The sequence below is a fragment of the Bubalus bubalis genome, chromosome 3, assembly GCF_019923935.1.
Source record: "Bubalus bubalis isolate 160015118507 breed Murrah chromosome 3, NDDB_SH_1, whole genome shotgun sequence".
NCBI lineage: Eukaryota > Metazoa > Chordata > Mammalia > Artiodactyla > Bovidae > Bubalus > Bubalus bubalis.
The window spans coordinates 138,584,356-138,700,087 of NC_059159.1; the positions used below are offsets into that span (position 1 = coordinate 138,584,356).

A 115,732-nucleotide genomic window follows, 5' to 3' on the forward strand; every position below is an offset into this window, starting at 1 on the left:
TTTATTTACCCAATATTTCCATTTTGGTGCTGCTCATCATTCCTTTGTGTAGCTCTAGATTTCTGTCTGGTGGTATTTTCTTTCTGCAGAGGGGATTTTGTTCACATTACTTTGTAGTGCACACCTGTTGGTGATGAATTCCCTGAGCTTTTGTTCCTGTATCTCAGCTATCTTTGAATGATATTTCACTGGTTGTAGAATTCTGTATTGACAGTTTCTTTTTTCCTTTCACATTTCAAAGATATCATGCATTGTCTTCTGGCTTGTATATTTCTGACAAGAAGTCTGTGTAAATTCTTAACTTTACTCAGCTGTTAAGTAATTTCTTTTACCCTGCAACTACTATTAAGATGTTTCTCTTTTATCTTATTTATCAGAGCTGTTTTAACATCCTTGTTGCCATTAACTCTGCAATTCTGAATCTGCTTCTGTTGACTGATTTTCCACTTAGTTATGGGTAACATTTTGCTGCTTCCTAAGCATGACTAGTGATTTTTTTTATTGGATGTTGGTTGTTGTTAATGCTGATTAGTTCACATGAGTTTTGAGTTCCAACTGTTACTTAGAAGTGAGAAGAAAAAATTTTCATGATCTAATATATATTTATCATTAAATAAACTGACAGGTTTGTAGGACATTTAAAAGAACTGACAGATTATATCCAGCTTTGTTCTCCTTGCTGTAGGAGGTTAAATTTGCTTGAAAATTAGTACAAATACTCCTGCACTTGAATTTCATTTTGCTCTTTTGATCTAGATCAACCACACTTTTCTGTTTTGAGTTGCTGTGACTGCTGGAAATTCAATACCCGATGTTCTCCCAGATAATCTTGGTGACATTAGTAAAGTGCTTTATTTTTATGTGATAAATACCACTTTTAAAAAGTCAGACTAGAGCTACTTGACAGTTTTTTCCCACAAGGTACAATAGGTCAATTTCTGAAAGCAAAAAAAAAAAAAAAAAAAAAAAAAAAGGCAGTTATTACAAGACAGTATTTGTGATAACTTATTTTTGAAATATTTCCTTTATATAATTTTAAATCTTTCTTCTCCTTTGTATATTAGGAATGTCGTTCTTCAGTTGGAGTTCATCTTATTCACAGTGCCCCATCCCATTGACAGCAATTCTAGCTCAAATGAGACTCCTTTGAAATAGGTTCTACATGAAGTTCATTACTCCAGAGGTGTTACAACAAATGGTACTATTTGTGACAGTAGTTTACTTCATCCAAGGAAGTTTTATGTGAAGCTGATACATCTGTGGACAGCTGATAGTTTTGTAAATAGTTTATTCTTTAAACTTTGACATGACTTTCAATCATGTGATAAGGGTAATTCCAATCATTTAATATAAGTAAATCTCAATAGTTATTGTTTGAATACTAAATGTGCATTCTGTAGTTTCAAGAGTTCTGGGAAGAACAACATTTAACCTTAGAACTTAAAACATTATCTAGTAAAACTTTTAATTTAAAGATAAAGAAATCAAGGTGAATTTTACAGGGGAAATTGAAGTTTTGTGAACTTAATGATACTTGAGAAGTACTTTGCCAATGGAAGTGATTATTTTAATGTAGATATCATAAAAAAACAGTAGTAGTGTAGTGATTATCACATTTTAACATGCATAAACATTTCTCAAGGAAGTTTTTAAAATTTTTAGATATCCAGACCCGAAAGTATTGGTTCATCATGCTTGGAGTAAAGATCAAAATGACACATTTTACAAGTACCACCGATTAAGTCTAATGCAGCTGATCTGCAAACCAGTTTGAGAAAGATATAATGGAATGGAACTGCATTCAGAATTCTAGTACCTAGTTCCAATATTTGGTCACTGAAAGATCTTCTGTAAGTCACAGTTTATTCTAATTAACAACTAATAATATTGTGGTTCCACAGGTGAGAGGAGATCCTTTTCATTCTTCTGGTGAATCATTTCATAGAGAATATAAATTTATCCATAAGCAACAAACTTGTATTCTGTCTTCTCAGTGGGTAGTCAAGATGAAGGTCCCTAGCCCAGGGTAAAGGGAAGGAAAGCTCTCATCACTCTAGGTAGATATAGTACAATCTGATGGTGGGATATGCTGGAGGAAAGGTAATATTCCATCAACTTAGGGGTAAGGAAGGAGCATCTGAGGAAGTCAGGGAGGGACAGTTTAATCACTGAGTTAGAGCATATATAATATGTACCAAACTATGTGACTTTTTAATTCAAGTTGCCCAGAAGAGGGCCATAGACTCCTCTATTTCAGGCTAACTGGATGTACTGTATTAAGAACTCATAGTGAGAGCCACTATATTTATGGGCTTGACCATGTCTGTGTAGTTGGCCACTCAAACTTTTATGTGCCTAAGACAGCATGTTTTCCTGAATTCAAACCACTTTTAATTTAAGCATTTTCTTGCTTATTAAATTATTAAAGCATACAGCATTTTGGGGGCTAACATAGTGAGCAAAGCAACAAATTGTTGTTTTTTGGTTGCTAAGTCATGTCCAACTCTTCTGCAACCCCATAGACTGTAGCCTATCATGTTCCTCTGTCCATGGGATTCTTCCAGGCAAGCATACTGGAGTGGGTTGCCATTTCCTTCTCCAAGGGATCTTCCTGACCCAGGGATGGAACCCACATCTCCTGCGTTGGCAGGCAGGTTCTTTGTCACTGAGTTACCAGGTAAGCCCAGAGGGAAAGATAGTCTTTGTTAAAAGTGGCATTTGTTTGCACAGAAAGAGGTCCTCCAAAGGGGGAATATTCCAGATATTTATATCAATACACATGATATAACTTTGGGTCTCCATTTCCTCAGCTGTAAATTGAGTAGATTGCATATATTCTTAAGATTTATTCACCCTTTAATATTCTCTGGTTCCACTGGATGCTAGACCATGAACACTTGGCTATGATGGTTTCTTTTTTAAATGACGAAGATTTTAAATTAGCCTCAAAGTTTACTCATTTCTCACTGTGAGAATCTAGAATGTTTCATGACCTAAAGATTTGCTGGATTCATTCATCATTTATTAAGGTATTTCCATCAAGAATCCACAACATGCCACAGGCAGAGTACTGTGGATACAGTATTACCAAAAGGCATGATCTTAGCTCTCACAGAACTTACATTCTAGTAACACAATTAAGAACCTATAAATAAGATAATTTCAAATAAGTGCCAAAATTTCTTTAGTGAAGATGTAGTAGGGAGTAACTAATAAGTTACTTAGAACAGAATAGTGAAGAAAAGCCCCCTCGAAGAAGATGACATTTGAACTGAGACCTGAAGTATGAGGAGTTATCTATTAAGAATTGAGGAAAGAGTATTGTAAGGAGAGAGAGCGTCAAGCGTGTCTTAGTCTATTTGGGCTGTTATGAGAAAAATATCATAGATTGGGTGACTTAACAACAGAAATTTATTTCTTATAGTACTAGAAACTAAGAAGTCCAAGATTAATGTGCTGGTAGATTCAGCATCTGGTGAAGACTTTCTGGTTCAAAGACGGCATTCTCACTGTGTCCTACATGGCAGCACAGAGGGGAAGCAAACTCTCTTGTGACTCTTTTAAGGGCACTAATCCTATTCATGAGGGCTCCAACCTTATGACCTAATCACTACCCAAAGGTCCTACCCCCAAATACCATCACACTGGGGATTAGGTTTCAAAATATAAATCTTGCAGGATGGGAGAGACACAAACTTTTGGTCCACGGTAAAGTGCAAAGGTCTGCCTGAAGTACGGAAGAGCTCAGTGTGTTCAGGCATCAAAAAAAAAAAAAAAAAAAGAAGCCAGTGTAGCTGGAGCACTATAGTCCAAGAAGATGGGAGAAGTAGACAGAGGGCAGCCCATACATACAGGATCTTATATGCCACAGAGGTAGGTTTGAATTTTATTTTCCAGGCAATGCACAGTCAATGAATGACTTTATGCAGAGTGACATGGCCTGATTTATATTTTTTTAAAAATTTGCCCTGGTTGTATGTAAATGAATAGTGTGGGTAATGAGCAAAAGCAAGAAGACCAATTAGAAGGATAACACTAGCCCAACATAGAGATAACAATGACTTGGAACAGGATGTTGGCAATGGAGCTGGAGAGATACGAGCAAACCTGAGATACATTTGGAGGAAAACTTGAGAGGACTTCCTAAAGGATGGAATGACAGAGAGGGAAAGATCCAATGATGATCGATTTTTGACTTAAGCAGCTGCATGGGGATATTAGTATCATTTATTGAGAGAGGAAAAGTTGGGAGGGGAGGGGATAAAATGAGTTTTGAGATGTCTCTTAAATATCCAAGTGAGGATAAAGCAGTTGGATATGTAATCTATATCCAACCTGGGGGAAATCAGGTTTGGAAATATAAATTTGAGAGATTATCAACATATTGCTAGTATTTTAAGCATGGTAATGGGAGGCCTGGCATGCTGCAATTCATGGGGTTGCAAAGAGTCAGACACGACTGAACTGAAGTAAATGGATTAACTTGGGGCTTCCCAGGTGACTCAGTGGTAAAGAATCCACCTGCCAATGCAGGATACACAGGTTCAATCCCTGGGTCAGGAAGATCCCCTGAAGAAGGAAATGGCAACCCACTCCAGTATTCTTGCCTCGAATATCCCATGGACAGAGGAGCTTGGCGGGCTACAATCCATGGGGTCACAAAAGAGTTGGACACAATTTAATGACTAAACAACAGTGGATGAACTCACCTAGGCTGATAATGTAGAGTGAGAGAGGTGGACAGCCAGAACTAAGTCATGGAGCACTACAATATTTACAGGTCAGAAAGGAAGATCCTACAAAGGAGACCATAGGAGTAGCAAGTAAAGTAGGAAGAAAATTAGGAGTTTGATGATGTAGAAGCTGATGTATTAATTTCCTAAGGCTGTCATAACAAGTTGCTACAAATTGGTGGCTTAAAGTAACATACATGTATTCTCTCACAGTTCTGGATGCTAGAAGTCTGAAATCAAAGTGTTGGCGGAGTCATGCTTCCATGGAGGCTCTTGGGAAGAATCCTTCTTTGCCTCTTCCAGCTTCTGGTTTTTTCCTGGCAATCCTTGGTGTTCCTTGGCTTATACCTGGCATCATCCCAATCTCTTGTCTCTATTGCCATGTGGCCTTCTTCCCTATATGTTCATTTCCCTCTGTTTTCTCTCATAAAGGTATCAGTCATTGGATTTAGGGCCCACTCTAATCTAGTATGAGTCATCTTAATTTGATCACATCTTCAAAGATCCTTACTCCAAATAAGGCCACATTCACAAGTATTGGGGGTTAGGACTTGAAAGTATCTTTAGGAAGGACACAAGTCAACCTGCTACAGCATACTGTCAGTTTGTGATCAGCGTCTATTCTCAAGCTCCTCTGTGCTCAAATATGTTACTCAGAAGATGGAAACTAGAGATCCTGTATTCAAGAGGCCCTTTATACAAGGGTTCTGGGTATAATCTAGGTTCCTCCATTGTGAGACTCAGAAGGCTTGCATGGAGGCTTGAAAAGCACAGGCTGTTTCCTACAATTGTGTTTGTTAATGTATGATTCACTTTTGGGCTATGAAACAGATGTAACTTTGGTAGGGATTTCCTGTAGCTTTGTGAGACCTGGGGTAGTAGCTTTCAGAACCGAAGGTATACCACTAGCTCCCTGAAGTCCACTCTTTAATCATTCCAATGATTTTCTAAGTACCCAATTCCTGTATTTCTATTTGAAATCCTAGAATGGTTTCTGTTTTCTCTGTTGATCTCTGATAAGTAGAAAGTGTTTCAATAAGAAAGGTTATCTGTACTAAAAAGCCACTAAGCAGGTAATAAAAGGTAGTTAAAATCCCCATGGAGTTTGTATCGTTTAATTTCAATTTCCATTTGTTCGCTGATAGTACAAAGTACTAGCACTAGTACAAAGTAGTACAATTTCTCTTTGTATCTTTTTAAGTACGTATCTTATAGGAAGCATATAGCTGGATTTTGCCTTTTGAAAGAATTAAATATGATCCGTCTTTTCATTGTGGTATTTAGGTCATTTGCATGTGATTGCCTATATTGTTAGGCTTAAGTCTGCCATCTTTTTCTATTTTTTAAACAGTCTTTTGAACTCTGTGGGAGAGGGAGAGGGTAGGATGATTTGGGAGAATGGCATTGAAATATGTATAATATCATATATGAAATGACTCGCCAGTCCAGATTCGATGCACGATACTGGATGCTTGGGGCTGGTGCACTGGGACGACCCAGAGGGATGGTATGGGGAGGGAGGAGGGTTCAGGATGGGGAACACATGTATGCCTGTGGTGGATTCATTTCGATATATGGCAGAACCAATACAATATTGTAAAGTTTAAAAATAAAATAAAAAAAAAAACACCTTTGTCCCATCTGTCCTTTGTTTCCTTTTTTTTGCTTTATTTTGGATAAACTGAATATTTTTAGGATTTTATCTCTTGTATTGATTGTATTAGCCACATCTTGTTTTGTTATTTTATTTGCTTTGGGGATATAGTATTTATCAGTTTATCTTCAAATGATTTCATATGTTAATATAAAGTATAAGAAACTTATAAAAGTGTATTTCCATTTATCCATTGCTAAGTTTTGTCATACTTTTTAATAAGTTCCACAAATTACTTACCAATGTCATTTATAGAGATTTATATAAAAAAGAAAAAAATCAGATATATTTACCCATGGAGTTTATTACCCTATCTATGCTTTTAATTCCTTTATATATATCCATATTTCTATTGGCTATCATTTTCTTTCTGCATAAAAGAACTTCCTTCAGCATTTCTTGTAGTATGTCTTCTAGTGATGAATTGTTTCACCCTTTTTCTCTGTGAAATGTTTTTTTCTTCAGTTTTAAAAGTAATTTTTGCTAAGTATAGAATTCTAGATTGACAATTCATTTTGTTCTTTCAGTTAAGATGTTGCTCTACTGTCTTCTTACCTCTTTTGTTTATAATGAGACATCTGCTTTCAACCTCATCTTATTTTCTCTGTAAGCAATGAGTCTTTTTTTTTCTGGCTGCTTATAAAATTTTCTGGCACTAGATTAGACTATCTTCAGTATGATGTGCTTTGGTGTCATTTCCTTCATTTTCTTAGGCTTGAGCTTTGTTGAGCTCTTAGATAAGTGAGTTTTAATTTTTTTAATTTTTGGAAAAATTATACTTATGGTATAAGCTTCAAAAGAGCTTTGGCTTACAAAGGTTAGGAAAAAATTGCTTGGGCAGCGAAGAATAAGAAAGTCACCTCCAAATTCTGAGATCCATGGAATGTGTAAGACGAAATATCTGCTATTCAACAAGATGTCAAGGGTTACCTGTGTTCTTGGGATATCCAGGCTTCAAGTAAGATAAGAGATTTGTGGTAGAGTGCAGCTTATGTATACTAAACTTATATCACAGTAAGTACTACAGCAGAAAAACGGGCTTGTACCAGCATTTGAAAGATAAAAATCGTATTATGCCATAAATCTTCTTGCCCTATGTAGAAGTGGCCCTCTTTTTCAATGTTTCATTTATAAAACTGTCATGAATGTCATTCATGTAGAAATAAAGTGAAAGGTCAGCTAGTCCAAAGAATCAACAATTCAAAAAGTTCTAAACAACAAAAACCCAGATATTAACTATCTGAATTTAAGAACCTTGCAATTTAACATCATCCTAAATTAGGGAAATGTTTTTTCCGTATAGCACAGGTTAAGAAAGTGGTTTAAAAAGTACTATAGCCATAGTGTTACTGCAATTTCAAGACATTCATTGATTATTTATAAGTCAGCAGTTGATGCCAAAATGGAAAGTAGGGCTAAAGCAGTTTTAAGTATTGGAATATTGTTTCTTTTTGAACTGCTGTGCTGGAGAAGACTCAGGAGAGTCCCTTGGATAGCAAGATCAAACCAGTCAATCCTAAAGGAAATCAATGTTCATTGGAAGGACTGATGCTGAAGCTCAAACTCCAATATTTTGGCCACCTGATGCAAAGGGCTGACCCATTGGAAAAGACCCTGATGCTGGGAAAGATTGAGGGCAGGAGGAGAAGAGGGGGACAGAGGATGAGATGGTTGGATTGCATCATCGACTCTAAGAATTTGAGTAAACTCCAGGAGATAGTGAAGGACAGGGAAGCCTGATGTACTGTAGTCCACAGGGCCACAAAGAGTAAGACTTGACTGTGAGACTGAACAATAACAGGTCCATCCATGTTGCTATAAATAGCATTACTTCATTCTTTTTTTATGGAAGAATATAATAATTCCTGTATGTACACATCTTTATCCATTCATGTGAATGACACTTAAAGTTGCTTCCATGTCTTGACTATTATAAATAGTGCTGCTATGAATATCAGGGTGCATGTTCCTTTTCACGTTAGAGTTTTCACCTTTTCTGAGTATGTCTCTAAGATTGAGATTGTTGGTCTATATAGTAGCTATATTTTTAGTTTTCTTGAGAAATCTCCATACTGTTCTCCATAATGGCTACAACAATTTACATTCCCACCAACAGTGTAAGAGGGTTCCCTTTTCTCCATACCTTCTCCAGTATTTATTATTTGTTGACTTTTTTATGGTGGCCCTTTGTCACTGGTGTGAAGTGATACCTCATTGCAGTTTTGATTTTCAATTCTCTAATAATTAGTGATGTTGAACATCTGTTCATGTGCCTGGTGGCCATCCGTATGTCTTCTTTGGGAAAATGTATTTGGGTCTTCTGACCATTTTTGTTTGAGGTAGATGTCCTTTTCATTATAGGGGACTGGAATGCAAAAAAAAAAAAAAAAAAAAGAAGTCAAGAGATACCTGGAGTTACAGGCAAATTTGACCTTGAAATACAAAACAAAGCAGGTCAAAGGCTAAGAGTTTTGCCAAAGAAATGCACTGGTCATAGCAAACACTCTCTTCCATCAACACAAGAGAAGACTCTACACATGGACATCACCAGATGGTCAATACCAAAATCAGAGTGATTATATTCTTTGCAGCCAAAGATGGAGAAGCTCTATACAGTCAGCAAAAACAAGAACAGCAGCTGACTGTGGCTCAGATCATGAACTCCTTATTGCCAAATTCAGACTTAAATTGAAGAAAGTAGGGAAAACCACTAGACCATTCAGATGTGACCTAAATCAAATCCCTTATGATTATACAGCAGAAGTGACAAATAGATTCAAAGGATTAGATCTGATACTGTGCCTGAAGAACTATGGATGGAAGTGTGTGACATTGTACAGGAGACCATCCATCAAGATCTTCCCCAAGAAAAAGAAATGCAAAAAGGCAAAATGGCTGTTTGAGGAGGGCTTACAAATACCCGAGAAAAGAAAAGATGCAAAAGGCAAAGGAGAAAAGGAAAGATATACCCATTTGAACTGACACTTCCAAAGAACAGCAAAGAGAGATAAGAAAGCCTTTCTCAGTGATCAGTGCGAAGAAATAGAGGGAAACAACAGAATGGGAAAGACTAGAGATCTCTTCGAGAAAATCAGAGATGTCAAGGGAACATTTCATGCAAAGATGGGCACAAAAAAAAATGGTATGGACCTAACAGATGCAGGAGATATTAAGAAGACGTGGCAAGAATACACAGAAGAACTATACAAAAAAGATCTTCATGACCCAGATAATCATGATGGTGTGATCACTCACCTAGAGCCAGACATCCTGTAATGTGAAGTCAAGTGGGCCTTATGAAGCATCACTACGAACAAAGCTAGTGGAGGTGATGGATTCCAGTTGAGCTATTTCAAATCCTAAGAGATGATGTTGTGAACGTGCTGCACTCAATATGCCAGCAAATTTGGAAAACTCAGCAGTGGCCACAGGACTGGAAAAGGTCAGTGTTCATTCCAATCTCAAAGAAAGGCAATGCCAAAGAATGTTCAAACTACCACACAATTGTACTCATCTCACACGCTAGTAAAGTAATGCTCAAATTCTACAAGCCAGGCTTCAGAAGTACATGAACCGTGAACTTCCAGATGTTCAAGCTGGATTTAGAAAAAGCAGAGGAACCAGTAATCAAACTGCCAACATCCGTTGGATCATCAAAAAAGCAAGAGAGTTTCAGAAAAACATCTACTTCACTTTAGTGACTATGCCAAAGCCTTTGACTGTGTGGATCACAATAAACTGTGGAAAATTCTTAAAGAGAAGGGAATACCAGACCATCTGACCTGCCTCCTGAGAAATCTGTATACAGGTCAAAAAGCAACAGTTAGAACTGGACATGGAACAACAGACTGGTTCCAAATCGGGAGAGGAGGATGTCAAGGCTGTATACTGTCACCCTCCTTATTTAACATATGCAGAGTACATTATGAGAAACGCTGGACTGGATGAAGCACAAGCTGGAATCAAGATTGCCGGAAGAAATATCAGTAATGTCAGATATGCAGATTACACAATCCTTGGGGCAGAAAGCGAAGAACTAAAGAGCCTCTTGATGAAAGTAAAGAGGAGAGTGAAAAAGTTGGTTTAAAGCTCAACATTCAGAAAACTAAGATCATGGCATCTGGTCCCATCACTTCATGGCAAATAGATGGGGAAACAATGGAAACAGTGACAAACTTTATTTTTGGGGGCTCCAAAATCACTGCAGATGGTGATTGAAGTCATGAAATTAAAAGACGCTTGCTCCTTGGAAGAAAAGTTATGACCAACCTAGACAGCATATTAAAAAGCAGAGACATTACTTTGCCAACAAAAGTCCATCTAGTCAAAGCTACGGTTTTTCCAGTAGTCATGCATAGATGTGAGAGTTGGACTATAAAGAAAGCTGAGCACAGAGGAATTGATGCTTTTGAACTATGTGTTGGAGAAGACTCTTGAGAGTCCCTTGGACTGCAAGGAGATCCAACCAGTCCATTCTACAGGAAATCAGTCCTGAATATTCATTGGAAGGACTGATGCTGAAGCTGAAACTCCAATACTTTGGCCATCTGATGCAAAGAACTGACTCATTGGAAAAGACCCTGATGCTGGGAAAGATTGAAGGCGGGAGGAGAAGGGGAGGATAGAGGATGAGTTGGTTGGATGGCATCACTGACTCAGTGGACATGAGTCTGAGTAAGCTTCAGGAGTTGGTGATGGACAGGTAAGCGTGGAGTGCTGCAGTCCATGGGGTCACAAAGAGTCAGATACGACTGAGCAACTGAACTGATATGAGCTGTCCATATGTTTTTGAAATTAATCCCTTGTTGGCTGCATCATTCACAAATATTTACTCCCAGTTCATAGGTTATCTTTTCATTTCCTTATATTTTTTTTTGCTGTGCAAAAGCTTGTTTGAGTAGGTCTCATTTTTAATTTTTACTTCTATTTCTTTTGACTTGGGAGACTGTAGATGCAACTTCTTGATAAAAGATAGAGCACAGACTTCATGGGCAAATTAGAGGAAGGGGCTGTTAAGAATATTTGTGTGTGATGATTACACACACATACACACACACACACTCTTCCCCTAAGTCTGTCTATTTTTGTTCTACTTTTTAGCCGAATAGTGAACATGACTGGCTGCAGTTTTCAAGTCATTGGAGAATTGACTCACCATAATATCCCATGGTAATATTGTTTGTTATCATATAGGCACTAAAGGCTGATATTATAACATTTAGAAATAAGCAGGAAAAAAACCTGCTGTTCTGACCAAACAATATTAACAAAAATCCCTTTTCTCTTACGTAAGTCTAGATGTTAAATAGTATGAGTAGCACAATTCTTCATAGAAACCAAAGATGTCTCAATATCAGGCAACTAGACAACATTATGTTTGGTAACATTAGAATCACTGGCTCAAAACGAACCACACTGTTAAAGAAGACTAACCTCAACTCTATTTGTTGGCTATTTTTTTCTCCAGCAATACCTGCTTTAATGACAGGCCCTTAAATGAGTTATTTAAAAATGTCAACTCACATACAGGTGGTCAATAAACACATGAGGAATGCTTCAGTTCAGTTGCTCAGTCATGTCCAACTCTTTGCGACCCGATGAATCGCAGCTTAACATTGCTCGTTATTCAGTTCAGTTCAGTCACTCAGTCGACACTTTACGACCCCATGCATCACAGCACGCCAGGCCTCCCTGTCCATCACGAACTCTCGGAGTTCACTCAAACTCATGTCCATCGAGCTGGTAATGACATCCAGCCATCTCACCCTCTGTCGTCCCCTCCTCCTATTGCCCCCAATCCCTCCCAGCATCAGAGTCTCTTCCAATGAGTCAATTCTTTGCATGAGGTGGCCGAAGTATTGGAGTTTCAGCTTTAGCATCAGTCCTTAGAGAAATGCAAATCAAACCTACAGTGAGGCATGACCTCACACCAATCAGAATGGCCATCATCAAAAAATATACAAATAATAAATGCTGGAGAGGATGCAGAGAAAAGGGAAACCTCCTGCACTGTTAGTGGGAATGGAAACTGATACAGCCATTATGGAAAACAGTATAGAGATTCCTTTAAAAACTAGGAATAAATCTACCATATGACCCAGCAATCCCACTACTCAGCACATACACTGAGAAAAACCACAATTCGGAAAGACACATGTACCCCAAAGTTCACTGCAGCAATATTTACAATAGCCAGGACATGGAAACAGATGAATGGATAAAGAAGTTGTGGTACATTTATACAATGGAATATTACTCAGCCATAAAAAGGAATGAATCTGAGTCAGTGGTAGTGAGGTAGATGAATCTAGAGCCTCTTAAACAGTGAAGTAAGTCAGAAAGAAAAAACAAGTATTGTGTATTAGGCCATATATATGCAGTCAAGAAAAATGGTACTGATGAACTAGTAGAGAACAGACTTGTGAACACAGTAGGGAAGCTGAGGATGGGACAGACTGAGAAAGTAGCAATGACATATATACACTATCGTGCGTAAAATAGCTACTGAGAAGTTGCTAAATAACACAGGGAGCCCAGCCTGGTGCTCTGTGATGACCTAGAGGGATGGAATGGGGAGAGTGGGGGCGGCTCAGGAGGGAAGGGATATATATAATTAGGAGTTATTAGTGTTGTAGAGCAGTGTGCATGCTCAGCCCTGTCTGATTCCTTGCAGCCACATGGACTATAGGCCACCAGGCTCATCTGTCCATGGGATATTCCAGGAAAGAAGACTGGAGTGGGTTGCCATTTCCTTCTCCAGGGGATCTTCCTGACCCAGGGATTGAACCCACGCTTCCCTAATATCTCACCTGGTAAGGAATCCACCCACAATGCAAGAGACCCTGGTTTGATTCCTGGGTCAGAAAGATCCCCTGGAGAAGGGATAGGCTATGCACTCCAGTATTCTTGTGCTTCCCTTGTGGCTCAGCTGGTAAGGAATCCACCTGCAATGGGGGAGTTCAGTTCAGTTCAGTCACTTTTTTTCAGTCCGACTCTTTGCAACCCCAAGAATCGCAGCATGCCAGGCCTCCCTGTCCATCACCAACTGCCAGAGTCTACCCAAACCCATGTCCACTGAGTTGGTGATGCCATCCAACCATCTCATCCTCTGTCGTCCCCTTCTCCTCCTGCCCTCAATCTTTCCCAGCATCAGGGTCTTTTCCAATGAGTCAACTCTTCACATCAGGTGGCCAAAGTATTGGAGTTTCAGCTTCAACATCAGTCCTTCCAATGAACACCCAGGACTGATCTGCTTTAGGATGGACTGGTTGGATCTCCTTGCAGTCCAAGGGATTCTCAAGAGTCTTCTCCAACACCACAGTTCAAAAGCAATGGGGGAGACCTGGGTTCAATCCCTGGGTTGGGAAGATCCCCTGGAGAAGGGAAAGGCTATCCACTCTAGTATTCTGGCCTAGAGTGTTCCATGGAGTCCATGGGGTGGGCAAAGAGTCAGACACAACTGAGCAACTTTCACACTTCACACTCCTGCATTAGCAGGCAGATATTGAGCAATCGGGGAAGCCCCACTGTACAGCAGAAACCAACACAAAATTGGAAAGAAATTTTTTACCAATTTAAAAAAAAATTTTTTTAAGAACAAATTTTACTAACAAATTGGAAAAAGAAATTTTAAAAAATATCAACTCTGTATCTGAAATCAACTTTTTGTACTATAAACGGTAATTATAAGTCCATTAAGGAAATAGAAAAAATAGAATTTTTATTTTTCCTTTTCCAGGGATATGATAAACCACCTTATTTAGACAAACTTTTCTGTTTGAAAAGCTAAAAGGTTGACGGGCTTCTTAAAAGCACTGAAGGCCAAACAAAGGAAGAGGTCAGGAAGTCAGTCACTGAAAGAAAATGAGAAAAATAATCTGAAATAAAGTTTGTCAGACTGGGATTTTTAAAAACAGCGTACTATGCTGTTTAGAAAACATCTATTTAAAAACTAATGTGGATATAATATTGGATGAAATACTTTTAAGGCAAAAAAACATATTAGTGACAGTCACTTTGTAAAAATAAAATCACCAAGAATAGAAAGCAATTTTAAATTTGTATGTACCTCAAAAGTAGAACTGACAAACATTTTTAAAAAGTAGACAAATCCACAATCACTGTCAGATTTCAGCATTTTGTGTCTCAATAACTGGTAGAAAAAAGCACAGAGAATAATTAAGGATATAGTAGATTTGAAGAAAGTCAATCTAATTGTGCATTGTAGAATACTGCACCCAACAACTGCATAATACATATCCTTTTTGAGCCCACACATAACATACTAGTTAGATGATATATTGGTGCGTAAAGCATATCTTAACAAATTTCAAAGTACTAAAATCAGATTGTTTACTTATTCCATATATCATGTGCAGTTGTATGCTAATTGTATCTCAATAAAGTTATAAAAATTAATTTTATATAAAATGGTATAATCACTACGTATTATGTACAGTGAGGTATCAAGGAGAAAATTATGTCTTCCTTAACCAGTTCAGAGTAGGGAGCATACCATAATTTATACAATAAAATAATTCACATTTTAGTTTGTAATACGCATATCAAAAAACTAATTTTTGAATAGATGTCACTAATAAAACTTCTAAAGTTCTGAAATTTTTTGAATGAGAAGTATAACAAGGGAAACATCAAGCTAGGAAAATCATCAAAAGGAAAGGAAATCATCAAGCAAGGAAAAATCATCAAAATTGACTACAATTTTACAAGTTTTCTTGCAGCCTCACAGTCATTTTGATTCACAAAGCCGCCTTCCCTGGTTAAGTTCTATTATAGTGAAGAGTCCTAGATTAAAAAACAAAACCTCCATGTCCAGGAGATGTTGTATATTAACACAATTCAGTTGAACATGTCAAAAAAATAAATGTTATTATAACCTACTTCTATAACAGGAAATTATATAACACAAATCCAAGCAGTAGTATTTTTTCCTTTTTTTAATTATAAAAAAAATGGTGTGTTAGATAAAATTTAGGGGGAAAACCTATCCATACTTTTCCATATTCCCCCATCCCAACACAAGCAGTTTTATTTGGGAATTACTACTTTCTAATTTATCCATATACATTCACATTAGCTATAATGAGTGTACAAATTTTTATTTTGTCTTTGTACTTAAACTTTGTTCAAGATATTCAATGTTTTTACAGTTATTCAAATTATACCTTTTTAAAAGGCTACATAGTAATCCCATTGATGTGTTATCATTTGGGTATTTATATTAGGCACTGAAACTATGCATCTGGGTTACTCCATGGTTCCCTGTTATACTTACTGTTCTACCTGTATAGATCTTTTAAAGTTTATTCTTCTCTCAAACTGTTTTCTTAGGATAAATTATCCAATATTGGGAATCAGTGGGTATAAACATTTTCCTGGCTCCTGAAACGTATTACTATAGTGCTTTTCCAAAAGGCAGAAATCTAAGTACAAGGTTGCTAGTAGTACATATGGGTATCTACTTCATAAAAACCATACTAGAAGTGTTAACTTTAAGTAAATAACATTTTAAACTCAATTAAAATTTTACCCCAGGACAATCAATCCCTCAGTAATTTACAGACTTTGGAGGATCGTTCACTTTCTGTCTGTTGCTTCAGGAATTATTTCTTCATTGAAGTTTACTAATGTCTGATCACAAAATCATTTTATATTCCTTTTTTAAGCCCTTGAGTTCTGCTTTAACAGTCTTAAACTGTTATATGGAAAAGGCAATAACTCCATTAATAGAAACCAGCTTAATTTAGAATTAAACTATGAATGAAACAGTGTTGATAAGGAAACCAAATTACACAATGACAAATAAATACCTAGAGCTTCCCAAGTGGCTTAGTGGTAAAGAATCTGCCTGCAATGCAAATTTATCTTATAAAATGTAATTATTGAATGTTCTTATCTTTTATTAAAAGTTACAAAAATGTTTATTGTAAAATAGTACAGAAGTATACACTATAACTTGTGATAAATTTAATGATGGAAACACTCCATAACTGATAGCAATCCTGCAAAAATTTTGCCAGAATATTGTCTTAAAGACAAATTGCCGTGTACTTTATAAAATGTCCCACTCAAAACAACCAAAATGCCATTTGTTTGACATATGTATTGAGTTTCTCTTTTCAAGTGGTAGTTGGTATCCAAGTTGGCTGCTACACAATTAGCATCACCTTGGGAGTTTAAGAAATATTTATTTCTGGACCCCACTTTTCACAGATTCTGATGAATTAGTATTGGATGAGGCACAGGTGTTGGTACTTTTTCTTTTATAAATCTCCCAGGTGATTTTAGGGCTTCTCTGGTGGCTCAGTGGTAAAGAATCCACCTGCAATGCAGGAGATGTGGGTTGTACCCTTGGGTTGCGAAGATCCCCTGGAGAAGGAGATGGCAACCCACTCCAGTATTCTTTCCTGGGAAAGCTCATGGACGGAGGAGCCTGGCAGGCGACAGGGTATGGGGATGCAAGAGTCAGACACAACTTAGCGACTAAACAACAACAACAAAGTAAATACTTAATTGATGAGCTCTGAAGCAAGCCCACCATTCCCCTGCTGCTGCTGCTGCTGCTAAGTCATGTCTGACTCTGTGCGACCCCACAGACGGCAGCCCACCAGGCTCCCCCGTCCATGGGATTCTCCAGGCAAGAACACTGGAGTGGGTTGTCATTTCCTTCTCCAATGCATGAAACTGAAAAGTGAAAGTGAAGTCGCTCAGTTGTGTCCGACTCGTACCGACCCCATGGACTGCAGCCGACCAGGCTCCTCCGTCCATGGGATTTTCCAGGCAAGAGTACTGGACTGGGTTGCCATTGCCTTCTCTGACCATCCCCGTAGTCTCATTCTTAACTGGCTCCTTTTGGTTCATGAACATATTGTCGTAAAAGTCTACTCAGTCTTAAATTTAAACTGACCAACCCTCACTCAATTCTGTAGTCCCTTCAAAGCACCTTGGAGCCCCTGTCTTGTAACTGCCAAAAAGTGTTAGTTTTTTTCCTCAATGCCTTGCTCTGTGCCATTGAAAAAGCTATTCTGAAGGTCATATTCTGTAGTTGTTAAATTGAATAGTTATCCTCAGTCATAACTTGAGACCTCTATGCAACATTCATTACCACATGTCCCACCCTTCTCACCTGTTTCCTTCCAGTCTGCTCTCAGCAATATTTCTCTTCAAAACCTTTTTCCTTTGGGCATATCAACTATTTATACAACTTAATTGTAGATGGATCCCAAATCTGTAATTCCAGCCTTCCTTCAAAGGACCAGATCTGTATTTCCAACTTCTTGGACTCTCTACTTTCAGATACTCTGTAGGCAAACCCAGCTTAAAAAATCAAAAGTCAATTCCTCCATCAGTGTACCCTACTAATGGCACTCGCACTCTTACTCTCATTTAGGCTTGAGATCTTGTTTTCGCCTCTGATGCCCTTGTTCTTTTCCTCTACCCCAGTTTGTTAGATTCCACCCTGAGAATGTTTTTTATCTCATTTTCTGAATCCCACTGCCACCTCCCTAGATCAGATCCTCTTTATCTCCTGTTTCTACTATTATAAAAGCTTCCTTGATATTTCCAAATTTATTCTTCAATAATTCCTATTACATCATTGCCTTTTCAATCTTCTTAAAGGACAACTTTGATTACATCACTTCTCTGTATATAAACTTTTAATGGTTTCCACATGCCTCCCAAATTATGCATAGATTTCTTAATCTAAAATTTCAGATGAAGGGTAGCTATCCCCAAACAACTTTTCTGGCTATCTCATTACTTTCCTATGCTCCAGGGAAAATGAAGACACTCAATTTTCTCAACACATGCCTTGCTATCTTTCTATTCCCTGAACACATACATTGCTTTTCCTTTACCCCACTTTTAAAATTTTCCTTTCTCATCAAACAACCTCTGCCCTTTAAAACTCTTTAGGAAAGCTACCTATTAACCAGTTAAAACATTATTGTTTTAATAAGAATATAAAATACAATGAACAAAGATACTCTCTTACTTCCATATAATTGTTATGGAATCTACTGTATTCTATCTTGAATTTTAGTTATTTATGTGCTATGCTTTTATTCATATTAGACGGAAAATAATTTGAAGGTAAAAATGACATCTTACACAGTTTTTACCCAATACTTTTTCACTAGCTGTTCTCATTTGATACCAAATTTCATGCTGCAATTTCATGCATATTTAGTATGAGCCAAGGCCATACAGCTATACAGGGACTTGAACACAGCTGTAGTTCATGAGTATTGGCTATTACTAACACACTATAGAAAATGTAAAAAATACCATAGAAGGTATCTAAAATATTTAAAATAATCACATGTATTTTCTTCTGTACCCCAATAACAATTTGAATATATCATTATTTACTGGAATATTTTATGAATATTTCTTTATATTTCTATTTTCTTCCAATTCATTGTGGACATATTTACATCTCTAGTACTTAGCACAGTGCCTAGCACATAATAAGCTATCAGTAATTTCACTGAACATTCAGAAAATAGAAAAGAATCTGAGGAATGGTATTTAATAACACAGAATGCCTGAGAAATCAAACAGAAGAATTCATTAACCAATCACTGACTGTCTTTTCTATCTCTTACTAGATAAAGCTTTTCCTGTTGATACACTGGCCTGGAAGTAATAGATTATCCACAGGAGTGGATACATAAATCAAGGAAAAAAAATTCAGGGAGAAAAACAAAGTCATGAATGCAGTTCTCCTGAGAATAAATGAAATTTTCTATGTGCACTATATATACACTGTATACACACTAGTTGTTGTCTTTTAGTCGCCAAGTCATGTCCGACTCTTTGCAAATCCATGGATGGTAGCCAGGCTCCTCTGACCATGGAATCCAGGTAAGAATACTGGAGTGGGTTGCCATTTCTTTCTCCAGGGCATCTTCCCAACCCAGGGACTGAACCCACATCTCGTGTTGCAGGCGGATTCTTTACTGTTGAGCCACCAGTGAAGCCTGATATTCACACTAGTAGAAAACGGCATATTTACTGAAATATGTGCCAGGCACTGTGCTAGATGTTAGATAATGTACCAAATGGATAGTGTACAGGTAGATAATCAAAAGCAGATGATAATATGATGGGTGCTGGTAATTCAATTATAATGGAAGCTATTCAAGTTCTGTTGAATAGCTTGTTTATACAAGTCAACATGAGAAATTTTATTTTATTCATTACTGGGTAGAAAAATATGGTATCATGGATTACCAAATATAATTAATTAATTAGGTTGTGATGGTACCTACTCTTAATCAAAGGTAAATTAGAGGGAAATTATCTTCGAAATCTTTACTACTTTACCAATTAATTAAATAAATAATTATTTAACATCTACTTTGTGCCACATTGAGAACAGTAAGTCACAGTTCTTTGCAAGGTTCATTACCCTGATGGAAGAAGCCAGACATATAATATAAGTAATGATGACATAAAGCATTCTTCCCGAAGACTGTCATGAAGTAGAGTCTTCCTTATAATGCTGGTTTTGGAGGCCAGTACCAGTATTTACATGTTTATCTTTGTTATAAAACAAAAAAACTCTATATTTTAATGAATCATATTTGTATTTCACTGACTACACTAAAAAAAAATTCAATCCCATAAACTACTAATTGATTATACCAATGAAAAGTCTATCTTCACTCCCCCCCAATCAACACCCTTCCTATTCTCAGTGTGTCACATTTTGGTCCTCAAGTCAGACTATTCTTTACATAAATATTTCTGCCCAGATTTTGCTTCTTCTGCCTGGGATGCTTCTCAAAAAATTTACAGAAAAGGTATCCACCCTCCAAAAACCATCTCATGCAAGTTTTCTCAATTTCCAAACAATGTGAAATCACACTCTAATATGTATGGTAATTATTTTTGGTAATCATTCCTACCCCCATCTTCTGTTTTGCCTGAACATAGGCCATTTGGCAATATACTGTATGTCCTATTGGAGAAGGCAATGGCACCCCACTCCAGTACTCTTGCCTGGAAAATCCCATAGACGGAGGAGCCTGGTAGGCTGCAGTCCATGGAGTCGTCAAGAGTCAGACACGACTGAGTGACTTCCCTTTCACTTTTCACTTTCATGTATTGGAGAAGGAAATGGCAACCCACTCCAGTGTTCTTGCCTGGAGAATCCCAGGGATGGCAGAGCCTGGTGGGCTGCTGTCTATGGGGTCGCACAGAGTCGGACACGACTGAAGTGACTTAGCTTAGCTTAGCTTATAAGGTTCAGGATGGACAAAGTGCCAAGCAAATATTCAGTGAAATCCAAGTAACTGATTGTGCTATGAGCAAAAACCACACTTTCACATTGTTTCTGAAATTTAAAAAACCAAACATATTAATGGAAGAGTAAATTAATTTTATTGACTGATGAAAAACTAAAGTGATAAGAAGTATGACTAGTATACAATAATCAGTGAGTTTTGCTGGAATTCTATTTTTATTATTTTCACTTTAAGCCAAAAGGACATAAAATTATAGACTGTTAGTGAGCTAATCATTTTAAATTTCAACAAAAACTGCATAGTTCAGCAGTTGCACAGCATTAAATATATACATTTTTGCAAAACCCTGAAAGTTTTCCTTTTGTGTTGACCTCAAAAGCTAATGGAATCACCTACACTGGTCGGATTCAGAGTTTCTTTTCCCTTTTCTGCCACCCTGCAAAGAGAAATAGGGTAAATTATTTAGAAAGTAACATTTTGGAGGGAATTTTCCTTTTAAGAATAAATGAGATCAAAGGCATTTTTGACTATGAAAAGGAAGGAACTTCTTTTTGAGTTTGTTGCAAATTTGAATTATCAGATATCAATGGTTAAAGTAGGTTGTAGAAAACAGCTATCTATTTGAATTAGTCTGGATTTACTATGATTACCAGTATCTTATTTTTTAGAGTTCATCTGCACTGTCCCAGATCTTTTTAAAAAATAAAAATTTTGATCGATGCTAAAATAAACAACTTGCTCCATATGATCAGCAAATTTGGGGAACTGCTTCCAGTAATTCAATTTTCAATTCAAGTGTTGTATAGTTCTGTTCATGTAAGACAGCATTAGAAATCTGATTTTGTTCATCAATGGGTTGAAAAGATATTACACTTTTCATATTGCTCAGTGACATATAAAAATCTATTTAATTTGCCCCAAATGAAACTCTATCAATGGTACTTTAACTTGAGCCAAAGAAAGAGAAAGGTAGCTTACAAGACAGAAAGTAATTTTTCATTAGTTACTTTTAATGTAACATTTTCTGCCTTACTCTGATTCAAAAAGCAAATATTTATTTTAAAAATATGAAAAGCACAAAGGTACAAAAAAGAAAATTTAATCATAACTATTCTACCCTCCATTTTAACCATAAATAATGGTTTGATGGGGGCTTCCCTGGTGGCTCAGTTGGTAAAGAATCTGCCTGAATGTGGGAGTTCTGGGTTTGATCCCTGCATTGGGAAGACCCCCTAGAGAAGGGAATGGCTACCCACTCTAGTATTCTTGCTTGGAGAATTCCATGGACAGAGGAGCCTGGCAGGCTACAGTCCATGGGCTCACAAAGAATCAGACATGACTGAGTGACTTAACACTAATAGTAAAGGTATTTATAATAATTTAATAATTTTTCATTTTTATAAACTATGGCAAAGATCCTAAACTTAATCACTAGAATCACCTAAGTAGTAATATTTTAAAAATTCTGATGCCCAGACTTGGTCCCAACCTATTTATTTATGATAATTAGGAGTGGGCTGAACAATCTGTAATTCAAAAAGTTCCCAAGAGATTCTGATGATCAGCCAAATTTGGGAATGATTTGCCTGTGAAAGTACATTTCTCAGAGTGGTGGTTATGAGAGGGGCACAAGGAACCCAGACCCATTTAATAATGTTGGCAGCTTCTCTTTGTTCCATCCTTTTTCTGCCTTAACTTCCCTCTCGGAGTTCAAAAACATATCTATACCAACCTTCTTTAAAAAAAAAAAAAAAAAATCAAATAAACAATTCTATTATTCACTCCTGAACAAATACAAGTTTTGAAAAGATTTATCCACAGGAAAAAACCTGAAGAGATTATGTAAAACTTGAGATGTATAATGACAGGTATTAAAAACAAGATTTATTTCCTGACAGCAGGGAAATAAAAAATAAAGTTACTAAAAAACTTTCTACAAGGTAGATATTCACTATACATATTTACCAATGTTATACAGCTTAAAACTCTAACTTCACATCTAAACAAGAGTTTTTTAAAAATAATAATAATTCAACAATCCTTTTCAGAGCTTCCCAGACAAAGGGAATCTTCCTTCCTAGACTGATGAGATGTCAAAAGCTGGAGCTAAACAATTTTTATGTTCTCTAGTCCACCAGTAGTGGCTTTCAAACTTTTTTGACTATGACTCCACACTAATTAACTCATTTTATATCATGACATAGACACACATACATATGTATACACAAATATATATGTTTGTATATATTCACACATGTACACATATACTGAAAGAAAGCCATGACATTATTTATGGCTTCATCCAGAAAAAAATACTCAATGCCAGCTTGTAAATGCAGAAGAAATGATAGAATTAGAAAAATCACTCTTTTGCAACTACCAAAATAATAACTGTTATAAATACCATCAATGGATGCTAAAACCATTGAGTAAAAAGAAAAGAATATTCACACAATCTCAAACTATCACATATTATTTATTGATTACAAAGGGGGAAGATATCTTTATCATAAGATATCTAAAAGATATTGCTGTACCCAAGTGATCAAACTTACAATATAGTGGGATGAACATCATTATGTACCTTCCCTCAATAGGATGCACTTGCACATACACCACATCATCTATGTAGCACCAAAGATCATGTTGAACTACTTTAGATATTGCTGTATATACCAATATCTAGAATTAACATTTTCTAATATGTAAACTATATAACCATTAATAACAAATTTGGTGAATAAATTGTGGCCTAAGAATAAAATAGTACATTTATCCTCACATGTATATATCTATTCTAAATGTATTATTTGTGATGAAAACACTTATAAAAGCATACCTGATATTTGGCTAATTCTGCTTGTAACACTTTCACTTTAGATCTTTCTTGTTCTAATGCAGCATGAAGTGAAGTTACCTATAACCAAATATTCAATTAAAAGAGACTTTTTTGATCAATGCTCTTTATTTCTTAACACTTATTCACAATGATGATTTTTGATTACTAGATTAATGAGCATCAGAAGAGAACCTCTCTCCCCACATACAACTTCAATTAGGCATTTTGCTCAGCTGTATATTATAAAGACAGGCAGGACAAGTTCACTGTTCTAAGACAAGACCACAGGATAAGGATGGGAAGGGGAGAAAAATCAAGTATATGAACATGGTAAATTCTATCAGCCCTTTCTATGTCTATATTCATAGTCCACATCAACTAAAATACAACCTTATCTTCCCCTATTCTTTAGGACATATACACCTCTCTTAGCACAGTAAACAGAATCTTCATTCATTTGTTACAGCATGGCACAGTGATAATGAAGTATGGTTTAAAACATTTTTTTGCAGTGCTGAAGGGCTGTCTTTTTGTTTAGTCAAGTTTCCTAATTCAGGACAAAAGAATAAATAGTTTTCCTTACCTGTATTGTTAGCTCATTCTTGATACTTTGTGATTCATCAACTTGCAGAAGTATTTCTGCTTTATCTTTCACTGACAAAAAAGGAAAAACAGCAGTATAATCTTTTCAATCACTCAGATACTTTAATAATACTTTTGGTGAACCAAGACAGCAGCGCAGTCAGGCCAAGATTAAATTATCCTCACACTTAATGACTGTATTCCTGAACCTATATATACCTCTTTATTTCCACTGGTAAATTCTGATCATTATTATCACCACAGCAGTTTTCATTGGAAAATTTACATTTTCTGTGGTGGTAAAATATTAATTGTGCAGATATGATAAAAGATTAATTTTTTCCATCTATACTAAAAAGGATAAGGACAGAGTAAATAAAACATTTCACGTAGGGGAAAAAACTTTAAATACCTAGACTAGTCAAACCAAGATTTTAAAAACAACATACTGTGTTTTTTGTTGTTGTTGTTAAAATTGTCAATTGTGCATACTCTAAGGCCCACAAAAATTATTTTCATCTGACTTTTCATACCATTAAAGTGAAGTGAGTAAAGTCGCTCAGTCGTGTCCAACTCTGTGACCCCGTGGACTGTAGCCCACCAGGATCCTCCGTCCATGGGATTCTCCAGGCAAGAATACTGGAGTGGGTTGCCATTTCCTTCTCCAGGGGGATCTTCCTAACCTAGGGATTGAACCTGGGTCTCCCACATTGCAGGCAGACACTTTAACCTCTGAGCCACCAGGGAAGCCCAATTCATACCATTAAAGCACTATCAAATAAATGTAGCTCATATGAGCACAGTCAATCATGTAATATCTATAGTTTCAGAACTATTCACTTGTCTAAAGGTTTTTCCCTCTTTAGGAAAGCAAGAAATCTCTATCACCACAGCTCTTCCAATGTAACACTGTCATTCAAATTTTTCCCAGTTTGATATGCACTAAGGTGAGATGCTGTGTCAAGAAACAAATCACAGTCTCTCAAAACTCAAACTGGGAACTTTTACAAATTATACTTTCTACTCCTTCATCCTCAGAATTAAGCACACTCATTGAGAAATAAGTGATTTTTAACAATTATGTCATATTTTAACTACAGTTTTTCTGTAATGCTGTTTTGTGTTTCAAACAGACTGATACATCAGAGAACAACTTGAACATAACATGAACTGTATACTTGTTTTAAGCACAATTTCATGAACACAGAAAACTGCAGCCATGCACACACCTGAAATTAACTACCAGCTATTTCGGTTCACTATGTCAAGAACCACATCTACTTTCCATCATTCCATCACTTAATAGTAACAAACACAAGCTGCAACCCTTCTGAAACCAACTTCTACAGCAAACTTTGGGTTGTCTTCAAAGTAAAGTGCCATATTTGTTATAGTATTTATGTGTTTAACCATTTTAACATGAATAAAACTGTTAGCTTTTTAATTAAGTTCCCAATTTTTTTCATGTGTCACCAATGAAACCTTTAAATGTTGTATGCTAATTCCATTTTCTCTATAAATTTTGTGGTCTTTAACTGTATGATTTTGTAAAGGTTACTGATTTTTAGGAACACGTATTATAACAGAATGGACTATATTTACATTTATATTTATATTATAAATGCTAATGTCTGTATACTCTAACATACTGTATTTTTCATGTAGTAGTTGTATATAAAATTATTCTACCTGGACGACTTACAGTATGGAGTATGGACACTAGTATTACTATGGTAGCCATTTTAGTCTATTTTTGAGAATAAGTTTTTATCAGTTAACCTTCTCATTTTTCACAACTTTTTCCCTAAGAAATATTACTTTATTTTTACACATTTAAAAATCATACATCCAGTATTCAATGATATCCTTAATTTCTTCAATTAGAAATGTATCTTGTAAACATTATTTTATTTTCATAACGTTATTCATTAAATGATCCACATGGAGCTCAGTAACATGCATAAATCTAAATTCATCTCAGGATGTTGATAACTGTTCAAATAATGTCATTTCCCATTATTATTTAACTTCTATTTTATCATAGTTAAGCTGTGTAACAGTTAAGTTACATTATAAAAATAGTAAAATTATAAAAAATGTTTGACTCTACTTTAAGACTATTCTATTCAATTCATGGGAAATAGATGGGGAAACAGTGTCAGACTCTATTTTTGGGGGCTCCAAAATCACTGCAGATGGTGACTGCAGCCACGAAATTAAAAGACACTTACTCCTTGGAAGAAAAGTTATGACCAACCTAGATAGCATATTGAAAAGCAGAGATATTACTTTGCCAACAAAGGTCTGTCTAGTCAAGGCTATGGTTTTTCCAGTGGTCATGTATGGATGTGCGAGTTGGACTGTGAAGAAAGCTGAGCGCCGAAGAATTGATGGTGTTGGAGAAGACTCTTGAGAGTCCCTTGGACTGCAAGGAGATCCAACCAGTCCATCCTAAAGGAGATCAGTCCTGGGTGTTCTTTGAAAGGAATGATGCTAAAGTTGAAACTCCAATACTTTGGCCACCTCATGCAAAGAGTTGATTCATTGGAAAAGACTCTGATGCTGGGAGGGATTGGGGGCAGGAGGAGAAGGGGACGACAGAGGATGAGATGGCTGGATGGCATCACCGACTCGATGGACGTGAGTTTGAGTGAACTCCAGGAGTTGGTGATGGACACGGAGGCCTGGCATGCTGCGATTCATGGGGTCGCAAAGAGTCGGACACGACTGAGCGACTGAACTGAACTGAACTGATTCTATTCAATTGGACAGGATTTCTGGTTTTTACTCATATTGTTTTAATAACTGCTATTTAATATAGTTTAAATTTTGGTTGGACAATTCCACTCCCAGTATCTTCATATCTGAAACAATTTTAGGTATCTTGTTTACTTATCTTTTAAACTGTGCTTCATAAATTCTTAATTTCTTAAGTGCTATACAGTACTCACAGGAGCTATATTTGGGATTTCATTAACATTTGTAAACAAGGGAAATTGTTATACTTAATTTCATCTATATAAAAGATTTTCTCATCTATTCATGTCTTTATGTCTTATATGGTTCATCATTTTCTTTTACAAATTTAATACACACTTGTTCTTAATATAAATTTTTCACAGAGCTTTCAAGATCAATGCCATTTGGTATACATATTCAGAAATGCAGCTGATTTGGGGAGTTTCATATAACATCAACTTTACTAATGTTATTATCTCTAGTCATTTTTTATTGAGTTCCTTGGCTTCCTACTGGTGATCTATAGCCAAAAGTTTAGAGTGGCCACAAAAGGATGAAGAGTGGGGGCAGAGAGACAGGGGAGAAGGAAAAGCTGAAATGATGACAGGCCTTCTCTATTAATAAATAGAATCTTAAGAAAATGTTATTCCTGTTTTCCCTCTAAATGTAGTCCAATAATTTATAAGAATTGAAATTTCAAGAGTTTCTTACCTCAATAGTTGTAAACGTGTAATACTAAGGTGCTGTAAGAGAGACTTGTAATCATAAAATTATCAAAAACAATCCAGTTTATACCATTTTGGGAAACCTTTTTATTTTGTTGAGTTAATAAATCATACATCTTGGAAAGTTATCTTCAAATATTTTTAAGATTAATTCTAAAAACAGAAATCACTTACTTTCACCTTCCTGAAGCATTTTCAATAACTGTGCATTTCTTGCCTTTACTTCTTTATACTTTGCCTAATAATCAAATAAAAAGATTTAATTTCTTAAAAAGTAATGATGTGATAAATGCCTTACTACCAATTCATGGAGCTATGAATCCTAGACTTGCTCAAAGACATAAATTACTTCTGAAAGAAACAAGATGAAGGAAAATGTATTCAGAAATATTATTTAAATCCCCAGTATAATAATATATATATCAACATTATAGGTGACTGAATAAATAGAGTAGGACAAAAGTGGAGAAAAGAGAATAAAACTAAATTTTCTGAAAAGTCACTTTTCCTCCTTGAATAAAATCCTTATACAATTCAAAATAATTACATGAAAACAAAAACGATGCACAGTTCTATACAGTACTATACTAGAACTCTCTGTATCTTTTCTATAACTGCCACTGTTCAATATGTGACTACTACTAGAAACGTAGCCAGTGTTACTGAGAAAATGACTTTTAATTGTTTTTAGTTTTATTAAATTAAAATTTTAATTTAACCTTTACTAATACAAATTAAAATTTTTATTTTATTTAAAATTCATGTAGCATATTAATTTTATACCATGTGTAGTGGTTACTGTACAGTACAGTTCTATACTTGATCAGTTAAGGCTTTACTAATCTTTTGTTATTTCATTAACTAAATACTGTTAAAATAATTTTTGGCTGAAATGAGTAATCTACTGAAATATTTTTCAGTTATTTTCAACTTTTAAAAAATGGCTTAATTTCTTTTCAAACTACACAAATGACACAATTATACATTATAAACAATTTAGGAATTGTATTCCCACATTAACATCCAGATTCCAGAGAATTTTCCCCCTATAGTACCTTTATTCAACATATAGCACACACTGAACTATTTATAAATATTTAATAAATTAATACATTAGAGAAAACAATATATTTAATAATTATAGAAATAGAGGAGGTAAAAGAAAATAGATTAATATAAGAAACTTGTCATTTCTTCTCTCAACAGGTACACAGATATGTACAGAAGTTACCAGATTCAAAAATCTTCCTTACAAAACAAATTTGATGTATTTTAAATTAAGTCCAGCAGATGACTTTTACTAAATACTATGTCCAGTAAATTGGTGAGGATAAAGCAATAATGTTATTCAGTGATACTGCAGACAATACACTGAATGGAAGAAGCAAGCATAGTGAACATAAAAGGTAGTAGGACTTTTGGACTTTTGAGAAGCTAGGAAATGAAGGAGGGAGATAAGTCCACTGGAAACACCAAAATATGAAGGGGAAAACATATACAGTCAATTACAACTATACTCATTATGAATATAGAAATATATCTACTGGGAATACAGAACTGTATCCATTATGAAATTCTCACTCTCAGGGCTTCAATCAACATTAATATCTCATCAAACTGTTTCTTCAGCTCAAGCCTTTGTCCAAGGTTCAGATCAGTGTATATAGGGAGGGAGGCATATCTTTAGTTACTCTTCAAGGTCTAAAGCCAGTTCATAAAGGAAAGATTGTAAATGATCAAAATTATCCATGAAAATTCTTTATACTGCTCATAAAAATAACATAGTTTTGCATATATAATCCTGAACAGGAAATGTATTAATATCCGTGAAAACCTGAAAGTATAAAATCCTAGTACTATGCAATTTATAACAAAGAACACATGGAATATAGTGTCCTCATTAGTACTTTTAACTTCATGAAAAAGAGAACACAAATACATATATGTTGTGACTCCACAGTGTCCAACACAGATGTTCAACATCCTGAACATCTACGCCCACATCCACAGCCATTTCAAACTCAACATGTCTAATCATGATCTGTTAGTTCCCATTTCCCAAACCAGTTAAAAACGTGTTCTTCCTCTTAACACTCAATACCTGTTAATTATGTTACCAGATTTGTCTTCATTCCAGGCCTCAGCTATGTGCATTACCTTCTACAAAACAACTCTCAGGTCACTTTCCTTCTAAAACCTTTACTGCCCTCTCCTTGTCTAAAATGCAAATACCTTCATATTCTCACCTCAACTAACATCTCTAATCTCTCCTACAACTCCCCATTTCTCTAAATGTCCGCAACAATGCATTTCCTCCCATTCTCTTCCCTTTGTATGCACTGTTAAATGTGGGAAAACTATCTTTTTTTTGGATGAAATCCTTAGCAATTTTCAATAGCAACAGATTTATTCCTGTTTCTAGAACCCTCTGTCAAATCTGTCACAAATTCTACATTGTACTGCAATTATTTACATGATTTATCTTCTCCATTAGAGTATGAGCTTCTTACTAATTCACCTTTGCATTCACTGTGTCTAACTCATGGTAAGTGTTCAACAAAAGCTAAATAAAATATAAATGACAAGAAAAGGGAGAAGTGGTTGAAGTTCAGGAGGGTTTTTAACAGGGATGATTCTTAAAGGCACAAGTACAAGAGGAAGGGAAATGTAAGAACCTTCAGAGCTGGAACCTGACATATTTTTCTTCATACAGGACCCAGAAAAGCACTTGGCATATTACAGGCATTCAACAAATAATCGTTGAGTGAATAAACATTAGTTCAAAAAAAGAATGCTACTTGAGATGAATAAATTTTTTTTAAAGCCTGAGAAAGGAGAAGAGTAATAGTTCTGTGGTTAAAATAAACTGTATAAATAACATGTGTTGGTGAGGATATGAAGAAACTGGTAAGCTTATGCATTGCTGGGGGAAAAGTAACATGGTGCAACTGCTATGGAAAAGTCTGATGGTTCCTTAAAAAGTTAAACAGAATTACCACATGAGTTGAGAGAGTAGCACTGACATTATATACACTATCTTGTGTAAAACAGATAGCTAGTGGGAAGCTGTTACTTAGCATAGGGAGCACAGCTTGGTGCTCTGTGATGACCAAGAAGGGTGGAATGGGGGCATGCTCAAGAGGGAGGGTATGTATGTACTCATATAGCTGATTCACGTTGTTGTACAGTAGAAACTAACACAACATTGTAAAGCAATTATAATCCAATTAAAAACATTAACATTTTTTTTAAAAGTTAAACACAGAATTACCATATGATCCAACAATTCCACTCTTGTGTATATACCAAAAGAAAGGAAAGCAAGGACTCAGATACTTGACATCAATGTTCATGGCTACATTATTCACAATAGCCAAAAGGTAGAAACAATATGAGTGTCCATCAACAGATGAATAAAAAAGTGGTATAAACACACAGTGAAGTATTATTCAGCCATAAAAAGGAATGAAGTTCTGATATATGCTATAACATGGATATACATGTTGAAAATATTATGGCAAGTGAAGTAAGTCAGACCACAAAAGGACAAATATCATATGATTCCACTTATATGAAGTACCTAGAACAGGCAAAGTCACAGAGATTAGAAGTCAAGGACTGCAGTACAAGGAAAAATAGGGAGTTAAATGGTTACAGAGTTTCTGTTTGGGATGATGAAAACGTTCTGGAAACAGATAGTGGTGATGGTTATACAACACTTAATGCCACTGAATTATATGCTTAAAAATAGTCAAAATGGCAAATTTAATGTTATACCTATTTTACTATGATAAAAATACACTATCATTCAGATTATATATAATCAATGAGCTAGAAACCTAAATAGCAGATATTATTTCTATCAAACATTAAATATATTTGCATATAATAAAAATATAAAATGTACAAATTTATAGAATTTTTTAGTTTACAACACTAAATATATACAAACCTCCCACTGAGCAATCACATTTTTCAGCTTCTGGATTTCAGCATCTTTTCTTTCAAGTTCCAACTTTAATCTTTCAATTCTTCCATCTTTTAGAATTACTTCCTAAACAGGGAAAACACCATTTTAGAACTAAGACAGTTTTGACATGTCTGATTTACAATATCCTTTACTAAAGGTTTAAGAGGAAAAAAATCCCAATTTTAATTCATTTTCTAAAGCAACCTAAACTGTTAACTACATTTCCACTTGTATGCAATTTTACAACTGTAACTGTGGACAGTACAAGCAAATAAGATATTTATGCCTAATCTCAAACAACAAATGTAACCTAGAACAATATGAGAGCTTTGAGATATTTCCATCCTGGAATAAACATACTAAAAGTGGTTTGTGACAAGTTGTTATTAGTTTATCTTAAAAACCTAAAAGAACTGAAAACTTATGAGAAAAGTAAAAAACAAATAATAATACAAAACCTCAAATTAGTTTTTTTACTATATCATCAATTAACACATATAAGATATAAGAAAAAACATTTTATCCTGACAGCAATAAAAAAAAAATCCCTAAGAATAAAATTCAGTAATTTTCAGGATCAATGAATGATAAAATATTGAAAAGGATAGAACAAAGCATGTTTGTAGATGGCAATACTAAATATTAGTTTGTACATTCAACACAATTTTAATAGAGTTTTCTTCTTTGGAACTTAGCAAGATAGCCAAAATTTTATCTGTGAGAACACAGGATAGAAACAAAAGTTAATGCAGTAGAATCTGCCTATCAAGTAATTATATACTATACAGCAAAAATGATTAAAATAGCATGTCATGGTACCTAGGTTGACAAAGCAATGTACCCTAAAAGGAAGTCCAGAAAGAGGTTTAAGAATTTATTATAACTAACTATATTTTAAAGTGAGAAAAGACTGAATTACAGAATAATGGTAGGATATGGGACAAATGGCTAACTGGGAAAAATCAAGTTAAATCCCTGCCATCTTAATTTAAATGCAAAAAAAAAAAAAAACCCCAAAAGTCATACTTCATAAGAATATATATTGGTTCTCTTTATCTAATGAGTAACATGGAAACATAATTTTATTCCAAAAATACTCACTGATTCTGTAAAAAATAAATAAATTAAAACAAAATGCTCATTGAGCACCTAGCTGCTAGGTGCTGGGTATACAACAGTGAACAGAACTGAAAAGATTCTTGCCCTCATGGGATTTGTCTGGTGGAGAAGGCAGATATTACATTTTGAAACGCTGCAATTAGAAATGGGGTTTAAGCAATGAAGAAAAGAAACACTAGGAAATAATGTGGGTTATTCCCTAGTGGATCAGAGAAGCTTTCTCTGAGGTCCTGACACTTGTAAGATGAACCTAGAGTGACTGGGTTGGAACTGCCGAAGTAAAAAGTGGAGGGAAGTAAGAGCCTTCCGGGTAGAAAGAAAAGCATGTATTAATACAAAGGCCCTGAGGCAGAAAAGAGCTAGAGCGTTTGAAGGCTAGTAAAGAGGCAAGCATGGTTGAAGCCTAGAGAAAAAGATGACAGTATATGATTTTGGAAAAAAAATCTGGATCAAAATTAGCAATATACATACTATTATAATGGCCCAGGAAACTCATTTCTAGGAATTTATCTAAATAGATAAGCGAGGCCCAGGAATCTTACTTCTAGGAATTCATCTAAATAGATAAGTGAGGGGGGAGTATCTATGAAAGTGTTTATGGAAGATTACAACAAAAAAAATGGAAATAAATTTAAATGCCCAACAATAAGGGTGGAAATCACCAAAAATTATGTTTTGTTATTTAGTTGTGAAGTGGTGTCCTACTCTTCTGTGCACCCATGAACTGTACACACCAGGCACCTCTGTCCATGGGATTTCCCAGGTAAGAATACTGGTGTGCATTGTCACTTTCCTCTCCAAGGAATCTTCCTGACTCAGGGATCAAACCCATTTTTTCTGCATTGCAGGTGGATTCTTTACCACTGAGCCACCAGTTTAGTCCAGTCACTCAGTTGTGTCTGACTCTTAGAGATCCCATGAACCACAGCACGCCAGGCCTCCCTGTCCATCACCAACTCCCAGAGTTCATCCAAACCCATGTCCATTGAGTCAGTGATGCCATCCAACCATCTTATTCTTTGTTGTCCCCTTCTCCTTCTGCCCTCAATCTTTCCCAGAATCAGGGTCTTCTTAAATGAGTCAGCTCTTCACATCAGGTGGCCAAAGTATTGGAGTCTCAGCTTCAACATAAGTCCTTTCAATGAACACCCAGGACTGACCTCCTTTAGGATGGACTGATCTCCTTTAGGATGGACTGGATGGATCTCCTTGCAGTCCAAGGGACTCTCAAGAGTCTTCTCCAACAAAACAGTTCAGAAGCATCAATTCTTCGGCGCTCAGCTTTCTTTATAGTCCAACTCTCACATCCATACATGACCACTGGAAAAACCATAGCCTTGACTAGATGGACCTTAGTTGACAAAGTAATGTCTCTGCTTTTCAATATGCTGCCTAGGTTGGTCATAACTTTCCTTCCAAGAAGTAAGCGTCTTTTAATTTCATGGCTGCAATCACCATCTGCAGTGATTTTGGAGCCCCCCCAAAAGTAAAGTCAGCCACTGTTTCCCTATCTGTCTGACATGAAGTGATGGGACCGGATGCCATGATCTTCGTTTTCTGAATGTTGAGCTTTAAGCCAACTCTTTCACTCTCCTCTTTCACTTTCATCAAGAGGCTTTTTAGTTCCTCTTCACTTTCTGCCATAAGGGTGGTGTCATCTGCATATCTGAGGTTATTTGTATTTCCTCCCAGCAATCTTGATTCCAGCTTGTGCTTCATCCAGCCCAGTGTTTCTCATGATGTACTCTGCATTTAAGTTAAATAAGCAGAGTACAGTGCCTTGACGTACTCTTTTTGCTATTTGGAACCAGTCTGTTGTTCCATGTCCAGTTCTAACTGTGGCTTCCTGACCTGCATACAGATTTCTCAAGAGGCAGGTCAGGTGGTCTGGTATTCCCATCTCTTGAACTTTCCACAGTTTATTGTGATCCACACAATCAAAGGCTTTGGCATAGTCAATAAAGCAGAAATAGAGGTTTTTCTGGAACTCTCTTGCTTTTTCGATGATCCAGTCGATGTTGGAAATTTGATCTCTGGTTCCTCTGCCTTTTCTAAAACCAGCTTGAACATCTGGAAGTTCACAGTTCACGTATTGCTGAAGCCTGGCTTGGAGAATTTTGAGCATTACTTTACTAGTGTGTGAGATGAGTGCAATTGTGCAGTAGTTTGAGCATTCTTTGGCATTGCCTTTCTTTGGGATTGGAATGAAAACTGACCTTTTCCAGTCCTGTGGCCACTGCTGAGTTTTCCAAATTTGCTGGCATATTGAGTGCAGCACTTTCACAGCATCATCTTTTAGGATTTGAAATAGCTCAACTGGAATTCCATCACCTCCACTAGCTTTGTTCGTAGTAATGCTTTCTAAGGCCCATTTGACTTCACATTCCAGGATGTCTGGCTCTAGGTGAGTGATCACACCGTTGTGATTATCTGGGTCGTGAAGATCTTTTTTGTACAGTTCTTCTGTGTATTCTTGCCACCTCTTCTTAATCTCTTCTGCTTCTGTTAGGTCCATACCATTTCTGTCCTTTATTGAGCCCATCTTTGCATGAAATGTTCCCTTGGTATCTCTAATTTTCTTAAAGAGATCTCTAGTGTTTCCCATTCTGTTGTTTTCCTCTATTTCTTTGCATTGATCGCTGAGGAAGGCTTTCTTATCTCTTCTTGCTATTCTTTGGAACTCTGCATTCAGATGCTTATATCTTTCCTTTTTTCCTTTGCTTTTCGCTTCTCTTCCTCCCCAGACAGCCATTTTGCTTTTTTTGCATTTCTTTTCCATGGGGATGGTCTTGATCCCTGTCTCCTGTACAATGTCACAAGCCTCGGTCCATAGTTCATCAGGCACTCTATCTATCAGATCTAGTCCCTTAAATCTATTTCTCACTTCCACTGTATAATCATAAGGGATTTGATTTAGGTCATACCTGAATGCAAGAGGACATCTGATGCAAGGCAGACACACTGAAACCATAATCACAGAAAACTAGTCAATCTTATCACACGGACCACGCCTGGTCTAACTCAATAAAATTAAGCCATGCCCTGTGGGGCCACCCAAGATGGGCAGGTCATGGTGGAGAGGTCTGACAGAATGTGGTCCACTGAAGAAGGGAATGGCAAACCACTTCAGTGTTCTTGCCTTGAGAACCCCATGAACAGTATGAAAAGGCAAAATGACAGGATACTGAAAGAGGAACTCCCCAGGTCGGTAGGTGCCCAATATGCTACAGGAGATCAGTGGAGAAATAACTCCAGAAAGAATGAAAGGATGGAGCCAAAGCAAAAACAATACCCAGTTGTGGATGTGACTGGTGATAGAAGCAACATCCGATGCTGTAAAGAGCAATACTGCATAGGAACCTGGAATGTTAGGTCCATGAATCAAGGCAAATTGGAAGTGGTCAAACAGGAAATGGAGAGTGAACGTCGACATTCTAGGAATGAGCAAACTAAAATGGACTGGAATGGGTGAATTTAACTCAAACGACCATCATATCTACTACTGTGGGCAGGAATCCCTTAGAAGAAATGGAGTAGCCATCATGGTCGACAAAAGAGTCCGAAATTCAGTACTTGGATGCAATCTCAAAAACGACAGAATGATCTCTGTTTGTTTCCAAGGCAAACCATTCAATATCACAGTAATCCAAGTCTATGCCCCAACCAGTAATGCTGAAGAAGCTGAAGTTGAATGGTTCTATGAAGACCTACAAGACCTTTTAGAACTAACACCCAAAAAAGATGTCCTTTTCATTATAAGGGACTGGAATGCAAAAGCAGGAAGTCAAGAAACACCTGGGGTGACAGGCAAATTTGGCCTTGGAATACGGAATGAAGCAGGGCAAAGGCTAATAGAGTTTTGCCGAAAGAATGCACTGGTCATAGCAAACACCCTCTTCCAACAACACAAGAGAAGACTCTACACATGGACATCACCAGATGGTCAACACCGAAATCAGATTCATTATATTCTTTGCAGCCAAAGATGGAGAAGCTCTATACAGTCAGCAAAAACAAAACCAGGCACTGACTGTGGCTCAGATCATGAACTCCTTATTGCCAAATTCAGACTTAAATTGAATGAGATTAGGGTCAGTTTTTCTCCTACTGTATCTGCAAACTGGCGATCATAAAGATACCTGTTATCTTCACAGTTAACTGTGAGAATTAGATGAAATAATAAATTTAAGTACTTAATATAATATCTAGCAAATATATATTAAGCCCTCAAATATTTATTTTTGCATTATAAGTTCTTAACTTAGCCGTTATTTCTATTCTAGAATTTTTACAACAATTGGCAGTTTTTAAAACAGAAAATCTTACCGTTATAAGGTACACTCATTTTTTATGAAATGTTATATTTCATTAAAATTTAAAATTATCTTCTAAGTAGATTACACTAAAATGAAAATAAAAAGGTGTATAAATCTATGTCCACAAGGGATCTGTAGTCTACAAACAACAAATAAAAATGTGCTGTGTGAAATGTGCCATAAGAAAACCAAAATGCTATAGGGTATAGAGAAAAAAGGAAAGATCATATCCAGGTTTTCTGTGTTTGGGGCTGGAACAGGGAAATGTGAGAAAGCATCAGGGTAGATGACATGTGAAATGAACTTTGAGCAAAGTTGGGAAAGATTCAACATTGTGACAGGAGTGCTCTGGTCTGGCTAGAAGAAAAAACTGGAAAGAGTATGACTAAAGTTATTTAGGCTGAAGCTACACTGTAGAACAATGCTTTCAAACTTGTTTGACAGTGATCCACGTTAAGGAATGTTTTACATCATGACTCAATACATAAACATGTCAGTGTATGTATATATATTTATATTTATGTATATAAGCATATGTACACTGGAACAAATTTCATAAAATATGAAAAGATGTCATATATGCTGATGACTTTTGAGAGTGCTGGTAGCAACCTACTAAATTTATTTTAGGACTGGTTAAATGGATTGGGACTCTTCATTTGAAAAGCTTGAGGGCTTCAGTAAATGATTCAACAGACACTGAAGCTTAAGGACATGGTGTGGCAGGATGGAAGTCTTACTCTTTAAAAAGTCGTCTATTAGGAGGAGCCAAGATGGCGGAGGAGTAGGACGGGGAGAACACTTTCTCCCCCACAAATTCATCAAAAGAACATTTAAACGTCGAGTAAATTCCATAAAACAACTTCTGAATGCCGGCAGAGGACATCAGGCACCCAGAAAAGCAGCCCAACTCTTCGAAAGGAGGTAGGAAAAAATATAAAAGACAAAAAAAGAGACAAAAGAGGGAGGGACGGAGTTCCGTCCCGGGAAGGGAGTCTTAAAAAGAGAGAAGTTTCCAAACACCAGGAAACCCTCTCACTGCCGAATCTGTGCCGAGCTTTGGAAGCACAGAGGGCAACATAAAAGGGAGGGGAAAAAAAATAAACTAAGACCCGGCGCAGCCAAATAAATAATTAAAAAAAAAAAAAAAAAAAAATCGCGGATTGTGAGCCCTACGGTAACTCCCCCAGCGGAGAAGCAGCGCAGACGCCTGCACACGGCATTAGCAAGCGGGGGCTGGGCAGGGAAGTGCGGCGCGGGCTGTGTCCCTTAGAGTAAGAATCGGGCCGAATGTCCTGAGCGCTATCTGAGCGAAATAATTTGGGCTAGCAAACCAGACTGTGGGATATCTACCACGCGAAAAGCCAGCCCTAACCTAAGACACCGCCCGGCCCGCGCACAGAACAAAGGACTGAACAGAGATAGCCGGCTGCAGACCTTCCCCCTCCAGTGACAGGCAGCCAGAGCCGGAAGGGGGCAATCGCAGCCCCAGAGAGACACTATCTATAAAACTGTAAGCAGGCTTCTTTGCTAACTAAAACTTCTTGGGGGTCTGGACGGTCAACATCTGCCTGAGAAGGTGCGCCGGTTTTACACCCAGATAACCGAGTGGCGGGGAGGCGATAAGTCGCAGCATTGGCGCCCGCCAAACACCTCATCACCTGAGCTGCTCGGATCTGGGAAGAACACAAAACGCAGGCCCAACCGAGTCTGCGCCTCTGAGGACTACCCGAGTGCCTGAACCTGAGCGGCTTGGACCTGGGAGCTCAGCCCAGGGCCGGCCTCTGATTGTTCCCGGCGGAACAAACTAGAGCCCAAGCAGTGTGCGCAGGGAGGCTACACGCGCCGTGAGCGGGGGCAGACCCAGTGTGGCTGAGGCACTGCGAGCGCACGCCAGTGTTATCTGTTTGCAGCATCCCTCCCTCCCTCCCCACAGCGCGGCTGAACAAGTGAGCCTAAATTAAAAAAAAAAAAAAAAAAAAAATAGTGTCCTCAACCATCCCCTTTGTGTCAGGGCGGGAACCAGACACTGAAGAGACCAGCAAACAGAAGAAGCTATAACAGAGGGAAACGCCTTGGAAGCTACAGGCCATAGATTAAAACCCTGTGGTTACTACGGATTACATAGGAAGGGGCCTATAGATCTTGAGAAATATAAGTCGGACTAAGGAACTGCCAAAAATGAACTGAACCCACAATACTCACACCAAAACCAGAGAAAGACCTAGATATATTTTACTATTTTTACGATCAATCTTTCTTTCCCTTTTTTTAAAAAAATTTTTTTAAGTCCTCTATTGTCCTTTAATTTTCACTTTTATAACTATTACTTTGCAAAAAAAAAAAAAAAGACCCTATTTTTTTTTCTTCTTCAGCAAACTTCATATATATATTTTATAATTTTTTGACCGTGGTTTTTTTTTTTTTTTTTTCTTTTTTCTTTTTCTTCTTTTCTTTAACATTGTATTTTTGAAATTCCAAATTCTACTCTAGATTTTTAATTTTAGCCTTTTGATATATGTTATCAATTTTGTACCTATAGTTTTTTTCATAATTTCTGTGACTTTTTTATCCCTCTGTTTCTTTCTTTTCTTCTTTTATATAACATCGTATATCTGCAATTCCAAACTCTACTCAAGATTTTTAATTTATGCTTTTTGGTATTTGATATCAATTTTGTACCTGTATTTTCTTTATAATTTTTGCGACATTGTTTTTGTTGGTTTGTTTGTTTTCTCTCTTTATTTTTCTTCTTCTTCTTTTTTTTTTTTTTTTAACATTGTATTTTTGAAATTCCAAACTCTACTCTAGATTTTTAATTTTTGCTTTTTGGTATTAGTTATCAATTTTGTACCTGTAGTTTCTTTATTACTTTCACGACCTTGTTTGTTTTTCTTTATTCGTTTTTTCTCTCTTTCTTTTCCTTCTTCTTTTCATTAACATCGCATTTTTGAAATTCCAAACTCTACTCTAGATTTCTAATTTTTGTTTTTATGTATTTGTTACCAATTTTGTACCTTTAAGAACCCAATCTTCAGGACCCATTTTTCACTAGTGTACGAGATTACTGGCTGGACTGCTCTCTCTCCCTTTGGACTCTCCATTTTCTCCACCAGGTCACCTGTATCTCCTCCCTAACCCCTCTCTACTCTACCCAACTCTGTGAATTTCTGTGTGTTCCAGACGGTGGAGAACACTTAAGGAACTGATTACTGGCTGGATCTGTCTCCCTCCTTTTCATTTCCCCCTTTTATCCTTCTGGCCACCTCTGTCTCCTGCCTCCTTCTTCTCTTCCCTGTATAACTCCGTGAACATCTCTGAGCGGTCCAGTTGTGGAGTGCACACAAGGAAGTGACTACTGGCTAGCCCACTCTCTCCACTATTGATTCCACCTCATCTCATTTGGGTCACCTCTAACTCCCTCCTCCCTCTTCTCTTCTCCATGTAACGCTGTGCACCTCTCTGAGTGACCCTCACAGTAGAGAAACTTTTCATCTTTAACGTAGATGTTTTATCAGTGGTGCTGTACAGAAGGAGAAGTTTTGAAACTACTGTAAAATTAAGACCGATAACTGGAAGTAGGAGGCTTAAGTCCAAACCCTGACTCCAGGGAACTCCTGACTCCAAGGAACATTAATTGACAGGAGCTCATCAAACGCCTCCATACCGACACTGAAACCAAGCACCACACAAGGGCCAACAAGTTCCAGGGAAAGACATAACAAGCAAATTCTCCAGCAACAAGGAACACAGCCCTGAGCTTCAAGATACAGGCTGCCCAAAGTCACCCCAAAACCATAGACATCTCATAACTCATTACTGGACATTTCATTACACTTCAGAGAGAAGAAATACAGCTCCATCCACCAGAACATCGACACAAGCTTCCCTAACCAGGAAACCTTGACAAGCCACCTGTACAAACCCACACACAGCAAGGAAACGCCACAATAAAGAGAACTCCACAAACTGCCAGAATACAGAAAGGACACCCCAAACTCAGCAATTTAAACAAGATGAAGAGACAGAGGAATACCCAGCAGATAAAGGAACAGGATAAATGCCCACCAAACCAAACAAAAGAGGAAGAGATAGGGAATCTACCTGATAAAGAATTCCGAATAATGATAGTGAAATTGATCCAAAATCTTGAAATTAAAATGGAATCACAGATAAATAGCCTGGAGGCAAGGATTGAGAAGATGCAAGAAAGGTTTAACAAGGACTTAGAAGAAATAAAAAAGAGTCAATATATAATGAATAATGCAATAAGTGAAATTAAAAACACTCTGGAGGCAACAAATAGTAGAATAACAGAGGCAGAAGATAGGATTAGTGAATTAGAAGATAGAATGGTAGAAATAAATGAATCAGAGAGGATAAAAGAAAAACGAATTAAAAGAAATGAGGACAATCTCAGAGACCTCCAGGACAATATTAAACACTACAACATTCGAATCATAGGGATCCCAGAAGAAGAAGACAAAAAGAAAGACCATGAGAAAATACTTGAGGAGATAATAGTTGAAAACTTCCCTAAAATGGGGAAGGAAATAATCACCCAAGTCCAAGAAACCCAGAGAGTCCCAAACAGGATAAACCCAAGGCGAAACACCCCAAGACACATAGTAATCAAATTAACAAAGATCAAACACAAAGAACAAATATTAAAAGCAGCAAGGGAAAAACAACAAATAACACAAAAGGGAATTCCCATGAGGATAACAGCTGATCTTTCAATAGAAACTCTTCAAGCCAGGAGGGAATGGCAAGACATACTTAAAATGATGAAAGAAAATAACCTACAGCCCAGATTATTGTACCCAGCAAGGATCTCATTCAAGTATGAAGGAGAAATCAAAAGCTTTTCAGACAAGCAAAAGCTGAGAGAATTCTGCACCACCAAACCAGCTCTCCAACAAATACTAAAGGATATTCTCTAGACAGGAAACACAAAAATGGTGTATAAATTCGAACCCAAAACAATAAAGTAAATGGCAACGGGGTCACACTTATCAGTAATTACCTTAAACGTAAATGGGTTGAATGCCCCAACCAAAAGACAAAGACTGGCTGAATGGATACAAAAACAAGACCCCTGCATATGTTGTCTACAAGAGACCCACCTCAAAACAGGGGACACATACAGACTGAAAGTGAAGGGCTGGAAAAAGATTTTCCATGCGAATAGGGACCAAAAGAAAGCAGGATTAGCAATACTCATATCAGATAAAATAGACTTTAAAACAAAGACTGTGAAAAGAGACAAAGATGGTCACTACATAATGATCAAAGGATCAATCCAAGAAGAAGATATAACAATTATAAATATATATGCACCCAACACGGGAGCACCGCAGTATGTAAGACAAATGCTAACAAGTATGAAAGAAGAAATTAACAATAACACAATAATAGTGGGAGACTTTAATACCCCACTCACACCTATAGGATAGATCAACTAAACAGAAAATTAACAAGGAAACACAAACTTTAAACGATACAATAGACCAGTTAGACCTAATTGATATCTATAGGACATTTCATCCCAAAACAATGAATTTCACCTTCTTCTCAAGTGCACATGGAACCTTCTCCAGGATAGATCACATCCTGGGCCATAAAGCTAGCCTTGGTAAATTCAAAAAAATAGAAATCATTCCAAGCATCTTTTCTGACCACAATGCAGTAAGATTAGATCTCAATTACAGGAGAAAAACTATTAAAAAATCCAACATATGGAGGCTGAACAACACACTGCTGAATAACCAACAAATCACAGAAGAAATCAAAAAAGAAATCAAAATTTGCATAGAAACGAATGAAAATGAAAACACAACAACCCAAAACCTGTGGGACACGGTAAAAGCAGTCCTAAGGGGAAAGTTCATAGCAATACAGGCACACCTCAAGAAACAAGAAAAAAGTCAAATAAATAACCTAACTCTACACCTAAAGCAACTAGAAAAGGAAGAAATGAAGAACCCCAGGGTTAGTAGAAGGAAAGAAATCTTAAAAATTAGAGCAGAAATAAATGCAAAAGAAACAAAAGAGACCATAGCAAAAATCAACAAAACCAAAAGCTGGTTCTTTGAAAGGATAAATAAAATTGACAAACCATTAGCCAGACTCATCAAGAAACAAAGGGAGAAAAATCAAATCAATAAAATTAGAAATGAAAATGGAGAGATCACAACAGACAACACAGAAATACAAAGGATCATAAGAGACTACTATCAACAATTATATGCCAATAAAATGGACAACGAGGAAGAAATGGACAAATTCTTAGAAAAGTACAACTTTCCAAAACTCGATCAGGAAGAAATAGAAAATCTTAACAGACCCATCACAAGCACGGAAATTGAAACTGTAATCAAAAATCTTCCAGCAAACAAAAGCCCAGGTCCAGACGGCTTCACAGCTGAATTCTACCAAAAATTTAGAGAAGACCTAACACCTATCCTGCTCAAACTCTTCCAGAAAATTGCAGAGGATGGTAAACTTCCAAACTCATTCTATGAGGCCACCATCACCCTAATACCAAAACCTGACAAAGATCCCACAAAAAAAGAAAACTACAGGCCAATATCACTGATGAACATAGATGCAAAAATCCTTAACAAAATTCTAGCAATCAGAATCCAACAACACATTAAAAAGATCATACACCATGACCAAGTGGGCTTTATCCCAGGGATGCAAGGATTCTTCAATATCCGCAAATCAATCAATGTAATACACCACATTAACAAATTGAAAAATAAAAACCATATGATTATCTCAATAGATGCAGAGAAAGCCTTTGACAAAATTCAACATCCATTTATGATAAAAACGCTCCAGAAAGCAGGAATAGAAGGAACATACCTCAACATAATCAAAGCTATATATGACAAACCCACAGCAAACATTATCCTCAATGGTGAAAAGCTGAAAGCATTTCCTCTAAAGTCAGGAACAAGACAAGGGTGCCCACTTTCACCATTACTATTCAACATAGTTTTGGAAGTTTTGGCCACAGCAATCAGAGCAGAAAAAGAAATAAAAGGAATCCAAATTGGAAAAGAAGAAGTAAAGCTCTCACTGTTTGCAGATGACATGATCCTCTACATAGAAAACCCTAAAGACTCCACCAGAAAATTACTAGAACTAATCAATGACTATAATAAAGCTGCAGGATATAAAATCAACACACAGAAATCCCTTGCATTCCTATACACTAATAATGAGAAAACAGAAAGAGAAATTAAGGAAACAATTCCATTCACCATTGCAACGGAAAGAATAAAATACTTAGGAATATATCTACCTAAAGAATCTAAAGACCTATATATAGAAAACTATAAAACACTGGTGAAAGAAATCAAAGAGGACACTAACAGATGGAGAAATATACCATGTTCATGGATTGGAAGAATCAATGTAGTGAAAATGAGTATACTACCCAAAGCAATCTATAGATTCAATGCAATCCCTATCAAGCTACCAACAGCATTCTTCACAGAGCTAGAACAAATAATTTCACAATTTGTATGGAAAAACAAAAAACCTCGAATAGCCAAAGCAATCTTGAGAAAGAAGAATGGAACTGGAGGAATCAACCTACCTGACTTCAGGCTCTACTACAAAGCCACAGTTATCAAGACAGTATGGTACTGGCACAAAGACAGAAATATAGATCAATGGAACAAAATAGAAAGCCCAGAGATAAATCCACGCACATATGGACACCTTATCTTCGACAAAGGAGGCAAGAATATACAGTGGATTAAAGACAATCTCTTTAACAAGTGGTGCTGGGAACTCTGGTCAACCACTTGTAAAAGAATGAAACTAGAACACTTTCTAACACCATACACAAAAATAAACTCAAAATGGATTAAAGATCTAAACGTAAGACCAGAAACTATAAAACTCCTAGAGGAGAACATAGGCAAAACACTCTCTGACATACATCACAGCAGGATCCTCTATGACCCACCTCCCAGAATATTGGAAATAAAAGCAAAAATAAACAAATGGGACCTAATTAACCTTAAAAGCTTCTGCACATCAAAGGAAACTATTAGCAAGGTGAAAAGACAGCCTTCAGAATGGGAGAAGATAATAGCAAATGAAGCAACTGACAAACAACTAATCTCGAGAATATACAAGCAACTCCTACAGCTCAACTCCAGAAAAATAAATGACCCAATCAAAAAATGGGCCAAAGAACTAAATAGACATTTCTCCAAAGAAGACATCCAGATGGCTAACAAACACATGAAAAGATGCTCAACATCACTCATTATCAGAGAAATGCAAATCAAAACCACTATGAGGTACCATTTCACACCAGTCAGAATGGCTGCGATCCAAAAGTCTACAAGTAATAAATGCTGGAGAGGGTGTGGAGAAAAGGGAACCCTCTTACACTGTTGGTGGGAATGCAAACTAGTACAGCCACTATGGAAAACAGTGTGGAGATTCCTTAAAAAACTGGAAATAGAACTGCCTTATGATCCAGCAATCCCACTGCTGGGCATACACACTGAGGAAACCAGAAGGGAAAGAGACACGTGTACCCCAATGTTCATCGCAGCACTGTTTATAATAGCCAGGACATGGAAGCAACCTAGATGTCCATCAGCAGATGAATGGATAAGAAAGCTATGGTACATATACACAATGGAGTATTACTCAGCCATTAAAAAGAATACATTTGAATCAGTTCTAATGAGGTGGATGAAACTGGAGCCTATTATACAGAGTGAAGTAAGCCAGAAAGAAAAACACCAATACAGTATACTAACGCATATATATGGAATTTAGAAAGATGGTAACAATAACCCTGTGTACGAGAAAGCAAAAGAGACGCTGATGTATAGAACAGTCTTATGGACTCTGTGGGAGAGGGAGAGGGTGGGAAGATTGGGGAGAATGGCATTGAAACATGTAAAATATCATGTATGAAATGAGTTGCCAGTCCAGGTTCGATGCACGATACTGGATGCTTGGGGCTGGTGCACTGGGATGACCCAGAGGGATGGAATGGGGAGGGAGGAGGGAGGAGGGTTCAGGATGGGGAACACATGTATACCTGTGGCGGATTCATTTTGATATTTGGCAAATCTAATACAGTTATGTAAAGTTTAAAAAAAAAAAAAAAAAAAAGTCGTCTATTAACAGTGTATAAGATAAATTACCTAGAATTAGAAGGCAGGAGGCAGGAAGTCTTATTAGGTTACTGAAATAATACCAGTAACAGATAATGAGATTCTAAATTAGAGAAATGTTAAAGTGGAAGAGAAGATGTATCTGAGAACTATTTCAGAGATTACAAATTCCCAAACTTTGAGAAACAGAAAAGTGAAAAGGGAGATTCAGTCAGAATATCTGGAAAAAATGACAAAACCCCAAACAGAAATGATGAGGTCAGGTTGAATGCTTGGTTTGGAAAGTAAATGATGACCTCAAGTTTCAGCATAGTGAGGCTAAGGTATTCATAGAACAAGAGTGAAATACGCTACAAAGGCAGTTAAAAAAACAGAGCCCTAAAGACCATTAAGAGGGAATGCCAGTGAAGCTGTGGGCTTCCCCGGTGGCTCAAATGGTAAAGAGCCCGCCTGCACTGTAGGAGACCTGGGTTCAGTCCCTGGGTTGGGGAGATTCCCTGGAGAAGGGATTGGCTACACACTTGAGTATTCTTGCCTGGAGAATCCCATGGACAGAGGAGCCTGATGGGCTACAGTCCATGGCATCGCAAAGTTGGACACGACTGAAGTGACTCAGCACGCATGCATGTGCACACACATACACACGTGCACACAAACACACACAGGGAAGCTGTGGAGAAGTTAGTAACTTCATATCCTGCTGCCAGAAGACAATGTTTATACATATCAAGAGCAATACAGGTGTTTACATGCTTTGATGCAACTATTTTAAAGAATGTATTTATTCCGAAGACAAATTCATCAAAAAAGTAAATAGATGAATACCAGGTGACCAATTCTAAACAACCCAGATGTTCAATAATATGGTAACAGGGCTTCCCTGGTGGTCCAGTGATTAAGAATCTGCCTGCCAATGCAGGGCACATGGGTTTGATCCCTGGTCTGGGAAGATCTCATATGCCTTGGAACAACTAAACCAGTGTGCCATAACTATTGAGCCTGTGCCCTAGGTCCTTGGTACAACTACCAAGCCCAAGTACCTAGAGCCTGTGCCCTGCAGAAGAAAAGCCACCACAATGAGAAGCCTGCGCACCACAGGGGTTACAAAGAGTAACCCCTGCTCATTGCAACTAGAGAAAGCCCATGTGCGCAGTAACAAAGACCCAGCAGAGCCAAAATAAATAAAACAATAAACCTTAAAAAAAACTTACAGAAAATAGTTTAAAAAAATACTGAGTAATGAACAATCACAGAATGTTGACTTGACAGAATATAACTACAGTTTAGAAAAGGGGCTACAAAAACTATATTCCTTATTGTTAGTTATTTTTAAAATACCTATGCATGTAGTGTTTCCCTGGAAAAGTACTATACAAAAATGAAACCAAATGTTAAAGACTGATTGAATTAGCGTGGATGTATTTTTCACCTTTAAAAATTTATGGTACACTAATACACAGTTTAAAATGATTTTAACATTTGCAAAAAGGTTTTCCCTGAAAAAGGAGTGTGAGGAGGAGAGGAAGGAGGTAGATAAAAAGAGAGTATTTTTTAATGGCCTCAATATTCCTTTTTCCCCCAGTACACTGAATGACATGACAAAATACTCAACATTTTTACTTATGAAAAAATTTACATGTGCAAAAGAATATATAAATTGACATGGCAAGTAAAAAGAAAAATAAACCAATATGCAGATTATGTGAACATTACCAATATTGTGGCATCCCCCACATTTCTCTCCCCAATCGTATCCTTTTCCCCCATTGCTGAGAATATCCACTGTTATGAATTTGTGTTTGTCACTCCTTTCATTATTAATAGTCTTTTACAACATACAGATGTATCCCTGAGCCATCAGTTAAACTTTCTATTTTTTGAAATTTATATAAACTGCATCAAACTATTACTATTTGGTGACTTATTTCATTAAAGATTATGTTTTTGATATTCATCCATGTTGTCATGTATTGCTATAATTCATTCATTTCTTCTACTGACTTTGTTGTCACAAACAACTGAGCTTGAATCATTCTTCTTGAAGATGTCTCCAGGGTTTAATCTAAGGCAGAATTTCTAGAACACACAGTCCACCCATCATCTTCAACTGTAAAAGTTAATGCCACATTGTTCTCCAAAACGGCTACACCAAGTGACAATACTACTAGTAATCTCTTCTTGCTCTTCTACAGCCTCACCTTACTGCCTATTGTCTGATTCCCATCACTAGTCTTCACCTTCCTTCAGTTATTCCTAGGCACTGCAGTGAAATTAATATTACCATGTAGAACTTTGTCTTCTGCTCAAAAACTTTAAAAAATTCTTTTTTATCTCCTGACTTAATCATAAATCAGGCTTTTAAGTCCTCCACAATCCTTCCAAACCCACTGTGCCAAACTTATACTACACTCCTCAATGAATCTTTTCTTAAACTGGTTTATACTTTAGTGCCTCCATCCTTTTACTCATGGCATTCCAGCTTCTCCTCCCTCACCTCCGCATATTCAAATTCTACTGTCCTTTAAATTCCAATTCAAAAATTATTTTCTCCTAAGAAAGCCATCTCTCATCTCTATTCCTATGAATTACCTTTTTTTTGACTTTCCACTTTTCCTACCTTGTACAAAAACAATGATCTATTAAGCACATGTTGTGTACAAATGCTCTAATATTTTACACCATAATTGCTAACTTTCATAATAACAGTGCATGAAAGGCAGGTAATTTCATTCCAACGTAACAGAGGTGACAAGCTGCAGTGCTATATTTTGTGTTATTAGACTTGTTTGATTTCAGAGACTATTCTCTTTCTACTATACTGTCACTTTGACTTTAAAGTATCATTAACATTAATAATTTAACTTATGTGTACCCAATTTTGCTCTATAAAAGATCTGAAACACCTAATTACTTGCTCGAGTATATTAATATCATTCTTACAATGATCTGAGATGGCTTAAAGAATAAGATATAAAGCACAAAGGGGAAAATCAAAATCAACATAAAAAGAGGAAACAAATACACTACCTATAAATGTTAACATGGTTGCCTGCATTGTACACAAAATTTGACAGTCAAGACAACTCAGGAAAACACCAAATTTAATTCAGTGCTAGAAAGGAAGAAGCTCACAAGTGCCTGAGGGCAGGCAAGGATGTCCCATACTAAGCTGAAAATAAATTTTCATGTGATACCGTGTTTTTATAAAGTGATATTATTGTTGCATTGGAATAAAATATTCTTAAGAGTCTGGTTCCATTTGTGTGTCCTATATAACAACACAGTTTAAGTGTTTAATTTGTTGAATGACTGAATCTATTGAAGCAACAAAAAACTAACATCCACTGAAGACAGTAAAAGGATGGAAAATGGGCTTTTCAATTTGAAATAGCCACTGGAAGGAATTTATTAAAGTCAGAAAAAAATGAATCAAACCACCATTAAGTAGAAATGAGGATATGGCAAAAGTTACACAACACTGATTTTCAGAAGAGAATATAAACGAGAAAGAGTATTGTCCAGCAATACCTGGTTAGACAGAAATTAAATTGTAATAGAGAAGGCAGACAGTACTGTGAAAGCAAATGCTGCAGACTGACATGAAGGGAATGCCAGAAAATCAAGGAAGTAAGGGAAAGCGTTCATGGGGACATGACTCAAATTATTTATTGCAAGCTCCAGGCTGAGAAGACAGTTATTGATAGACTAGAGGTCAACAGAAGGTAAAAAACAGATTCATAGTTTAAGAGGAAGTAAAACAGAAGACTGGTGGTTTATGGTGGGAAAAATAAATGCAAACTCAGAGGTCTCTATATGATAATATATTTTGGGCTTTTTTCTGTATTTTTCCAAACAGTATTTTAAAATGTGAGTACCATTCTTAGCTTGTGAGCCTTACAAAAACAGACTGCAGACCAACTATAGTTTGTAGCCCCTGGTCTGCAGGACAAAATTCTAACTTCTTATTTTCACATTAAAAGACATTTATAACCTAATTCCAATCTACTTCTCTAATCATGTTATCCCACACTCACTTAAGTCTTTACTTCTTAGATGCATAATTTTTCAGTTTCCTGAATATTCAATCTAACGGCTTTTCATTGCTCTGGGCCATTGCTCTTGCAGTTCCCTTAGGTTTTTCTCTATTTCTCAGTTTATACAGTTATTTGCATTCAAAATCCACTGCAAATGTCACTTCTTTATATACCTTTCCCAATTACCCAAGGAGTGGTCTATTACCTTTTCTATTTAAAAACTTTTTTTTTTTAATTGTTCCTCTCTCTCTTAAATCCTTCATCATGCTGAGTGATATTCTCTTTACAGTCTACTTAATATCCCCAACTACCCTGAGTGTCCAAGTCAAGGATGGTCTTAACCATCTTGATAGTCCCACTCCCCGATACAGATGCCTAACAATACTGAGCACTATAGCACATGCTCAATAATTAACCATTAATGAAGTACCTCACACTTTTTAATATAAATATTTGTGTGTAATAATGACTAAGATAATACACTAAAACTATAGTTTTATACAATCTTAATTGAATTCCACTGTTTACATTTTTAAAAAATGAAAAATAATTTCACTGTGATTTTAAGAGAATTTTCTATTTTACATGCCTGGTTGTGTTCATGAGCTGTGTAATTATCTGTTCCATTATATTCTGTAAGCTGTTCTCTTCTTTTTTCTCTAGTAAGAATTTTATGAACATCATCCTCCAGTCTATTGAAGAATCCTCCATCATGTGACAAAATCTGAGAACTCAATTCCTGTCAAAAACGAATTAAGATTCATTATCAATCAATACAAAAGTGCACACATTTAATAAACCTAGTTGGCCACTAGAAGCATGGAAAATGAAAGAAAAATTATAATTAAGAGACAATCAACCATCTGATTCTTCTCTATCTTCAGGTGATAATCAGCAGAAACACATATGCAAATGTCCTTCTCTTTATATTTTTTGAGTTGGGTATTGCTTTATTTTTAAATTATTTTTATACATGTACCATACAATTTATCCATTTAATTAATTTGCACAATTATTTTTTAATATACTCATAGAGTTGTACAGCCATAACCCATTCAAAAAGTTTCATCAGCCCAAAAAGAAACCCACAACTTACTAGCATCATCTCCCATTCTCTCCTAATCCCTGCCCCCCTCGGTTGTTCTCTAGGCAACACTGATCTACTTTCTGTCTGTGTAGATTTGGCTATTCTGGATATCTGATATAAATGGAATCATACAGTATAAGGTCTTTTGTGACTGACTTCATTCACTTAGCAAAATGTTTTCAAGGTTCATCCATATTATAGCATCTATCAGCACTTCATTCCTTACTGCCAAATAATATCCCATTAATGGATACACCATATTTTATTTCTCCATTCATCAGTTGATGGACATTTGAATTGTTCCTTCTTTTGGCTACTGTGAATATTGCTGCTATAAACATTCATGCAACAAGTTTTTGTGTGGACATGTTTTCAGATCTCTTACATATCCAGGTATATATCTCGAAGTAGATTTTCTGGGACATATGGTAACTCTGTGTAACCATTTGAAAAACTGCCAAATAGTTTTCCAAAGTGACTGTACTATTTTACAGCCTATCAGTGTACTAGTGTATGAGGGTTCTAATTTCGCCACATTCTCACCAACACTTGTTATTATGCATCTCTTTAAATTATAAATACTCCAGTGAGTGTGAAGTATGTGTGAATGAGATTCACTGTGGTTCTGAATTGTATTTCTCTGATGGCTAATCGTGCTAAGTATCTTTTCATGTGCTTACTGGACATTTGTATATCTTTTTGGAAAAATGTTTATTCAGATATTTTGCCCAAGTTTTAATTGGGTTACTTTTTATTTCTGAGTTGCAGGAGTTCTTTATATATTCTAAAAACAACATGACTTGCGCATATTTTCTCCCATTCTGTGGCTTGTCTTTTCACATTCTTGTTGCGAAAAGTATCCTTGGTATCACAGAAGTTTTACTTTTGACACAGTCTAATTTATCCAAGAAATCACTGCCTAACTCAGGGTCACCAAGATTTACTTCTACATTTTCTTCTAAGAGCTTTATAATTTTAGCTCTTACATTTAAATTTCTAATCTGAGTTATTTTTTGTGTATGATATGAAGAAGGGGTCCAAATTCATTCTTTTGCATGTGGCTACGTAGCATTATTTGTTAAGATTATTTTCCCATTGAACTTGTCTTGACATTCTTGTTCAAAATTAATTCAACATAAATATTAAAGCTTCTTTCTAGACTCAACTTTACTCTGTCAACCTACATGTCTACCCTTATGCCATACCACACTGCCTTAACTACTCTAGCCTTGTATTACTCAAAGTTTTACAGTATATTTGAAAACAATTTTTACATATATTTTACACATGAATGATAAAGAGATGATTTTATCACAATCTACTCAACTATGTAAAATTACAGATTTTGTATGTTCTCCAAGAAAAGTATCATTTCCTTTCCTGTCATAAGACAGACTAAAGAAAATGCTCCTTTCTCTCTTATAGGTTTTCCCTATGTCCCACATTCTTGAGCTTTGATATTTTACCCATTTCAATTATATTTGTGAGCAAATAACCCAACAGTTCTATGACTGTCCATCCTCTTCCTTTCACAATATCTTAGAAAGAGTTTGAAAGAAAAAAAACTTATGTATCAGTGTTTAATATATACAAATGATAATTAAAATGCTTGTAGTGCACTTTATATTTCAAAACACTTACAGAAACATCCCTTTATTTGAATCTCATTAACATCATTAAGAAACTGATATAGGAAGAATCATTTCCCCAGAAAATAATCATGGTCACAAGAAGTTTAACTTACCCATTAGTGATTCTCCTGCTAAGTGGTATAGATAGAACTCTAAATCTGCTTCATAAAATACTTCCAGTATATTCTGATAACATTTCACTTTAAAGCAATGAATACAACAATGCTTAAAACACGGTTGAGCTTCTATGCAGGCTTCCCTAGTGGCTCAGATGGTAAAGCATCTGTCTGCAATGCAGGAGACCTGGGTTTGATCCCTGGGTTGGGAAGATCCCCTGGAGAAGGAAATGGCAGCCCACTCCAGTATTCTGGCCTTTGTTGTTGTTGCTATGTGGTGTCTAACTTTTTTGTGACCCCAAGGACTTTAGCATGCCAGGCTCCTCTGACCATGGGATTTTTAGGCAAGAATACTGGAGTGAGTTGCCATTTCCTACTCCAGAGGATCTTCCTGACCCAGGGATTGAACTGCCTCTCCCACACTGCAGGCAGTTTCTTTACTGCTGAGCCACTGGGAAAGTCAGGTATAGCATAATGATGGTAACTAATCAGCTTCTGGATTTCACTACTTTAAAGACTGCAGCTCCAGTCTTTTTGTCCTCTATTTTTTGATGGCTACTGATTAAGAAGAGGTGGCAAGAATACACAGAAGAACTGTACAAAAGATCTTCATGACCCAGATAATCACAACGGTGTGATCACTCACCTAGAGCCAGACATCCTGGAATGTGAAGTCAAGTGGGCCTTTTTAGAAAGCATCACTACGAACAAAGCTAGCGGAGGTGATGGAATTCCAGTTGAGCTATTTCAAATCCTAAAAGATGATGCTGTGAAAGTGCTGCACTCAATATGCCAGCAAATTTGGAAAACTCAGCAGAGGCCACAGGACTGGAAAAGGTCAGTTTTCATTCCAATCCCAAAGAAAGGCAATGCCAAAGAATGCTCAAACTACCGCACAATTGCACTCATCTCACACACTAGTAAAGTAATGCTCAAAATTCTCCAAGCCAGGCTTCAGCAATACGCAAACCATGAACTTCCAGATGTTCAAGCTGGTTTTAGAAAAGGCAGAGGAACCAGATATCAAATTCCCAACATATGCTGGATCATCGAAAAAGCACGAGAGTTCCAGAAAAACATATTTATTGACTATTCCAAAGCCTTTGACTGTGTGGATCACAAGAAACTGTGGAAAATTCTGAAAGAGATGGGAATACCAGAGCACCTGACCTGCCTCTTGAGAAACCTATATGCAGGTCAGGAAGCAACAGTTAGAACTGGACATGGAACAACAGATTGGTTCCAAATAGGAAAAGGAGTACGTCAAGGCTGTATATTGTCACCCTGCTTATTTAACTTATATGCAGAGTACATATGAGAAACACTGGGCTGGAAGAAGCACAAGCTGGAATCAAGATTGCTGGGAGAAATATCAATAACCTCAGATATGCAGATGACACCACCCTTATGGCAGAAAGTGAAGAGGAACTAAACAGCCTCTTGATGAAAGTGAAAGTGGAGAGTGGAAAAGTTGGCTTAAAGCTCAACATTCAGAAAATGAAGATCATGGCATCCGGTCCCACCACTTCATGGCAAATAGATGGAGAAACAGTGGAAACAGTGTCAGACTTTATTTTTTTGGGCTCCAAAATCACTGCAGATGGTGACTGCAGCCATGAAATTAAAAGACGCTTACTCCTTGGAAGAAAGGTTATGACCAACCTAGATAGCATATTAAAAAGAAGAGATATTACTTTGCCAACAAAGGTTCGTCTAGTCAAGACTATGGTTTTTCCTGTGGTCATGTATGGATGTGAGAGTTGGACTGTGAAGAAGGCTGAGTGCCGAAGAATTGATGCTTTTGAACTGTGGTGTTGGAGAAGACTCTTGAGAGTCCCTTGGACTGCAAGGAGATCCAACCAGTCCATTCTAAAGGAGATCAGTCCTGGGTGTTCTTTGGAAGGACTGATGCTAAAGCTGAAACTCCAATTCTTTGGCCACCTCATGTAAAGAGTTGACTCACTGGAAAAGACCCTGATGCTGGAAGGGTTTGGGGGCAGGAGGAGAAGGGGACGACAGAGGATGAGATGGCTGGATGGCATCACCGACTCGATGCACATGAGTCTGGGTGAACTCCGGGAGTTGGTGATGGACAGTGAGGCCTGGTGTGCTGCGATTCATGGGGTCGCAAAGAGTCGGACACAACTGAGTGACTGAACTGAACTGAACCATTACCAGCATGCCTATCCCAAATTTTGTCCTTGATGTTTTTTCTTTAGTGAGGCATAAACTTTCTTTTCAGCCTAAGGACAGAAGTTCTCAAAAGACACCTTGATAGGAAACTAGAGAAATGAAACAAAAATAAATAAACCACATACCACCCCACCTCCCACAACATGTACACCTCAAAAGAAACAAGACAAAAATGCAGCAAGTGTAAGAACACATATTCTTTAATAAGTCTAGCCAATTCAATGTCAATTTTCTGTCCAAATAATCAAAATTAGAAGTTTTCATTTAATTTTATAAGCCCCCAATTATTAAACACTAATAGTAAGTCAGAAGAGAAAAAGACTGGCAAACACAAAATATGAAAACATCTATTCCAGCCACAAAAGATAACTGAGTTATGTATGTATGAGAAACATAAAAAATAAGAGAATAACTGGCTTTAAGTTCAAAACCTCTGGAAAAGTTATCTTTGAGTAGAAACTGCATGATTTACCTTGGAATATGCAAATTTAAAAGTCGTATTGTCAAAGTTACCCCTCCCCAACAAAGACTTATGTACAGGCTGGAATCCAGAAATGAAGGTTAAAAGCATAAACACTGGTAATTTCCACTAAATGTTTAGAATAGTTTCAGAGTGATATAATACAAGGATTTAGAAGAAAATGAGTGTTATATTTTGGTTTGTTTGTGATATATATAAGGTAAAGTAATTTCCTCCCTTTGGGGTCCTTCTCTTTCTCTTGAGGAATCAGCTGAAACTTAATTCTTTTGGTTAAAAGTTTTAGATGGAATCAAAAATATAAGGGGACGTCAGAACCTTTAATATGTATATACACATATAACACATCCCTGTATCTATATGCATATGTATATATACATATGTCTTCTGTCATCCACACTTAACGATGGCTGCACAGCCCACGAAGAGCGTCAGGCAGCTGCCCTCAGTGCTACCAGATAACTCCAGTGATTCACCCACTGCAGCAGAGTAAATGTTCTCTTCCCCCCAACATTTTCCTGGCAGAGTCAATTTCAATTTAACTAAAAATTTGAGCACCTATTATGTGTCAAGAATATAATTAAAAAGACAGTATGTTATTTGTGCAAGTATAGCTATATAGATCATTGGAACAAAATTGAGAGACAGGACAGAAACCTTCACATTTATGGTTAATTAATTTTTTATGAAAACGTCAAGGTACTTCATTAAAGAAATAAAATTGTTTTAAACAAATGGTTCTGGGAAAACTGGATACAGACTTGCAAAAACTGAATGTGAACTGGTCACATTACACTTAAAAATTAACTCAAAATTAGATAATGGAGAAGATTCTGTGAAGATGGCAGAGTAGGAAGCACCAGAAACTTGAGTCCTCACATAGACAATAATTGCACTGGCAGAATCTGTCTGATTTTGAAACAACCATTTTGGAACTCTGAAGTCTGTTGAAGGCTTGCAAATTTCAGGGAACACTTGGGTGGTATACTGCAGTAAAGTTTAGTCAATTTTATATCTCAGTACAGTAGCAACTACCCATCCACCACCCTTAGTGATGTGGCAGAGAGCTGTGTGCATATTCCTGGAGTAGCTTGGACACAACTTATGGGAGCCAGCGTGGGCAGAAAGGAACTTCTCCAAATAATGGGGATCTATGCTCTGGTCACTGGTTATTGTTTCTCATCACAGAGATGCAGACCAAGAGACAGACAGATAGGCAGCCATTGTTGCTGTACTTCCCCTCATTGTTATAAGACCCTCCCCCTCCAGCTGAAGTGACTTTCAGTGGATTTAAAAGGCTAGTCCTCTCCCCACACCCACTTCATTTTTGGCTTTTCCATTTTTGAGAACCAGACATTAAAAAACAGGCCACTAAAAAACAATTGCCTATAAGGGGAAAATTAGAAAGTGACTACAAATGCCTAAGGAAAGGCTCACTAAATACCTAAGACACTAAGTTTACATGTTATGTTGTTCTGTGAAACAGACAGCTGCTAACAATCAAAAAACCCCAAAATAGTAATAAGAAAACACCAATCCCTGGAAGGGGGAGAATCTGATTTCCAGAGTTACCACATTACTACACTCAAATGTTAGACTCAGTACTAGATTCATATTCCACAAAAAATCACAAGGCATAAAAGAAACAGGAATGTATAAACCACTGAAAGGGAAAAAAAATCAATAGAAACTGTTCCTGGAAAAGACTTATTTATGGCAGTTATGTTCGACAAAGACTTTAAAACAATGGGTGAACAAAATGGAAATATAAATAGAGATTAAAAAACCTAAAAGATACCAAAAAGAAATTCTGGAGCTAAGAAAGTACAATAACTGAAACAACACATTCTTTAAGACTGAAAGGCAGAGATGTGCATGCAGAAGAAAGAATCAATAAACTTAAAGATAGGAAAACAGAAATTATCTAGGCTGAGAAACAGAAGGAAAAACATTAAAGAAATGCAAACAGAGCCTAAGGAACCTGTGGGACACCATCAAGCAGGACAACAGACACATTGTAGGAGTCTTAGAAGGAGAAAAGAAAGAGGAACTGACAGACTATATGAGGAAACAATAACTAAAAACTTCCTAAATCTGATGAAAGATATGACTATAAACGTCCAAGAGGCTTAAAGAATTCCAGGAGCCTGGATAAGTTCTTCGTTGGTGCTGGTGGTGGGAAAATCCTCACAAACCTACTCCTTAGAGGAATTTCCTGCTTTGCTTCTCAAAAGCTGTACTTAAGACATTGTTTTCTCATGTGGACACACCCTGTGATATAATCTATTGGAAGAGACCAACATCAAGTACTTTGGTAGCCAAAATTATCTATCTTTCTGAGGTTTCCCTGTGCTTTTTTTTTTTTTTTTTTTTTTTTTTTGCGGGAAAGAACATCTTTTTCATGGAGATTGGCTGCTTTCAAGTAGGAATGGCTATCATCGTTGAAAGAATGTGGACTCAACCGTGAGCCCTGAGCGCCTCTGTTTCCCCCACCCCCACCCACCTAAACTGCCCCCCTCCACCTTCCCAGGAGTTCCCCACACTCCAGACTAACGGTCCTCTCTGCACAGCAGTCACCTCTTCCTACCACTGACTCCCAAGACTCTGACTTTTGCACAGTTTCTTCTATTACCTCGGAGCTCAGATTACTGGATATAAGGGACTTAGAAGCCTGAATTGAACTGCTTTGCTTCAAGATCTCATTGGAATGGTTTGGTGGCCCCCCATCTGCAACCTGATTTTATCCTGGAGAATACAGTGCAATATCTCTTGTTGATTATTTAAAAAAAAAAAAAAAGATGGATTCAAGAAAGACTTACAGCAAGCCACATTATAACAAATTTTCAAAAGACAATGACAAAGAGAAAATCATAAAAGCAGCAAGAGGAAGCAAGTCATCATATACAAGGATCCTCAATAAAATCATGAGCAGAAACTTGAAGGCCAGAAGATGGTGGGCTGAAATATTAAAAATACTAAAGAATAAAAAAAACTTTCAACTAAGAATCTTTTAAGTGGCAAAACTCTCCTTTAAAAGTGAGTGAAAAATCAAGACATTCCCAGAAAAACAAAATCCAAAGGAGTTAGTGACCACCAGACCTGCCATTAGTGCTCAAGATAGTGCTGGGAAGGTATAAATAACATTAGACAGTAACTCAAAACCACATGGGGAAACAAGCATTACAATAAATGGGTAATTATAAAAGCCAGTATTACTGTAACAATGGCATGTGACTATACTTTTTGTTTTCTACATGATTTAAGAGACTAATATGTTTAAAAAAACAAAAACAAACAAACAAAAAACTATGAAGAAAACTAGAACCTATCAGAAAAGATTTTCTACAACTAAAGACAAAAAAGAAAAAAACAATGAGATGAGTGGAAGGGGTGGACTTATGATACAGTCAAATCCCAAACTCCCCAGGTGCGTGACCCACAAATTGGAGAGTAATTATATTTCAGAGGTTCTCCCAGAGGAATGAGAGTTCTGAGCCCCAAGTCAGACCCCTTAACCCACAGGTGCAGATGAGCCCCCAGAGCATTTGGCTTTGAAGGTTAGTGGGGCTTACTTAATTGCAGGAGCCCCACAGGACTGGGGGAAATTGAGATCTCACTCTTAAAGAAGGAACACAAAACCCTACCTACAGCAAGGCCAAGGGAAAAAGCAGTAATTTGATAGAAACCTGAACTGTATCTATCTGCTCATCTCAGAGTTTCCTGCAAAGGTGAGGGGTGGTTGCGGTTCACCCTGGGGACACACACTGGTGATAGACATACTGGGGAAAATTCAGTGATGTGAATACTGCTGATGTGGTAGCTGACATCTGGGCTCACTAGCTCCAAGACCTGGCCTGTAGGCTACAGTGCTGGGAAGCTTCATGCCAAACAACTGAGTGGGGACACAGTCTCCTGTGCCCAGGCCCTCAGGAAAAAAAAAAAAAAAAAAAGTGGGGAGTGGGGGAAAAGCCTTTTGAACTCAAGTGGAAAAAAACTGAGATTTCTGGTGCGATCTTTGTGTAAAAGTTAACTTGTAAATAAATTATTTTAGTTGACTTGAAAGTAAGAGCTTACAAATTAAATCTAAATATATAAAAAACTGGCCAAGATAAATTTTAGGATCCATGATCTGGGAAATATTCAGTACTGAATTGATATCTGTTATTGAAGGTGGTTTAAGCTTGTTGGTTTGATTAATATAGATTATGTCTAGGCTTATCAATGTTAATATTCCTGTTGTACCTAGGTTTGTGTGTGTGATAGCTGTTCAGTCATGTCAGACTCTCTGTGACTCCATGGACTATAGCCCACCAGGCTCCTCTGTGCATGGAAATCTCCAGGCAAGAATAATGGAGTGGCTTGCCGTTCCCTTCTCCAGGGGATCTTCCCAACCCAGGGGTCAAATCTGGGTCTCCTGCATTGCAGGCAGGTTCTTTACCATCTGAGCCACCAGGAAAGCCCTGTACCTAGGTTTACTAGAGGTCAAATAAGACCTTGTTCTGTTACAAATTTGCTGATAAGAAAACTAACTCAATGTGGAAAAACTTTTAAGGAAACAAAATACAAATGAGATAAAGAGCTTTAGGTGAACTTGCAGAAATGATTGTATTTTAGGATCTCTCCAGATATTCAACAACCTGAAAGTTAAAAACTGTGCTAAAATAAATTAGGTGGTAAATTTAGTTGAGTAAATGAACTTTAAAAGTAAGCTGGTATAAAACTTAAATTTGGCTTTTCTGTTAAAAAAGAGACAAGTTTTCTGAAGATGTTAAATTGCCTTTGATAACTGATTTTCAAGTTTCTTTACCTCTTAAATGATCTGTTCTACATTTGTCCTTGAAGTATTTAATTGTTACTTTGGCTAAGTAACTACTGTTTCACAGTGACTTATGGTCCTATCTGAGTGTCCTAAATCCCTTTGATATTTATTGACAAAACTTCTTAAATCAAATTCTAATGAAGCACTTTTGACCACTAGCTAACTTTGGGATGCTTTAGGAGGCTTCTCAAACATCCTAGAGAGAGATATTGAACTAATAGGGTTCATTTGGTATGCTGAATTGCATGGGAGGTATTGTTGAATAAGTAATAAATCTCCTTAGGTTATACAGTATGATAAATGTTACTAATATATCTATCCCATAAATTAAATGGAGTGCCTAAAATTCATATAAATGTTATCAGTTATCTTAAAGTGTTGTCACAGCCGTAACCAAGTTCCTCTGTTAACTGCACTGTAATCAAATTTTAAAAGTGCCTTTTTAATATAGACAGTTATGGTTTTATTCTGATGCTTTTGCAAAAATGCTTCCTCTTCAAGAAGATTTATAGAAAGGACTTTTGGATAAATACAAGTTTCTTATTTTCAGACCATAATGCTGAACTAGGTAAGAAATGAAAGGATTCTAATGAGAAGCCTGATGGCTTTACCAAGATTAACAAAAGGACTGAAAGAACTGGTGAATATGCTTATAACTTACATGGTTTCTATCTGAAAAACTACTGGTTTGAGCCTGTGTTTTCCAGGTGTAAGGAAAACCTTTCCCCTCAAACTAATGACTATTTACAGTAATTTGATAAATTATACTTTTGTAAGCAAAGCTGAAACATTTACTTTTTCTATCTGATCCCTCCAAAGATTGGAAACTCTAAGGTTTCCAGTAGCTTTATCAGATAATTTAGGAAGGCTATCTCACTAACAGATAACAGAAATCTCAAGAAATTTTGGAGACCTTAACAAGGGAGGAATTCATGTAGATAGATCTGTTAGGTGAAATCTGTGATAAGCTTTTGGCATGACTCTCCTAGCCCTGAGATGTTTTTTTTAAAAGTTCAGTCCAAAACTCTTATAAAAGTTTCAGCAAAGCTAAAAAGTCTAAGATCAATTATGGTTATATAGATTGTCAGGCCAAGTTTATTATAACCAGAGTTATTCTGCAAAGAAACTAATCTTAATTTGGTTGTATTTGGTAAAAATGAGGGTAATTTTGGGAAGAAAAGATGTTTCAATGAATATTAAATGCTGGTTTGTTAATAGAAAAGTTAAAGTCGCTCAGCCGTGTCCAACTCTTTGCAGCCCATGGACTATACAGCCCATGGAATTCTCCAGGCCAAAATACTGGAGTGGGTAGCCTTTCCCTCCTCCAGGGGATCTTCCCAACCCAGGGATCGATCCCAGGTCTCCCACACTGCAGACAGATTCTTTACCAGCTGAGCCATAAGGGAAGCCCAAGAGTACTGGAGTGTGTAGCCTATCCCTTCTTCAGGGCATCTTCCTGACCCAGGAATCGAACCGGAGTCTCCTGCATTGCAGGCAGATGATTCTTTACCAAATGAGCTATCAGGGAAGACCTTGTTAATGGAGGTCTATATCTACTAAGACTCATTTCCTGAATAGTTCTTTGGGGGCTTCCCTGATAGCTCAGTTGGTAAAGAATTTGCCTGCAATTCAGGAGACCTGGGTTTGATCCCTGGGTTGGGAAGATCCCCTGGAGAAGGGAAAGATTAGTCCATGGAGTTGCAAAGAATTGAACACAACTGAGCAACTTTCACTTTCACATGTGGCAGTTTGGAAAATGCAAATAAACCAACAAACAACTGAATAGTTCTTTGCTGTTATGTTATGTTAATGTAAAATTTAACTGAATTTTAAGGACACTAAATTTCTTGGGGCTTCCCTCACAGCTCCCAATATGGTCAAATTTATAACCATGATGGGGCCCTGTCAACTACAAATTGGCACTTGTCAAAGGCATTTGCCATCTGCCTCTGCAGAGTTTGAACCCTGTGCTGCTGTAGCTGTTGACCTCTGACATGCCCTGAGAGGAATTCAGGGTGGAACTCTGTGCTCCAGAGAAACTGGTGGAGCAGGGTTTTAGACAGATATTTTCAGGAACTGATTTCATGATCCCAATCCTTGCATCTCCTCATATCTAGAAAAGCACTAAATTCCTTCAAGATGACATCAGCTCCTTGTGACTAGCAGAAAATCTTTTGTAAAATAAGTACCTGATTGCATTGAACTCCCTCTTCACCACAATCTTATATGTTGACCTTCCTCCACTTCCTCTTTGAAGCAGTTTCTCAGAGCTATCTGAGGTGCTGTCTCCCAGACTACAGTCCTCATTTTCCCTGGAAGAAAACTTAACTCACAACTCTCACATTGTGCATATTTTTTAGTCAACAGAAGGAAACGATGAAGATTAGCACAAAGTAGAGAAAAGAAAAATAGAGGAAAAAAAATAAATGAAAGCAAGAGTTGGTTCTTCAAAAAAATTTTTTAAATTGACATATCTTCAGCTAGATGGGCTTAGAAAGAAGAGAGAGAAGACTCAAATTATTAAAGTCAGAAATAAAAATGGGGACATTACTACTCATTACACAGAAATGATTATAAGAGAGTATTATGAACACATATATGTGAAATAAACTGGATAACCTAGATGAAGTGGAAAAATTCCTAGACACACAAAACCTTTCAAGACTAAATCACAAATAATAGAAAACTGGAACAGACCTATAACTATTACAGTAAAGAGCCTGAATCAGTAATCAAAAATCTCCCAGCAAAGAAAAGCCCTGGACAAGATGCTGTCACCGGTCAATTCTACCATTTAAAGAACTAAATCAGGGGTGGGATGGGGGGAGCAGAGGGAGGATCAAGAGAAAGGGGATATATATACATATATAAAATAATGACTGATTCACACTGTTGTATAGCAGAAACCAACACAACATTGTAAGGCAATTTTCTATCAATTAAAAAAGAAAAATAAAAACAAGAACTAAATCAATCCTTCTCAAAATTTTTCCAAAAATCTGAAGAGAAGATAACACTTCCTAAATCATTTCATGAGGCCAGCATAACCTTGATATTGAAATTAGATAAAGACACTACATGAAAAGAAAATTACAGACTAATATCCCTTATGAAACATCAAACAAAAATCCTCAAGAAAAGGATTCAGCACTATCCTGTATACTGCTTGAATACAAGAATACAAGTCAACCCACAGAATGCAGGAAAATGTCTTCAAATCATGTATCTGATAAGTGATTAATATCCAGAATATACAGAGAACTTCTAAAACTCAGTAACAACCAAACAACTAAATTTTTAAAATGGACACTGTTGGTGGGAATGCAAACAAGTACAGCCACTATGGAGAACAGGGTGGCGATTCCTTAAAAAACTGGAAATAGAACTGCCTTATGATCCGGCAATCCCACTGCTGGGTATACACACCGAGGAAACCAGAACTGAAAGAGACACGTGTACCCCAATGATCATCACAGCACTGTTTATAATAGCCAGGACATGGAAACAACCTAGATGTCCATCAGCAGATGAATGGACAAGAAAGCTGTGGTACATATACACAATGGAATATTACTCAGCCATTAAAAAGAATACATTTGAATCAGTCCTAATGAAGTGGATGAAACTGGAGCCGATTATACAGAGTGAAGCCAGAAAGAAAAATACCAATACAGTATACTAACGCATATATATGGACTTTAGAAAGATAGTAATGATAACCCTGTATGCGAGACAGCAAAAGAGACACAGATGTATAGAACAGTCTTTTAGACTCTGTGGGAGAGGGAGGGGGGATGATTTGGGAGAATGGCATTGAAACATGTATAATATTATATAAGAAATGAATCGCCAGTCCAGGTTCGATGCAGGATACAGGAAGCTTGGGGCTGGTGCACTGGGATGACCCAGAGGGATGGTATGGGGAGGGAGGTGGGTGGGGGGTTCAGGATGGGAACACATGTACACCTGTGGCGGATTCATGTTGATGTATGGCAAAACCAATACAATATTTTAAAGTAATTAGCCTCTAATTAAAATAAATAAATTTAATTTAAAAAAATAAAATAAAAATGGACAAACAACTACAACAGACAGTTCCCCAAAGAAGATAAATGAATGGCCAATAAGCACATGAAAAGATCCTCAACATCACTTCATTAGGGAAGTGCAAATCAAAATTACAATGAGATACTACCTCAGACCCATTAGGATGGGTACTGCCAGAAAAAAATAAGACAAGTGTTTGCAATGAAGTGGAGAAACTGGAACCCTTGCACACTGTTGGTGGTATCACTGCTGTATAAAAGCAGTAAGTACCTCAAAAAATTAAAAAGAGAATTACCATATGATCCAGAAATTCTACTTCAGGGCATATTCCCAAAGGAACTGAAGGCAGAGTATCAAAGAGTTATTTGTACACCCATGTTCACAGCAGCATTATTCCCAACAGCTAAAACATGGAAGCAACCCAAGCAACCGGCACCACATGAATAAACAAAATGTGGTATATTCATAAACTGGACTACTAACCTTAAAAACAAAGGAAATTCTGCAATATGCTATAATGCAGATGAAAACTTGAGGATATTACAATAAGTAAAATAAGTCAGTCACAATAAGACAAATATTTATGTATGATTCCACTTCTATTGGTTACATAGAGTAGTCAAAGTCAGAATGGTAGCTGCCAGTGCTGGCAAGGGAAAATGAGGAGTTACTGTTTAATAGGTACAGATTTTAAGCTTCATTAAGATGAATAGAGCTATGGGGACGAATGGTGGTGACGGGCACACAACAACGTGAACATAATACCACTAAACTGTATACTTTAAAATGGCTAAAATAGTAAATTTTATGTGTATTTTACTACAATGAAACAAATGGATCATAGACTTTCAATGAAGAATTAAAACCATAAAATAATTCATTGTGGCCTTGGGTTAGGTAGTTATTAAATGAACACCAAAAGCATGGCTTATAAAAGAAAAAATCAATAAACTAGACTGCAATATTCTTTGTTTTTCAAAAGAATGTTAAGAACCTAAGAAGGCAAGTCATGGTCTAGGAGAGAACATTTGCAAGTCATATATTTAATAAAGGTTCTGTAACAAGAGTATCTAAAGGAACTTTAGAAAACAATAATAAGACAACACACTTTAAAATGGGCAGAAGATATGAATAAATATTTCCTCAAATAAGATGCAAGAATAGCCGATAAGTAAATAAAAAGATGTTCAAAATCACTAGTCATTAGGGAAATGCAAGTTAAAATGAGATAGCCACTGGCTATAATCAAAACAAGAGACAATATCAAGGGTTGGCAGGGATGTGGAGAAACTGGGACCCTCATACATTGCTGGTGGGAATGATAAACAGTACAGTCACTTTGGAAAACAGCTTGACAAAAGACACTTAAATAAAAGTCAAACATAAATTTCCATACAACCCAGCAATTTCACTCCTAAGTATCCACCTAAGAGAAATGAAAACACCTCCACACAAAGACATGCATCAGATGTTCATAGCAAATGTCCATCAACTAGGGAATAAACAACATGTATGCAATGGAAAGTGATGAAAGTGGAGTGGAGAGTGAAAAAGTTGGCTTAAAGCTCAACATTCAGAAAATGAAGATCATGGCATCCGGTCCCATCACTTCATGGGAAATAGATGGGGAAACAGTGGAAACAGTGTCAGACTTTATTTTTCTGGGCTCCAAAATCACTGCAGATGGTGACTGCAGCCATGAAATTAAAAGATGCTTACTCCTTGGAAGGAAAGTTATGACCAACCTAGACAGCATATTGAAAATCAGAGACATTACTTTGCCAACAAAGGTCTGTCTAGTCAGGGCTATGGTTTTTCCTGTGGTCATGTATGGATGTGAGAGTTGGACTGTGAAGAAGGCTGAGCGCCGAAGAATTGATGCTTTTGAACTGTGGTGTTGGAGAAGACTCTTGAGAGTCCCCTGGACTGCAAGGAGATCCAACCAGTCTATTCTAAAGGAGATCAGTCCTGGGTATTCTTTGGAAGGACTGATGCTAAAGCTGAAACTCCAGTACTTTGGCCACCTCATGCGAAGAGCTGACTTATTTGAAAAGACCCTGATGCTGGGAGGGATTGGGGGCAGGAGGAGAAGCGGACGACAGAAGATGAGATAGCTGGATGGCATCACTGACTCGATGGACGTGAGTCTGGGTGAACTCCTGGAGTTGGTGATGAACAGGGAGGCCTGACGTGCTGCGATTCATGGGGTCGCAAAGAGTCGGACACAACTGAGCGACTGAACTGAATTGAACTGATGCAATGGAATGCTACTCCACAATAAAGTAAGATGAATTATTGACACATGCTGTAACATAGAAAAACCTCAAAAACATTATTCTAGGGACTTCCCTGGCAGTTCAGTGTTTTAAGACTTTAGGTTTCCAATACAGAGGATGTGAGATGAATCCCTAATTGGGGAATTAAGATCCCACATGCCATGTGGCACAGCCAAGCAAACAAACAAAATAAACATGCTAAGTGAAAGAAGTCAGATGTAAAAGAATACGAGTCCATTCACATTGTGTGTGTGTGTGTGTGTGTGTGTGAGCGTGCAGTGTGCACACGCATGCACACACTTAGTTGTGTTTGACTCTTTTTGCAACCCCATGGATTGTAGCAGGCTCCTCTGTCCATGGGATTTCCCAGGCAAGAATACTGGAGGGGGTTGCCATTTCCTTCTCCAGGGGATCTTTCCAACCCAGGCATCGAACCCACATCTCTTGTGTCTCCTGCACTGGCTGGCAGATTATTTACCACTAGTGCCACCTAGGAAGCCATTCACATTAGATTACCAGAAAATGCAAATCTATAGGAACACAAAGCAGATCAGAACTTGCCAGGGGCTGAAGATGAACTTGAGATTGACTACAAATGGATATAAGGGAACTTTGGGGGATGACAGAAATGTCTTAGATTTAAACTATGGTTATGGTTGCATAGTTCTTTAAATTTATTTATAAATTATTGGATTATATCCTTAAAATAGGTGAATGTTACACTATGTAAATTATAACTGAATAAAAAAGCTTTTTTAAAAAAAGGACACCCATGATTCCACTATTTTACTTAAAAACTAGACTACTACCTATACTATGGTGCCCTCTACAAGAGTAACAAATTTAGTGTTTATCATTTTCATCTTTTACTATTATTTTATAGATGCATCAGAAAACAATATATTTTCATTTTGTTTTACTTTTTATTATGAAAAATTTCACCTGTATACTCTACAACTACTTTAACAATCATTATAACTTCTTAACAATTTATCCCATCCCCTTTTCCACTTAGCTATTTTATAGTATTAACATGACATTTCATCTCAAACTTCACATGGAGTTAGCTACAAAAAAATAAATTTTATAATTTAACTATAACATCACACCTAACAAAAACATTATAATACCAACTCATATTTAAATTTCCTCAATTGTACAAAACTGTCTTTTACTGATCATTTCTCACATCTCCTTTAATCCAGAACATCCCCTCCCCACACTCCACCTTTCCTTCTCCATAACACTTTGCTGAAGAGACCAGGCCAACTGTCCTACAAAGTGGCCATCTTCTAGATTTGCCTCATTGATTCCATTAGGTATGATTTAACTTGTGCTTCTAATCCCTATTTATCCTGTAAAATGGAAGTCAGACCTTAGTGAAAGTTGCTCAGTTGTGTCCGACTCTTTGCGACCCCATAAACTATACAGTCCATGGACTGTCCTTCCACGAAAGTCCTTCTCCAGCGGATCTTCCCAACGCAGGAATCGAATCAGGGTCTCCAGCATTGCAGGCGGATTCTTCACCAACTGAGCTATCAGGGAAGCCCGAAAGACCTTAAGACTTGATCTGTATGTAGCGTAATCATTTTTGGCAAGAGTATTCAGTTTTGCTTGATTTTGTTTTAAAAAATTGGTATCACTTTGATATGGTTCTAAGATTTTTTCACTTAACATTCTCTTCTGTAGTCAACCATTTTGTTGCCTAACATTCCCTTTTGGATTCATCTATTCTGTTGCCTGGATTTATACACTAATTTTCACTACTGCATAAACCATTGTGTGATTATAATTAAAATTTATCCATTCCACTGAAGATTTACATTTAGATTTTTCATTTTTGGCTCAGCTGTTACACATTTATAAACATTCAAGCACACAGTTTACAGGATACATGGGGAAGCTTCTCTAGGCACATACATCTATATGAGAACAGATAGGTCTTATCGGGGATCAGCTAACTACGGCCCAAAAGGGGCCTATTATAGTTTTCTGTAAATAAAATTTTATTGGAACACATCCATGCTCATTCATGTATCACCTATGGCTGCTTTTATATTACTGTGGCACAGTTCAGTACTTGTGAAAGAGATTTCGATATGTCCCAAAGCCTAAAATATTTGCTGCCTATTCCTTTACAGAAGTTTACTGACTCCTGGGTTATAATGTATTTCCAAGAACACCAAACTTATGCAAAATATTTGTACTAATTTACATTTCCACCAATGTAAACCAATCCATAACTCCTTTGACTTATAACCTCTGAATCTTGGTATTTCCAAACTTCATAATTTTTGCCTATGTATTGAGAGGGGAAAAAAAGTTCTCAGTGTGGTCATCATTTGCATTTCTCCCAACATTAGCAAAGTTGGACATTTTTTCATGTTTTTTGCTATTAATATTCCCGTTTTGTAAAATGTTTGATGTCTCATCTATTTAAAAAATTTTTTATCCTATAAGCCAGTAAAAAAATAAGACAACAATCTCTTTTTAACCATGTGATAGTTCTTTACATATGTGGACACTAATTGTCTATCAGTTCTATGTATTGAAAATAGCTTCTCTCATTTTGTACCTTGTCTTTTAAAATTCTGTTTAGTATTTCTGTATAAAACAGGTTACTTGTTTTGAACAGCATCCAATTTATCAACCTTTCATTTTATAGTGTTTTTGATAAGTTTTTCCCTATGTCCTGGTGAGAAATATATTCTCCTGTATTTTATAGTTCTAAGGGTGGTATAATTTCTTTCATATGTAACTATTTAATCTATGTGGAATAGATTTTAATGTATGATGGAAGGCAGAGATCCAATTTGATTTTCTTAATATGACTAACAACTGCCCCTCACTCTTTCATATATAAGACATTATGATGTGATGACCACATTACAGTATTAGCACAGGAATAAATGGACCAGTGGATGAGAATACAGATATACCCTGTTTTATTATGCTCTGCTTTACTGTGCTTCACAGTTACTGAGTTTTTTTACAAACTGAGGGTTTACAGCAATCCTATGTTGTCATATGATTAGCCTTTTCTATCAATAAAGTATTTTAACTACTATATGAACATTTTAAAGGACATAAAGCTATTGTACAATTAATAGACCACAGTATATTGTAAACATAACATGTGCACTGGGAAACTAAAAATTTGTGTGACTCATTCTACTGCTGTATTTGCTTTATTGCGGTGGTCTAGAACTGAACCTAGGGTATCTGAAATATCTCCTAGGATATTCCTGTAGTTTTCAGTGTGCACCAGTTTTCAGTGTTCACCTCCTTGGTTAAATTTATTTCTAGTATTTTATTTTTCTGATATAATTGCAAATGGGATTGTTTTCCTAATTGTTCTTTCTGATAGTTCACTGTTAGTACACAGAAATGAGAGAGATTTCTGTATACTGGTTTTGTACCCTGCAAAGTTCACTTATTAGTTATAATAATAGTTTTTTGGTAAGTCTTTATAGTTTTCTATGTTAGAACTGACCTTTGAACAATCAAAGAGTCTGAACCACGTGGGTCCACTTATATACAGACTTTTTCAATAGTAGATACTATAGTACTGCACTAGCTATGGTTGGCTGAATCTGTGAATGCAAAACTTCAAACACAGAGAAACCTCTAATACAGAGGAAGTGGCTATACAGATAGCCAACTATAAATTACACACGGATTTTTGACTACATGGAAGGTTGGCACCCCTGACCCATGCACTAGTCAAGGGTCAACTGCAAATAGAGTCATCTGTAAACAGTGACATTTTACTAATTTCTTTCCGATTTGGATGCCTTTTATTTCTTCTTGACTAATTAAATGCCCTGATCAGGATTTCCAATACTATGTTGGACAAACTGTTTGTAACAAATTACCTCTTCATAAGGAGTGTACTATTCCTTATTCTTGGGGGCTTCCTAGGTGGCACCAGTGGTAAAGAACCTGCCTGCCAAGAGACACAGGTTCGATTCCTAGGTCAGGAAGATCCCCTGGAGGAGGGCATGGCAACCCACTCCAGTATTCTTGCTTAGAGAATCCCATGGAGAGAAGCGCCTAGGGGGTTACAGTCCATATGGTCACAGAGTCAGACATGACTGAAGTGAATTAGCACACATATTCATATTCTACATCCTCAGCAACACTTCAAATCATCAGATTCTGATTTCTGCCAACAGAGAAGGTAAATACTATTCTGACTGTGGTTTTAATTTGCATGTCCCTGATTAGGAAAGAGCCTGGACATCTTTTTGTATGTTTTAAGCACATGTAAATATGCTCTTTCATGAGTACTTGTTTTTCCATCCACAATTGAGTTCTTTGGAAAAATTCTTTTCCTACTGTGAAGACCATTATTTCATTCTTCTAATATACTTCAATGGGAAAAAGTCCTTGATTCAATGTATACATTTAAAGTTAGTGCATTGTGTGTTTTTCTTACCCTAAAATAATGAACATATTATTCCTGCATTTGCACCTGAATTATTTGGAACATTGCCTTTGACTTTTAGGCCTGTGATCCACTGTGGATGAATTTTTGTGTTTGATGTGAAGTAATGTTGAGTTTCAAGCCAAAAGAACTATGGTTTTTCAAGTAGTCATGTATGGATGTGAGAACTGGACTATGAAGAAAGCTGAGCACTGAAGAATTGATGCTTTTGAATTGTAGTGTTGGAGAAGACTCTTGAGAGTCCCTTGGGCTGCAAGGAGATCCAACCAGTCCATCCTAAAGGAAATCAGTCCTGAATATTCATTGGAAGGACTGACCCTGAAGCTGAAATTCCAGTACTTTGGCCACCTGATGCAAAGAACTGACTGATTTGAAAAGAGCCTGATGCTGGGAAAGACTGAAGGCAGGAGGGGAAGGGGACGACAGAGGATGAGATAGTTGGATGGCATCACCAACTCAGTGGACATGAGTTTGAGTATACTCTGGGCATTGGTGATGGACAGGGAAGCCTGGCATTCTGCAGGCCACGGGGTTGCAAAAAGTCCAACAGGACTGAGTGACTGAACTAAACTGATGTGAAGTAATAATCCCATCTTTTTTCCCCATATATTCAGTTGGTCTCCAAACCTCTACTTATTCTAAAAAGTAAATCCTTTTTCCAGTAATATTCACATCACTTTGCTACAATCAAGGGACATACATGGCTGTTCTGTTTATGGGCCATTTTGTTCTAAAGGTCTATTTGTCTATCACTACTACTAAGTCGCTTCAGTCGTGTCCGACTCTGTGCGACCCCATAGACAGCAGCCTACCAGGCTCCCCCGTCCCTGGGATTCTCCAGGCAAGAACACTGGAGTGTGTTGACATTTCCTTCTCCAATGCATGAAAGTGAAAAGTGAAAGTGAAGTCGCTCAGTGGTGTCCGACCCTCAGTGACCCCATGGACTGCAGCCTACCAGGCTCCTCCGTCCATGGGATTTTCCAGGCAAGAGTACTGGAGTGGGGTGCCACTGCCTTCTCCGTGTCTATCACTAGGAAATGGCAAGAGTGCATTGTACTAAAGGCAGTGATCAAGAGGCAGTAATACAAGAGGCACTGAGCAAGACCATCCCTAAGAAAATGAAATGCAAAAGGCAAAATGTTGTCTGAGGAGGCCTTTCAAATAGCTGAGAAAAGAAGAGAAGCTAAACGCAAGGAAAAAAGGAAAGATATTCCCATTTGAATGTACAGTTCCAAAGAAGAGCAAGGAGAGATAAGAAAGCCTTCCTCAGTGATCAATGCAAAGAAATAGAGGACAACAATAGGAATGGGAAAGACTACAGATCTCTTCAAGAAAATTGGAGATACAGGGAACATTTCATGCAACGATGGGCACAATTAAGGACAGAAATGGCATGGACCTAACAGAAACAGAAGATATTAAGAAGAGGTAGCAAGAATACACAGAACTATATAAAAAAGATCTTCATGACCCAGATAACCACGATGGTGTGATCACTCACCTAGAGCCAGACATTCTAGAATGCAAAGTCAAGTGGGCCTTAGGAAGAAGCATTACAACGAACAAAGCTAGTGGAGGTGATGGCATTCCACCTGAGTTTTTTCAAATCCTAAAAGATGATGCTGTCAAAGTGCTGCATTCAATATGCCAGCAAAGTTAGAAAACTCAGCAGTGGCCACAGGACCACAGGAAAAGGTCAGTGTTCATTCCAATCCCAAAGAAAGGCAATGCCAAAGAATGTTCAAACTCCTGCACAATTGCACTTATCTCACACACTAGCAAAGTAATGCTCAAAATTCTCCAAGCCAGGCTTCAACAGTATGTGAACCAAGAACTTCCAGATGTTCAAGCTGGATTTAGAAAAGGCAGAGGAACCAGAGATCAAATTGCCAACATCTGCTAGATCATCAAAAAAGCAAGACAGTTCCAGAAAAACATCTACTTCTGCTTTATTGATTACACCAAAGCCTTTGACTGTATGGATCATAACAAACTGTGGAAAATTCTGAAAGAGATGGGAACACGAGACCACCTGACGTTCCACCTGAGAAATCTGTATGCAGGTCAAGAAGCAACAGTTAGAACTGCACATGGAACAACAGACTGGTTCCAATAGGAAAGGAGTATGTCAAGGCTGTATATTGTCACCTTCCTTATTTAACTTATATGCAGAGTACATCATGAGAAATGCCAGGCTGGATGAAGCACAAGCTGGAATCAAGACTGCTGGGAGGAATATCAATAACCTCAGATATGCAGATGACACCACCCTTATGACAGAGAGCAAAGAAGAACTAAAGAGCCTCTTGATGAAAGTCAAAGAGGAGAGTGAAAAAGTTGGCTTAAAACTCCACATTCAGAAAACTAAGATCATGGCATCCGGTCCCATCACTTCATGGCAAACAGATGGGGAAACAATGGAAACAGTGACAGACTTTATTTTTTTGGACTCCAAAATCACTGCAGATGGTGACTGCAGCCAGGAAATTAAAAGATGCCTGCTCCTTGGAAGAAAGGCTATGACCAACCTAGACAGTATACTAAAAAGCAAAGACATTACTTTGCCAACAAAGATCTGTCTAGTCAAGGCTATGGTTTTTCCTGTGGTCATGTATGGATGTGAGAGTTGGACTGTGAAGAAGGCTGAGCGCTGAAGAATTGATGCTTTTGAACTGTGGTGTTGGAGAAGACTCTTGAGAGTCCCTTGGACTGCAAGGAGATCCAACCAGTCCATTCTGAAGGAGATCAGCCCTGGGATTTCTTTGGAAAGAATGATGCTAAAGCTGAAACTCTAGTACTTTGGCCACCTCATGCGAAGAGTTGACTCATTGGCAAAGATTCTGATGCTGGGAGGGATTGGGGGCAGGAGGAGAAGGGGATGACGGAGGATGAGATGGCTGGATGGTATCACTGACTCGATGGACGTGAGTCTGAGTGAACTCCGGGAGTTGGTGATGGACAGGGAGGCCTGGCAAGCTGCTATTCATGGGGTCGCAAAGAGTCGGAACGACTGAGTGACAGAACTGAACTGAATGTTTATAGTACCTGTAAATAATACCTTGATAAAGCTATTCTTTAATATATCATAGCAGCCTCATTCATAACTGTCAAAAAATGGAAACAAACCAAATGTTCACCAACAGGGGAATGAATAAACTCACTGTGACACGTTTACACCACAGAACATAATTTAACAATGGAAAGGAAAAGAACCAGTGATACACAACAACATGGATGAATCCTCAAACATTTTGAGACCACAGAATAACATACCGAATGCTTTACTGTAAATAAAGAGGCAAGACTCATCTATGACAGTAGAAACCACAAAAGTGGCTGCCTGTAGGAAGCAGGTTAGGGCACGAGGAATGACAGGGATGGTACAGAAGGGAATTTTTTGATGTAATGAAAATGTTCTTTATCTTGGTAGAAATGCAGGTCATATAACTTTACATATGTGTCAAAGCTGCATACTTAAGACTGGTGCATTCTACTGTGTGAAAATTATACTTCAATTAAAAACAAATCTAGTTTCCCACTGAGTACCTGTTTTCTATCTGAAGAACATATCATTTATAAACTGACAAATACAAATGCACTTGTTGACAATTCGTTTCATATTTCTAAGGGCTCCAAGCCACATTTTAGAAGAACAGCTTCCTGGCTGTAAAGTTTTAAGATACCTTACTATACAGTAACATGCAAACCTCAAAATGCTCCATCTGTATGTTACTTCTCTTTTCCACACTTGAGTGCTCTGAATTTATTCCAATAAGAAATCTAAATAATGGTGTTCTTTCTATGCGCATAATATTAAAAATTACATTATATATGGGATAAGCCTATCTTCTCTCTCCTAGAATAGACCCGGACAGACTCAAGTTTTGAATTTGACTTGAAATAATTATTTGTTAAACCTTTACTATGCAATTAGCACTATGCTACATATTAGCTACTCTTTTGGAACTCACAATTTACTGAGAAAGATAAAAACTATCACACGATATAATAATAAATGTAATAATTAAGCACTGTTCTAAACATGTCAGAAATGAAAAATACCTGTAAAGCATGAAGCCACTTTTTCCTCTTTTATTAATGGCAAACATAATTAACTGATAGTGGCACTTTTCTTGCTGAGCAAGGATGCAGTCTCAGAATTCTTCTTAATATTGAGCTCCATGAAGACCCTAACAATGTGCTTGAACTGGCAGAGCAATTAAAGCAGGTTTCTCTGTTACAGTGTGATAAAAATACACAGGAGCAGCAGTCCAAAAAGGCTAGAGAAAGTTTTAGTAAGAAGGCAGAACATTCATTCATCAATCAACATTCATGTGTCCATGGGGTCACAAAGAGTCAAGACAAGACTGAGCATATGCATGTGCAGGCAAGCACACACACATACACACAGTATGAAAGCAGTTAGTGCACACACGTGCGCACACATACACACAATGAAAGGAGTGCATGCGTACACACACAGTATGAAAGAAATTAGTGCACGCACACATGAACACACACACCATATGAAAGGAGTTAGTGCATGTGTGCATGTGAAAACACACACAGTATGAAAGGAGTTAGTGCACGCACATGTGCACAAACACACACACACTATGAAAGGAGTTAGGACTACGAGAGAAATTAAAGCAGTAAGATATGGTCCCAGATTTCCAAAAAATCAAATTTTAGTCAAGAAGCAAAACAGTGATAAAACAGGATGTTGAGTGCTATCAAGTATATACAGGATGTTTGGGCATCTAAATAAGACCACGATGAGGTAACTTTTCCAGGGAAAAAAGTGACTCTTTGGCCAAGTTTCTAAAGCATAGTTAGCCAAATAAAGAAAGATGGAGGTATGTGACATCACCAAGATGGTGACATACGTTGTTCCTGATTTCACACTCTTATAAGAACTAACAACTATTCATAGACAAGACACCACTGAGAAAGATGGAAGGAAAGAATACATGGGAGGCAAGGTAGTATGAGAAAGTATAGCACGTTCCAAAAAACTCTAAATACACTTGCACAGCTTGACATAGTCAATCTTGAAACATGAGGAGGATTTTAATATGTAGTGAGAGTGACAATAGTTGAGATACCACTGATTTTATAAGTTCTACCATTTAATTATTATTATATGCATGTATTCCTTTAGTAAAAAGTTAAATAACAGCTCTAAAGAAATAATGAATCAAGGAAATAATTATTAATAGCTACTAGCCTTAACCCTCAGAGAAGGCAATGGCACCCACTCCAGTACTCTTGCCTGGAAAATCCCATGGACAGAGGAGCCTGGTAGGCTGTAGTCCATGGGGTCGCTAAGAGTCAGACACGACTGAGCGACTTCACTTTCACTTTCCACTTCATGCATTGGAGAAGGAAATGGCAACCCACTCCAGTGTTCTTGCCTGGAGAATCCCAGGGACGGGGGAGCCTGGTAGGCTGCCGTCTACGGGGTCGTACAGAGTCGGACATGACTGAAGCGACTTAGCAGCAGCAGCAACAGCAGCTGCAGCCTTAACCCTAACTTTATATTGGCTCACAACACTTGAACCCACTGATCAATTTTTAAAATAAACTTTTAAATGTGGAAAAGTCTTAGATTTACAGTAAAGTTTCAGATAATAGAGAATTTCCATACATATCTCTCACCCAGTGTCCCTTGTTGATAACTTCTTACATTATTGTGGTACACTTGTTACAACTAAGGAACCATTATTGGCATATTACTATAATTAGACTTCACACTTTATCTGGATTTCCCCAGAACTAGTTTTCTCTAATGTTCTTTTTCTGTTCCAAGATCCCATCCAGGATATATTACATTTAGTTACCCTGTCTCCTTAGCCTTCTCTGAGCGTGACATTTTCTCATACTTTGTTTTTGATGACCTTTATATTTTCAAGTCATACAGGTACAATGGTCAGTTATTATGTTGCATAGTCCTGGATATTCATTTGTTTGATTTTTATCAAAACTAGACATGTGTTCTAGGGGGAAAAACCACAGAGGATTAGGCCATTCTCATCACATCAAGGATACATACTACCAACATGATTTAACACTAATATTAACATTTATCACCTGGCAAGGCTGTGTTTGCCAGGTTTCTCCAGTGTAGTTACTTTCCCTCCCTTTCTACAGTCTACCTTTGGAAGCAAGTTATTAAATACATCCCACACTCAAGGGAAGTGGAGAGAGTTAAGCAAAAGCAGATGTTTTCCTGTAATACTCCTGCATTTTTTAATGATCCAATGGATGTTGGCAATTTGGTCTCTGGTTCCTCTGCATTTTATAAAACCAACTTGAAGATCTGGAAGTTCTTGGTTCACGTACTGTTGAAGCCTGGCTTGGAGAATTTTGAGCATTACTTTGCTAGTGTGTGAGATGAGTGCAATTGTGCAGTAGTTTGAACATTCTTTGGCATTGCCTTTCTTTGGGATTGGAATGAACACTGACCTTTTCCTGTGGTCCTGTGGCCACTGCTGAGTTTTCTAAATTTGCTGACATATGGCATGCAGCACTTTCGTAGCATCATCTTTTAGGATTTGAGATAGTTCAGCTGGAATTCCATCACCTCCATTAGCTTTGTTCGTTGTGATGCTTCCTAAGGTCCACTTGACTTTACATTCCAGAATGTCTGGCTCTAGGTGAGTGATCACACCATCGTGGTTATCTAGGTCATAAAGATCTTTTTTGTATAGTTCTTCTGTGTATTCTTGCTACCTCTTCTTAACATCTTCTGTTTCTGTTAGGTCCATGCCATTTCTGTCCTTTATTGTGCCCATCGTTGCATGAAATGTTCCCTTGGTATCTCCAATTTTTTTGAAGAGATCTCTTAGTCTTTCCCATTCTACTGTTGTCCTCTATTTCTTTGCATTGATCACTGAGGAAGGCTTTCTTATCTCTCCTTGCTCTTCTTTGGAACTGTACATTCAAATGGGAATATCTTTCCTTTTCTCCTTGTGTTTAGCTTCTCTTCTTTTCTCAGCTATTTGAAAGGCCTCCTCAGACAACAATTTTGCCTTTTTGCATTTCTTCTTCTCAGGGATGGTCTTGATCACTGCCTTCTGTTCCATGTCACGAAACTCCATCCATAGTTCTTCAGGCACTCTATGAAATCTAATCCCTTGAATCTATTTGTCACTTTCACTTTATATTTGTAATGGATCTGATTTGGGTCATACCTGAATGGTCTAGTGGTTTTCTCTATTTTTTCTTCAATTTAAGAATTTCCCTAATTTCTTCAATTTCCCTATTTTCTTCAATTTCTTCCGTTTAAGTATCCAAGTCCCCATAAAATTAGTAATACATTCAACAGTAGCAGAACATAACTTTGGTATATTTTCAATACATATCATAGAATAATGTGATACATATTTTTGTGACCAATTTCTTAAAATATTTATGTAGGAAATAAATTATAATTAGACTGCATTTACAAATGTTTACATTTTAATCATCAAGATTACTCACAGTGAATTTTATTACATATCAAATTATTTTAAAATAGATAAATACAGCCCTAAAACTATAATGAAACACAAAACATATGTTATGTCACATGTTTGTTTAAATACAACTTGGGTTAAATATATTAAATAGATCCTGTCAGTCTTTTTTTTTTTCCTTTCATGTCATTGAAGAAAAAAAAGCAAGCATAAATAGCTCATAAAAATTATCTTTCCCTCCACTAACAGTTGCCAGTACTATCTGAAGAATATGTGTATCTGCTTTATCATTTGCATAAAACTACCCTCCCAATAAATCAATGGATTAAAAAAAAATGAAATCAGTCCAAAAGTACACATCTTCCACTTTCAAACACATAATTAATGTGTGTGTTAGTCACTCAGTCATGTTGACCCTTTGTGATCCCATGGACTGTAGCCCACTGTTCATGGAATTCTCCAAGCAAGAATTCTGGAGTGGGTAGCCATTCCCTTCTTCAGGGGATCTTCTAATATATAACATTCAGTCTATATTTGCAGTCATTTAAATTTTAATCTAAAAACAGTGATAGTGGCGTGTGCTGCTACTGCTGCTGCTAAGTCGCTTCAGTCGTGTCCGACTCTGTACGACCCCATAGACGGAAGCCCACCAGGCTCCCCCGTCCCTGGGATTCTCCAGGCAAGAACACTGGAGTGGGTTGCCATTTCCTTCTCCAATGCATGAAAGTGAAAAGTGAAAGTGAAGTCACGCAGTCACGTCCGACTCTTCGCGACCCCATGGACTGCAGCCTACCAGGCTCCTCCATCCATGGGATTTTCCAGGCAAGAGTACTGGAGTGGGGTGCCATTGCCTTCTCCGATAGTGGCTTGTAAATAACTTTAAAAGAATTTCAATCATCTGTTTTAACAATAAATGAATTTTGTGTTTGTGTGCACAGCTGAGGACTATATTACTAATATAGTTACAGAGTTATATAGATGTCGTTTTCTTAGAAAGGATTTCATTTCCCTGACCTGTCAAGAAAACATCTGAAACAACAAAAATAGTCAAAACTATGCATGTATTCTACAGTGAAATCAAGGAACACCTGACTATTAAAAAAATCAATTAATGGAATTACTAACAAGAAAACATACATGACACAAAAATAATGAAACCTTAGATTATTACCTAAAGAAGCCAAAGAACTCTTAACATTTTATTAGTACCTTCCTCAATATTACAAGGTATTTTATAGAAGTATCTGCCAATGCTAACAGGTTTATAGAGACTGTATTAGACTTAACAGAAAAAAAGTAACCAATAACACTAGAAAAGTATGTGTAGGTTGCACTACCCTCTAATGGCAAATGATAAGAGAAATATATGACCAGGTTAATCTTATCCACAGGTATAAACAATAAAATCACAGCTTACCTCACAATCTCTATAATTCCAAAATATCCTGAGTCATGGTTTCACAATTTTTTTTTAATAAAGTTTGAAGTATTATACCCCTTTTCCCTAAAATTTTAAGCTTACATGTGGTAACCTTCAAACACACAATAATTAGGTTGCTAAAGTCAAATGATACTGTATTTCATGCAAATAGTATTTTTATTCTACTGTACTGTACTTTATATCATTTTAATTGCAAGACAAAGGATTGAGTTTAATTATTCATGACAAACGTCCTTTAAATGGCTATATCTCAAAAAAAACTTATAAACACTAAAGTACTACTCTTAAAACCAACAAATGTTTTCTAGAATAAAGATGGTACAATAACACTTACCTCAGTCTTTTTACTAATGTGATCTGTAAACAAAAAAAAAATGGTGAGACTTCATTGAAGGACATTAACATGTAAAATATTTCAATATGTACAAAATATTTAAACTAAGTTATTGAAAAGAATTTCAAAATTCTAAGAGTTACACCAGGCTTCTCTGGTGGCTCAGCAGTAAAGAATCCGCCTACATCCCTGAATCAAGAAGATCCCCTTGAGAAGGAGATGGCAACTTACTCCTATATTCTTGCCTAGGCAAGTCCATGGACAGAGAAGCCTGGTGGGCTACAGTCCATGGAGTCGCAAAAGAGTTGGATATAACTTAGCGACTGAACAACAACAATAAGAGTTACAGAAGTCATTTGGGGGTTGTCTGGGACTCACATCAGATTTATTTTTCTAGGGATAAGATGTTAAAATTTACCATATAATTACTAATTTGCTCAGCTTAAGGACTCATATCCCACTAAACGCCACCCATACCAAGGGGTATTATTAAATTCTAAACATTTGAATGTCATATATTTTAGATTTGTTGTTTTACATAATTTTTTTGGGGGGGGAGCACTTAAAGGGAGGAAAACATGTCTAAAATCAAATCACAGGGTACTGTTAGTGTAAAGATTGTACAGACCACTGCCTTTGTGGGATAAAAGGTAGAATAGTAATTTGTGTCCTGTAAAACTATTAGCTAGGTTTCATAAAATTTAAAACTACATATTTTAATGGTATGATAATACTGTGAAAAAAATCCTAAAAATTAATGTATATTTATGTTGACACAACTATATCGAAATTAAACAATTAAACCATTGACTTAGTAATAACACAGTATTTCTGGGAAATGATTACAAGGAAGACACTGGGAATCCACATAGACAAAAGGTTGAAACTAATAGGTAGCAAGTGTTTTTATTTAAATTGGAGATGATCAAGGTATCTAATATTTAACAATGCTTCTCAGGCACAGTAGAAACTTTCCATTCTCAAGGACTAAAAATAATTTAACAGCATAGTTTCTTATGAGAAATCTATTTGCAAATCTAAAAGCTGGGTCCAATTCTCTAAAGTATCCACTGATCGGAATAGAGTCCAAAAACCCAATAAATGTCAAAATCGTGTTTCAGGTCAAACTACCAAATCCTGATAGGCTACTCAGTCATTCTTCTTGCATGTTCTACTTGGTATTCAATGTAAAGCCAGAAACCCAGGGAAGAACCATGGTTGTGTTTATCATGTTTTGAAATAGTTGTGCAGCCTGCCTTTAACAATAGCATACTAATGTCATTCTCAACTCATCTAATAAATTTACATAATATTTAAACATATGATAAATAAATTAAAGTTTTAAAAAACATTCTTTTCATATCTTTGCCTAGTTTATAATGACATAACTCATATAAAATCATTCTTACTAAAATTGGAAATTTAACATGTATCTGTTCTTTTAACCCCAAAACAAAGTGACTTAATCAGAAAAGTCAGCTACAGGAAAAACTTTCCTCATCCTTAAATGTAAACAATGCAATCCTCTAAATTTATTCCTAACTTCACAGACTAGGATATCCAACCTAAAGGAGATCAGTCCTGGGTATTCACTGGAGGGACTGATGTTGAAGCTGAAACTCCAATACTTTGGCCACCTGATGCAAAGAGCTGACTCATTTGAAAAGACCCTGATGCTGGCAAAGATTGAGGGCAGAAGGAGAAGGGGATGACAAGAGGATCAGATGGTTGGATGGCATCATCGACTCGATGAACATGGGTTTGGGTGTATTCCGGGAGTTGGTGATGCACAGGGAGGCCTGGCGTGCTGCGGTTCATGGGGTTGCAAAGAGTTGGACACGACTGAGCGACCGAACTGAACTCACAGACAGGCTTGTTTCTAAAAACAGTGAAGTTTTTTTTTTATATATTACTGTTACGGTCTTACTAATCCTCATTGACGGTTTTCCTGGTGGCTTAGATGGTAAAGAATCTGCCTCTAATGCGGGAGATCTGGGTTCGATCCCCAGGTTGGGAAGATCCCTTGGAGAAGGGAATAGCAACCCACTCCAGTATTCTCTGCCTGCAGAATTCCATGGACAGAGGAGCCTGGTTACAGTCCACGGGGTGACCAATGTATTAAGTTTAAATTCATACGAGTCAAAATGACTTCAAGATCAATGAACAAACAGATGTTCATTTGGTCAGCAACTACTCTTATTTTCCTTTGAATATAATTCCCTGCAATACAGTTGGACCTTGCTGTTTATCTGTTCAGCAACTGTTTTGACTGGTGTTAAGCATGGCTTGTTGTTATTTAGTTGTTAAATCGTGTCTAACTCTTTTGTAACCCCATGGACTGTAGCTCACCAGGCTCTTCTGTCCATGGGATTCTCTAGGCCAGATTACAGGAGTGGGTTACCATTTCCTTCTCCAGGGGATCTTTCCAACCCAGGGATTGAACCCATGTTTCCTATGTCTCCTGCACTGGCAGGCAGATTCTTTTCCACTGCGCCACCTGGGAAGCCCCCTAATTCTGGTCAGGCGTAAGTCAAATTACTTTATGTGTAAGGACAATAATATGTTTCAAGATGACTCAAAACTACAAATATCAATTTTTATTTTCAGTGATTTTTAGAAAAGGGGCAAATTCAGAAATATAGAAAGATAAATTCTTACTGAAATTTTATGAGGTTTTAATGACTGTGTTTAAATCACTTTAACCCCCAAATAGTTTATTTCCAAGCAGGTTTACATGTTTTACATTCTAAGTAACATATTAATGAAACAATCTTATTTTAAAAATTAGAAAGGTACTTAAACTTAAGTATACAAAGACTCAGAATAGTTTCTCTGGCTTAATAGATTTTGTACATATATTACCTTCAGATTGAAACTCTTTTAGTGATATTGTGAGAGGTTTGTCTTTTCCCTGATGAGTCTTTCTTTTGTCTTTTTTATTCATAACCTTTGACTGAGTCGATGCATTTTCAGCATTTTCATATTCCTAAAAAAAATTACCAACAATAATTAAGCTTGGTTTACACCAGTAAAATCAATTCACCAATATGGAATATGTTTCTTAAAGTTATATTTTTAAAGATAAGAGGCAAATAAAAAAATCAAAACAGAGGCTAGCCAAACTGTATAAAAAGTTACCTGTTTACGGATATACTTAATCTTTTGACTATAAAACACTAAAATAAAAATTAAAAGCTATACCTTGATCTATAACTCTGAGTTGCTCATCCTCTTCTTCATTTCAGGACCAAAGTTAACACAATAATCTAGGGTCAATTTCCTTTTGCAAGCAAACTGAAATCTGGCTTCTGCTAGTCTCTGACACTAAAATTAAAGTCAGCCTCCTGGTGGCTCAGATGGTAAAGAATCTGCCTGCAATGCGGGAGACTCAGGTTTGATCTCTGGATTGGGAAGATTCCCTGGAGAAGGGAATGGCAATTCACTCCAGTATTCTTGCCTGGAGAATTCTATGGACAGACGCTACAGTCCACGGGGTGGCAGAGTCAGACACAACTGACCAACTCACACTTTCCGTTTTCTTTTTCAAAACCAAAGACTTTTTTTTTTTTAAGCATCTCTTGGTTTTTTCAATATACTTCTGACTATGCTTATTTCTCCTTCACTGGTTTCTCTTTTCCCAACTCTGTTCTTTAAAATGCAGGTGCTATTCACCATTATTCCATCCTTAACCTATCTTCATATCCTTTATACCTGTTGTTCCTCAAAATTTAAAGTTCTACCGGATGACTTGTGTACGTACAGACAACTCACATGGAATGTTCAATAAACATCTGCAAACTAAGCATGCTGAACTCCTAGTGAGTACCTTATTTAGTATCACCATCATTACACTGTCTAGGCTAGAAACCTCAGTGATCTTTGCCTATTCTTCCTTTATATTTTATATGCAAATTAGTTACTAGGTCTTGTTGAGTTTATCTCCTAAAGAGCTCTTAAATCTATTCTCTTTTATTCATCCCCAGCAGGGAAGTTCAGTTCAGTTGCTCAGTCATGTCCGACTCGTTACAACTCCATGGACTTCATACTTTGTGATTTCCCTTGCCTTCTTTAACTTAACATTACAATACTCTTCAGTTTTAGCCCCACCACTCATCTTCTACACTGTTACAGCATGAGTTTCTAAAATGAAAACCTGAAATCTAAAAGTTAAAAATATTCAACAGCTCTCTCCCAACAAATGTATAAAAGTAAATCTCCTAAGTCTGCACACAATGTTTATAGTCTATTCTGGAGGCAGTATCTCCAGCAACTCTAGGTACTAAATTACAGTTTTTCAAAATGCCACTCTTTCACATGTATACATACAAGATATAAACTCACCTCTCCTTCCTTGAGAATGCCTTTCTCTTGCCTACGGATGAACTTTTAATACATCAAGTAAGACTCCTGTTTAAGAACCTTTTCCTAGGATATCCTGCCATCCTAAGATATCCTGTCACAACATGGATAGACCTTGATAACATTATGCTCAGTGAAATAAGTTTGAGAAAGAGAAGTACTGAATGATATCACTTATATAAGGAATCTTTTTTTAAAGAAAAAAGTCAAACCTATTAAAAAAGAGTAAAAGTAGTTACCAGGGGATGCTAAGATGAGACCAACGGTGTTTAAGTATACAAACTTATAATGAGTAATAAATAAACCACAGAGATCCAATGCACAGTATAATGAATAAAAATCAATAATACTATATACTACAACACTATCATATGATAAATATCACTTCACTGGCAATCATACTACAATATACAAATATATCAAACTAACACACTATACATCTTACATTTACATACTGTAACACTTCAGATTTATCAAACAAAAAAAGAATCCCTTCCTGAAATCCACCCCCATCAAAAGCACAGAAAATTCTATCTTACTGAATGCCCACTGCAATGAAAAAATAAAATCTCTCAATATTATACACTACAATTATATGTGTGTCTCTCACTCCACTCCTTCTACTAAATTCAATAGCTTGGACCATGTCTCTATCTTTGTACTGCATGCCTAGCAATTTTTGACTATTCAAAAAAAATATTTGGTGAGTGAGTGACAGGATAGAAAATGCCATCCCACACTTTAGCTATTATGAAAACCTTTAGGCTAAAATAATATTTATTTTATTGGAATATTGACTTAATATCTACATCAGTGTAATTACATCAAACTAGCCATTGCATGGGGTTTCCCTCGTGGCTCAGCAGTAAAGAATGTGCCAGCAATGCAGGAGACCCGGGTTTGATCCCTGGGTCAGGAAAATCCCCTGGAGGAAGGTATGGCAACCCACTCCAGTATTCTTTCCTAGAGAATCGCATGGACAGAGAAGCCTGTCCACAGGCTGTAGTCCATAGGGCAGCACAGAGTTGGACACAACTGAAGTAACTAAGTAGCAGCAGCAGCAGTCATCACCTAGAAAAGGAGTTTGACCATTCTCTGAGAATCATTATAGTCTGATAAAACCTGCGCTTTTAGGTACCAGGCCTATTGCTAAGTCACTTCAGTCATGTCCAACTCTGTGTGACCCCATAGATGGCAGCCCACCAGGCTCCCCCATCCCTGGGATTCTCCAGGCAAGAACACTGGAGTGGGCTGCCATTCCCTTCTCCAATGCATGAAAGTGAAAGGTTAAAGTGAAGTTGCTCAGTCGTGTCTGAACCTCAGCGACCCCATGGATTGCAGCCTTCCAGGCTCCTCCGTCAATGGGATTTTCCAGGCAAGAGTACTGGAGTGAGGTGCCATTGCTTCTCCGACCAGGCCTATGACTGCCTCAAAAAAACTGGCTGGGAGCATATTTTACCAATACCATCTACTTTACTCCTCCTCTATAGGTATGGCTAATCCTTTTAGCTTTAGAATGTAGATATATATTTAACAACAAATCATCACTGTATGGTAATACTCTATTTGATAAATTTTATCTTCGAACCGAGCAAGTCAGGAGGATTTTTCCAGTGTAATCTGAAAGTTCATTTAAATGATTAAATCATAGTAAAGCTAGCTGAATCCACTTTGGTAATTGCCAGCTTTGTGTCTAAATGAACAAATAACAGTAAGGATTACAGTTATCCTTGATTATTCCAGATAATACAAATAGGGACATGAAAAATGAAACTAACACATACAGCGTACCAAGTCCAGTCTAATAGCAACCTTCATCCTCTTTCCTTGAGCTACAAATAAATGGCAAAATCATCTACTGTAAATGTTCACTCCTCTACACCCTTCATGTTGAGTGAAGGAGTTAGTGTACAGTGATACAGTCTAAAGGCCCGTAAGCCCAAAGGCCATTTATGATCAACCACTAAGTAACCACAAGTTGAGTAAATTTTACAGACCCAAAAAAAATTACCAATGTATGCAAAAGACTAAAATGTTAAACAATATGGAGATAATATAAATGCTCAATTTAAATATAGAAAATAGAAACAAATGCTACTTTTTGCTTAAATATCCCTACAGTTATAAGCTATATAATGCATTTCAACACATAGCCCTATATCAAAGCTTAGTGATAAATGCTAAATTCACAAGGTCAAATTATCAGAAACGTCCTCTCATTTACTTTAACTACAGTGTATCTTCAGTAGAGGGTCTTTTAATGGATGCCCCTGTACACAGAGTTACTCAAATTTTTAAATCTTAACTATTTTCTATGTTCATTTAAAATAAGTTAAAATAATTCATCTGCTATTCATTTCCTCTCTCCCTTTCATCATGGGTGGAGAAATTTCTTAACTAAATATTCCAAATCACCAGACAAAGCTTAGTCCACATGTTTGTGGTATCTCTCAAAACTTGAGGAGAATCTCATAAAAACTTTATGTTAATACTTTGATACAAGGATGGATTTTTACGACAGAGTTTAAAGGAGAACTTTTATACAAAATTCAGGAAGGCTGGTTCAAACTTTTGATGACTTAAAATATCTAAATCAATAAATGTGTAAATACCTTTTTGTGTTCTTCATATTCTAATTTACTCAGCAACAATGCCTTCTCAAGATCTGCTTCAAACATTTCAGATGTCAGCTAAAAGTAAAAAGTTTCACAATAAACAGATATAGCATTATATGACAGCAGCGAAATAACTATGATAATATATACAGAATAAGAAAAAAAATACTTTAAAAAACAGTTGGGTTCTCCAAAGTTATCTATCCATACCAAAGTACAGAACTCCATGTTTTATAGATGATACCAAAGCAAAAACTTAAAATTTTGATATTTTTACTTCCTCGTTGTCAATTATCTGTTGTGTAACACAATCTTTTTACTCTAATAAAAAAAACTTACAAAGAAATTGACACTATAACAGATGTCAAAGATGGTATCTAGTTTTGAAGGCACAAAATATGTTACTAAAAACAAATAAGAATACTAAAAACTCAATAAGCATTATAAAACATACCATATCCTTAATATAGCCTAATTTGCAGGTACAGAACCTTTAAATAAGGTGACCAATTGTTTTGGCATATGCCTTATGTTACAGTAAAATTACAGTGCATCTTTTTATTGTTTTCTTTTTATTCCTTTTGTATGACTGGTCTACCTTTAAAGTCATCTAATACTACTGTAGTAAAATGATTGTGATCTGTATCTTTTGGTTCCTCTCCCTCACCACTCAGTCTCACCTTAACCTCTGACAATCCAGCTCCTGCCACCTCCAATCAAATTAGTCTTTAAGACTTACTTTTCCTATTTCCTAACTGCCCAAAAGAATTGGTACCATATCTGAATGAGACTTTGGGTTGTCTACCTTTGGAGGTAAGGTATGTCTGCAGCTAAATATAGGATAGTTGCAATAGGACAACAGTTAACTATCCTGGATTTGTTTACATGTATGTGTCAACTTACTCATACCATATAATAAAAACATAACTTCAATGGGCATTGCTTTTAATCTGCCCACAATACCTTCCTTTATTCCTTTGAATAACAACACTTCAATCCAGTGTCCTAGGATTCTGGCAAGACAGTCACCACCTGATTCTTTACACCACTCGCTAGCATACCCACAAACACCCCAGCTGCCATTGCAACCACCAACAGGAAGGGAGCAAAGGACCCAGCTACTTTTTGTTCTCTTGGGAATTAAATTTTGAGAATAAACACAAAGTAAGTAGGGTTCAATCAGCTGATTATAGCCTCTAAAAGTGAGTATACCAGCTCTACTAGTTCATGCCTAAGAGCACCCCAGAATTTCTTTTTTTTTTTTTTTTTACATAGTGAAAACTTTTATATTTGGAATTAGCCAGCTGGACTCAGTTTAGATGATGCCAATCTGATCAGAGTATTGACCTTAGCCACGTCAATGTCATAGAGCTTCTTCACAGCCTGTTTAATTTGGTGCTTGTTGGCCTTGACATCCACAATGAATACCAGTGTGTTGTTGTCTTCTATTTTCTTCATGGCTGACTCGGTGGTGAGGGGGAATTTGATGATGGCATAGTGGTCAAGTTTGTTTCTCCTAGGGGCGCTCTTCCGAGGATATTTGGGCTGCCTCCTGAGCCGCAGTGTTTTGGGCCGCCGGAAGGTGGGCGACGTCCGGATCTTCTTTTTTTTGTGGCTGTGGACACCTTTCAACACTGCTTTCTTGGCCTTCAAAGCCTTTGCTTTGGCTTCAGCTTTAGGAGGAGCAGGGGCTTCCTTCTTCGCCTTCGGCGCCATCTTCATGAAAAGCCAGAATTTCTTAGTTTTCCTCATTCCCAAGGTCTCATTGTTTAGTTTTTAATTCAAATCTGTTAATTAGTATCATTTACCAAATTATTATTTGCCAAAGTTACTCAGAATTGTTTCTGCTGCTTAGCAATTTAAAAAAACTGAACTAAAACAGAAATAAGTTCCTAGAAGGAGTAATCTGTTTCAAAGGGATACCTTGAAAATTAGAAAAATGTTAACACTGGACATCAGGACCTGATAAATCATTTATTTCTAATCAATGTTATCCCTTTGACAGTATCTCATCCAACCCTATACTGAGATAACAAAAAGAGGGGGAAAACTAGGTTTATCACAAAAAATTGATCTAACTCAGAGAAAAATACAATTAGAACTGAAATTGTAAATAAGGGCATACAGAAATTCTCATTAATTCCCAAGTGAATTGTACATACTTTTTCTAAGAAATAACTGAAAGAACTGAAGAATTACTTCAATCCAAATGAATAATGATCAGGAAAAAGTAATCTTTCTTAAAGGTTAACTTTTTATACTTTATTATATAAATGTGTATTTAAAGTTAAAAGGTAAAAATAAATTGGATTCGTGTTGTTGTTGTAGTTGTCCAGTCACTAAGCCATGTCCAACTCATTGTGACCCCATGAACTGCAGGATGCCAGGCTTCCTTGTTCTTCACCATCTCCCAGAGTTTGTTCAAACTCATAGTCATTGAGTTGGTGATGCCATCCAACTATCTAATTCTGTTGCCCTCTTCTCCTGCCTTCAGTCTTTCCCAGCATCAGGGTTTTTTCTAATGCAGTTGGCTCTTCACATCAGTGGCCAAATTACTGGAGTTTCATCAGCTTCAGTATCAGTCCTTCAGTGACTCTTCAGGGTTGATTATCTTTAAGATTGACTGGTTTGATCTCTGTGCTGTCCTAGGGATTCTCAAAAGAGTCTTCTACAGCACTACAGTTCGAAAGCATCAAATCTTAGGCACTCAGCCTGCTTTATGATCCAACTCTCACACCCTTACGTGACTACTGGAAAACCATAGCTTTGATTATGCAGACCTTTGTTGGCAAAGTGATGTCTCTGCTTTTTAATACGCTGTCTAGGTTTGTCATAGCTTTTCTTCCAAGGAGCAAGTATAGTTTCATTTCATGGCTGCAGTCACCATCGGCAGTGATTTTGGACCTCAAGAAAATAAAACCTGTCACTGTTTCCATTCTTCCCCCTTCTATTTGTCATGAAGTGATGGGACTGGATGCTATGATCTTAGTTTTTTGAATGTTGAGTTTCAAGTCAGATTTTTCACTCTCCTCTTTCACCTCCATCAAGAGGCTCTTTAGTTCCTCTTCACTTTCTGCCATTAGAGCGGTATCATCTGCATATCTGAAGTTGTTGATTTTTCTCCCAGCAATCTTACTTCCATGTTAATGACATGGATTCATGTTAGTATCACACAAAAAAAGGAAATTTATATCAATCTTTCCACCAAAACACAAAGCAAACAGAGTACAAAATATTTCAATATAATTAGAGCATAGCAAAAGTAACCCCATAGAAAAAGTAACAAAACTACTTAAATTTATTCTGAGCAAAGTTGTTTCAATTTACCACCATGCTATTAACCCATATTAATGACATTTAAAATTTACAGTAAAGGCATTTAAGATTATTTCCAATATGTCACATATTCTGACTAATATTCCAAAAACAAATCCCTGGGCAAGAGAAGAGGTGATGAAGGTGGGAGTCTTGCAAGATGTCATTATTCTTTTTCATATTATCTCATATAACTTAAGTATATCGGTAGCTGATTCTAAGAGCATGATAAAAATCAATGAAGTGGACCTTTTAAAAGTAAAAAATATGGCTCTCCCCAACATTTGATTCTAAACAAAGCAGTTTAGAGCTTACATTTACCTTTTAATTATTAACAAAAACTAGTATACAAGGAAATACAATTAGGATAAAATGATTTAAATTTCAGTTTAGCTTTATTAAAACTACAAAAAACTTATAAAATGTCACTATATGATCAATCAGTTTATAAGGATTCATAGAGAACCTTCTATGTGCTTTGCCTGTAGGCCTTAAAGAAGAAGCACAAATTTGGCTTTTGCCCTCAAAGCATTTCTACCCCAGTTGGGAACAGAAAACTTATGCACATGACACACAGAGAACAGAATAAGATATTAAAAGTGCTACAAAAGTTAAGGGAAAAAAGGTAAACAAGAACAAAGAAGCATACACAAAAGAAACTATTAAGTTGGTCCTTAAAGGATAGATATCATTTGGATAGGTAGAAAAGGAATGAAAGTATTTTAGGAGGAAAGAGTCATATGAACAAAAGTGTAATATTAAGAACAGACACATCATGGGATACATGATAAAAGATGAATTCTATGAAATACAAGAGGAATGTGAAAAAACACAGGCTTTGAGAGATCACACAGGTGGATGATTTAAATTTCTCTTCTACCCATGCTAGCTGTGACATGAGGCAAGTTACGTTCTGTGAATTTCAAGTTTGCTGCTGCTGCTGCTAACTCGCTTCAGTCGTGTCCGGGAGAACAGCAGAAAATAAGACTGCTTAGGTAGGTAAAATTGGGTTCCAGACACTCCCTAAAAACTAGGGATTCAGGATAGATCAAAGAGGAACACTGATAAAAGTGATTTTAAAGAAATAAACTGGCATATTAGGAGAATGAGAACTTAGAATCAACGGGTCTGGCTAAACTACTGTAGTCCCAGCATACGAAACCTGGACCTGACCATAGCAATGCAGGAAACAAAGAACACCATTTCTCAGCAAAGAATGACCAAGTTTTAGAACACTGATTAAATATGAAGAATGAAAGAAGGATGAATCAAAAATAAGATTTTTGATTCCATATAACAGGGAGAAAGGCAGCACAAAGCTACAATATCAGGAAAAAGATAACATGATTCCAAATTCCCTAAAGTTGTCTAAATTAGAGAATTAATCATAAGACTGCTACAAATGTAGTCTTCAATGTAATTAATTATCAGTACATGTAAAGGTAGAACTGAGAGGAGAAAAAAGTTTGGGCCTGAAAGACAGATACTGGATAAGAAAATGCAAATAAAACCATGATTCTTAAAAAGTACCTTATATGTAAGTTTGCAAGTTGAGAGCTGCTCATCATTTCCTTTGTACCCATAGAAGAGGATGAAAGGAAGAAAAAGAGGAAATGACCCTAAAATACCTACAGGATTGGAGAAGATACTTACATGTGTCCAAGATGGAGTACTTCAGACTCCCTTCCTCTAGGCTTCCTTCATGCCTCCTATCCCTGCTGCTGCTAAGTCACTTTAGTCGTGTCCGACTCTGTGTGACTCCATAGACGGCAGCCACCAGGCTCCCGCATCCCTGGGATTCTCCAGGCAAGAACACTGGACTGGGTTGCCATTTCCTTCTCCAATGCAGGAAAGTGAAAAGTGAAAGTGAATTCACTCAGTCGTGTCCGACTCTTAGTGACCCCATGGACTGCAGCCTACCAGGTTCCTCCATCCATGGGATTTTCCAGGCAAGAGTACTGGAGTGGGGTGCCATTGCCTTCTCCGGCCTCCTATCCCTATCCAGTAGTAAAACATTTTTTTTGTAGTTAAATAAACCTACAGGCTCAAGGGTTTATGATCAGTTAACGAGTATGAAAAACTGATGAAAAATAAGGACAGTAAATATTTTAGGACATTTTAAAAAATTTGCAAATCAAAGTACCATAAATATTTTACCCACTTTAAATCCAAGCAAAACAAATCCCAAATGAAGGGTTAATAGTTAATTTCCAATTCTCATAGGCTTCATGGGAAAAGGGTTGTTGCAGAACACGGGACATAATTCTGAGAACATTTAACACTTGCAACCAAGTGTTTAGCTACAGTAGCAGTAGTGCCCTCTGCTCCTCTAACTCAATGATTTTCAAAGTGTAGAAAGCAGAATTATTTCCCAGAAAACTTCAAATAATCTTATTGAACGTTATGATTTTTAAAGTTGGCAAAACCAATACAATATTGTAATTAACCTCCAATTAAAATAAATAAATTTATATTAAAAAAAAGTTGTCAATATTCTGCAAAAACTATGTGTTCATGTTCCATTCAAGTCAGCTAACACACTTTCATCTCTTCTGAGTGCTGTTTACATTCTGAGTGCTGTTTACATTTACTAAGTTGAATGCTTTAATTATATATAAAAGTAATAAAAATAGTTCACTGATTCATGGAAGGATTAAAAGTAGCAATGAAAGTAGTAAATAATACAACTTATAAAAACAGCATTAATTTAAAAAATGGACAGGACTCTAATACAGCGAATACAAAATATAAATCTGTATGTGTCAGGACAAAAGTGGTATCATATAAGCAGCTAAAAAGGAGAATAATAGAAAATTAAAATACCAAAATTAAGAGCCTCTTGATGAAGGTGAAAGAGGAGAGTGAAAAAGCTGGCTTTAAACTTAACGTTCAAAAAACTAAGACCATGGCATCCAGTCCCATCACTTCAAGGCAAACAGATAGGGAAAACACAGAAACAGTGACAGGTTTTATTTTCTTGAGCTCCAAAATCACTGCGGATGGTGACTGCAGCCACGAAATGAAAAGACATTTGCTCCTTGGAAGAAATGCTATGACAAACCTAGACAGCATATTAAAAAGTAGAGACATCACTTGGCCGACAAAGGTCCATTAAAGTCAAAGCTATGGTTTTTCTAGTAGTCATGTATGGATGTGAGAGTTGAATCATAAAGAAGGCTGAGCACCAAAGAATTGATGCTTTTGAACTGTGGTGCTGGAGAAGACTCTTGAGAGTCCCTTGGACAGCACAGAGATCAAACCAGTCAATCCTAAAGGAAATCAACCCTGAATATTCACTGGAAGGACAGATGCTGAAGCTGAAGCTCCAATACTTTGGCCACTGATGTGAAAGGCCAACTCACTGGAAAAGACCCTGATGCTGAGAAAGGCTGATGGCAGAAGGAGAAGAGGGCAACAGAGGATGAGATGGTTGGATGAACATGAGTTTGTGCAAACTCTGGGAGATAGTGAACGACAGGGAAGCCTGGCATGTTGAAGTCCACGGGGTTGCAAAGAGTCAGACACAACTTAGCGACTGAACGACAACAAAGACACCAAATACTTGACATTTCAATTTACTGAACCATCAGTCTATTTGTTCCTAGTTTTCTGCTATGAAATATGGTCAGACCAGTGACCTAAAGACATAGTTTTTGTTTCACTTTCAAAGTGCAGTAACCTGTATGAGTTTTTCCAAAACAAGTACCAAGTAATGCTTTGGAGAACAAAAGTGATGAATTTTGTTGCTAAAGTAAAAAAAAAAAAAAAAAAAACAAACACAAAGAGCACTCTTTATAGTGAAATCAAGTGCAAGTCAAACTATCACCAAGAGACTTATTATACCAGCCACAAGGTTAATGAGAAATATCTCTCACAAACAAAAAACAGAACAAGCTATTGGCAAAACGCCTTTATCAGGTGGACTAGAGGATAGAATGTGAGAAAACAATTAACTATGCACATGCCAGCAGACATTTCACTTCAGAGTTGGACAAAACCAGTGATATGTGGGGTCTGAGTCAATACAACAGGAGAAAGAAATACACAGAATCTGATCTATTTTTCATTCAACATCCATTAAAAGAGATTTTTCTATTATTTTTGAGCCATCATGTAAAATTTTGAAAGGGTAACACTGTAATCAGTACTGTGTATGCTAAGTCACTTCAGTCGTGTCAGACTGCGGGGCTCTATGGACTATAGTCCATATAACATTAACTGCCACCTTGACTTTCATAAAATGTTCTAGCTCCTTGATTTTTATTAAAACAAAAAATAGGTGCTGTCTAAAATAAATTTCTGTTCCCTGTAACAAATCTTTTTCAAAGTACACTTTCACTTTGGACATTAAGTACAATGTTCTCCTTTTATATGGCAGAAACTTTTCTTCTGTTGACATGAGATTAACTAAGATCCAGTGCTTGCTCCTAAGTAGATGTAATGGATTCTTCTTTACTGTCTATCTTGTTGCTGTTTAATGCAGCTCTCAGATTTTATGCTGAGGCTTAGTTGATGTAAATTTATGTTATTACTTTGACGATTTAGGAGTAGGAAACTGTCGTGGTATTACTCTTCTATATTTAAAATAAATAGTCATATAACAGACAAGATTTCTATATCCAGCTTTTCAATCGGCTCAGTTTGAATGTCATTCTTTTGGCAGTGGATATCCAGTTTCCCCAAAACCATTTGTTGTAAAGACATACATGAAGTTTCTCACAATGCTGTTGCCCTGTGTGAAGAAGAATACCTACCACAACTGCACGCCTTCTGCCTACTACAGTCAGTCTGGTCCCTATTTTTAAAATCTATTATTCCACACAGTAAAATAGATTGCAAGTGGTATACTGTCTATCAGTTCCAGAGCTTGCCTTATCTCTTCTTTACTTATCAGTGTAATTATCCCAGGAACTACGCTACTTCCCAGGACTTTGATTATTTTCCTACAAGTCAGACTTCCAAATAAGGTACCAGGTTTTCCTAAGTGACCCATCAATAGTATATCTAGTAGAAATTCCTCAAAGTTCCTCAGCCTTGGATGACATTTTTAGATAGGGTTAGGGCCAAGTTAACTATTTCTTTCTCCTAATTACCTGGTCATTTTGGCAGTAATCAATGGGGTCAGGAAGAAAGGCAATAAATATCTGTTCCTAAGTTCCCATATTACATGGAATTTATTTTGATGCACAATTGGGCAGTTTTCCTTTATTAATTTTCCAGTGCCCCTTGGGCCACTGGGAGAAATTCTCTCCGGTGAAGACACTGGGAAATTCTATTACTGTCTAAACAAGTGTATCCTTAATAATACTTCTAAACCAGAATAAAATGTCATAATGAATCCTGCAAAAGGAAAAAAAGAATCAAATAATCCCCCTAAAATAAGATGATTTATCCAGTTAACCAGTACCTTGAAATATCATTTTTGCACAGCTCCAGTGTAATAACAAATGCTTGTAATGATGAGCCTGAGGCACTACAAATTTCTATAGAAAATGTTATAATTAACATAGCTTATGTTAAGAGCATGGTTTAGTATAATTCTTTTAAAACTGAAACTCAAGCACAACAGGTATAGCCACTCCATTAAGCCAAACATCTGCTAAAATAATATTTATTTCCAACAGATCAAATGACAGTTTAACAGATAAGAAAATAACTCTTCATTTTTATACATACAGCATCTCCTAGAGTACATTCCAAATTTAGTATGTCATTTTCCTGAATACCACAAACACAAAAAGAAGCTGATTAGTTTTATTAAATTATCTCTTTGATTTAGTTATTAATGACATTTCTTTAATAGAGGCATAAAAGAAGAAAACATTGCATAAATAGGTTTAAAAAAAGAAATGTCACAAACTTTTACAACAAGACTGAAAAGGAAAAGTTTCCCCTCAAAGTCTTTCTTCTTTAAACAAACTGTCACGGAGTATTTCTAGTTAGTATTGGTCTTACAAATATGATTCTCTTTACTTTAAATAATTTAATCCTGTTTTTCTACCTTCCCTATCTCTACCTCATTTGTAAAAAGGCAGATGAAGTAAAAACTCAGAAAATAACTGTTTGAAACTAACAAACTAACAAAAATAATAAATGCGTCTATCTGCTTTCCTAGTTAGATAAAACCCAGAACCTCTTATTAAAAGTAGCATACACGTGTGAGTTAATCCAATATAAAATGCTCCTCAGAACAGTAGTGTCATGGTTGGATGCACTGCTATATAAAAAATGCAAAAATTCACTGAAATCTAAAGCAAAACAACTTAATTTACTTAGCTGACCTGCTCATCTCTTTGTCTCCACTCTTGCCAATTTTCTTCTCGTGAATCCTTCTGTACTGGGTTTGGTAATGAAAGCTCATGTTGAGCATTACAAATAGCATGGGAGGATTTCTGTGGAATTTTCTTAAAAGCAAGATTTCTGAGCTATGGAAAAAACAAAAAAAATATATTAAATTCAGTTTACCAATACTGGGATACTAATGATTTTTTTGGAAGTTAAGAAATCAATATTTTTATACTTCTAAATATTCATTATGCTAACTCACAAAGTCACTATGTGAACTTTTGTAATCTTTGTAGAATTTCACCAGCTTGAGAAAATTTTGGTGGATTTCTAGATGAAATGATTAGTAAGTAAAATGGATTATACTCTATTATACCATCATTTGAACCAATGTAATAATCCTGGTTTACTAAAGGGTTTATAGGAATAGCGAACAGGATAACAAGTATGCTTTTAAAATACAAAACAATAAGGTTCAATAAGATTAAACTTTAATGGCTTATAAATTTAAAAGTTTAAATAGTGAGAGAAGATAGCTTGAGGAACTCTAGCAACTACTTTGCTAGTCATGAAAAATACAGAGCCTACAACTAGCAATATATGGTTAGGAAAATACTTTAATTGGTTACAACAGTCCAGTGGGGAAAGAGGACAAATCAAAAAGGTCTGTCTTAGGTGATACAGATTGCTCTACATTAGTAAGTTTGAGGAACTTTAAAATATGATGACAAGAGACAGAGCAGTTCAAACATTTATGCCCCATGATTATTTCATTATAGATGTCTGCCATTTACATTTAATGTAGAATAATGAGCTTCTAATGCAGCAGACATTAGTGTCTACCCTAACAATGTTTGCAAGGTAAAAAGTTCCAGTGAGAACAGATGCTAATTTTGTTCCTCTTATATTGTAAAGACTGTAGCAGTTTCCCCTGTATCTCTAAAAGGGAAAAAAAAAAACCCCCAAAACTTGTGATCTAATAGCTTTAAAGATTTCTCCAATAAAAGCAATGGATACGTTTTTCAAAAAATACAGGGCTTAGCCCACAAAGTAACATAATGAATTAAAACTGTACTGGTCAAGCCACTCCCAACAGTAAGAATAATCTGAGACACAGAGGTTGAAACAGGGAGAAAAGTACTGAGAGGCTATTATGGATTAAATTGTATTGCCTCAAAAAATATGTTGTAGGCCTAACTCTTGCTGTCTGTGAATATGACCTCATTTAGAAAAAGGATCTTTGCAAATATAGTCAAGTTAAGGTTAAAATGAATTAGGCTGGGCCCTAGTGAATAAAAGGTATAGACAAAGATATACGAAGCCAAGAACACTGAAGACTGACAGCTACGATAAGAAGCTAGGAAGAAGAGAGAGGAAAGGAAGGATTCTACTCAGAAAGAGCCTGGTCCTGTTAACACCATGGTTAGAACTTCCAGCCTCTGCAACTGTTAAGAGAATACATTTCTGTTGGTTTAAGTTACCCAGCTTGTGGTATTTTGTTACAGAAGTCCTAAGAAACCAATAAAGAGGCTTTAAATCAAGGATCAACAATTTAACACAGACTATTCTGCAGGAGGGAGTGATGAGATACAAATACTGCTTTAAGTAGGTGGTTTCTGCTGTGGGAAAGCCAGAGTAGAGGAGATGCTGTTAAGAGATGAAGCCATGGCAGGTTCAGTGCTGATTACAGAAAATAGACTGATAGAACTATAGCTACGCAAGTGGGAAGGGAGGATCCTCAGGCTCATTCTCAGTAATGCAATGTAAACCCCACTATTACCTTATTTTCTGTTGCCCCAAATCATCTTTAATTCCAAAAAGAAAATGGTAGGCAATCAACAGTTCTAACTGGACTTCTGAAAGGTTATACAGTGAGAAAAATGTCTTTTAAAAAAGTGACCCTGTGTGGCAAAATTTTAAAGAGGTACTCAGAAAGCAATGGTGATGGAAATTAACAAATTAAAAAGGCTTTTTCACAGTCTTGGGATATTATAAAATGAATATAGAGAGGAAAAAAACACTTTTACACTTCTCTTATTCAGTGATAGAGAAAGGTCCTTATATACCTTCGGCTCTACTAAAAGACAAACACAGGCTAGAGTTGTTTTTCAGTATTTTTTTTTCTTTTTAATATAAATTTATTTATTTTAATTGGAGGTTAATTCCTTTCCAATATTGTATTGGTTTTGCCATGCCTCAACATGAATCTGCCACAGGTACACACATATTCCCCATCCTGAACCCCCCTCCCTCCCAGTATTTCTTTTAAAAATAAATGGGCACATTACATGTTGGTCATATAACTCATGCTAGGAGTATTTAGGGGAGAAGGCTCTGTCATAAGAAACAGATGACAAACGCATAAAAATGTATGCATTTCAAGGCTAGTCATAGGATTATTATCTATAATAATAAAAAAAAATGGGAAACCTAAATGTTTATCACAATAGTCTGATTAAGTAAACTATGACAAAGCCACATACTTTTAAATAATGTGGACTCATTTAAAATAATGTTGATTTTTATTTACTCACATGGAAAACTGCTCATGCTAATTTTTAAAAAGCCAGTTATAAAAGTCTATTATATAATCTAATTTCATTTAAGTTAAATATGAATGTAGATATATATGTGTACATGTCTATATATTCAAAAAACATATGTATGTGTACAGAAAACACATATCAAAATATTAATTTGTTATATCTCTAGTTAAAGTCACTAGAGAATAAATATTTTTATTTTATATTCACAGTTGATGTTTTTAAAAAATATTTTTTATTTTATATTCAGAAATGATCTTTGTTCCAAGACTTCCTGTGTTTTTCAGGAACTTTTTGGAATGAGCACATAAGCTTCCATAGACCAGGAAAAGAAAGGCATTCAATATGTTCATTACATTAGACTTCAAATACACACAAATTCATGTATTTATATGTATATTATAGTCATCATTACCAAGTACCTATGGACCACGAACTGTGGATACATGGATCAACAAGATAGTAACTGTCCTCCTCATGCTTACAATCTACTGGGAAAGCAGACGTGAAATATTATAATTGCTACCTCATTTGCTTCACTCTGCTGCTGTTCCTTCTTTTTTCTTCTTTTCTCTCTTTTTTTCTCATTTGTAGTTGATTTATTTGTTTGAGACTTTCCAGTATTTCGACCTTTGCCTTTTCCAGGCTCAGAATCAGAACCACTGCCACTATCCACTTGCAACAAGGCAAAACGAGAGGCAGTAGTGGGGACAGAACTAAGTACAGCTGAGGCCATTGTAAAAATTTTTCTTTCAAAATACTTCTGTCAAGAATAATTCCTGTGGGAAGGGGAAAAGGCAGATGAGTAAACACAGTAAAATCTGTTTTAGGTTTCAAAACAAACAGAAATACACACACACTTCTGACACTGGATTTAGTAACATTTGCATTCATACCCACAGTCCTACTGGCAATAACATACTTTTTAAACTTAAGTAAACAACATAAAATGTATAATATAAAACAAAAAATCATATACTGAGATTTCACAATTATTACAAGGCTGCTGCTGCTGCTGCTGCTGCTAAGTCGCTTCAGTCATGTCCGACTATCCATACAGTTTCCAAAAATCAGTGACTTTCCTCTTTCTTTTAAATACGTCACCATATATCTATGAAGTACATCCTAAGTCAGCCATAATTTGTACATACATTTATGGAGAACATCCTAAATCAATAGTTTATTAATACAATGAAAAAGTACATATATCATTTTTCACTGCACTAGAGACCACTGGTCCTGCTGCTGCTACTGCTGCTGCTAAGTCGCTTCAGTCGTGTCCGACTCTGTGCAACCCCATAGACGGCAGCCCACCAGGCTCCCCTATCCCTGGGATTCTCCAGGCAAGAACACCGGAGTGGGTTGCCATTTCCTTCTCCAATGCATGAAAGTGAGAAATCAAAGTGAAGTTGCTCAGTCGTGTCCAACCCTGAGCGACCCCATGGACTGCAGCCCACCAGGCTCCTCCGTCCATGGGATTCTCCAGGCAAGAGTACTGGAGTGGGGTGCCACTGCCTTCTCCCACCACTGGTCCTACTACATGCTTACCCTCAACTTTGAAGACAGGGAAAAAGGAGTAGGAAAAGAAGAACATTCTTATCATATACAAATTCTGCCTTAAGTTTGATTCTAGAGTGACAGCAAAATAGAGAACTTACCCTGGAGAAGGAAATGGCAACCCACTCCAGTATCTTGCCTGGGAAATCCCATGGACAGAGGAGCCTGGAAGGCTATAGTCCACGGGGTCGCAAGAGTCGGTCAGACACAACTTAGCAATTAAACCAACGCCACCACCACACAGGCAAAACCTGAAAATATTCATAACCAACAGAACCACACATCAAGAATTACTGAAGGAGGTTCTTTAGGTTACAGGGAAAATCATCCCAGATAGAAATGTGGCTCTTCACAATAGACAGAATAATACTGGAAATAGTAACTACATTGGTTAAGTTCATAAAATTTTCTTCTAATATAAATGTCCCTAAAGCATGACTATGGAGAAGGCGATGGCACCCCACTCCAGTACTCTTGCCTAGAAAATCCCATAGATGGAGGAGCCTGGTGGGCTGCAGTCCATGGGGTTGTAAAGGTCGGACATGACTGAGCAACTTCACTTTTACTTTTCTCTTTCATGCACTGGAGAAGGAAATGGCAACCCACTCCAGTGTTCTTGCCTGGAGAATCCCAGGGACGGCAGAGCCTGATGGGCTGCCATCTATGGGGTCGCACAGAGTCGGACACGACTGAAGCAACTTAGCAGCAGCAGCAACAAAGCATGACTATTATAACCAAAATTATTATATATATATATAAATTATATATGTAAAATTTAAACTATGTAATATATAAATTATATAATATAAAAACATATTATAACAAAAATAGCATATATTGTGTTTTTATAATTATACATGTAAAAATAAAATGTGTTACCTCAATAGTATAAAAAAGAGAACTTAAATTCTCTCAACCAAAGGAAACTGTTCAAAATCACCTTCTACCATCTTTTTAGTTAATTAATCTCAGTGCACCCTCTTTCAGTTTTTTATTCTTTGATTGTAGCTAATTCACGGAGAAGGCAATGGCAACCTACTCCAGTACTCTGGCCTGGAAAATCCCATGGACGGAGGGGCCTGGTGGGATGCAGTCCATGGGGTCACGAAGAGTCGGACATGAATGAGCGACTTCACTTTTTTCACTTTCATGCATTGGAGAAGGAAATGGCAACCCACTCCGGTGTTCTTGCCTGGAGAATCCCAGGGACGGGGGAGCTTGATGGGCTGCCGTCTATGGGGTCGCACAGAGTTGGACACGACTGAAGTGACTTAGCAGCAGCAGCAGCTAATTCACAATGCTGTGCTAGTTTCAAGCGTACAGGGAAATGATTCAGTTATTTATATACATGTATATATTTTTACTCAATTATTTATGCTTCTGAACTGTGGTGTTGGAGAAGACTCTTGAGAGTCCCTTGGACTGCAATGAGATCCAACCAGTCCATTCTGAAGGAGATCAGCCCTGGGATTTCTTTGGAAGGAATGATGCTAAAGCTGAAACTCCAGTACTTTGGCCACCTCATGCGAAGAGTTGACTCACTGGAAAAGACTCTGATGCTGGGAGGGATTGGGGGCAGGAGGAGAAGGGGACGACAGAGGATGAGATGGCTGGATGGCATCACTGACTCGATGGACATGAGTCTGAGTGAACTCCGGGAGCTGGTGATGGACAGGGAGGCCTGGCATGCTGCGATTCATGGGGTCGCAAAGAGTCGGACGCGACTGAGAGACTAAACTGAACTGATATACATATATTATTTATGGGGCTTCCTGGTGGCTCAGTGCTAAAGAATCCACCTGACAACACAGGAGATGCTGGTCCAATCCCCATGTCAGGAAGATCCCCTGGAGAAGGAAATGGCAACCCACTCCAGTTTTATTGCCTGGGAAATACTGTAAACAGTGCCCAATGTTCACAGCAGCACTATTAACAATAGCCAAGACATGGAAACAACCTAAATGTCCATCAACAGATGAATAGATAAAGAAGATGTATGTGTGTGTATAGACTTGTGTAATCCAAGTCATCTGTTTGTGATATACAAACACAATGGAGTAATACTCATCCATAAAAGAGAATGAAATAATGCCATTTGTAACAACATGGACCTACATATGATCACATTAAATGAAGTAAACATGACAAAGACAAGTATCACATAAATCACTTATATGTGAAACTAAAAATATAAAATACAAATGAATTTATTAACAAAACAGAAATAGACTCATAGACATAGAAAATGAACTCATACTTGCCACAGGTGATAGAAGGGGTGAGGGGAAGATTAAATTAGTTTGGGATGAACATATTCACACTATGATATATAAAACAGGTAAGTAACAAGCACCTACTGTATAGCAGAGGGAACTATATTCAATCTGTAAACAATGCTGCTATGAAAACTGGGTGCCTTCATGGATTACAGCTTTGTCATGGCGTAGTGGCTTGCATAACTCAATAAAGCTATGAGCCATGCTGTGCAGGGCTACCCAAGATGGAAGGGTCATAGTGAAAAGTTCTGACAACATGTGGTCCACTGGAGGAGGATATGGCAAATCATTACTGACTCAAGAAGCCCATGAACAGTATGAAAAGGCAAAAATACATGACACCAGAAGATGAGCCCCCCAGGCCAGAAGGTGTCCAATACACTACTGGGGAAGAGTAGAGGGCAATTACTAACAGCTCCAGAAAGAATGAAGTGGCTGGGTCAAAAAGGAAACAATGCTCAGTTGTGGATGTATCTGGTGATGAAAGTAAAGTCTGACACTGTAAAGAACAACACTGCATAGGAACCTGGAATGTTAGGTCCATGAATCAAGGTAAATTGGACATGGTCAAGCAGGAGATGGCAAGAGTGAACATCGCCATCTTAGGAAATCAGTGAACTAAAATGGACAGGAATGGGCAAATTTAATTCAGATAACCACTACATCTACTACTGTGGGCAAGAATCCCTTAGAAGAAGAGTATCCCTCATCGTCAACAGAAGAATCTGAAATGCAGTACTTGGGTGCAATCTTATAAATGACAGAGTGATCTGAAATCATTTCCAAGGCAAACCACACATATTCACACTATGATATATGAAACAGGTAAACAACAAGCACCTACTGTATAGCAGAGGGAACTATATTCAACCTGTAAACAATGCTGCTATGAAAACAGCAAATGGCAACCCACTCCAGTGTTCTTGCCTGGAGAATCCCAGGGACGGGGGAGCCTGGTGGGCTGCCATCTCTGGGGTCACACAGAGTCGGACACTACTGAAGTGACTTAGCAGCCCAGTTTCATTGAGTTATGCAAGCCACTACGCCATGACAAAGCTGTAATCCATGAAGGCACCCAGTCTTCATAGCAGCATTGTTTATAGATTGACTATAGTTCCCTCTGCTATACAGTAGGTGCTTGTTGTTTACCTGTTTTATATATCATAGTGTGAATATGTTCATCCCAAACTAATTTAATCTTCCCCTCACCCGTTCTATCAACATCACAGTAATCCCAAGTCTATGCCCCAACCACTGATGCCAAAGAAGTTGAAGCTGACCAGTTCTATGAAGACCTATAAGATCTTCTAGAATTAACACCAAAAAAGATGAAAGATGTCCTTTTCATCATTGGAATCAGAAGGCAAAAGTAGGAAGTCAACAGATACCCAGAATAACAGTCAAGTTTGGTCTTGGAGTACAAAATGAAGCAGGGCAAAGGCTAACAGAGTTTTGTTAAGAGAAGACGCTGGTCACAGCAACCCCCCTTTTCCAACCCAAAGGATGTCTCTTCACATGGACACCATCGGATAGTTAATAATGAAAACAGACTGATTACGTTTTCTTTGCAGCCAAAGATGGAGAAGCTCTATACAGTCAGTGAAAACAAGACCTGGAGCTGGCTGTGGCTCAGATCAAATTTCAGGCTTAAAATGAAGCAAGTAGGGGAAACCACCAGGCCATTCAGGTATGACCTAAATCAAATCCCTTATAACAATATAATGGAGGTGATGAATAGATTTAAGGGATTAGATCTGGTAGAGACAGTGACTGAAGAACAATGGACAGAGGTTCAGTAGGCAGTGATCAAAACCATCCCAAACAAAAAGAAATGCAAGAAGGCAGGGTGGTTGTCTCAGGAGGCCTTACAAATCACTGAGGAAAGAAGAGAAGCAAAAAGCAAGGGAGGAAGGAGAAGATATCCAAATGAATGCTGAGTTACAGAGAACAGCAAGGAAAGGTAAGAAGGCCTTCCTAAGTGAACAATGCAAAGAAACAGAGGAAAACAATACAAGGGAAAGACTAGAGATATCAAGAAAATTCCTTCTTTCTCTTCAAGAAAGCTGAATATATCAAGGGAACATTTCATGCAAAGATGGCCACAATAAAGGACAGAAATGGTATGGACCTAACAGAAGCAGAAGATATTAAGAAGAAGTGGCAAGAAGACACAGAAGAACTATACAAAAAAGATCATCATGAGCCAGACAACCACAACGGTGTGACCACTCACCCAGAGCCAGACATTTTGGAGTGTGAAGTCAAGTGGGCCCTAGAAAGCATCACTACGAACAAAGCTAGTGGAGGTGATGGAATTCCACCTGAGCTTTTTCAAATCCTAAAAGATGATGCTGTGAAAGTGCTGTACTCAATATGCCAGCAAATTTGGAAAATTCAGCAGTGGCCACAGGACTGGAAAAGGTCAGTTTTCATTCCAATCCCAAAGAAAGGCAATGCCAAAGAATGTTCAAACTACCACACAATTGCACTCATTTCACATCCTAGCAAAGTAATGCTCAAAATTCTCCAAACCAGACTTCAATGGTACATGAACTGAGAACTTCCAGATGTTCAAGCTGGATTTAGAAAAGGCAGAGGAACCAGATATCAAATTGCCAACATCCGATGGATCATAGAAAATGCGAGAGAATTCCAGGAAAACATCTGCTTTTGCTTCACTGACTGCACTACAGCCTTTAACTGTGTGGATCACAACAAAGTGTGGAAAATTCTTTAAGAGATGAGAATACAAGACTACCTTACCTGACTCCTGAGAAACCTATATACACGTCAAGAAGAAACAGAACCAGTCATGGAAAAAGTGACTGGTTCCAAATTGGGAAAGGAGTACGACAAGGCTGTATGTTGTCATCCTGCTTATTTAATTTATATGTGAAGTACATCATCCAATATGACAGGCTGGATGAATCAGAAGCTGGAATCAAGATTGCGGGGAGAAATATCAACAAACTCAGATATGCAGATGATACCACTCTAATGGAAGAAAACGAAGAGGAATTAGAGAGCCTCCTTATGAGGGTGAAAGAGGAGAGTGAAAAAGGTGACTTGAAGCTCTACATTCAAAAAACTAAGATCATGGAATCCAGTTCCATCACTTCATGGCAAACAGAAGCAGAAAAACTGGAAGTAGTGACAGATTTTATTTTCTTGGGCTCCCAATCACTGTGGACAGTGACTGCGGCCATGAAATTAAAAGATGCTTGCTCCTTGGAAGGAAAGCTATGACAAATCTACACAATGTATTAAAAAAACAGACATCACTTTGCTGACAAAGGACTATCTAGTCAAAGATATGGTTTTTCCAGTAGTCATGTATGGATGTGAGAGCTGGACCATAAAGAAGGTTGAGCACCAAAGAACTGATACATTTGAATTGTGGTGCTGGAGAAGACTCTTGAGAGTCCCTTGGACAGCAAGGAGATCAAACCAGTCAATCCTAAAGGATGCCAACCCTGAATATTCCTTTGAAGGACTCCTGCTGAAGCTGAAACTCCAATACTTTGGCCACCTGATGTGAAGAGCTGACTCACTGGAAAGACCCTGATGCTGGGAAAGACTGAAGGCAAAAGGGGAAGGGGGTAGCAGAGGATGATATGGTTAGATAGCACCAGTGGACATGAGTTAGCATCAATGGACTGACCCAATGGACATGAGTTTGAGCAAACTCTGCGAGACAGTGGAAGACAAAGGAGCCTGGCTTGCTGCAGTCCATGGGGTTGCAAATAATCAGACATGACTCAGCAACTGAACACAACAACAAATTAACACGGGGGTACACACAGCTTTTTGAATTAAAGTTTTCTCTGGATAAATGCCCAAGAGTGGGATTGCTGGATCATATAGTAGTAACTCTGTTTTTAGTTTTTTAAGGAGCCTCCGTACTATTCTCCACAGTGGCTGCACCAATTCATATTCCCACCAACAACATAAAAGTGTTCTTTTCTCCACACCTTCTCCAGTATTTATTATTTGTAGATTTTTTTTAGATGACAGTCATTCTGACTGGTGTGAGATGATACCTCATTGCAGTTTTGATCTGCATTTCCCTAATAACTGCTGCTGCTGCTGCTGCTAAGTTGCTTCAGTCGTGTCCGACTCTGTGTGACCCCATAGACGGCAGCCCACTGGGCTCCCCTGTCCCTGGATTCTCCAGGCAAGAACACTGGAGTGGGTTGCCATTTCCTTCTCCAATGCATGAAAGTGAAAAGGGAAAGTGAAGTCACTCAGTCGTGTCCGACCCTGAGCGACCCCATGGACTGCAGCCTACCAGGCTCCTCTGCCCATGGGATTTTCCAGGCAAGAGTACTAGAGTGGGGTGCCATTGCCTTCTCCGCCCTAATAACTAGGCATATTGAACATCTTTTCATGTGCCTGTAGGCCATCTGTATGTTATCTTTGAAGAAATGTCCATTTAGGTCTTCTGCCTATTTTCTGATTGGGTTGCCTTTTTGATATCAAGCTGTATGAGCTCTTTATATATTTTAGAAATTAATCCCTTATTGGTATCTTTCAGCTTTTAACGAAATTTTTAAACTTAGGATATCAAAGGTCCTCTAATAAAAGAATATATATATATAATTGAATCATTTTATTTACACTAGAAACTAACACAACACTGTAAATCAACTATACAATAAAAACTTTTTTAAAAAGGTCCTCTAGTAATATCTAACCTAAACCCTTTGGCTTTACAGATGAGACAACTGGTACTTAGACTGGTTAAGCCACCCTGCAAGTTACTGTTGAAGTCAGGACCAGAAATTAGATTTGCTTACACTCTGAAGTTTCTAAGAAGCCTTGTAACTACTAGAAGACTTAAGTACTCTCAGTTCAAAAGAAACAGATTTTCTTAATTGTGAAATTCATAAATGTTTTACTTTGAAATGTACTGAATATATAACTGAATAAAATATTAAGTTTAAAAAACTAAAGGAACACTCTAAGCAACCAGCACAGAGATTAATGAAATGTTAACCCACCCTATGGGTCTCCCCAATAGCATCCCCCTAACACCCAACCTGTTCAAAGATAAGTTATTATCCTGATTTGTGTGTTACTTATTCCTTTTTCTTTATAGTTTTATCATGTCTGCCTTGAGCCACAGTGCTCACACCTAAACGAGCTACTGTTATTTCCACAATATCCTACTGCTTACCCAGGACACCCTACTTATTCATTGACACCCTACTTATTCATTGCAGAAGGAGACTGTTTAAAAGTGTGAATACCAGGAGGTAAGGATCAAGGTACATTTTGAAAGCTAACCACACACTATGGTTATCATGTTTTCACCCCCCAGGAGGAAACAAAAATGAGAATCATATATTCAATGTTCTATCTTAACCTAACAATCCAGAAAATTATTTAGAAATTTTTCAGTTTTTTGTTAAACAATGAGGGAAAATCAAAAGAAGAGCTGATATTTAAAGATGCCATCTAATAGTTACGAAATCAAAGTATTTTTATTATAAGATCATGTTAATACCTATTGTTCCTATGCCCAGAAATAAATGAATTAAGATAAAATACCACAGCATACAGAGATGACATTACACCAATAAAATTAAGACATATTTTTAGGCTTAACTCTTTCCCACAAACTTGAGAATTAAGACTTTGTAAGTTATTAAAAGGGAGAAAATACTAAAAAATGAAAAGAAATTTTCAGACTCAAAAATATTATAGAAAACATTAATTCTGCTTCCACTTCAACATGCCACGTTAAAATCCTGCTAAGTTTTAGTAGTTCTGACCACTTTAGGTACACTAATCCTACACAGTTGTTCTACAACTACTGTATTTAATTTTAACTCTTGCAACTATAAATTGCATATGATAGCTATTCAAAAATATTCACTGCCCCTCCCTGAAAAAGAATTATGTATCACTCTCATGTTGAATGCAGACATGGCCAATGTGACTTACCAGTGAAATGTAAGCTTTAAAAGCCGAGCATGGTGAGCTATGTTTTTTCTCTGCTTCTGTTACTGCAGAAGCATATGCTTAGATGAAGTCTCCATCAGTCAAGTCTGATGGAGTCTGAAACTACAATGAAAAAAATCTCCTTACTAACCTGTAATGGATATGTAGCTTGAGTAGGAAAGAAACTTTGCTTCTTTAAGCTGCTGAGGTTTTCAGGTTGTCACTGCAATATTATCTAACTTTATCATCACTAATAGCTTACACAAATACACTTCCTCTCCAATTTAGGACTGATACCAAAACTGAATTTCATTATCTGGATTGTCCTGCATGAGTGAAATGTTCACAGACATTCTAAACATCTCTTACAAGCTCACAGAAATTGTTTTTCTTTGAAATGAAAAGAAAAACGTTTTTGGCCTTCAGAATTTGCGGTTGAGCCACTGAAAAGAGTCAAAGACCTAAAGATTTTATCTAACATACTACATGAGGAGAATACCAATGTACCTGAAACCCAAGAATCACAGTAGTGACCATGTCTTAAATAGTGGACATATGTGACAAGCAACAAATGTTTCCTGAATGAATGAGAAGAAGTAATAAAAGTGAAAAGAAAGCATTAGAATACATTATGTTAACTGAGAAAAGAATCAGTGATAAACACTCAAAATAACTTTTTCTGATGAGGCAGCTACCTATGCTACACCTTAGCAACCCATGTGCTTAACTAATGAAAGGTATATGGAAAGGGGGAAATGTTCATCTTGTTTGGTCAGGGGCTACAGATGGGAGAAGAGAAGAGTGGTAGCCACCTGTACTAGACTTTATATAATAGTAAAACTAAAGGCAAAAAATAGCTCTACTTAGCAGCTGAGGGAGTAAAGGGATGGGACAATTGGAAGGGCTGATCAACTGTATCATAAGTTCTACTTTAAAAAAAAAAGTGATAAACAGACAACACATCAACCCCCTCATTAGTCATGAGAGGAATCTATATATCAAAAATGTATATACCATACACTAACCAATACTTCACAAGTGGGAAGAGGGGTGAAATGTAAACTTTAAATGAACAAAGGGAATAAAAATAATCCCCAGTTTGTAAACATGTTAGTTGTTTACATACCAAAAAGAATGAGATGCATGGGGCTACCCATGATGCCTATCTTCCTTTCTATAGTTTTCATTATTTTCCCAAATAGTCTACAATGATTTTCTATAAGAAAAGAAAAAATCTCATCTTGAAAAGGAAAAATGGCTATCTATACCCAAATTCAAAAAGGAAAACATAATATAATCAATGCAATATTGATTTTTCTGCCCTGCGTCAAAACTTAGAAAGCGCAACTACAGGTCAGAATTAACAATGACATGCCTCAGGTCCCTTATGTTAGTGACAGAGAAGACAAATGACAGAAAGCAATTGTTAAAGACTGTGTTGCATGTCTTTAAGAGAACACTGCCTTCATTAACAAATTTTTCTGAATTTACAAAAGAAAAAAATCATGTCATATAATCCAGGAATTCATTTGAAACTACTTTTTAAAAATCTTAGAGAGACAAATAAGCAGACCACAAAAACATCAGACTTTTAAAGATACTATTTCAGGGAAAGGGCTTCTTGTGAGCGTAGGGTTAGAGGTCTTGTGTCCTACACGTCTGCATCTCCACCTATAGTCATATCAAAGAGATACTTAAGTAAACAGATGCAAACGGAGCTCTTCTCCCTCCCCCATGTTCCCGTTCTTTCTCTACCACATAGTCTTTAAAATCCAGGTATTCAAATGCTCAGACATTTATATACATACACTTAAATAACATGGAGATAATTAAGGTACACAAAACAAAAATATAGTAGACATCTACTAAGTTACCTACATTGGTCAGTCTATGAATGTAATGGCTAGTGTTCTATGTTAAACAGTTACACATTACTAAAATACTACACAAATCAGTTTTTTTGGTCCAGAAATGTAATATCATTTTCTGTTTATCCCTCTTCCTGTTGAGTTTTCTTTTAAAAATAATGTAAAGGCTAATTTAAGTAGTTGAAGGAAGACAAAAGTTCACAAGATAACTTAAAAACAAATGCACAATAAATTTACAAATATAAATATGCAGGCAACTCATCACATGAAGTGCAATATTTTATACTTTCTTAATGAACACCATTAGTAAAAACTATTTATTCCTCTATACTTGAAATTGCAGTAATATCAAATTACAGAAAAGTCTCCACTTTATACTCAGTACTAGAAAAAAATTACTTATTATTAATATTAGAACATATGTTAGATTTTCAAAAGCAACTGTCCTTCCTCAGACATTGTACTCCACCAAAACAATTATTTAGGACTTCCTTGGTGGCAGAGTAGATAAGAATCTGTCTGCCAACGCAGGACACACGGGTTCAATCCCTGGTCTGGGAAGATTCCGCATGCCACATAGCAGCTAAGCCTGCGCACCGCAACTGCTGAGCTGGAGCACCTGGAGCCCGTGCTCCACGACACAAGAAGCCACCACAATGAGAAGCCTGAGCATTGCAACTAGGGAGTAGCCCCGGCTCACCACAAGCAGAGAAAGCCTGTGCACAACAATGAAGACCCAGCATAGCCAAAAATAAATAAACAACAACAAAAAAACTACTTAAAACTTCCTGACCACACATTTAATTTTACTTGTTTATAGCTTTTTGCTATGCCTTTTGCCTAAAATGCCCTATATCTCTTCCACTTACAACCTGTATTGGGTTGGCCACAAAGTTTTTTTTGTGTGGTTTTTCCATAAGATCTTACAGAAAAACCTAAAGGAACTTTTTGGCCTACCCAGTATTTGTTCCCCAAAATCTTGCTCAGGTGCTAGCATCTCTAAAATGCTTCTTCTAACCTGCCTGTTTAATCATTTCCTCCTCTGCAATATTTCTGTACTCTATATTTATTACTGGATAGATTTAATTAAAATTATGTTTATTGTGCCCAGCTCTTTATAATCCTGATTTCAATATCCTGAAAGGCAAGGGCCTCTTTTTTCCATCCCCAACAAAAATCACAGGACCTGGCACACAAAAGATACGTTTATTGAATTTGTTTTTTTAAAAAATATTTACATTCCTCAAGTACACAGCTATCTACACATTCAAAGGCCTGCTCTAAAATAGAATGCAGCAAAATGCAAAGTGCACTAGAGATAATCCTCAATTCCCAAAATGCAAATGTGAGTTAATAGTGGTTATTAGCAGTTCAAAGTTGCTTCATTGTTAAGTGCCATTCTACTAACTCATCATCACCACAACTAATTTCGTTTAGAAGGTATATTTATTTAGGAAACAGAACTGGTTTTAAAGCATTAATTTAAAAGAACTAGAATACACCAGGAGCTTAAGTAAATACGTTTTTTAAATGAATAGCCTAAACTGCAAGAAGGTTTTATAAATGGTTTTATCAATGGCTGAGCCTCTTGGGTTCCCCTACCAAAGTTCTGAGAAAAAGTGCCACTATGATATCATTCTTTTCGACTATGATCATTCTAGGGTCAAGAAAGATGGTAGCAGTAGCCATCCTTCAGTCTAGGGAACCATAATTAGGGCACTTCAAAACTGATATATGTATAAGCTCCTCTATCAAGAAAGATATCCCTTTTTACAAAAACGATAGTGATCTTCCACTAACATAACCAACCAGTAAGCCTGCTGAAAAAAGAAATGAATACAGTGTGGTCTCACTGAAAAGTAGCTTAGATTTTAAAAAACAAAAGCCATAAAATGAAATGGCACTGAGTATGAGTGACTTAATATCTGGTGAAAATTTTTTATTGTATTTTTTTCATGTTCTGTTCCTCAAATAACGCCAACTACACAATATCTTTCACTTTGGCGTCTTATAAACTAAGGTTCACAAGCAGTAAGTGCCAGGAACATACCCAAACTTTGCTCTCAACGAACTTAATACAAACATTTTTTTTCTTCATAGTTCAATACTGTCTCCCGTCTCTAACCTGCAGCATCTAATTTCTGTGGATTGAAACAGCTAAGCAAAAAGTACAAGCAGGTACCGACTGAGGAACTAAGGAATTCTCCCATGAATAAAGCACACGTATTTTCATTAGTCCCAATGATCTCTTACTGCTCAACTTCTGAATTCTTCACTCTTTATAGAGTGAAGCCACCTGATTGATGTCTTATAGCTAAGTTTGTTGTTACCAAGTATGACATCATCTTCCGTTAATCAGGATCTGACTAATGTGAGCTTATGTGTTATAAACTTGTTGAGAAAAAAAAAATCTGTATTTCTACAGATTTTTTTACATTTTTAATTGCCACGCAGTTTAATATTCTTATAGCTGGCAAGTAAAATTTATTAAACTGACGATTCAGGTTACACTTACAAGCACGTTTACTATGTAAAGAAGCAGATAATAATGAAAAGTGTAGAGAATATTTCAGTGGCTGTCCAGTAGAGGAAAGACTATTTTTCTCATTAGTGCTTCTAATGAAAGCCATAGCACTTACTCAATTGGAGACTCTAGGTAAAGTTAAAAATGAAAAATCTAAAAGAAGTTGGAGAGAAAACACAATTTAATAAGCCATTTACTGTTTAATATCGACCAAGATCCCTAAGTGTTAGTAATGACAAAATTTCTGGAAGACTGCTTATTACAAACAATAACTGTAAAAAAAAAAAAATTCAAAACCCTTCTCTTTTTTCAATAGCTAGCGGGAGAAGGAGGAGCACTTTATTCAAGAAGTAATTTACTATACCTCATGCATGAACGAAAGCCAAATTTCACCCATAGGCTGTTAACCGATGCTCCCAAACTTACTCGCGCAAAGTACAAACGAGAAAGAAACAGGACTGGGAGAGACCGAACTCTGGCAAAGAAGAGGTTTCAAAACCTGCAACGGAGAAAAACAGCGAGTCGGGTCGTTGCTCCAGAAATTTCCGAGCGCCTGGCTTCCCGGGAGGGAGAGCGATGCCCGCGGCGGGGAGGGGGCGGCGGCACCTGTCACTTGGCGGCCCCGCGACCGCCGTCGACCCCTGGCCGGGCCCCCGCGGCGTCTCGGGAGGCGCAGGCACCGCCGGTGCGCCCGGGCCTGGGGTTGGCGCGGGTCTCTCTCCGCCGCCCCCGAGCTGGGCGCCGAGGGCCTTCCTGAGGAGCGGCCCTCCCGCGCACTCTGACCAGTGGCTCCGGCCAGCGGGGCCCGTCGCCTCAGGCCGAGTCCCCAACGGCCGAGCCGGGGCGCCCGGAACGGCGCGGCCGGGCCGCCACCACTGCCTCAGGGGCGCCGAAGCTGACCCCCCACGAGGCGGCCCGCCCTCCGCGTACTCACCGGGCCTCCCCGGCCGCCGGCTCGGTCCTCCTCTCCCTCCTCCCCCCGCCGCCGCCGCCGCCGCCGCCGCCGCCGCCGCCGCTCCGCGGCTCCCGGGGCGGCCGCACTGGGCGTTAGGACTGCGCTGGGTCAAGTGTCGGGGGCAGGGGCGGGCTCGCACGGGGCAGGGGTCGCGCGGCAGCCCCGCGAGCGGGCGCCGAGCACTAACGGGCCCCGGGGCGTCGCGCCGGGCGGACGGCAGCCGGGAGAGCGGCTGCGGGCCGCGGTGAGGGGCGGAGAGAGCGCGGCCGTGAGCCGAGGGCGGGAGGGAAGTCCCGGCTGAGGGGGCGGTGTGAGAGCCGCGGGGCGGAGCGGGGGAGGGGCCTGGGGCGCCCGCCGCCGCGCGCTGGGGTTTGTTTATTTTCTCGGTTGGTTGCGGCGCTAGCGCGTGGGTAGAGGTTCGCCGGTGACGTGAGCGCCCAGAGTTGGGGGAAAGGACCAGAACCACCTGCTGGAGAAGGGGAGCTACGGGGGCCGGGCAGGGTCCAAACGTCTCACGTAGGCGGCGGCGCAGCGGTCTTCTGGGTTACCGGGAAGGGGAGAGCTTTCCCAGAGTGGGAGGAGGGAGGTCTCCCGAGAGAATAGGACTCCAGGCCATTACCCCGCAGGTCGGCGGCTTCACCTGCATCGCGGAGAACAGAGAGCCCTGCCGTGGAAGGAGGCCCGGGGAACATGGGGGCCCGAATTCCCAGCCGTTCGGGGGCCCGACCTTCGGTCGGTTAAGTAGGGATGGTCCTGCAAACAGGATTTGAATAGAAAGGCTGCATCAGCTCTCTGCAAGGAAAATAACGAACATGGATTAATTCGTTCTCTGTAGAGTTATCTCCCTTAGTGTTCCATCAAGTAGTAGGATTCCCGTTGTCCAAGCCAAGTTAAGCGACTTAGCCAAAGCCTCACGTCTAATAAATGGCAGAGCAGGAACCCAACTGTCCTGACTTCGTATTCTCTGCTGCTTACCGTTGCACACGTTATCTTCCTAAATCACTTTGATTTCAACTAATAGTAG

At 37.4% G+C, this 115,732-nt stretch overlaps 2 protein-coding genes across 4 annotated transcripts; both read right to left on the reverse strand.

The window, feature by feature from the left end:
* Positions 1-20,777: 20,777 nt before the first annotated feature.
* Positions 20,778-114,816, reverse strand: GKAP1 (G kinase anchoring protein 1). 3 transcript variants are annotated; one of them, XM_025281946.2, is made up of 13 exons: positions 114,688-114,816; positions 114,118-114,252; positions 100,112-100,364; positions 97,039-97,182; positions 87,440-87,517; positions 83,331-83,454; positions 80,469-80,491; positions 50,732-50,881; positions 31,498-31,599; positions 27,720-27,783; positions 24,083-24,153; positions 23,500-23,577; positions 20,778-21,096 (listed from the first exon to the last, which is right to left on the reverse strand). In XM_025281946.2, exons 3-13 carry the CDS (start codon positions 100,319-100,321, stop codon positions 21,049-21,051), a joined length of 1,092 nt encoding a protein of 363 aa, XP_025137731.1. In that variant the 5' UTR covers positions 100,322-100,364; positions 114,118-114,252; positions 114,688-114,816; the 3' UTR covers positions 20,778-21,048. The 3 variants fall into 3 exon arrangements, with proteins under 3 accessions (XP_025137731.1, XP_025137732.1, XP_044796172.1); XM_025281947.2 differs by lacking the exon at positions 50,732-50,881; XM_044940237.1 differs by lacking the exon at positions 114,118-114,252 and having other exon boundaries at positions 114,688-114,803.
* On the reverse strand, positions 87,441-89,184 carry LOC112583937 (60S ribosomal protein L23a-like). Its single transcript, XM_044940239.1, has one exon. It carries the CDS (start codon positions 89,162-89,164, stop codon positions 88,739-88,741), a length of 426 nt encoding a protein of 141 aa, XP_044796174.1. The 5' UTR covers positions 89,165-89,184; the 3' UTR covers positions 87,441-88,738.
* Positions 114,817-115,732: the final 916 nt, after the last annotated feature.

What these genes read in the sequence shown, in the direction of transcription:
- GKAP1 (XM_025281946.2), bottom strand. Translation starts at nt 100,321, where the DNA reads ATGGCCTCAGCTGTACTTAGTTCTGTCCCCACTACTGCCTCTCGTTTT. An exon ending in AATATGAAGAACACAAAAAG is followed by an intron (nt 83,455 to 87,439) that starts GTATTTACACAT and finishes AATTTTTTTTAG; the next exon opens with GAATATGAAAATGCTGAAAA. An exon ending in ATGTGATTGCTCAGTGGGAG is followed by an intron (nt 27,784 to 31,497) that starts GTTTGTATATAT and finishes TTTGATTATTAG; the next exon opens with GCAAAGTATAAAGAAGTAAA.
- LOC112583937 (XM_044940239.1), bottom strand. Translation starts at nt 89,164, where the DNA reads ATGAAGATGGCGCCGAAGGCGAAGAAGGAAGCCCCTGCTCCTCCTAAA.